Genomic DNA, 142,064 nt, shown 5'->3' on the forward strand with positions numbered 1-142,064 from the left:
AGAGCAAAGAAGATTCACACCCTATTCCACCATCTCTTCTACCATCTATTTTAAGTAGTAAAGAGTACTATTGTACTCCTGATTCTTTCTGTAGATGTTCCTTCATCACCCATTTTTCCTCTTTTCCTGATTAGTCCTGTTCTATATTGTTTTTCTGGACACTGTGCATTTGTTAAAGAATATTCTCAAAAAAAAAAAGAATACTCTCCAGGTTTGTGGAGTGAATGTTTTGTAGCTATTCATCTTAAAATGCCTTTATTTTAAGCTAATTGTATGCAGTGGTTGACTGTTAACAAGAAACATACTATTTGGAGCCCAAGAGCTATAGTTTGTGGAGCAAATTCCCTCAGGGAACCCCCATAGAACTAAAAGATAGCAGCCACCATCTGGGGATCCAATTTATGAGTATGAGTAAAAGTTGGGAGAGTACTATGGAAGGGGTCCCACACAGGTATTCATGATTTAGAATGAGAAGGACATTGGGGAGGGGAGAAGGATTAACTCTGTTCATTCACAACCTTGATGAGATCTCTTGGATTAGAAGAGTACAGTAAAATTCACTATTACGGAAATCATAGTATCAAGTTAGGGCTAATCTGGAGCATCTAGGTGGATACTTCCTAATAGTGAGACACTGGGAGAGTTATTTAACCTCAGGTACCTAGCCCTTCCCACTCTTCTGCATTGGAACCAATACTTAGTATCAATTCTAAGACTGAAGATAAGGGTTATTATTTTTTTAAATAGAGTTTATCTTCAGCAATTTCCCTTGATCCTGGGAAAACTCTAAGGATCTCTGGGAGAATTCAAAGACCACCCTGTTATTCCAAAATCTGTTATAGGGAGGAAGATGAGGTGCTTTAAACAGAAAATTCTAAAGATCTTCAAGAAAACCCAGAAGAGAACAGTCAAGGTGATTAAGGACATTGGAGAAGAAAGGATCAATAAAAGGGATAGGATTGCTGCTCAGAGTAGATGGGAAAATGATAAACAACTGAGAGAAGGCAATGCTGCTTACTTATTCTGCTTCAGTTTCCTCTGCCAAGAGGAATGATCTTTGTTTTGGAAAAGACAGAACAAAAAAGGCTAATAGGACACTGATACCCATGATATGCAGGGAAACAGTAAGAGATCCCCTTGCTGCCCTGGATAATTCAAGTCACCAACCCCAGATAAACTACTTTAGCAACTGATATGGTATTACTATATTCTGGTCAGTGCTCTTTATAAGATTATAGAGAAGACTGGAGAAGGACAGGCATATTCCCATTAAAAAGAAAAAGAAAAAGAAAGGAATTTGCCCATGAGCTTCACTACAATTCTTGGATTATATTTTATTATATATTAAATATATTATTAAATGAGAAAGGAAAAGGGGTTGGTCCTATAATTTGATTGCTATAAGAAACCACAGGATGAAGAAACTCCGTGTCAGTGCAGATTAGTACCACAACACACAGTCTGCTGAAAACTCCTTGGCTCAAAAGTTTTCAATACCTCTCTAAAGGACAAAACATAAACTCCTCAACTTGTCATTAAAGCCCTCTACAATGTGGTTCCCAACTACCTTTTGCAAATCATTTCAAATCAATTCTTTTCATATATTCTACATTCTAATCAAATTGGTTTATTTACTGTTTCTCTTATATGACATTTCATCTCCTATCTCCAAGTCTTTGTATAAATTGTTGCCAAAACCTCCAATGCCCTAATTCAATTCTTAGAAACCCTAGCTTCCTTCAAGGATCAGCTCAAGTATCACCTCCTGCAGAAGGCCTTTCCCAAATCCTCCTAATCCTTCATCCTCTTCCAGGCACCACTATAAGTTTCTTTGAATTTATTTTGTATATATTTTCTATTTATTGGTTCACATGCATTCTAAGTTCATTGAAGAAAAGGACTTTGATTTTTTTATCTTTGTAGCTCCAGCACCCAGCATAGTGCCCTGCAAATAACCATTGTTCTAGCCACCCTCAAAATTTTGTTGTGGATGTGGGTGTATGAGTGTTTTTAGTCTTAGAAAGTTTCTTAGAAAACTGAAAAGTTAAGTGACTTGCCCAGGATCAAATAGCCAGTATGGGTGAGAGATAAGACTGAGGTGGCTTGCTATCTACTATGCCATGTAGTTTCTCATAGCATATTATTAAAGGAATAAACAATGAACACCTACAAAAGGAGGTTACGATCACAAAGAAAAAAAAAACCAACATGGTTTCCTCAAAAACATCATGCCAGAATTTCCTTTGGTGAGTGAATTATTGAGAGATTGGGGAAATTTCTATCTCAGACATCAGTTACTTAGATTTTAAGCAAAACAACTGACAAACTCTCATGCTACTTTTTTTTAACACTTACTTTCCATCTTATAATCAATTCTGTGTATTGGTTCCAAGGCAGAAGAACAGTAAGGGCTTGGCAATGGAAGCTAAGTGACCTACCCAGGGTCAAACAGCTAGGATTTGAACCCAGAACCTCCTGTCCATTGGCCTGGCTCTCTATCCACTGAGTCACCTAACTGCTCCTTATAATACTCTTCATGGAAAGTTGAAGAAATATGAGCTAGAACATACCACAATTAAGTAAATTCAAAACCTGTTGAATGACGACACCCAAAGAATAGTCAATAATAGAAGTAGGTCTTTGGGAGCAGGTAAGTAGATGAGTAGATAGTCAGGCCTGGAGATGGGAGGTCCTGGGTTCAAATCTGACTTCAGCTACTTAACCCTAAGACCCCAAGCAAGTTGCTTAACCCTAATTCCCTCTATTATTACTCTTCTGCTGATAGTATTGATTCTAAAACAGAAGGTAAGGGTTTACAAAACAACAACAAAGAATTAGGTCCTTGGTGGAGTGTCCTATGAATGTGTACTTGGTCCTATGCTATTAAATATTTCTATCAGTAATTCAAATACAGGCATCAATGGCAAATTCATCAAATTTTCAAATGACATAAAGTGAGTAGGAAATGCTAACACATTGGGTGATGGAGTTGGAGTTAAAACCTAGAACAGTGATGGTGAACCTATGGCACACAGAGCACTCTCTGTGGGTACATGTGCTGCCCTCCCCCAATCCCTGAATTCATTACTAGAAAGGCAGAGCTACTCCCTTCCCTCATTCCACCATGCCTGATGACATTTTTTCACATCCCCCACCCCTCTGCCCAGCAGTTCAATAGGAGTGCACAAGGGGTAAGGTGGGTGGCTCACAGGTGACTCAGGCCACTCCCCTCCCCCTCTCTATACTTGCTGAGAACATTCACCCACCCCTCTATCCAGCTGCCCAATGTGAGTACTTTCTCCCTGCCCTGTGTAGGGTGGAAGGGGGAAGATGGGCATGCCTGGCAATCTATAGGAGGGTGGAGCATAGCACGCAGTCTCTAAAAGGTTCACCATCACTGATCTGGACCATTGGGATAAATCTAAAATATGAAATTTAATCGGGATGAATAGAAGCTTACATGAGTATTTTTTAAATAAATTGCATAATTAGACAACAGCTCCTCTGAAAAAGATCTGAAAATTTTAGTGTACTACAAGCTCAATGTAATTCAAAAAGGTTATCTAGCAGCTTAAAATGCCCGTCTATCTTAGGTAAGCATAGTGTCTAGAAATAAGATCATGATAACATTGCTTATATGAAAGCTTTCTCTCCTTACCTCCACCTACTGACTTCTTGTAGCCCTAAAATCTCATCTTTTTCTGGAAGCCTTCCCCAACCTCTCTTAATTCTAGTGTCTTCCCTTTGTTAATTATTCCCTATTTATCCTATAAATAGCTTGCTTCATATATATTTGCATGTTGTCTCCCCTATTTAGTTGTAAGATCCTTCAGAACAAGCACTGTCTTTTTTTTTTAACCCTTACCTTCTGTCTTAGAATTGACCATTGGTATTGGTTCTAGGACAAAAGAGTGGTAAGGGCTCAGCAGGGCAGTTAAGTGACTTGCCCAGGGTCTCATAGCTAAGTGTCTGAGGTCAGACTTAAACCTAGGACCGCCTATCTCCAGGCTTGGTTTTCTATCCACTCAGCCACCTAACTGCCCTAACAAGGACTGTTTTTTGCTTCTTTTTTGTATACCCAGTGTTTAACAAAGTACTTGGAACATAGTAGGAGCTTAATAAGAGTTTATTGACTAGTTATATTCTGCCCTGATCAAACCACATCTGGAGCATTGGATCCAGTTCTTGGTACCACATTTTTTTGATCATAGGTTTGACAACTAAGGGTGTCTAGAAGAAAACAATCAGTAGGGTGAAGGGTACAGAGATGACATCCTATGAGGATTAGATGAAGAAACTGACAATGTTTATCACAGAGAAAAGATTTAAGAATCAAGAAATAGTGGGAGGGGCAGCTGGGTGGCTCAGTGGATTGAGAGCCAGGCCTAAAGATGGGAGGTCCTAGGTTCAAATCTGGCCTCAGACACTTCCCAGCTGTGTGACCCTGGGCAAGTCACTTGACCCCTATTGCCTAGCCCTTACCACTCTTCTGCCTTGGAGCCAATATAAAGTATTGACTCCAAGATGGAAGCCAAGGGTTTAAAAAAAAGAAAGAAAAGAAACAGCGGGGAAAATCTGGGGCTGTAGTCTGCTACTGATGCTTCTGCTGAAAGAAGGGGTAGGTATTCTTGACCCATTCCCCATGTCTATCCCAAAATTTCTCCACTTTCCTCAAATCTTCAAGTATTTCAAGGGCTATCTTAGTGTTTGAAAGGCTGCATTGGAGTAAGAATATTTATGAAAATCTCATGACCATTTAGGATAAGCTACTTCTTCACCTAAAAGGTAAGGAAGTTGTCAAGAAACTTGACTGTCCCAAAAACCTGACCACTAAAGGTTATAAAAGAGACCAGTCACAGGAGATCAATGTCCTTCAGATGTGGAGAATGTCCCCTGGAGATACCTTTTGAACGAATGCTTTTCTGTATTGAGACAAGGAGAGAGGACCTACATCTACTTAGGATAATTGTTATATCCTTGCTGAATATTCTTTCCATGCTATGGCTCAAGTAAACCATGTTTTGTCCATTCCCAACTGTTCCACAAGTTTTTCCTTTCATTCTAATCCTGAACCCAAGCTACCAAATGAGCTTGTGTCACTACTAATCTATTGTACACATGGAAAGAGATTAGACTCGTTCTACTTGGACCCAGAGGGCAGAATTAGGAATACTGAGAGGAAATTCAAAGAGACAAATTTAGGTTTGATATAAAGATAGTAGAATAGACTGTCTCAGGGACTGATGCATTCTCCCCTCATTAGAGAACTTCAAGCTAAGGCTGGAGGTCCACTTGTCAAGTATGTTGTAGAAGGGAATTCTTGTTCAGGCAAAGGTTGAATTAAATATCCTCTGAGGTCTCTTCCAACTCTGAGATTTTGTGATAAAATACAGAAGTAGAAGGGAGAAAAAGATGTGTACATGGTCATAAATAATACTCATTTTGATTAATTGTTTTGGAGTATTTACTTACTTTGTAGGAAGTGTTATTTATAGAGAAGTGCTAACTGCATCTAAAGAAAATGTATCAATAATTTTTAATTAGGCAAATAGGGAGAGACTAAGGATCTTGGATTGTTTGACCTCAACCTTCTCCTATCAGAACTAGATAAAACTAATCAAAAATAAATTAGAAAGTAAGGGAAGTGAATGAAGTTTTAGAAAAGCTAGATTTAATAGATATCTGGAAAAAATGGTATAGGGATAAAAAGGATCATTTGGCTGAAGAAGTCCAAGGGAAGGACTAACTCACTATTCCCTAGTACAGTGATGGTGAACCTTTTAGAGACGGAGTGCCCAAACTGCACCCTCATGCCACATGTGAGCTACCCCTTTACCCCAGACAGAGGAGGGGGAAAGCACTGCCATTGGCCTGCTAGGCAGAGAAGCAGGTGATATGAAAAATGCCCTAAGGATGGTGGAGAGGGAGGGGAGCAGCCTCCAGCACATATGCCATAGGTTCACCAACACCACCCTAGTACATAAAGGATTATCCTTTGGAAGTTAGAGACCGGCTGCTCTCCAGTCCACTCTAGACAAAAGCTCTAACAGGAGATACTTAAGTTAGCCATAAAGAACTTCCTAGTATTGGATTATGACATTGTGATGAGTTATTGAGGGAGACCATGAATTTATGCCTCTTCCCTGGATATCTTTAAAAATGTATGTGAAGAATGGATATTTCTGGTAGGAAGAATGGTAGGAAGGAGGATAAAATGATTTTGTCCAAACCCTCCCAACCCTGTGATTTTCTGAATGAGCTGACAAGTCATTTATTAAGCAACAACTATATACCCTGCACTGTGCTAGTTGCTGGAGTAGGGGAAGATGGTGATACAAAGACAATGGCTAAACAATTCCAGCTCTAAAGGAGCTTACATTCTAGGGATTGCCCTCTAACCAGACCCAACTGGCAGGCAGTCAGGACCCAGAATGTTAAATCGAAACCACCAAAAAAAGGGAAATCAGGGTAACTGGAGACAATGGGAGCTGGAAAGCTGATTAGAATCAATTCTACTACCTCCCCTTACTCGTAAGGATGTCATTGATCACTATAGAGAAAGGATGGAAAAGAATGAACAGCTTAACACAAGCAGCTGGCTATCACCACCCCCAGACTGAGCCATAGTAAGGGTTAGTCCGTTGTGGTCTTTTCATAAAAAGAACAGTGCACTCATTCATATGGAAGGTTTTATTTGCTCACTCAGGTAGCCTTTCACGAGTGCATTGTGGACACAGCTGGTAAAAGACTGTGGGTTAGGGAGGGTACAAAGGACATAGCTCCCTTGGGGAGCTTAGGGCCTTATTGAGACCATCCATCATCACTACAGGAAAGAACATTCAAATTGTATGTTATCCTCTGGCATTATTTGTACCTAAGGACAGCTCAGACTCAGACCCTGTTGGCAAATCCACCTTGGCCATATTCCCTTGTCTCTTGTTCTACTACATGGGCTCTAATAATAGCTGGCATTTAGGTAAGCTTACTAAGACTTTCTCATGCATTACTTCCATTTTTACAAATGAGGGATCTGACGTTGAAAGAGGTTAGGTCACCTGCCCAAAGTCCCATGTATAGCAAGGAATAGAGCTGGAATCTTCTAATTCCAAATCTAGTATCTAAGCCACAGCCAAAGCCATAAATAGCATGGGCAACGGGGTCTTGGCACCAGACCACTGCCATGGGGGTGGGAGTTCCTGTCCAGAACTAGCTTTCCTCACACATTACCCCACAGTCTTCGCTTGACATAAGGCAAAAGCACCCCAAACCACCATATCAGGGTCCTGCCCCTGGAGTGCCTTCTCTCCCTAAACATCCATTCCTCCGCAACCCCCTCAGGGTAAGGACTGCCCCCTTCTCCCAAAGTGACTTCACCCTAATCAAACTATCTTCAATACAATACTTTCCTTCCCCACCGCCAACCCCTACCCCTCAACTGAATTTACTCCCAACATAGCTAAAGCTAGTAGCCCCCATAGCTGTAACTGTTTCTAACAGCTGAGTTCTTGGCTTCCCTGACTTGCTCCACCACCCCTCACTGCTGCCTCCCCATTATCCCTTATCCCTTCCCTAAAATCTTCAATCAACCCCAATAGTCTCTATTGAATGCCTACTGAACCATGTGTCTAGGCAATGGAGAAGAATAAAAGGTAGAAGAGGCTGACATCTTCTGCCCTGGGGGGAGTTTATCCTGAAGGTTGAATTAAGGACAAAATAAGAACACTGGGTTTCTATTTTCCATATTCAGGGAGAAAGAGTGGAAGATTTGAGCCGGAATTGCTGAGCCGCCTCCCTCCATTGCCCATGGCTCTGTTCCATCTCAAACAGTCTCTTTTTTTCCATTCTAATTCCAAAACTTTGTCCCTGCTGCAGCCAAACTAGATTACATACTGTTCCCCAATCTCATCCTTCCCTCTCCTCATTCCATATATTTGTACACATTGTCCTTGGAACAAATGACTACCCCCTTCCATATCTTTGCCTGCAGGAATTCTTTCCTTCCTTTGCAGGGAAAGATTTACCAAGGTGCCACCTCTTCCTCTGCCACCAAATAAAAGTGGCCTCCGCCTCCTCGAATCTCTCGTGTCATTTTTTAAACCTCTCCTATGCACTAAATCAAATTCTAACTTCAGGGACTAGGTCTTCTCTGTCTTTGTCTCCTCACTCTGTGGCACAGGACCCTGCACACAGTGAGCACTTTAGAAACTCGTTGAATTAAGTTTGCTTGCCCTCAAGGAGGATACAATCATGTTATTCACAAAAAACAACTAGAGAGCAACACTAAGACAGTATCTCCTTGAGATTACTTTATATTATTTGCATTTACTTATGTACATGTTACAAGTAGAATGGAAGGTCCTGGAGGGTAAAGACTCATTTTTGTCTGTATTCCCAGCCTAGCACAATGTTATTTGCACATAGTAGGTGCTTAGTAAATATTGAACTGGACTAATAATCAAATTGTGTGGAACAGACAAATTATATAGTTGAGAAAAGAGAGAGATCAGTATTGGCAATTTCACAATATAGTCATAATCTGTGACAACCCTGTTTAACTTTGGGCAAATTACTTAACTTCTCTAGATTCCCCATTTGTCAAATGTGTGTGCTCATGGTCAGGTCACTTCATTCTGTGAACAAAGGACAAGTTCTACAGTGTTCTACCAAGCTGGAAAGGTTTTAAGGACTGGACCCGGTGACTGATAAGTTTTCAGAGACCACCTTAATTTAAGTTTTAATAGATTTATCCTTGGGTTGACAGGTGGATGATGATATTTTTATCTACATCAGCTCTCAAAGACTATCTGATAAATTAGATGGGGTTAAAATCCCTGATGATGGAGGGAATATTCACAGCAATGAACTTACAGATAGATCCTTGAAGACTTGAAAAAAGTTAGCCTCTCAGGGTGGTTATATGGATATGTCATTATTGTAGGTGTTGCCCAGCCATTGGGGAGTGGCTGAAAAAATTGTGTCTTGTGAATAACATGAAATATTATTGCACTATAAGAAATTATAAAAGAAACCATTTCAGATAAAAACTTTGAAAGATTTGTATAAACTGATACAGATTGAGTGAGAAGAATTTGGAGAACAATTTATGCTAGAACAATATTGGAAAGACAACTTGGAAAAACTTAAGAACTCTTATTAACATGATGGTCATCCATGATTCCAAGAGGATTGATGATGAACAATGCTATTCACCTCCTGATGGAGAAATTGCCAAATGAAACATACATTTGGGGGTATAGCCAATGAGGAAATTTGTTTTGCTTGACTATGAATATTTGTTACAAGGGGGTTGTTTCATTTTTCTTTTTCTTTTCAGTGGAGGAAAGAAGTATATACCTGATCATTTCAAAACAAATTTTAATTTTAAAATGAAAGAAATGAAAAATGCCTATTGTGAATGCTAAAACACTATAGAAGCTCTGAATTACTCTTTTTGTTTTTATATATCCATACAGGTTGCCTACCACCTGTATGTTTCCCTTCTCTGAGCCTTAGTTTCTTCATCTGTTGGCCTTAATGAATACTGAGGTCCCAGCCAACTCTACATCCTAAGATCTGTGGTCATTTATTGAAATCTATAATTGATGAGAACTAGACATTCTCTTGGAAGCAGCAATATTAGCTTCCTGTTGATTCCCATAATGGTTTTTTTGTGCATCAGTAGGTAGAGACAAGTTGGTTTGTATTTTAAACCTCTAAACTCTTCCAAGAAGAGCATGGACTAGCAAACTCAAGAACCACTGATGTGAGAAATCATAGTGATAATGACCTGTACAGAAAAATTATGTCATCCTTCCCTAAAGCAGAATTTATGATGAGACCCACAGAAGGTGGAAACATCTATAGTCTGGGAATTTTTGATAGTTTAAAGTAGTGTTGAGGAGATTAGAGTGTAAAATAGTGAAGTTCTGGATTATACAATAAAGTGCCAGAAGCTTCAGAGGACAATGAGAATTAATTACAAAGGTAATCCTACCTAGGTCCTCAATCCCTCCAAATCTCCAAATTGTTAATGTTCTCTGCCTCCTCAGCTAATCTTATATTGAATTATCTGTGTAAGAGTTGCTTCTTTCTGAGAATGTAAGCTCCCTGAGGACAAGAATTAATTTTTTTTTCCCCTTAAACAACTGCTTGATCACATGGGTCGATGGGGATATGATTAGGGATGTAGACTCTAAACAATCACCCTGGTGCAATTATCAATAATATGGAAATAGGTCTTGATCAATGACACAAGTAAAACCCAGTGGAGTTGTGTGGGGGGTGAGGGGAGTGAAAGAACATGAATCATGTAACCATGGAAAAATATTCTAAATTAATTAAATAAAATTTTTCAATTCAAAAAACAAATACATTTTTTTTTCTTCTTCATATCCCAGATGAACTCAGAACTAACTTCTTGAAGACATATGGGTGTGTTTGGGGTGGAATGAAGCCAAGGCTGACTAATTTTGGAGCTCGGGTCTCTTCCTAATTGGTCAAAGGGGGAAACGTACCTGGAGCTACAGTTTCAACAAATGTCAAAAACACTTATTGAGGCACTATATACTAGGCTCTGGGGAATGACAGGGTCACCTGTTTCAAACTAGAAGAGACCTTTAGATGTCATCAAATATATCTCCCTCAATTTACTGATGAGGAAACTGAGATTTGAAAGGTGACTTGCCCAGGGCCACACTACTATTAAATGGAAGAGCCAAGATTTAAACCTTGGTCCTCTCCTCTCAACTCCTCAGGCCTTTTCCATGGCACTCTGCTAACTGCCCCTTTCATCTTCTTCCCTCAGAAGCCCCATTATTTTGCTAGGGAATAATGGATTCAGCCAAATCCAGTACTTGGACCCATAGAAGGGAAGGGTCCTTGGAGAGCAGAGGGTTATTTATATAGCACCTTTAACTTTGGAAAGTCTTCAAAATCTCATTTGGTCCCCACAACACCTCCATCAGGAAATAATAATAAAATTGACTTCAATGCTTCAAGGCACTCCTCTCAAGAGTGATGGCTACAAAGCTTCCATGCTGTAGTCATCAGCTTAATGACTTTCTATGGCCACAAAAATGCTTTGCCTGCTTGGCTGACCCTCTGGAGACAAGCCTCTTCAAATTTAATTCCTGCCTGTCCTCAGATGCCAGACATCATTGAGATCAAACTTCAAGCCATTCCAGGATTTGCCAGGGCTTGTGCTCTCCTGGCATAATCATCAGGAACTCAGGCCACCTTTAACTCTGAGGACTTCAGAGAAGAAATAAGAACAGGGATACATTATCATTTATAACAAGTTCCATTTCCATAGTGTTTTCCAGTTACTAAGCAATTGCCTTACAGAGATTCTTAACCTGTGATCTATGAACATTTTAAAAAATATTTAGGTACCTGTATTTCAATACAATTGGTTTTCTTTGTAATCCTATGTATTTTATTTCATTTAAAAGCATTATTCTGAGAAGTGGTCCATAGGTTCCACCAGGTTGCCAAAGAGGTCCACCATGTCCATGGTGATGTGACAGCAGATCAACCAGCTATCACTGGTCCAGATGGTCAAGTTGAGAGATGGTTAATGGATAAGATTGTCCTACAAATTGGTGAGTTATTAACAATTCTGAAACTCTTCCTAACTCTGATAACCCCCAGGTAAATAAGAGGTGGTTAAGTCACACCGGAGAGCAGTAAATAACAGAAACAGAATTAAAACAGTTTCCCCACCCACCCACCTCTTTGCCTCTACCAGTCACTATACCAGTCTATATCTAGACTTAAAAGAATGTCACAGGGGAATGGACCTTGGAGATAACCTAATCCAAACCTCTTCTTATATTGTAAATTTCCTGAGGGCAGGAACTATCTTGCTTTATCTTTGTATCCTTAAGGGTCTTGGACCTTTAAACATTTTGTTAAATTAAATGAAGAAACTGAGATGCAGAGAGCAGATATGCCATGTTCTCTGCATTTCTCATCAGACTGTACTATTTTTTTAATCCTTCCCTTCTGTCTTAGAATCCTACAAGTATCAGTCCCAAGGCATAACAGTGATAAGGCCTAGGCAATTGAGGTTAAGTGACTTGCTCAGGGTCACATAGCTAGTGTCTGAGGTCAGATTTGAACTGGAGTCCTCTTGACTCTGTCTGACACTGTGCACTGAACCACCTAGCTGCCCCTGACAGTGTGGAATCTAGAATCTCTCTACCTTTTCCTCCATGTCCCAGAAAACTCATTATTGGGGAAACCCCTTCATTCTGCAAAATTCTGTCCATCTTGGTATTCATTACCACCCCTGCTCCTTCTGAATAGGGGGTGGAGCCAAGAACTCCAAAGCCTCCATTTGAGGATGAAATTCAGTTCAAAACATCTCATTTCTCCTCCTGAGTACTTTCCCCTTCACCATCCCTTTTTAGCTTCCTTTTGTGTGTTGTCTTCTCCAATTAGATTGTAAGCTCATTAAGGGCAGGGACTGTCTTTCTTTTTGTATTTGTATCTCCAGCACTTAGCACACCTAATATTTAATAAGTGCTTAACTAATGTTGATTGATTAAAAATCTTGAACCTTGGCCATGCCATACATACCTCCATATTCCTAGCCCTCGATATTTTTTTTATTTTGTTTGCAGCACAAATATTTTGGACAGAGAAAGAACAGGGTGATCAGTTACCCTCTTAGTGGGGTAGGAGTGGCTAAAGAGGCATGACATTGGTTCCTGGATGAAACTAAACCAGAATTTGGAAATTTAACTCAGTTCAAATATGGTACACTTCAACTCCTTGTTGTGCTAAATGAGTAGTTAGTTAGCCATTCCAGACCTTAATCTTCTCATCTATAAAATGTACTAGATGACCCCTAAGATTCATTCCTTCCAGCTCTAAATCTATGCCCCTGTCTTTTATGTGCCTTAAGTAGCCAAAAGTCCTCCTAAGGTGAGATATGGGGAAATTACCTAAGAGAGGCACCACATACACACCCAGTCTCTGTCTGTGGCTGTCTTGTTCTAACTATCCCTTTGTTTCTCACTTTTTCTGTCATTATGTCAATTTGGGAAAGCAGCCTCTACTTCCAGAAGACAGAGGTACTCAGAAGCTGAGTGCCTCTATCCAGCCCTCTGACATTTCCTTGGGAAAATGCTGCCAGAAGAACATAGGGGCCAAGCCTCCTTAAACAGAATGAAGAGAATTTGCGTACTCATGGAAAGAACGCTAGCCTGGGAATCAGATAATCTAGGTTCTGCTCTTAGCCCTGCCATTGCTATGATATCTGTCTCATCCAAAGTCATTTGCCCTCCCTGGTTCTTGGTTTCCTCTTCTGCATTATGAGCAAGATGGTCTAAAAGACTTCTAAGGTCCCTTCAAATACTAACATTTGAAGAGTATGAATTTCCTCTCCAACTCTTTCAGCTAAGCCAGGGCCAGAGAGTAGAGCCAAACACCCAAGTACTGGCTCCCTCTGACAGTTGAGCCTCTTCCCAGGTTCTGAACCCTAAAAGCTCATGCTACCAGTGAAGCTCATTTTCCTAATTATTGGACTCCTCCATCAGGAGACCATGTGGAGCTTAGAGACAGTAAGAACAATCAATTCAGGTCATCTTGCCCCTGTACCAAGGAAGGTGCTTTCAGGTTCCCATAAACCAAGCAGCTGAAGGATCATAGATCTAAAGCTGGAAGGGACCCAGTGGAAGACATTTTACAGAAAATGAAAATAAAGTGGCATGCCCAAGATCACACCACTAGTTAATGACAGAGGCAAGATGTGATCCCAAGTCCTCTGCCCTCAGTTTCAGATTCCCCTCCACACTCTCTGCCTCATGCTAGGACCTACCTACTGATTCCTTTGACCTCCTTTAAATCCCCACTAAAATCCCATCTTTTACAGGAGTTCTTTTCTAACCTCTCTTAATTCTAGTGCCTTCCTTCAATTAATAATTTCCTATTTATCCTATAGAGAGCATACTTTGTTTACATTTGCATGTAGTCTTCTCCATTAGATTCTTAGCTCCCTGAGGGCAGAGGCATCTTTTGCCTCTTTTTGCAGCCTCAGTACTTAGCACAACCCCTAGCATATAGGCAGTGCTTAATAAATGTGGCTGATTGATTGAAAGTATAATGGGAAGAAATATTCTGGCCCTACTAGTGCCAGCAGAGGGGACAGCCAATGAACTGGACAGGAGCTCCCTAATCACTACTGTCATTTGTCCACATCTGGAGAGAGCAAAGTTTTCAGCAACATTCTCAGTAAAACATACAATTCACGTGGTGGAGTAGAAAGAGTTGCTGATTCTGCAAAGAACTTCAGTTCAAATACTGACCCTGCTACTTAGTACCTGTGGACTCCCTTGGGCATTTACCCTCAAAGGTCTCTTTCCTTCTCTGTGAAAGGAAAGTGGGAGGTGCAGTTGGACTTGGCAGTCACTGAGATCCCCTTCCAGCTCTAAATTAATGATCCGATGAGTTGTTTATCCAATGGTATAGATGGACAACACCACAGTCCCTTCAATTACCAAGGGAAAGAATCTGTGAGGGAGATGGATGGGATTAAGGTCATCCAAGTGTCTAGAACTTCGGAATCATTTTCTGGCCAGGGTCAGGCACCAGTAAATAGTCAGGATTAAGGTTTTTCTCTGTATCTATTGGCAGAATTAGGTCAGCCAGTGGTCAGGCTTAAGAGTTAGTACCTGGCAGGGATTAGAGGTTGATCAGGACATCCATTTGGAATCAGCCAGGAGTAGGCAGGGTATGACTGTAAGTAGGATTAGTGAGTTAGCCAGTGGTTGGGTCAGGAGGTAAATCTATGGTTGGAATTAGAAGTCACTGTGTGGTAGAAATGAAGAGTCACTTGGCCCCAGTTAGGGGTCAAACACCGGCTGGATTTGGAGCGATTCTCTGGCCAAGTTAGGAATGGAGCAGCAGACGTGGTTGAGAGTGACCAGGATTATGGGACAGCATATGAACAGTCAGACTGCATCCCTGGCTGGGGCTTAGGCCCAGCCTAGCAAGCACTGCCTAGCTAGGGTCAGGGTCAGTTGGTGGCCACAGACCAGAATGGAATTAGCTGACTAAAGGGATTGGAATGCCCAAGACCTTAGTTTCATTAGCATCCTTCTCTCGGCACTGAAAGTCTTCCACCCAATCCACCCAGGGAAAGCAGGGGGCCACTATTAGGGATCATAAACATCTGCCAGAGGTATATACCACGAGGAGACCAAGTGTTGCCTCAGCCCCCCTGGAACCAAGTGAACATAGGCAGGATGCTGGCCCAGGCAGCAAGATTTAGGACCTAACCTCCAGGTTACAAAGTCCTGCTATACATGCAGACCTAAACCCCTGCAACATCACTGCTTTCTCCTCAGGATAATTATTTATTATTCATATTCATCAGCATCTTCATTAATGATTCATAATGATCCTTAATTATTATCCTTAACAATAAGAGCAGTAAATAGCAGTAGAGTCCTTGAGGTGCCTGAGGCCCCAGGGCCATGTCCCTCCCGGGCAGTTAGACCAGCTAATGCCCCCAGGGCAGCCGGGGGGAGGGGGGAAGGACTAGAGACCCACAGTCCAATGCCCCCAAGAGGTGCCACAACCTGGCCCTGGGGCTCCAACCCTCTCCCTGGGGGTTGGGGGGGGAGGTGGGACAAGGGGAACCTGGTGGAAGGAGAATATCCCGAGCTCTGGGGAAAAGGAAAGTGACCCCATTGCTCCCCTCTAATCCCCCCACTTCTGACCATTCCCCAGTCTCCTCTCCAGGGGAGGGAAGACTGTATAGGGGAGAGGGCCCAGGGTTGTGCAGGGCCACAGGGGCCTGGGCTGAGCCACATGTCCACCTGGCTGCCCCACTAACTGCCCGGGTCTGAGCCATGTCTGTGCAGGGGCTGGGAGGTCAGGACCCCCAGCTGCCCAGGAAGGGAGAGGCGTCGGGCTGGGCCATCATGGGAGAGCTCTGAAGCCCCTGGAAGGAGCTCCTCACACGCCAGGAACTGGGAAACCTGCAGAGAACAAAGAAAGAGATGGGACACAGGAAGAGGAGTCAGAGGAACCTAGAAGATCAGATACCAGGGAGATTTAAGAGGAACAGAGAAGAGTCAAGGAACAGAGAGGAAGAAACAGAAAAGGGAATGGGGGAAAGGAAGGTTGAGAGAAAGGAAGGGAAAGGGGGGGGTCAGTGAAATGGAAGTCAGGAGAACCAAGTACAGGACTAGAAGACAAAGAGGGGAGTCAGAGGAGAAGAAGACCAAAGGGGGAGCTATCAGGAGGATGGGTATCCCTGAATGGGTACCAATAGGCAGCCGAAAGATGAATGAAAATTTCAAGATGGTCAGGAAGCAGTTAGCTGAGATGCCTCTGGGGAAAAGCCTGGACAGTCTGGGGTGTCCTAAGGAGTTTTTTTTTTTTCTACCCTCCAGGACTAGAAAGAGTCAGAATAGTTTAAGAAAAGAAAAGGAGAGTTCAGAACCACAAGCCTCGGGGCAAAAAGTCACTAAATTATGCACAATCTTAGCTACATCCCAACTAGGTTTTTAACCCAAAAGGACACAATATACATGGGGGGGGGGTGGTTGTTGTAGTAAATAACTAGAAACAACATCTATGTGCCCAGGAGAATAACTAAAAGAAATATGGTACCTAAGCTTCTGGAGACTGAGCACACTACCTCCCCCAAGTTCTTGGAGGAAGGATGCTCTGAGAATGGAATGGCTGATTTGTGGCTACAGCTGATCCTAGACCAGGGTGAGGAGACACTCACCAGCCTCCAAACAGGGCTCAAACACCGAAGTGAGGAGCACACGCCTTTCTCTGTGCAGGAGACCATTCAGAGAGTCTAGAAATGGACCCCAGCCTTCATGGCCCACTGGGCTATCAGAGGGGCTGAAAAGAACCAGGGAGAGGAGGAGAAGGAGCATTTTGTGTATGCTGACAGGTTTGTTGGTGAGATCTCTGCGGGGGAGGCCAAGAGTGGAGACTGTCACATTTGCTGATGTGGGCTCTGGTGTCGGCAAACAGGAGCAGGCAGCATATGGAAAGGGAAGAAGTGAGTGCCAGCTGGGAGGGGAGGAAGGAGAAGAGGAAATGGACAAAGGCTGCCTCCGAATGCACTGGGACGGGCCAGGGACAAGCCACCCCTCCTGAGGAGCTCAAGAATGGTGCTGGGGCACCTGAAGGCTGGAGATCGGAGAATTTAGAGCTCTATCATCCAATGGAGGAAGGGAAGACAGTTGCCTTGTCAGTTAGCCACTTCATCTTAGCCTCAAGTGCCCCTGCCGGAGCAAATCAAAGCAGGCTTAGGAGGCATCGAATGCCTCAGAGGGGATCACAGTATGAAGTAAAAACCAGCATGATTTTGTAAAGAACAATTTTCCATTAGACTAATCCAACCTCCTCCTCGGGTGGTCAAAAGGAGAGCAATAAGGAATATGTGACATTGGACAACATGTGGGGGGATTATGAGCTAAGCCAGGGCAGCCAATGGCCTAAAGATAACCACTGGTGCCAGTTCTCTTTTCTTTGGCTGGTTCCTTCACACTAAGCCAAGAACCAATCTGAATGAATGAGCGAGTGAATGAACACATGAACAATCAAACTCCTGAACTGGTCCGTTTCACTCAGTAACAAAACAACAAATCAGTCAAACCAGTTGCTCAAGTGTTCGATTGGTTTTCGGAATTTCAATCAGCTGTTCTAAAAGCTCCAGCTTTTAGCCTCCCCGTCTCTCCTCCAGCCCCTTTCCTCTCCTCTCACTCACCTACTCCCTCCCTTTTTTCTTTTTTTTTTATTAAAATTTTTCAGTTACAAGTAGAAACAATCCCCCCTTTTTTCTCCTTTCTGCCTTCTTTCACCTAAATCCCTCTCAGCTAAGAGCCCCCACAGCTGTCGCTCATCCTGCCCAGGAGGTTAGTGGGGTTGCTAAGCCTTGGGGCCAATGTATTCAGTAGGTGTACATTTGGTTGAGGGGCAAGGGACAGGGAAGATTGTAGGGTCCTATATTATAGATTGGAAGCTGGAAGAGACCTTAGAGGCTTTCTTGTCTCCATGGCAGATGAAGAAACTGGGGCCCAGAGAGGTTAAGTGATTTGGCAAAGGCTGCAGAGGCAGTAAGGAGCAGAGCTGAGAGACAACCCCAAAGGCTTCAAATCCAAGTCCTACATTTTCCCATGGGCTATGCAACCTCAAAAAGAAAAAAGATGGGGGGAGTAGGGAGAAGTGAGGAGAGGATGCCCTTAGGACTCAAAACAGTTGGAGGTTAGCAACCAGAATTTGATAATCAATCAAAGAAATTGCTGAGCTAAAAGGGAGGGAGGGTGGCTACCAGACTTGGGGAGAGGCATTAGGCAGAGTCAAAGTGGGGACAACCTGTTGCAACTTACCTGAGAAAGCGAGTTAAGGGTGAGAGTGGGGATGGGGCTGACAGGCAACAAAGGGGAGCCGGAGGAGAGACCAGGTGCAGGGGGTGTCACGGTGCTGTAGGCTGGGGGGACCAACGTCATCTGTCTCTGTAGCAGCTGCAAGACAGCTGCCATGTCAGTGCTGAGGCGTGTCTCCAGCCTATGGGGTTGATGGGAAGAATGGAAAAATGGACAACATGGAAGGAGGGGGTTGCTTCAACACTTCAGTGAATGGAATGTGGGGAGCGGTAGTGAACAGGTGCAAAGGCCCCGTTTCAGAGAGTCAGGGTACCCAGCTCCTGGGGATAGGCTGGTTGATGGAGCTGCCTGAGGACCAAGCTCACCCAAAAGGACACTCTTCAACTCAGTAGTGTGCTGGATCTCTGTACAGATCCACCTGCAGAGGGTCAGTCTCACTTTGACCAGGACCCCCACCCTATTCATTCCCCGAAAGGGGACTCATGTACATACACCCCCACAAACACATACACACAGAGAGGCTGATCCACATTCACATCCCCCAATGCAAACCCCCTTAGCACATTTTTAGAATTCTAATTCCCATCTCTAGAAAGACCAAGCCCTTCCTCCTGTGAAAGATAGGTACATGCATACAGCTACCTAGAGAAACATGTACAGAAATAAAGGCATAGGCAATGAGGAAAGCATTTCCTATATGTTGGAACAGGTATTGTTATCACAACATGCAGATCTTCAAAAGCTCCACTTAGAGTCCCACTTATACTGTGCCCCCAAATTCTAACAAATCCCAGCACACATGACATGCAGCCCCATGACCTGCTGAACAGGAAGGCACAGGGGAGGCTGAGAGATGCTAGCACGGGTGAAGGGGATGGGGATGGAGATAGCGGGTGCTCCTGGCTAAGGACAGGACAGGGGTGCTGTTTCTGGCCCAGAGTGGGGTCACAGAGGAGGGATGACAATACCTGTTTAGCTGTCTCTGTAGGGCATCAAGTCTGCTATCTACATCACCTCGTGGTCGTCGGCCAGGGCTGGCCAATGGGATGTTGAGGAGCCCGGTAGTAGGGGTTGGGGTTGGACATCTTGGCAGTTCCTGGTACTGGTGGCTCCGACTGTCCCCCCAGAAACTAAAGATGTTGGATACCCCTGAGAAGGCACCTGAAGCCAAATGGAGACGACAAGGAGCAAAGAGTAGGATAGAGGACAGAAACCAAGCGAGTGACCCACTCCAGTCCCTTCCCACTAGAACCCCATACCTGACAAGGGATTACAGGTGTCACTGCCCTTCTCAGCCTCCTCAGCCATGGGTTCCCCACTTAGCAGGTCCCTAGGAGGCTGGGGGCTGGGGAAGGGCACCAGACGGAGTGGACTGGAGCCAGGACCTGGAGTCTCATCTTCCTCACTGCTCTCTGGACTAGAGGCGCCACTGGATGGACTCTCATCCCATGGTCCCCCAGACCGCGCTCGGCTGCCAGCTCCCATCCCTTCTCGGCCCAGCCCCACCACCGACCCCTCTCCTGACTGCTCTGCATCTGTGGTAAACAGAGAACAGGAGCAACTGAAGAGAAGGGAAGATAGAGGACCATGCATTCTGGGGCAGAAGGGTGAGCCTAGGGGGCATGGAAGGAGGAGTTAAAAAGCAAGGGTCTGGAGTCTGGGAAGGAGTAGGACTAGATCCAAGCTTCCTGGGCCCCTCAACCCTCCCCCTCCCGACCTCTTTGGCACCCTTAGCCCACCTCACCCCCCACCATCTACCTACAGCACTTACAGTCTGCTTGTCACACAATCTAGCACTTGACCATGCATTGTCTTGCAATCATTCGCTGTTGTTCCCTGTGTGGGAGTCTTGGGTCCCCAACTAGAGTGTAAGCTCCTGGAGGCCAGGGCCCATGGCTTCTCCTCTTGTATCCCCCACAGCATAGCCTAGCACAGGGCTGGGCACATAGTAGGCGCTCAATAAAGACAAGTGAACTTGATGTGGCCCTCCAGAACCCAGCACCCCTTTATCCTGCTCCTCTGCCTCAAATACTGAGACCCAGCACTCTCAAACCCCCTCAGCCCTACCTCCCCCATTCTCTCCTAGTTCCATTCCAGAGAATTAGCACCTACTATGCATCCAGCCCCGTTGGGGATACAGAAGGAGTACAAGACACAGTCCCTGCCCTCAGGGAGCTTACAATCTAGTCGGGAAGACAGGACTCACACACATAAAAACCACAGTGAATAATATCAGACAGCATATAATTAAATGTTAATTGTGTAGTACAGACTCTAAGAGCTGCAGGACTCAGAGATCAGTAGGACTAAGTGTGGGCTAAAGGAAGAGATCAGCAGAGATCAGTATGAACTAGAGGGGGAATTCAGGAGAGGTCAGTAGAGGCAGGCCTTGAACTAGCAGACAGACCCTGGAGGATGCCTTTAGATGGGCAGAGAGAGCCATTCCAGGCAAGGAGAATAATGAGCAACAGTGAAAAGGCAGGAGTGCTTGTGACAGGGGTCTGGGACAGTGAGGAGGCTAGCCTTGCTAGACCCAGCCAAAGCACCTGATTCTTGGTCTCCCAAAGTCCTAGCATAGAGACCCCCTACTTCCTTCTAACCCTGTGGGCCCCCACCCACTCATCACTCACCCTTGTCCGTTCGGCGGCGGAAGGACAACTTGCGTCTGCGCAGCCGGTTGAAGCCACCATCTAGTTCAGTGCTGCCCGGAGAACCAGGGATCATATTGGTCTGGAATGAAGAGCCAGGTCAGGCCCTTCTCTCCTCCCTCTCCTACCCTCATCCCCAGAAATTGGTCTTTCTAGAGGGAGATGGAGGCACAGGAGGAGGGTAGAAGGAGCCAGTCATGAGCAAATGCTCTCATGCTCAGGCCTCTCTGGGTCTCGTAAGAAAACCTGACAGAGCCAAGAAGGAAGGAGCTAAGGGGCCATCCAAGGAAACAAGGAAGAAGAGATGTTCTAGGGTGAGAGGATTTGGAGTTTTTGAGAAGAAAGTAGCTAGGTGTTATGGTGGAGAAGAGTATCTGACTTAAGATTCAGGAAGACTTGAGTTGAAATCCTGCCTCAAGACACCTGTGAGCTCTCTGATCCTAAGCAAGTTACTTAACCTCTCCTAGCCTTGGTTTCCTCATCTGTAAAATGGGAATGATATTATTACCTACCTCACAAGGTTGTGAGGGTCAGCTAAGAGAAGATATTCGCGGTGCTTTGCAAACCTTAAAACACTATCTAAATATACCAACTATTATTATTATTATTATTATTGTTATTGTTATTATAAGTGACCTCTAAACCAGAGTGGACATCAGAGCCAGAATCCTAGTTGCAATAACAGTTAAGAGGAACTATACAATCTCTTCTAATTCTCCAAAGGCTTTTTTAATCAATATCTTATCTGATAATGTCTCTGTGAGAAATGAGCACAAGAGCAATTATCATTCTGTTTCAGAGTTAAGGAAACAAAGATCCAAAGAAGTCAAGGGTATGACCTAATGTTAACCAATGAAACAGTGGTCAAAGACTAGGACTCAGGTATTCCCAACTAGGAACTAGAAGACCCAGTCTGAATTCCAGCTCCACTACTTGGTAACTATATGACTTTGCCTCAGTTCCCTTAGCTGTAAAACAGGAACAAATAACACCTGCCCTACCTGCTTCCTAAGTGTTATTACCAGACGAGATGGAATTGCTATGGAAACCATAAATAAGGAACCATACAAATTCAAGGTGGCATCCTTATTCTCATATGTCTTGGTGACCAAGGTCAAGGCTTGGGGAGAGGTCAAGAAGCCAGGCTAGAGTCGGCTCATAATGTGGCTCTGGGTGCAGATCACTTACATCACGTAGGTTGAAGGTAATCTCCAAGCTGGACCAGAAATGATCAGAGAACTCAGGATACATGTCCAGGACCTCAAGAAGGTCATCCCGCTGGATCTTGTGCAGATCACAATAAGTGAGAGCCCGGACATCTCCATTGGATTTGCCTGGTCGTGCATACAAGTTTAGGGGCTCTCCGAAGATGTCATTCTTCCCTAGGAGAGGAAAGGAGAGTATCATCAGCCTGGAATTCATTAAGCCTGCTCCACCACTACCCACACCGACCACTCCAGGGAAGCAAGCATGATCCTTCCACAATAATTTCTGGCCAATGCCTGCCATCTAGCTAACAACACCCCAGCACCATTCTAGTCCTCAAATCCCACTGGCAGCACATTATACATGTACACATGTTCATGTTGTTGGCTTTTCCCCAGAAAAAAGAAAGTGCCTCCATAGGCAGAGAATAGAGTATGGTATATATATTGGAAAGAATATTGAGCTTGGAGGTTTGCATTCAAGTCCTGGCTCTGCCACTTACTAATTGACTCTCTCAAACTCATAAATATATAATTCATATATGTATAATATAAACATATAAAAATTATAATAGTACTTAGCATTTGTATATAATCATCAAAGGTTTGTAGATATTTGATATTATCTCATTGACCCCTCACAACAACAGTGATATAAATGCCCTTATTATCCCCATTTTACATATGAGGAAATTGAGGCACATAAGAGTCAGGTGACTTGTCCAAGGACACATAGCTTTAAGTGCCTGAGGCAGGATTTGAACTCAGATCTTCCTGATTCTAAGTCCTGAGCTATAGTACCACTTAGCTGCCTAATAATCCCTACTTTACCTCCTTCATTAGGGTGGTTATGAGAATCAAATCAGATAATATAAGTAAAAACACCTTTCAAATGTATGTTACTATTATTATTGTCATCATCATCTTTTTCACTGATGTTCAGACAAAAACAATCCTGAGAAGTCACTATTCTACTCCATTTTCTTCTATCTTTAATGTTTTATTGCATGTGTGGCTGAAATAATTGCTTTCTGTAGTGGAATAAGAGTGTTTAGGATGTGAGCTTATCCTCTGTGGATTCCCTGAAAACAGTCTCAGTGCAACTCCAGTTGCAAGCAGGATATCAAGGGAAATTTATACCTCACCCTGCTTTTATATTAGTTTGATCTTCTTGGCCAGGTCCTTATATTTTAAAAGCTTTCCATTGCATGTAATGTGGGGATTATGAATATTTGGGCTGGCAACATCTATTAAAATGTTGTTCTTGAGTTTTTACGAGCAACTGTATCTCTGGGTATTCATGGGCAACAGTTCGCTTTGTCATAATGATACAGTATGTATATTGGCTGAGTTCCCCAGGACATTTTGAGGTATTCACTGTTGTCTGTCCACAACAGAGTCAGTTTTGATGGGGAATTCTAGCCTACAAGTCATGTCTTACTTAGGAATTCAGGAGGTAATCAAGTTTTATCTTGTATAGTGATGTATGGCTATCTACCATTTCTATGTATAATCTACACTGACCATTAATTCTAATGTTAACTAATAATAATTGCTAGTATTTCTATAGGCTTTAATGTTTGTGAAATGCTTTACATATTATCCCATTTGACTTTCACAATGATCCTAGGAGGGTAGGAGTTATTAGTCTATCCATTTTACAACTGAGGAACAGAGAAAGACAGATGAAGTAATTTGCCCAGCATTACACAGCTAGTAGGTTATTTGAGACAGGATTTGAGCTTAAATCTTTCTGGCTTCAAGTTCAAAGCTCTCTAACCATTGCATCACTTAGCTGCCTAGACTTTTTTTAACCCTTTCTTGCCATCTTAGAATCAATACTGTGTGTCAATTCCAAGACAGAAGAGAGGTAAGGGCCAGGCAAGACAAGTTAAGAGACTTGCCCAGGGACATACATTTCTAGGCTGGCTCTCAATCCACTGAACCACTTAGCTACCACCTGCCTAGACTTCTTAATGATAACCCTTTGTAGTTTCTGGCGGCAAAGACCTGGTCCTGAACTGCCAAAGAAATCCTCATAACTCATTCATTTGTTTAATAGTTCTTTGTCAATCGACTTAGTTCATGTGGATGTTACCTATGAGGGGGCCTTTTGATTCTGCTCTTGGATCATCTTCATTTCATAAGTTCCATCTGGAGCTACATCACTTTTGGTTACATTCAACAAATCCAGTGGCAGCATATATGTCATCAGATTTTACTTTTGCTCAAAAAATTGCTTATTCTGGGGGCAGCTGGGTGTCTCAGTGGATTGAGAGTCAGGCCCAGAGATAGGAGGTCCTAGATTCAAATCTGGCCTTGGACATTTCCCATCTGTGTGACCCTGGGCGAGTCACTTAGCCCCCATTGCCTAGCCCTTACCACTCTTCTGCCTTGGAACCAATACAAAGTACTGATTCTAAGAAGGAAGGTAAGGGTTTAATTTTTTTTTTTTAGTTTTGGGGACTTCTGACCTATTTATAATGTGCTCTAATAATTCTTTCATTCTTATCATCTTTTTACATAATTGTATTCAATTTTATATACATAGGTATGTGTGTACATATATATACACATATATGTACATGTATATTGAGATCCTTTCACAATTGTCAAGTCAGTTGCTATTGCCTGTGCTCTAAGTTGTCCCTCCAGTCATCAGGAGAGGTTGAACTGTTCATACTTCAGGCTCAGTTCTCAGCTGCCAGGGCCAAGAAGCAAAGTATGGCCATTCAAAGTGTCCTCCATGTAAAAAGAGCTCATCTCCTTGACTTCTCTAGGCTCTAGCTAAGCTAACCACACTGAAGCCTCCCCCATCACAATCCCCTGCCTTTCTGTCCTTTCCACTTCTATCAAGGCCATCCTTAAAACACGGGTCCAAGGACCAATTATATTGTCCCTCTAAGTGAAATCAAGTTTATAGGAACAAAGAAGCCCCACAAAGTCAGAGCTGGAAGGACCTTAAAATTAAAACTCATTAAACATAGAGGAAACAGGCCCAAAGAGCTCACGAGTGCTGTATGGCAAAAGGAGCACCAGTCTTGTAATTAGAGGATTTCAGTCCATATCCCAGCTCTTACCCATATTAGCTGTGTCGCTGTTGAACAAATCACTTAAGCTCTTTTGTGCATTAGTTTGCTCATTAATAAAACAGAGATGATATAACCTCATAGGACTGTGAAGAAAGTATTCTGTAAACCCTGAAGAGTAGGAATTAGCATGGAATAGTGGACAGAACACTAGGCTTGGAGTCAGGAAAATCTAAGTTCAATTTCATTTTTTAAACACTGACTAGCTGTGTGACATTGAGCAAATCATTTCACCATTCTTGACCTCAGCTTTCCCTTGTCTGTTAGACAAGGGGACTTGGGCTCGCTGACCTCTGAGGTCCATTCTAGCTCTAATGCTATGATCCTATGAAAAAGTGAGTTGTGATAATAATTGCTCAAAATCACTCAACTACTAAGGTGTCAGAGTGGGAACTTGAAGATAAGACACATCCAAGCCTTGATGGTTGGAGGGAAGATAGGGTTAGGTATGAGTTTCAGGTCTTTTTTGATGCTAGGCATCAGTTTTAATTCCTGACAGCTGTGTCTTTGAAATGGTCTCTGTAGCCTAATCCCCAAAGAAGTTCAAAACCTTGGGTCATCTGTACCCTCAAGAGGCTTCTAACTTCTACTTACCACCCAGTGGGTCAAATACTAACATACTAGTCAAAGGGAGCGAGGAGAATCAGAACAAGTCTGTGCACAGAAGCCAACCCCATGATGCTCTGGCTGGGGCAGAGACCCTTTGAGCTTGGCCTGGCGTGATGCTGGAGTTCACCAATGGGAATCATTCTCCATGATGGATCAAAGCCCCAGGAATCAAGACCAGCTTGACTTCTTGGCTTCCCAAACCCATTCTTTGATGCTCACCCTTGGTGCTGAGGATGAGATTCCTCCCCCCCTCACCCTATCATCTTCTTTCCCCATACATTTCCCCACTGAACCCACCCTCCAGGCCCATACCCAGGATGGCCACAACCACATCACCACGTAGGATCTCAATGGAGCCTCGAGAAATGAAGTAGAGGGCTGTAAGCAGGTCTCCAGCATGTACGAGTGTGTCCCCAGGGGGCGCATGAGTGGTCTTGAATTTCATTGCCAGTGCCCGCAGGCAGCCCTTGGTGGCCCCTCGGAAGGGTTTACAGTGCTGTAGCAAGGAACGGTTCAGGTGCAGGCAAATGTCAGCCTGGAGACACTCAGGGAAGCCCTTCAGCACCTGGGGCCAGGACGGGGGAGGGAAGGGAGACAGCGACAGGGTAGGGAGTAGAGACAGGTACCTTAGCCAGGGCACTGCCCAACAGAGAGGCTCTTTCCCCATTCCCCAGGTTAGCCCTACCCAGCCCCCAGCTCCTATTCTTCTAATCCAGCATTGCCTTCATAGAATCAAGGGCCATCACTTCAGCCTGAACCTCAAGAGGAATCTCCCCTGAACATCTCTGAAAAATGGGTCTCAAGCCACTACCTGAAGACCTCCAGGGATAGGGAACCCACTCTCTCCTGAGGCAGCCTGGTACATGTCTCACCAGATCACAGAGCGAGAGCTAGAAGGAACCTTGGAGGCTTTTGGACTGCTCTAATCATTGACAAGTTTGACTTAGTCAGAATCTGCCTCTTGGTACCTTTTGCTCACTATTTCTGCCTCTGGAGCCAAGCAGAACAAGTCTCCCGCATGACATCTCTTCAAGTACCTAGGGCCAGCTATGGGGTCCCATTCAAGTTCAGCTACCTTCCTCTCAGTCTTATCTGTTTAGATGAACTCCCTATATTTCTGAGCTAACAGACTCTTGATGCAAAGTAGTTCTTTCCCAATCAACTTCTCTTCCTACCCTAGCTGCACTGGTTTTATTCATTAAAAAAATTTTCTGTTTCACGTAATGGAAATTATCTACTTTATCTTTGGTAATCTCCTCTAACCCTCATTCAGTTAAGAATTTTCCTACCAGTTATAATTGTGAAAGGATCTCATCTTGTTCCCTTCTAATTTTCTAATGGTGTGACCTTTTATATTTAGGCCACATATCTATCTTGAGCTGATTATAGTTTATGGTGTAAGGTGATGGTCTGCATGTTCCCTTCCTCTCTTGTCACTCTCCTTCCCCTCCCTCTTTTGGATAGTCAACCTCCCTAACACAAGCTGAGGCCAACATCCAAGAATCTCTTTCCCCAATCCATGGTACAGCCTGAGAAAGTGCCTAACTGACAGGATGCCAGCTAAAATAACCAATATCCCTTTAAGAATAATCTAGCCCCAATGATGTCCTACCACTGACCTCCCCTTCCAAGATTCTGTACTACTGGCACCCATGAGTTCAAGTCAATGACGACATAGAATTCCATCTGTGAAGAAAGGATTCCCTTGGAAAAGGAAAAGCCTAAGCATGGTGGGATACACCCAAGAACCCAACAAGGCTAGAATTCCCACCAAGCTAAGAACAAGGAAAACACCAGGTTGAAAATCTCACAGGCTCCTAAGTTACAATCTATTGGGCTAGAATTGGAGGATGAGGCAAGAAGAAAAAGATCAAGATCTCTGAGGCCATAGAACTGGAAAAGGAGTAAGAGAGAGTCAGAGGTCAAAGGCCTGAATATGGAGGAAAGAAAACTAGAGGGAAAACCAGGTTCATCTTGGGATGAGCTAGCAATTATTGGAGGCTATGAGCAAAGGGAAAGGGTCACATTCCTTCTCTGTGAGTTGACATGAGCTGAAAATAGAGCATAAGGACCTTTGTTTTTGCCATGCTCTTTCAGAGTTGCTAAGGACCACCACCCATGGACCTTGTCCAAGGCTTAGGGTTGGGAAGGGCTGCAAGGGAACCCTATGGATGAGAAGACAAGAGGTCAGAGCTCAGAATACTAAGAGTTTCTACCTATATCTTTGCTAATAACCAAAGTGGAATCCCTATGGAATTTAAGCTACTTAAAGTCAAAGACTATTTCATTTTCCTCTTTGCATTACAATTGACTACCATGATGCCTGGCACATAGAAGGCATTTAATAAATGTTGAGTGAATTTCTCTCTCCCTATCCTCCATTCTTCTCCCTCCTTAGCCATATTGATGATGCACTAGGTAGAATGAAGGGTATCAAGCCACTAGGTCCTCCATATCCTGGTATCCCTTACCTCTTGTATCTCTTCTAACCTCCATCTTTCTAGTTTAAGATCTCTCTAAACATCTCTCCTGCTTCTCTACTTCTGTTCTCTACATTTCAGCTGTCTGATTCTGACCCATATCCTTCTCATTCTTGATATCTCCAGACCTCCATATCCCATAAGCCATGGTATCTCCCCTGTCCTCCTCACCGCATTCATGTCAATGCCATTGGTATAGGACCATGCATGTTGGAAATACTCCTCCAGGCGCTGTCGCAGGGGGTTGGGGATCTGATGGAAGCGGATGAACTCACGAACTCGAAGCATCTGGGTGTGGTATCGGGCAGTGCCTGAGTACAGTCGTTGTATGATGGCTGACACATTGCCAAAGATGCTGGCATACATCAGAGCTGGGGGACAGAGGGGCAAAAGCATCAGCTAACAAGGAAACTTCTTTTGCTTGTGGGAACCCTCTAGTTAGAGTGCTCTCTCTCTGTCTCTATCTCTCTGACTCTCTCTCCCTCCACAAAAACACCTGAGCCTAAATGCCAAGCCCCTCTAGGGGCTCTAGCCCTTCTCCTTTGCAACTAAACCAGTTTTTCTGCCCTCCCAAAGTCGTCCAAAGTCCAATTGGCCCTCTAACTCCCAGAAGTTTCCTATCTCTATACCTAAACCATCCTCTCTTACTTCAAAGCCCATCTTCTTAAAAAAAAAAACCCTCTAGAGAGCAGTTAAATGGTTCAGTGGATTGAGAGCCAGGCATAGAGACAGGAGGTCCTAGGTTAGAATCTGGCCTCAGACACTTCCTAGCTGTGTGACCCTGGGCAAGTCACTTAACCCCCATTGCCTACCACTCTTCTGCTTTGGAACCAACATATAGTATTGATTCTAAGATGGAAGGTAAGGATTTTAAGAGAAAGAAATGAAAAAAACCTCTATTCACCTGCCCCTCTTCCCTACCCATCTCCCCACTGCTCAGCCCCAACCCCATTGTCTATTTGTGGACCCCTCAAGCTTCCTTCCTCCCATTAACCCCTCTTCCCACCCACCCCCAAAGCTGGCACTCACAGCCAATTAGCATGACACATATGGAGAAGATCTTCTCAGAATTGGTGTTGGGGGAGACATTGCCAAAACCCACACTGGTTAGACTGCTGAAGGTGAAGTAGAGGGCAGTAACATACTTGTCCTTGATGGAAGGGCCCCCTGAGCCACTGCCATTATAAGGCTTGCCAATCTGTTCGCCCAGGTTGTGTAGCCAGCCAATTCGAGAGTCCTTAAGTGGCTGTTCCATGTTGCCGATGGCATACCAGATGCAGGCCAGCCAGTGTGCGATGAGGGCGAAGGTGCACATGAGCAGGAATAGCACAGCAGCCCCATACTCTGAGTAGCGATCCAGCTTCCTTGCCACTCGCACCAGCCGCAGAAGTCTCGCTGTCTTCAGCAGCCCGATCAGCTGCGAGGCACAGGGCCAGGGGGAAGGTAGGGTTAGCTCCAGAATCCCAGGGGGAAGGGGAAGCATGATAAGAATGAAGCCCCAGGGAAAGGGAAGGGAAGAAAACACCCTAAAATGGGGCAAAACCAGGATTGGCTAAAAGGGTGAGGTGCTATGGACCGATCAAGGCACCAAGGTCCTAAGGGGAAACCATCCTAGAATTCTTAACCACTATCCAGAAAATAGACCCCACAGCCTTTTGATTTCATTCTGCTTTTTCCCATCCTCCAGGCCTTACCCTTGTCCCTCCAACTCTTCATCCCTCTCTCCCTCCATCTCTCTTTCCTCCTTTCCTCCATCCATTACTCATCTTTCCTGCTTCTCCATCCTTCTCCTTTCAATTTCCTTTATCCTTTCATCTCTCCTTTCCATCTTTTCCTCCTCTTCCTCCATTCATTTCTCCTTCTACTCCCTCAGTTCTTCTCTTTGTTCTCTCCCTCTTTCCATTGCTCTTTTCATCTCCTCTTTCCATTTTTCCTTCTTCCTTCTCTCTTTCTCTCCCTCTCTTCATCATCCTATTTCTATTTCCTTATAGTCATCTTTATCTTACCATTTCATTTCTCTTTATTCTTCTCTCCTTCCCCTCCATCCCTCACTTCATCCCTTTCTCCCTCTCTTCCTCTCCATTCATGCCTCCCACTTCTCTCATCCTTTTCTCCCTCTCCCTCCCTCCCTTCCCACTCTCCCTGTCCCCACCTCCTCAGAGCCGGAGCCAAAGATGAGTAGGTCAAAGGGGATGGCTGCCACCATGTCGATGAGGAACCAGCCCTTGAAGTAATGGACAGCAATTCGACCAGGGTGACTGACCACCTCCTCATTGGCGTTGACATAGGTGGTTCTGAAGTTGATGAGGATGTCCACAATGAACATGATGTCCACAATGAGGTCAACCACTGCCAAAGGCTGACAGGCATAGCCACAGTCCGGGGCTGGTGGGGTTTCCTCGCTCAGCAGGAAGGCGGCTGAGTATGGTGTGAAGACAGCTGTGTAGATGACCAGCAGGAGGATGAGCCAGTCCCACACAGCCTTGAAAGGACTGTAGTGCAAAATGGTCCAGCGGTGAATCCTTGGCGCCTGCAGCTTGTACTCAGGCAGTACATCTGCACCCAGGGACAGGACCTGGGAGAGGGTCAGCAAAGAGAGGGATGTGGGGCTGATGGAGCAGAGCCCCAGAGGCAGAAGTCCCAAGGGACAAGACTGCCGGAGATGAATATCAAATGAAGAGATTCGGTAGAAGTGGGAAAACGCCAGCTGGGCAGGAAGGTCAGAAGGTATAACAAAACTCTTTGAATGTCATATATTATGAAAACTATAGCTCCCATCATTCAGTGTAGTGTATCCCAGGAACTACTGCTCCCAGGAATGACACAAGGGCTACAGGTCACAAAGTCATAGGCTTCTATGATATGAATGTGGAAGAGACTATCTAGTATAAATCTATCATTTTACAGATGAGAAAACTGAGACTCAACAAGGGGAAATAGCTAGGCTAAGAAGAGAAAAGGGATCAAAGCCAAAACCAGAATTCTCACCCAGATCGTCTGATTGCAAATACAATGATCTTTCCACTATGCCAAGCTATCTCTGACTATAAAGTGTATAAATGGAGATTTTGAACCTTTGGAATTCATCCCCCCAGAAGTCCCTTAGTATTTCCCAAAATTCCTTTTAATCTCTCCACCACTTTTCGTGGTCACATTTGTATGAGTTCTGAGGCTCCACCTCTCTGGGTCTCTCTTCTTCCTCGTGGTCAAGTTAGGCAGGTTTCACTCTAGTTTGTTTTTATTTTAATAAATATAATACTTGAGTTATTGGATATTAATTTTAATATTTACAAAAGTAACCCCTGAGACTACATTCTCAATGCATGCATTTAAAAAACTCTAGTTTTGTTGTATTATGTGTCTAGAGTAACATACGCCCTAGCACCATAATACAAGCCTGGATCCTATTAGGTCCAATTTTGTAGGATCCCAAAATTGGGGACCTGTGTCAGATACTGCTGTGATCTGCTAGGTCCCCCTAATACTAGGAATCTAAGTACCCCAGCTCCCTCTGCTAACCCAAGAAAGTGAAGCCGCAAACACAGACTATCCCCAACCCAGAGAAACTGAAGGTAAACAATTATAGTCATTAACCCTATATACACACAAGCAGAGTATTCGGGCATAGCTCCTGTCCCCTGGCACAGGAAATAGAGTCAATCATCATATGTCTTCCATCCAGGGGAATAAACACACACACACACACACACACACACACACACACATAATCATACACATCTATGTGCCTTAAGGGAGGAGATTCAAAGAACAGTTCATATATATAGCAGAGGGAAAGGCAAGGTGAGGAAGGAAAAGTAAGAGATGGGTAATAAATCCTAGGACAGCCACTGAAAAAGAAGAGGTAAAATCCCACCTAGTTGTGGCAATGACCCCTGATACTCAGTCTGCATACCAAAAGACTAAGAGCATCCTTCTCCTTCATCTTCCTGGGGTTTGTGCAAAACTAGGAAACTGGTGCCTCATCTTCTACTTCCCACACATCTCCCCTAGTTCTCTCTCTATCATACTGTCATGTTCCCAGCATTGGATTCATCTGAGATTTCATCACCCTGAGACTCTGACATGAGTGCCCTGTTTACCTTCAAGCCACAAAATTTTTTGTCTATCTCAGTTCTCATCCCCTTGTTCCTCCGTTTCTCTAGTCATAGGTGGTGGCAGGAAGATGAAGGAGTAGCTAAGGTACATTGTGGCACAGAAAGCTATCCCTTTCCCACATTCACTAGCCTCCTAAAACCTCTCCAAATTAGAAGAAAAAAGGTGGACCTATGTATCTGGGGAGACAGGCTTTGGTCTTTCCAGTATCCAGAGTTCCCAGCCTCCTCCATTTAACTAAATATCACTTTTCCATATTCCCAGTAGCCTAAAGAAACCAGCTGGAGGAGCAGCTATTAGCCTAAACCAGGCTCCCCTTGGGGGGAAAGGAGGGAAAGGGAAGAGGACAGATTATTTAGAGGATATGAGAGAAGAGATGTCAGAGTCCCTGGGAATGCCAGACAATGTCCTGGGAATACAGATGAGGACTCAAAATATCCAAGCACTGACCCAGAGATAGGGATTGTCCCATTTGGCATTCCGACTTCATACTTTCAACCACCCTGGCCCTCTCCAAGCCACAAAGTCAGAGGACTAGGATATTCAAAAGAGAAAAGTTCTCAGTGAAATGGGGTCTAAAGGCAATCAGATGACAAAAGTGTTATAATAGGCTTCTTAACCTGGGATCTACACACCTCCAAGGAGTCCACTGATGGATTTTGTGCACTTGAATGAGGGGGAAAAAATTATGCTTTTATTTTCATTAACCTTTGGTTTTCTTTAAAATACTATTTTTTTAATGTTATGCATTAAAAACATCATTGTGAAGAGTCTGCAGGCTTCCCCAGAATGCCAAAAGGGTCTATGATACTCACAAAAAGAGTAAGATGCCTGATTTATAGAATAAGGGAGAATTGGTCAAGTTCCCTACAGCAAACAATGAAGAAAGCAAGGGGGTCAGAATAGGCACCTAGACTGAAATTCCTATGATTGACTTTCTGGGTCTCCCACCACAGATACTGTAGGACACAACCCTCTGGGTCTCATGAAAAGCCTTGGCCTCTCTTCCTTAATTTCATTCACAAAGGCCCTTAATTACAACCTTGCAGTCATCGCCATTCCCACCAGCTCGTCCATTACTCTCACCCCTGCCGCCATAATATAAACATACACTCACATAAGCACACTCAGTAGACAGCCAGCTGGGTTAGAAAGAACCCTGGACCAAAAAACCTGGGTTTAAGGCTAATATCCATCACCTTCACATATGAGAAGGCAATTTGAGCAATTCATTTCACTTTCCTAAGACTTCTCACATCTGTCAAATGAGCACAGGGTCATCTGTTTCCCCTCCCTCACTCAAGTGTCCTAAAGACAGTATGGCAGGATGCAATGAAAAGCAATACATGAGCCCCCAAATGCCACTTGATATTTACCATTATCACCCATCCCAGCTCTTCCTGGCTTGCTACCATCCTTTAATAATCTCAGCACCATGAAATATTTAGAGCTGGAAGAGGCTTCCTTTAGCTCAAGGGTTTCTACATAAATACATGAACTTGGTTTTTTTTAAAACAAGACATTTTGATAACTGAATTTCAGTAAGGGAAGTTTGCCTTGTATTTTAGTGTACTTTCCATGGTATCTATGGATGGTATTTTTGCATTTAATAACCTGATTCTGAGAGATCCACAGGCTTCACCGAGCTGCCAAATAATACCCATTACACACCAAAAAAGGTTAAGAACCTTGGATCTACCCTGACCTGCTGGAGCCCAGCTCTCAGGCAGCTTGCTTAAGGTCTTTGTGTTAGGTAACAGCAGATCAGAGAATAGACTCCAGATCACCTGGCTCCCAGCACCAGGCTCTTCCCACCAGAGCTCCCTGCTTCCATAACCAGACTTCAGCGCATGGTGCTCTGGGATGGTGGAGAAAAGAACACACATACACAGACACACACACACACAGACACACACACACACATTAATGAAACAGACAGACTGGGGACTCGGGGCATGGTCAAGAGGCCACAGATCTCCACCACTCAACATCCCTGGGGATCCCAGAACACTCTGGGGATTTCTACTGCAGACTGATATAGAAGGATCCATGTCTGATTCTGAAGCAAACCAAATCTAATCTTGCACCTCTAGCCTGAGGCCATGTGCAAAGCTAGCTGGGGTTCAGACCTGGATAGGCTTCAATTCAGTCTTGGATCTCTCCATCCCATCCACTCTAACCCCACCTAGCCTGAGGAGTATGAGAAAGGCAAGGTCATTTACCCCTCCCTATAGTGACCCATAAGCTCCTGTCAGACCTCTTGGATATCCCTAAAGGGTCAGATAGCTGAGCAATGAGTCACCAAGAGCCTACCCTGGCCAGAGGTGATCAGTGGTCATTGCTGCTATCCCAGGATGGCTAGAGAAGACGCCCTGGGCCTAATCCACCAAGAGACTCTATTACTACCCTTCCTGCCCCTCCATATATAGGACTCATCCTCCAACCTTCCCAATTCTCCCTCAGTCATTTCCCTAGCACTAGATTCCCCTATGACACTGTCCCATGTATACTTCATCCTCTATTCCAATGATATACATTCTGCTCTAAAGCTGAAAGAGACCCTGACACAGGAGATTGCTCAAACCTCCCTGAGGCTAAGGGAAGAAGGAAACCAAAGGAGGCATCTGGGATCAGGCCCTCCCCATTTAAGGCCAAGGATGGGCTCCAGTCCTGGGCTGTTCCTCTCACTCTCCCTGGAGGGGCAGTATCTGGGCCGTCAGAGGTGCTACTTAGAATCTGGCTCCATCTCTTGATAACTTTCTTTTTCCATCTCTCTGGCTCACATATCCTCCCACCTCTGAAGTCTGTAGACCTCAAGGGCCAGAAGACACCTCAGTCAGAAACTCTGCCGAGATACACAACTCAGAAGACAAAGTAAGAAAGCAATGGCTTCGTGGGGAGGAGCACAGAGGTCCTTCATACAGTAGATTTCAACTCTATTGCCAGTTAGGATCTCAAGGCAGAGAGAAGTAAGCCTGTGCCAGGCACATGGGTCCGTCGTACCCCCCTCCCATCTTGGGAGATCGACGGTCCTAATGGGGCAGAGGAAAGATGGACTGTATAAGGGAACTCCTTGAATTGAATGTCTTGGGGAATACCCTTCAACCCCTGCCAAAGGACAGTGAAGAGAGAAGGATCAAACTATCGGTCCTCCAGGCCATCCTATTATCTCCATCCCCTCACATCATCCTCTTTTCCCAGCACCATTCTCCTTTTCCCTGGGACCCTCACTGGGCTCCCTGCTCTTGTCCCACTTTGGCCCCATGCAGCCCTAATGCTCTGCCTCGGTGCCCATCAGTGGAGGGGAAGGGAGAGGTGTGGGTCACCTACCTCCTGGGCCACGAGGCTGGAGATGCGCACAGCACGCCGCACCCGGGCATTCCGGGGCCTGGGCAGTAGAGCCCCGGCCTCTGCCCCTGCCCCACTCAACTTCCTGGCTGTGGACATGGTGGGCTCTACACCCCCCTCCCCAGCCCACCAGTCCAGAGGCCTGAGCCTGCCCCCCTATGGTGCCTCACAAACCCCTGGGTCAGGTGGGGCGAGGGGCAGCAAGGGATGGGCACCAGGGGCTAGCAGGCAGGCTCCAAGAGCTGTCTCTGGCATGGATCCAGTGGGGGAAAGGGGGATCTGGGCTTTGTCCCCCACAGCTGGCTCACCCTGGCAGCAGGCACAGGCAACAGTGGTCAGCCCCGCTCATGCCATCCGGTGCCCGCCGAGCCCCAGCCCCCCAGTGCCGGCTCAGCTGCCAGGGCTCTGCACTCCGCCCGCTGCCCGCCCAACAGCAGCAGATGGAGCCTCTGCTCCAGCTCCTCCTCCCCTCCCTCAGTCTCCCCCCCCTCCCCCCTGCTATGCTGGGCTCCCCCTCACACCCGCCCCCTCCCGCCCCCATGTGCCCTGACAGCCACCCCCTCCCTCTATCCACCCCCCCACCCAGGCCCCAGCTCTCCGGCTGAGCTGCTCTTGCTGCAGATGCTCCTGCAGCCCTCTCCCTTCCCCCCAGCTGCCTGCCCGGCCTGTCACCGCAGATTAATGGTCTCCCCTACACCCCCTCCTCCCCAGTCCGGCCTGAGCACAGAGCAGGAGACAGAGGCACCCACAGTGACACACACAGATGGACACACACACTCCTGTGCAGGCGCCCCACAGACACACAGGCACCCATAAAAATAATCATGTACGCAGATACACACATAGAAGGGAGGGCAGAATTGGGGAAAGGAGGCTGGGCCTTTGAGGTGGGAAAAGAAGGGGAGGAGGGAGTGGAAATAGCCAGGTGAGCCTGGAGGAGGAGGAGGAGGAGGAGGAGGACTGCTGAGGAAGGGCCCTGGGGGGAGCTACGGAGCTGTCCCTGGCTGGGACCCAAAGGCCCAGTCAGGAGGAGGACCTGGAGGTGGGACTCTGCCAAGCAATGGAGAGAGCTGTTCCAGCCTCAAATGCCCTCTATGCCCATGAGCTAGAAGGGAATGGGGTACAAGTCTGGGGATCACACAGACGATAGGAAGGGACGATAAGTGGCCCAGGCAGGGGATGAGTTGGGGCCCAGACACTCCTACTCCCGGTCCTGCTTCCTTCCCATGCCCACCCCCTCTCCCCTCTGCTCAAATGGCACATCTGGTCTAGACATAAAAGAGTTATGGGGGCAGGGGAGAATGGAGGTGGGGGAGCCTCCAGCAGTATAGAAAGTGGGGTGCCAGACGGATGGGGAAGAAGTCAGTGGCTACAGAACCTGAGCCCAGTACTACCATTGCCCATGCACAGGGTATGAAGGAACTCTGAAGCCCCTCCTGCTGATGTTTTAGGAGACCCACGCTTCTCTCATTTCTCCTCAATCCATTCCAGCTCCCACTTCTCGAATCCCACAAGTATAAGGCACAAGAGAGGCAGTCCACTGGGCTCCCATGACCTCAGGGAATCCCCCCATCGACAGCCCCTCACCTGAGCTTAGGAGAGGCAAGCTCTTCCCCACTTGGATTACAGCAGACTTCCCCACTGCCCCCCATTCTCATGCCCAAGATAGGACTGGATCCTGACTTCCACCAGCTCTTCATTTTTCCAGCCTGCCTAGTCCTTACCCAAGATTCTGCTCTCCTCTCCCTAGAACTCCTGTGGCTGACCCCTTTCCTCCTCCCAACTCTCTCTCCACTCTTTTCCAGTCCCCAAGTCTACAAAGGTCATCTCCTCTTTCAGTATCAAGTCCCTCCTCTGCCAGACCCTGGATATGTCCCCTTCTCCATCCTCCCTTAGACTGTCTCTAATCTACCAAATTTTCTCATCACTCCCTTAAAGCTGTTTCCTCCCCTAGTTCTGACTGCCCTTTTGCCCCACACTCTCCCTGCCAATGAGCCCAGTGTATCACTCATGGTCAACAAATTCCAACGTTTGCCTCCTCTCCTAGGACATTCTCCAGAGGAGAACTCTACTCAGTCCTCTATATTACTTCTCCACAAAGGCAGGTCTCACAACTCTTTAGCCCTGTGTCCATCTTTCTCCTCTTAACTGAGCCTCTCAGTGGGCACACATCTTCCCCAGGTTCTGAATCCTGCCTCATTGCCCAGCCGTGGTCCCTTCAGTAAGAAAGAGGGAGAAGAACCAAGGCAGGAAAGAGTAGCATATGAGACCTTACCTGGGTAACTTTCTCAGTGACGTTGTGGGTCCTCTCCTTGATCTTTGGGGCAATGATCTCCCGGTCACTAGCAGGTGAGGCCAAGAAGGGATCACCCTTCAAGTCCACGAAGTTCAGGGTGATCTGAGGAATCTTGCTGATGGTGCGGTAACGGACAAGATCCGAATCTGACGTGGAGTTCAGGAGACTGCTGCGTAGGGGGTGCATGGCCCCTGGGTTGGGCAGGGGAAGGAAGAGAGTGGTCAAGGGGTCAGGCAGCAAGGGCAAGGGAGACAGCTGGGTCAGGAACATGGGGAAATAATTGAGTTGGAAACATGCAGGGATAGTTGAGTCCAAAGTTGAGAGGGACAACTGAGTCAACAACATGGTAACAGTTAGGAGGTTAGACAGACGAGGGTAACAAATGACTTGGAATATCAGTGGATAGGTGGAGAGCAGGAAAAAGGGGACAGATAGGTCAGGAACTTAAGTAGGTAGGAGGGTTTAAAGGATTGAGGGACTACTAGACCAGTGGAAGAATAGACTAGTTCCAGAGACAAGAGAATATTCTGTCTTGACAGTAGCCAGGGTCCAGGGGACTGGGTGGCAGATAAAGGGCCAGAGCATAAGATTACAGGAACATGTTAGAGTTCCATGGATGAAAAGTTAAAGGGGTGTACAGGGTGGCCTGCAGTAGTGGGAGGGTAGGCAAGTGAGAGAGGAGTATGAGGTGTGGGTCAAGGAGAAGAGGGGAAGGTTTCAGCATAAAGAACCCAAAAGATAGGGCCCCTCAGTGAAAAGCAGGTGCCAACTGGAACTGGAGAACTCTACAGCTGCTGAGTCCCTCAAATTCAAGTTCTGGAGATCCAGACATCAGAAAAGATCTTTTTGAGTAGGAAAATGTAATGGGATGGTCAAGTAATGGGATAAATGGACACTTAATGGGATTAAATAAGTGGTTAATGGGATTTCCCATCTCACTAGCATGGAAGGGAAATGTGGGAAATAAGGAAGTAAGAGAGCAGGAATTGGAAGGAGTGAGAGGGGAGGATGGGTAACAGATGGAGTAAGAGTTGGGGCAAAAGGAGGCAGGAACCCCATCTGTTGCCACAGACACACAGGGCTCCCAGAATTCCTGCAGCTGTCTACTCCTGAGTAGTAATGCACCCCAGATCATCCTTTTCATTATCCTAGTCCCTTTCCTGATAAGAGCTGTTCCTCTTTGCCTTTTCCCCCCCGCCTAAGGATGGGTCCCCCACCCCAGCCTTTGGTACCCCGGCTAGCCCCCTCACCAGTGCTGGCGTGGCGAGGGGGTGGGGGCATTGTGCCTGCCCTCATGGCCTCAATGTCATCAGCAGAAGACGCTCGGCGGACGCTGGCACAGCTCTCACGAGAGCGGGTCCGGGCCAGACTGCAACTAGAGCCTGAGGCATCAGGATTGAGGTTCCGGGTCCGAGGAGAGGAGTGTGTAAGAGGGACACTACTGGGGGAGCCAGGCCCCACCAGAGCCCTCCGCTCCTCAGCCAGGCCAGGAGGCCCTGACACATGGTTATCTAGTGAAGATGTCACCTCATCTAGGGCCAGAGACTCGCTGCTGGGAGGGGCTGGAGTTAGGTCCACGTCCACTACCACTGCTCCTGGAGCCCCTGGGCCACCTGGCCGGAGAGATGGTTCCCGAGCTGTCAAGGCTAGAAGTGCTGGAAGCTTCAAACGAAAAGTTCGACCACGACCTGTAGTGGATAAGACAGGCAAATGGTCAGAATCACAGTAGCTACATGAGGCCAAGAGTCCAGCCCATGCCTCTAGAAACCCCTCACAGACAACCCCAGCTGGGGAGAAAGTGTCCCAGCTACTGCTTGGAGCCACTCACAAAACCCAGAATTTCTGAGTTAGAAAGCACCTAAGAGACAATCTAATCTGACCCTTACCCAAAGGAGAAGTCAAGGCAGCCAGAGCTGCAGAGCAAGGAGACAAGAGAAGGCTGAAAAGAAGAAGAAGAATCCTAGCACAATAATCTACAGAAAGTCATTAGAGCAGAGTAGATAATTCTGGAATTATTGGAATCAGGAATTCTGCTTTTGACACTTATTAGTTGGTAACCCTGGACAGGTCAGTTAATCAGTCAAGTAATGTGAACTCAGATAATTCCCTAATATTCATCTTCTGAGAAGTAGTATTTGTGGTCAGCTGTCATCTGCCTTGATAGAAAGATTTCCCATGATGGTTGTTCCCTAAACCAATGAAATCCCAAATCCTCTGTATGAGTATTTGTATGATCTCATAAAATTAAATAATAATCCCCCAATTATTCCCCAATGATGTTCCCATTAGGAAATTCATTTGGTCCTCACAATACCCTCTGTAAGGCTGTCAGGATAGGGGTTATTATCCCTATTTATGTTCTCGTTTCCTAGATGGGAAAGTAGAGCTCCAAAGTAGTCAGATGACTTGACTATAGTCATACAGTCAGGCAATGGCAGAGTTAGGACTAGAATCCAAGTCTTCTGACTCCTGGTCTAATGCTCTTAGGAATCTTCAAGGAAAAGCATGTCCCAGGAGGACACCCTCAAAGGAAAAGAGAGACATCAAACAGAACTCACCTGCTGCCCCATCACAAGTCAACAAAGATACCTCCCAGAAAGTTTCTTCATCCTGATTCTACCAAGTCCAGTGGCAAGTCTGTCTGCCAATTGCCCCAGCACCAGAGAATTTAAAGCTGGAGTGGGCTCAGATCATCTAGTCAAACTCTTTCATCTTATGGATGAGGAAACGGAAGCCCAAAACCCAAGGTCATGCAAGTAGCAAATGGCAGATAGGACTCCAGCCAAGTCCTCTGACTCTCATTCTAGTGCCCTTTCCAAGGAAACATGCTTGAACAAAATGGCACATCTTTGGATTTTCGATCACATTCTAAACCAAATCACCAATACTGACTGCCCCATCCTTACCCCCACCTCCTCCTTTCTGCTGTAATCCTCAGAGTAGGAAATGCTGAAGGCAATTCCATAGTGGTGAGCAGTACTGTGAGTACCTGGAGAGCCCAAGGAAAGTAGGTAAAGAAGAGAAATACCTACCTGGGGCCAACCAACTGGTGGGAGGGCCACGGTGGTTGGTGTCATGGACAGGGGACCCAGTCAACTCTGTCTCCATCACCACTTCAAAGTTAAGAATGAACATGATGACAGCCCCATCCTCATTCTTCACAGGAACTACGTCCACCAGGCACAAGAAGCAGCTGCCTGAGAAGCAGTCAGAGGGCATTGTGAAGGGCAGAGTTGAATAACCCCTCCTGAATAGCAGTCACTAAAGGTATCTTGAGGCACTGGGGTCATAGCACCCTGTGCTGTGGAGTTTGGCACCAAGATGAGCAAGAGAAATGTCCCCGAGCTAAAAGGGTCCCAATCAATGTACACTTTTTCACCACCCTTCTTAGTTCACCCGCTTTTCTATCCATCTCTCTCTTGGCCAATCTTTTCTCTAGGCCACTATCTTCTTCTGCCTTTCTCCTCGTCCCTCTCTTGCTTTGTTTTGTTTCTATTTCTCTTTGCATTGTAAGCTCCTTGAGGACAGAGTCTTTTGCTTTTTTTTTATACCCAGAACTTCACACAGTGCCTGGCCCAAAGTAGGTGCTTAATGTGTGTTTACTGATTGATTGATCGCCTCACTCCATCTCTGTATCTCTCACTCAGTCTCGGGCTCAATATCTTTGTTCTCCCACTGAAGCCCCTACAAGTAAACTAAAGCTGGTAAAGGAGAAAATTACTCCCCACCTCACATTTACTAGCTATACCTAAGACATATTCCATACCCCCAAGGCCTTATTTTATTATCCTGACTTTGTTTATTCCTGGCTCATAATGAAAGGTCAAGTTCCCATATCTGGTGTCTTTTACTGGTCTTCCCTGTAGTACAACATTAGGTACCCTGGAAGTCAATATTAATGGAAAATAACTCAGTAAAAGGCATTTTGGGATAGTGCCTGGAGAACTGGCTGCCCAGTTAGGAAGATTTGGGCTTAAATCCCATCTCTGATACCAAATGGGTGAGTGACCCTGAACAAGTCTCTAACCCCGTCAGGGCCTGGGCAATGCTCTAAAGACTCTTACATTACAGAAAAGCTGCTGATCTACATTGGTGGAGGGAATTTCTCTGCTGAAGAGTTTCTAATAAAATCTCAGGTCTGGACAACAACTCAGTAGTGATGCTAGCAAAGTCAATGGAGATATTCGCAATCGTGACAATAATGGTAGACATACCAGTAGTGATGACTGGAAGTGATGTTCATGTTGACAGTGGACATTGTGGCCCCACTATGTATTTATCATCCCATATTCAGATCCTCTCTGACTGCCTGCTCTTATCTCCCACCCCTGCACCCCACTCCCTTACTCCAGTGTCTAAACATACAAAAGTTGAAAAGTGAAAATCCCTTAAAATCACCAAGGAAGGTGAAGTGACCCAAGCAGGTCTGCTCAAGGACTACAAGAGGCCTCGGTTTCATTGAGCCCCTGAGCTAAGCAGCACCCTCTACTTATCTCTCTTCATAGGACCCTTGAAAGAGATGGGACACCTGAAGTTCCTGAGGCTGATGGGAGAAGAGTTCACTTCAGGTTCAGTCTAAAGGGACCAGTTGGGAATAGGCAGCATTTCCTCTACCCTAGTCCTCTGAAGGTCAGGGGAGAAGAGTAGTGGGAGAGGGAAGGGACACTAATCAGATTGGAGTTTCTGAGAACCATAAATTAATCCTGTGGAATGAGATCCAATGAAACTAAATTGGGGGGGGGGGGCAGAGAAAAGATGCTAAAGATAAGGAGGAGGGTCAGAGGAGAAGCTGACCAAAGGCAGTATCCCCCCCCACCAAACAAACCCTCCCACTCACCCTGTATCCCTGGCCTTCAGGGCCACCCCAGTAGTAACAGATCAGGATGCATCTTCCTTCTATATGCTTCTGTCTCTCCTGTCCCAAACTCCCTGGTTTCTTACCCCCACTGGACCAAAAACACAGCTGTGGAGTTGGGAGGTGCTGGGGGCTGGGCCAGGAGACTGCTTGGAACTCCGACAGTCTGCCTGGAGTTTATGCCCAAATATGGCTGTGGCCGGCAACAGCTGGAGTGGGGACTGGCCCTGGCCAGTGGCCCAACAGAATGGCCAGAGACCCAGGGGACCTCCAACCCACAGGTTCTGGAGACCCTTGAAATAGTAGATACTGATTGCCCTGGCAACTGGTCTCTGAGATTCCTCAAGCCTGGAACTGAGCAACTTTAGACAGGTTATCTGGAAAATCACATCTCCCCACCCCAATCCCAGGGATCCAGACCCTGAGAACCCCACACAGCCCAGGCACTCCAATGCAAGAAACCAGAACCTAGAAGTGAGACTCTCCCCCTACCCCAAGGAGCCAAAGTCCTAGTAATCCCAGATCTTTTCAACCTCATGACAGAAAGGTCCCCAAACACAAGCCACTATCTCTAATGAGCTCCTTTCCCAGCCCTATGCCGCAGGGCCCCCTGGCCCTCTTGGTTTAACAGAATCACTTGAAGAAAAATATTTTCTGAATGTGTCCAAAGTCCTGGTTATTCCAAAAATGTAAGCTGGAGCTGTGCCTGATGGCTGAGGGAGATGGAGATTAAAAGGAAGAAGAATCGGCTGCTCTAAAGGAGAAAGGAAGGGAAAGAAAAAGCACCCTTCCTTATCTTTTTCCTCTTCTTTCTGTCCAGCCTGTCGAAGACATCCCCACCACCCTCCAGCCCTCCTGAGGGGTCAGTTGAGACCTACCTGGGGCTGTGCCAATGCCTACACTCAGCTTCTTCACATCTGTGAGCCAGACAAGACAGGCCGTTCAGCAAACAAGGTCTCTGAGTTGAAGCTAGGGCAGATGGTAGGGGGAAGGGTGTGCCTAGGGCCCCCTGAGGACCAAAAAGGGGGGGGGTAGCAGCAGGGATGCCTGCCAGACAAAAGGGCAGGACATGGGGACAGCCAAGATCTGGGCACCACCGGCAACTTACAACTATGCCCAGTAATAGGGCCAGGGAGCACTGAGGGAGATGGAAACCAGGGAAGCTAGATGAAGTACCTAAAAGTCATGGGCTTATGGTAGGAGGTGAGGATCATTGAGACTCAGGGTCTGCAAGTCAGTGGGAGTAATGGACTCTTTAACAGTCCCCAAGAAGAAATGGGCTAGGGATAGGTGGGCAGTGCAATGGAGTGTGGAGTCAGGAGGACCTGGGTTCAAATTCTAAGACACTTTCTGGCTAGGTGACCCTGGGCAAATAGCTCAACCCCAACTGCCTAACCCTTGCCATTATTCTGTCTTGAAAAGGATACTAAGAAGGTAAGGGTATTTAAAAAAAAGAAGAAGAAGAAGAAGAAGCAATGGGCTAAAGTAGGTATTTAGGAATAACAAATTTCCACCTAAGTTTTCTGAAGTTATAGGACACATGTTATCTCCCTCCCTTTTTCCTTCCTCCCTCCCAGAGTTGATAAGCAATTTGATCTGGGTTATACAAAGATCATCACACAAAACATATTCCCATATTATTCATTTTGGTAAGCAAATAACCTTATAAAACCAAAACCCCAAAACAAATACCCACATAAACAAGTGATGAATTCTATGTTTTCATCCACATTTCTACTCCAACAGTTCTTTCTCTAGAGGTAGATAGCATTCTCTTTCCTAAGTCCCTCATTTATTTAGGAATTATTTAGGTATTTAGGAATCAGTGAGTATGATGGGCTCATTGTAAAAGCTCATTAATGGTGTGGGCCAAGGATTCAGAAGCTGGGAACAGGGGTGTGAAGCTAAGGGTCTGAGAGGTCATTAAGGGTGATGGACTTAGTATCCAGAGATCAATAGGGGTGATGTCATTGGGGAACAATGTGAATGATCCCGGGGTCAGTGATGGACTTGAGGGTTCAGGAATCAATAAGGGTAAAGGAGTTGATAGTCTTGGGCGGTCAGTGGAAGTGATGTATTTATTTTATGGATCAGTGGGGGTAATGGATTCAGTGTCTAGAGGACAGTAAGAGTAAATGGCTAAAAGCATAACTAGGTCACAAAATAGAGTGATGGACCAGGAGTCAGAAGACCCAAAATCAAATCCTGACTCAGACACTTACCATCTATATAACCCAGGGCAAGTCATCTAATCTCTATCAGCCTGTTTCCTCATCTGTTGAATGGGGATAATAACCCCATTTTACAGGATTTTTGTGAGAATCCAATGAGATAATGTCTAAAAAGCATGCTGCAACCTAATAGACATTCATAAACATATAAATGAAATCTTATTGTGGACTCAGAGGACAAGGGAGTGATGAGCTTGGGGTCTTTGGGCCATTGAAGGTGGATCCAGTGTTTTCATGCCATCTCTGGGGAGAGGCTGAGGGCTCCCTCCTCAGCAGGGGTGATGGGCTATGGGTCCCAGTGTCAATAGGAATGATGAAACCAATTTCTAGTGTAAAGCTTGAGTGATGTCCATTGGTGTCAAGGGATGCTTGAAGGTGGTGAGCTGAAAGTGTCAAGGTCAATGGAAGTACCTGGGGGTCAATAGAAGAAATGAACTCTAGACAAGAATTCAATGAGGATTACGGGCTAAAGTTCCAGGGACTAGTGGGAATGATGGGCTCAGTGAAGGTGAGGGAATTCAGTGCCTGTGGTGTTCAGTGCAGGGAAACAGGCTTAGTGTCCAAGAGTCAGCTGGAGAAGAATCAAATCTCAAAATGAGAAAGAATTCCAGAGATGACATAATCCATTATGTATCTGAATAGGAACAGTAGCCCTAAAAGTTTGAAAACCTCCAGTAATCAATAAGGGTATAAGAGTAAAAGAGTCAATGGTCTTGGGGGTCAGTGGAAGTGCTGAACATAGTATTTCAATCGTCCCATTATACTTTGGGACAGTTCTAATTGTCTAAAAAAGATTTTTGGGGGGCTTACATTAACCCTAAATATGTGCCCCTACAATTTCCCATCAGTTTGGCAGCCACTGGCATGGAACTCCCTCTACTGTTTCGAGTCAGCAACCTGTCTATAACTTAAGGTCTTGGAATTGTTTGAGGGCTAACTCTATTTCTGACTTGCCTGCAGTCATACAACTATTGTGTTGGAGGCAGAACCTGAGCCCTAGATTTCCTTACTGGCTCTCCATCCGTAGCTCCAATGCTGCCTCTCACATTACACATAAATAGAATATGTGGAAAATTGAGGAAGGAGCAAGCACTAATAATCAGGAGTTTCAAGTCAGGCTTCCTGAAGGAGGCGGCACCCAAGCTGAGCTTAGAGAGCAATCAAGGAGTCTAAGAAATGAAGCTGAGAGGGGAGTTCATTCCAGACGTAAAAAGCAGTAACCCACAACATATGGTAGTGATGAAAATAGCAATTACACTGGTTTTAAATATGGTTGCAAGGTGCTTGGAACTTTGCTAATAGAGTGGTTAAAACATCCATGTCCTTTGACCCAGAAAGGCCACCGCTAAGCACAGAACTCTAAGGAGATGAATGATAAAAAGAAAGTCCTTATTTACACCAAGATATCCCCATCAGCACTTTTTGTAGTAGCACAGAGCAAAGGAAATGCTCATCAACTGAGGACACAGCTAAACAAATCATTTAATATCATGGAATATTACTGGGTTGTAAGAAACTATGAGAATGAAAAATACAGAAAAGCATGAGAAAAGGTCTATGAACTGACACAAATAAAGCAAGCAGGACCCAGGAAACAATATCTACAATGACTACAACAAAGTAAATCAAAAAGTCAACAAAACAACAGAAAACTGAATGTCATGAAATTCTAATGACCAAGCTTTGTGCCAGAGAAGATAAATGAGAATGTACCTCCTTCCCTTCTCTGCAGAGGCAGACAACTTTGGGAATGGAACACTGCCTAGAATATTAGGCTTAACTAATATATTGCTTATTTTGGGTGAGCTTTTTTTTCCTCTCTTTTTATTCTTTATTATAAGGGATGATCTCAAAACAGTGAAATATCCAAGAAAACAAAGATGATATAAAAAAAGATCAATGAAATTTTTAATTAAATGTGCGTATCTGTGTGTATATGTGTGTGTGTTATTGGAAGGTATAGCAATGTCCCAAGCCCAGCTCCTATATTCCATCTCTCCTGAGCCTACATTCTTACTCCTTTTCTTCCTCATATTCCCTATTTCCATATGGCTCCAGTCAGCCTGGCTCCCCTGGGAATGGGAGGAAACAGAGTTGAGTATGGGATCACAGTAAATGGAGAGGAGCATCAGGGCCTTGGCAAGGGCTGGGCTGGCACACTGCCATCTGGCTTGGAACCTCCCCAGAACTCAGAGCTGTAGTACCACAGAGAACCACTTCATGGCAGCCTCAGTCCACCAAACTTGAGATCTTCTCAGGAAGAACAGAGGGGTGGGGAATGGGTACGGATGAGGGCTAGATGCCAAGATGAGGCAGAGATAAATATGAGGTCAGGGATCATGTGCCCCTCTGCTACCAGAACTGTCCTTGACCCCAGTCACCAGAGGAGAATTGACTTAGGGAACATTTTGGTGGCCAAGAGCGACCTATAGGATCCGATACCATCTGGTTCCTAGAATGCCCCAGAGCAGAGGACCTTGGACATCCTCTCCCATTTCTTCTCTACCACAAAGTAGATGGTAACAAAGTAAAATACAAGTCCACGGGCCTGGCCTCAGCAGCTCTAAAGTTTACCATCCTACCTAGCTGACCCACTTTTTTTTTAATCCTTACTTTCTGTCTTAGTAACAATTCTAAGGCAGGAAAGTCAAGAGCTAGACAAATGGGGTTAAGTGATTTTTCCAGGATCACACAAGTAGGAAGTATCTGAGGCCATATTTGAGCCCAGGTCCTCTCAATTCCAGCCCTGGCGCGCTATTCAGGGAGCCACCTACCTTCCCCTCTGAGTCACTTTTAAGGAAGGGTCATGAAAGCCTCCCACATTCATAATTTTTTTTCAACAACAACCAAAAAAAAAAGGAATACACAGGGTTTGAACCTAAGAAAATCCAACTTGTTCTCAACAAAAGGTTCAAACGGACATCCACAATTCTGGAAGACAGTTCTCCTTCCCCTCTTCATCCCCCTTGATTTCTGAATCCTAGATAAGAACCTTCCAGCCATGATTTCTTGGTTACCAATTCACAACCTCAATAAATTCGGTTGCTCAATCCAACTCTCCTTACTTATCTACCATTCTCCCTCCTGTACCTCTAGAGCTAAAGGCCAGCCCCAGAGGAGAGGAAAGGAGTATAGACAGTGACAAAGGTGAGGATTAATAAGAATTCACAATAATTATTCATTTACATAACACTCAATGGGTTACTCACTCACACCAAGCCTGTGGGGCAGATAATGTATTGCCCTCTGTTCTAGAAGGCCATCAACTTCAGTGACCACAGAATACAGAATCCATTACTCTCACTAATGCCCACTTTTACAAATGAAGAACTGGCACCTAGAGAAGTGATTTGCCCAAGATCAAGTTAGTAATAGGTTCAAATCCCAGATCTACATGGCCCCAGGCAAGTTGCCTCACATCTATAGACCTCAGTTTCCTCATCCGCAAAAGAAGGTAGTTAGACAAAGATGATTACCAAGAGTTCTTTCTAACTCTAAATTCTCTGATGCTGTATGTTCTGAACCTTAGTCTCCCAGCTCCTAATTCAAAGTTCTTTCCCCAGACCTCCCAAGAGGTAGAGAAGATAGGGTCAACAATGAGGACTAAATGTAGAGAAAGGGACGAAGAAATCAACTGGGACCCAGGAGCAGCAAGGTAGGCAACAGTCTCTGGCATGACTTGGAAAAGGGTTATTTTTGTTTTTGGTGAAAGTAGGGGGAGACAAGTATGCTTTTTTAACATTCAATTTTGTAAATACACATATTTTAATGCCAGACAATCCCAATCTCCATGGTGCACTGGTATATTTATTTTGTGATCTTAAGTCTCCTGTCACAGTGAAGGCTTAGAGTCTCTGGTGGACAATAATATATTGAAGATAAAATTTTCAAATCTGCCTTGGGTACACAAATTCCTAATCCTGGCTTTAGAAGGGTTGGGAAGGGTATGGGTTAAGTGAAAGTGGAAAAGGAAAGGATAGAAATAGAGGCAGGGAAGGGGTAGGGAGAGACAGAGAGAGGAGGGGGACAGAGACAGAGACAGATGCAAAGGGACAAGGAGGGAGAGACAAAGATAGAGACAGAGGAAGACAGAGAGAGAGAGATGGGAAGAAAGGCAAGAAGATACAGGAGAAATCGGAGTCGGCAAACACAATCCAGTTGCAGATTGTGGCTGAGCTGTAGGCTCCCAAATACTATGTTAATACATCAGCACATAATCTGTCGTTTTCATTTAATGCCAACACACACACACACACACACACACACACACACACACACAGAGCTATCCACTCAGCAGCTGCTCATTTCCCCAAACCCTGATTCCTTTTCAGCGCCTCCAGGCCCTGCCCTGCTGCATCAGTTAGGCCTTGCCCAGACTGGGACAACTCTTAGATAAGCAATGCTTCAGTGTATATGTATTCCATGACCTTTCAGAGCTGGGGGGGAGGGCAGGGTCAATAATGTTCTAGGGTTTGCAGGGGCAAAGGGGACAGGGTGACCTTGATAAGGGAAAGAGAAGAGGAAGAAATCAAGGGAGCAATCCAGGGACAGAGATCTGGGAAGAGGGAAAGGGGAAAGCTACTCTTTTCTTAAGTGTTTGCTGAATTGTGTTTCCCCCAGGGAAAGCAGCATGGAAATAGTGGGGAGAGCACTGAATTTGGAGTCAGGAGATCTGAGTTCAAGTTTCAGTTTAGACACTGATTTGCTATGTGACCTACTCTGTCCTATCTACCTTGCAGGTTTATTGTAAAGATTTAATAAGATTAAAGGACAGGAAAATATTTGGAGAAACATCAGCTGCTATCTAAATAGAAGGACCTATTACCCCTGCTAGTAAGAGCCCTGGTGATCTTAGGGAAGATACTCTTCTTGTCCCTTGTTCCTCTCCAGTCTCTACTAGGTAGAAGGCAGTGTCCTAGGGACAATTCTAAAGTCAGGCTGAGACTGGAGAACAGGGGCTCAAGCCCGGTCCCTGTCCGCCCCCAGCAGAAGATGCTGTCTCCGGCTCAGGGCTGGCTGTGGAGTGTCAGGTTATATTTAGCTTGGTGGCGGCGACAGGAAGAAGCTGCAGAAACAGCAGCTCCTGGTCTGGGGCCATAGTGTTGCTGACATCCCACTTACAGCAGAGGCAGGCGTAGAGAAGGAGGTGAGATGGAAGAAGGTCAAAGAGGCTCTGAGCCCCTGAGATCAACAATGAGTAAAAATGGATAGCAAGAACAGGAAAAATTCTAGGATATGGGCAACCAGAGGATCTGAGGGGCTGGGGCCCTTCAGAGTGGAGACCAGATGTAAGTCCTTGAAGGTGGGGGCCAGAGGAACAACCATAGCCTTCCACGGAGTCAAGATCTCATACCCCACTGCTGAGTAAACTCAGAGTCAGAAGGTAAATCAGACAAGGATGAGCCAACAAGGATATGGCAACCCAAGGGCCATAGCTATCCCACTCTTCATTTTCCAGACCATTATTTCCTAACATCATTTAAACTTGTGAATCACTTATGGATTTGCCTTACAACAGTTCATGAAGAGCTTTTGCCTTGCTATCGACTAGTCTCGCCATCTAACTAGCCCCAAGTCTCCAAATACATTTTCTGTGTTTATATTTTTCATAGACACCATTCACTCATCACTTCACACCTGTACTACAATAACGGCTGCCAACTGGTCTCCCCGCCTGAACTCCCTTCCCTTCCCCCAGCCATCCTTTCTGCAGACTGCTGCCAAAGCAATCTTCCTAAAACTGTTGTGTCCACACACCACCCCACCCCCACCCCCACCCCGGCTCAGAAAACTACAACAATTCCCTTTCCTACCACATCAGATACAAATTCCTCGAAGACCTCAATAATTCAATGGAGAAAATACACAGGATTTAGAGTCAAGAGAACTGAGTTTGAGTCTTAGCTCCAAAGGCACATAGATGGTGGTGGGCTTTGAATCTGGAAAATGTTAGTTAAAACCATGCCTCAAGACACTTACTAGGTATCTGAACCCTGGGAAAGTCACTCAACCCTTGTTAATCTCAATTTCTTTATCTGTAAAATAAGACGGTAGGGCTTGAGGGCCCCCAAAATCTCTTCCAGCTTTTTTCTTTTTAAGAGGTAGCTACATAACAAAAGGAAGTACTGGACTTAGAATAAAAAAGATCTGAGGTCAGTCAGGACCTGGGTTCAAAAGTGGCCTCAGACACCTCCTAGCTGCATGACCCTGGGCAAGTCACTTAACTCCAACTGTCTAACCCTTATTGCTCTTCTGCCTTGAAATGATACTCAGTTTTGATTCTGAGACAGAACATAAGGGTTTTTAACAAACAAACAAAAAAAAAACAGCCTTGAAATCAAATACTGCCTCACTTATTAGTTATGTAATCCTGGGCAAGTTATCTAATCTCTCTGTGCCTTGGTTTCTTCATCTGTGAAATGAGAAAATTGAACCAGATGGCCTGTCCTTTCCTGCTCAAAGTCTATGATCTCAGACTCTGATAGAAGATCTACCAGTTGGGTGACCATGCACAAGTCATCCAAACTCCCCGAGACTCGGTTTCTTCATCTGTAAAATGAGAATAAAAAATACACTACCTTTGTCATGAGATTGTTATGTCGAAAGAAAATTGTCTATTTTAAAACTCTTATGTAAACAGGCTTATCTACTAGACTTTACTTTCCGTTTCTCCTCAAGTCCTACCCTCTGCTCCACTTAAACCAATTTCCTCACTTTCCTCCAAACCCAATATAGTCATTTCCACCTCCGTGCTTTTGATCCTATTTTTCCTTACTTCTGCTCTACTCGAATCTTTGTCATCCTTCAAAGGCCATCCTATATCCTACCTTCTTCTTGAAGTCTGCCCCAGTTCTTACTGATCTCTCTTTTCTAGGGCCATCTATAACATTTCCCATCTGGACCACCCAACTTGTTGCTTAGCAGAATTTGGAATGCCTAGTGAACAATCAATATTTACTTGCTAATTGACTGAGTAGGCCTTAAACTTCCTTTTTAAAAACTGTATAATTTTTTTTAAAATACAGAGAAAAAACTTGTTTAAAGAAAAATGTATCAACTTGATTCATGAAGACAGTCAGAGTCCCCAGTAGAACATATTAGTCAGCCTGACCATAAGCTCAACGACTAAGAGCAAATCATTTATCCTCCCTGGTTTTCATTTTCCTTTTTGGTTAGATAATAATAATAACCCAACCCTTTCTCCAGCTTGATGACTCAATGTACTGAGAGTCAGGTCCTGGGTTCAAATCTAACCTCAGACATTTCCCAGCTGTGTGGCCCTGGGCAAGTCACTTAACTTCATTGCCTAGGCTTTACTGCTCTTCTGCCTTAGAACCAATATATAATTTTGATTCTAAGATGGAAGGTAAGGGTTTAAATTTAAAAAAAAAAAAAGGAATAATAACCCTGATACTTAATCCTCATTTGATCCAATCACTCCTACTAGCTACCATCCTATATGTCTCTTTCCTTCAGGGGTAAAGCCTTCAAGAAAAGCAGTCTTACAATCATTGCCTCCATGTCTTTCCCTGTCTTCTAACCCCCCTGCAATTTGGCTTCTGACCTCAGTAACTGAAATCGCTTTCTCCAAAGTTACCAATTATCTATCCATTGCCAAATCCAATGGCCTCTTCTCCATCGCTGTCCTCTTTGAGCTCTGCAGCATCTGACCTTGGCTCCTTCTGGATTCTCTCTCCTCACTAGGTTTTTGGGACATGGCTCTTTCCTTCTTGGGCTTCTTTCCTGCATCTTTATCCCCATCAGGCCCACTCATCTTAGCTGTCTCTCCAAGGCCCCCCTTTTCCCTTTTTGGTTCAATACTATCTCACTTGGTGATCTCATCCACTCCCATGGGTTCAATTATCATCTCTATGCAGATGACTCCCAGATCCTTATATATAGCCCTCGTCTCTCCATTGAGCTACAACTGCCTCTAGGATAGCTCAAGAGTCCCACAGGCATCCCAAATTCAATTTTTTCCAGAACAGAACTCATTATCTTTCCCCACAAAGCTCCCCAGGTTACCATCTTCCCAAGCACCTAGCTAGGCTCACAGCTTTGGTATCATCCTTCACTCCTCCGTCTGTCTCACTCTCCTCGAGTATTGAATGCCTTGTCAAATCTCATTTCTACCCTCACCACCTCTCTCACATACATCCCCTTCTCTCCACTCCTACCCCGACAAAATCCTGATTCGGGTCCTTTTGTCTAGACTATGGCAACAGCCTTCTTTTTTTCTTTCTTCTTTTTTTTTTAATTCTTACCTTTGGTCTTAGAAATAATACCATGTATCCATTTCAAGGCAGAAAAGCTTTAAGAGTGAGGCAGTGGGGCAAAGTGACTTTCCCAGGGTCACCTGGTTAGTGTCTGAGGACAGATTTTAAACCCATGACCTCCATCTCCAGGGCTGTCTCTCAATCCATTGAGCCACCTAAGCTACCCCCTTGTGATAGCTTTCTAACTGGTCTTCCTGCCTCAAGCCTTTGTCCATTCCAGTACAATCCCTCTCAACTGCAGCTGTGCAAATCTGATCATGTCATCCCTCCCACCTCTTCTGCTCAATGAACTCCATCAGCCACTTATTGTATCCAGGACCAAATATAAAGGTTCCTATTTGGCAAGTAAATCTTTCCATAATTCACCCAGCCCCCATTCTTCCAGGTTTCTTATGTTCCTCCACACCCTCTACAATCCAACTACACTGGCTTACACTTGAGTTCCTTGAACCAGACAAGTCATCTCCCATCTCCAGACTATTGCACTAACTGCCTTTTATTTCTGGAATGCTCTCCTCCTTACTTTTGCCTCTTGGTTTCCCTTGTTTCCTTCAGGACAGCTTAAATCCCACCTCCAGTAGGAAACCTTCCTCTTTCAGATCACCTTCATCTACTCCACCTAAATCTTGTTTATTATACATAGTGATTTATTCTTTTTTTTTCTCCCACCTAAAATGTGAGTTCCTTAAGTGGCAGAACCTGTTTTTTACCCTCTTTTGCATCCTCAGAACACAGCCCATAGTAAGTATTTAATAAATCATTTTTGATCGATTTATTTCTCTTCATTTTATTTTGGTCATCTTCAAAAATGCTCTCTTATATGGGATGGCTTTCTGAGAGTGAAAGGGAAGGGATACTAGGAGAAAAATCAGCAAAAACTTATTTTAAAAAATCCTACCTAATCGTCTGTAAAATCAACTGATACAATGGATATAAATAATAGCAACTCACATTTACACAGAGCTTTAAATACTCCTCATTTCAATCCATGGGAAATTGATATTGCTAGTATTATCCTCATTTTATAGATAATGAATGAATAAAGTATTTATTAAGCTCTTAGTATGTGAAAAGCACTGTGCTAAGTGCTAGGAATCCAAATGGAAAAGTAAGACGATGATGGTTCTCAAGGAGCTCACATTCTAATAGGGGAGACAACACATATGGAAATACCTTGTTCAATGACACGCTGCTAATGTTCTTGAGTCAGGAATTGAACCCTGACTCAGGTAGGCATTACAGTGGATATTATCCTGAGTCTGAAATCAGAAAGACTTGAGTTCAATCTGGCCTCAGACACCGACTAGCAGTGTGATCCTGGACAAGTCATTTCACTGCTGTCTGCCTCAGTTTCCTCAACTATAAAGTGAGCATAGCATCCTTTTCCCAAATTTGTTGTGGAGATTAAATGCATTAATATTTATTAAGCACTTAGCACAGAGCCTAGCACATAGGAAGTACTTAATAAATGCTAATAATCAATTTTCATTAAAAACATAGATCTCCCAGGAAGCAAAACAGATCATCTTGATTACATGAAATTTAAAAGCTTTTGTACAGACAAAACTAATGCAGCCAGAATCAGAAAGAAAATCTGAGGCTGGGGGGAAATTTTACAGTAAGTTTCTCTAATAAAATCAAACATATAGGGAATTGAGCCAACTTTATAAAAACAAGAGCCATTTCCCAACTGATAAATGGTCAAAGAATATGAACAGGCAATTTTCAGAAGAAGAAATCCAAGTTATCAAGTGACATAGGGGAAAAAAGCTCTAAATCACTGCTAATTAGAGAAATACAAATTAAACAACCCTGAGATACTATCTCATACCTATCAGATTGGTTAGTATGATACAAAAGGAAAATGACAAATGCTGGAGGAGCTGTGAGAAAACTGGGACACCAATTCACTGTTGGTAGAATTATGAACTAATCCAACAATTCTGGAGAACAATTTGGAACTATATACAAAATGCTATAAAACTGTGCATACCGTTTGACCCAGCTATACCCCTACTGGGTCTATATCTCAAAAAGATCAAACAAAAAGAAAAAGGACCTATTTGTACAAAAACATGTATAGCACCTCCTTTTGTGGTAGCAAAGAATTAGAAATTGAGGAGATGTCTAGTAATTAGAGAATGACTAAACAAGTTGTAGTATGTGCTTGTGATGGAATAGTATTGTACTATAAGAAATGAGGAGGATGCTTTTTGAAAAACCTAGGAAGACATATAAATTCATGCAGAGTAAAGAGAGCAGGAGTATATTGTACAAAATAACAATAATATTGTAAGGATGATCAATGGGGAAAACTTAGCCATTTCAATCAAGACAATGATCCAAGTCGATATCAAAGGGTCCATGATGAAAGATGCTGTCCAAGTCCAGAAAAAGAACTGATGATCTCTAAATGTAGGGCAAAGCATACTTTTTTTACTTATATTTTTATTGGGGGCTGTGTTTTCTTTTACATCATAGTTAATATGTCTTGCATGACTTCATTATCACATTGCTTGCTTTCTCAAAGAGGGAAAAGGAACAGGAAGGAGGAACAGAATTAGAAACAAACTTTTTAAAATGAGTTAATATTTTTACATATAATTATGAAATATTTAATGAAATAAAAATAATTTTTAAAAGAACACAGATCTCCTACCATAAGGTCCAAAGCATTTTATACTGCACTATGCTACATATATAAATATATGAAAGCACCTAGTAAAGTTTAAAATGCCACACAAATAGTCAGTCCACAAATATTTATTGAACACCAAATTCATGTAGGATTCTGTACGTTTTCTTAAGGAATTATTACCATTGTTGTTACAATTATTATGCTCTTATAGAGACTGTGGGTAGCTAGAGAAGCTTGTAGATAGAAAAAAGAATGGGTGGCAAGCAGGATGTGAGCTATCAAACAGTAGAGGAGGAGCAAGGGACAAAGGGAAATGCAAGCCCAGCTGAATGGTGATGGACCCAGAGATTCTGGTGTCCAGCATAAAATAAAGACATGCAGCTTTCTGCTACTGTACCTACTCATCTCCAAGTCTTGAATTAGTCACTGTAATGATAATTCCTTATACATGTACAAAACATTCTACTTTTATAATGGACTGACAAACAATAGAGAGGAGGTGTCCTTTTGAAAACTTTTTATCAGCTCAGACCTATTTTAGGCCAAATGGATAGATGTAGCCACAAATGGGATTCAGTAATCATCAGACTATAAGCTCCATGAGGAAGAACCTATGTCTTAGAGAGAGAGAGAGAGAGAGAGAGAGAAGGGGGGAAGAGAGGGAGGGAAGGAAGGATATTCAGATAGAGAGATGGATAGATAGTATTTGACACTTTTACAATGCACATTTACATTCCATCAATAAACCTGAAGCCTCTTATGAAGGTATCTTCCCATTTTTTAAATAGGGAAATAGACAAAGAGGTTGTCAAGTCCAACCTCCTTCATTTTAGATGAGAAAACTGAGGGACAAAGAAGTTAACTGTGATCCAGGATCACACAACTAGTAAGTGTTAGAAGCCAGCTATGAACCCAGGTCTTCTTCCTGATTCCAAGTCCAGTGCTCTGTCCACTAAACTATGCTGCCTCTTGGGCTTTAATACAGGTTCTACCTGGTGGTATTGCTAATGGCTAGATTAAAGGTCTCTTCAAACCCGAGTCCTCCTTTCATGACACTGATCTGCCTTCCCCTCTAAATGAGGCAAAGGGAAAGAATTGGAATAAGGCATCCCCAGTCAAAACAAGAAAAAAAAAAACAAAGCAAGAGGAGATTCATTCCCAAACTAATATGTGCCTCCACTTCCCCAATGCAAATAACCCATCTACACCAGCCTAGAAATGCAAATGTTAACTGACCTTCTCTAAAAAATTCCTGAAAGACTTCTATGAACTGATGCAAAGTGAACAGAACCAGAACTCTGAACACAGTAATAGCAACATTATATAATGATCAGCTGTGAATGACCTTGCTATTCTAATCAATACAATGTTCCAAGACAATTCCAAAGGACTTACAACAAAAAAATGCTATATACTTCAAGAGAAAAAACTGATGGAGTCTGAAAATGGAGATTGGAGCATCATTTTTTTTCCATTTTATTTTTCTTGCTTCTTTTTGGTAACATGGCTAATGTGGAAATGTGTTTTGCATGATTTCACATGTGTAACTGAGATTATATTTCTTGCCTTCTCATTGGATGGGGGAAAGGTGAGAGGGTGGGAAAGAATTTGGAACTCCAAATTTTTAAAGCAATGAATGTTGAAAATAAATAATTTTTTAAGGAAAAAAAAAGAACTAAAGAATTCCCTCCTCCCCATCAGACACATTTACCTCAACTCTACACTGGAGAGAAGACTACTGAAACAAGCTTCAAATCAGTCCTTCCTACCTGTGCTGTCTTTCTCCCATCCCCACCATCTTCTTGGTCTCATACTGAGCCACAGCCCACACATCACAGATAGAATAAGCAAATTTCCTCAGCCCTCTCCTTATCTTCCTTTGAAGATTGCTGCCTTCTCTCCCCACAGTCAGTCACAGAATTAAAGAAGGGCAAAAATCTTAGAGCTGGAAGTAACGCAGAATTGCCAGAGGGAGCATGGTAAGGTGGGAAGAGAACTTGACTAAAAGGGAGGAGACCTTCATAGCAATCCCATTTCTACTGTTAAGTGAGCCTGGGACATAGGCACCTCAGGGGTTCTTCCAGCCTATCAATGTTCCTGTCTTCCTAACTTCAGTTCTAACATTCTATGGTTCTAAAGGACATTAGAGATCCCCCCTCATATGACACATGAGGATCCTGAGATCTGTAGAAGTTAGATGACAAGGTTACACCACAAGTTAGAGGTAGAGATGGCATCTGAATGTGTCTCTTTCCTACCCTTCTCATACCTTCCTCCCCTCCACATCTACAATCTGGCTCGTCCAGTCTAAATGCAGTTTCTTGAACTTGACATGCCATTTCCCATCTCCTTGATTTCAAGCTCAGTGATCTCACTATACAAGGATTCTTAGAGGAGATGTTGTCTCTGATCTAAAACTCCTTATAGTCCAGTGAGGCCAGAACAGAAAACCAGAACCATTTAAGGGTAACATAATCAAATCACAAAAGCTGAAAAGTCTCTAGGGGTCTGAGAAAAGACCAGAAGAGTGTTTTCAGGCTGAAATACTGAGGCTATCCCCTCCTTTTCTTCCATCCCACTAGGTGCCCCCATACCTCCTTCTCCCCAAGCATCAATGTTCCATTCCTGTCCTAGGTGCCCTTCTCTGGAAGGTGGCACTGACATTATGGTATGGCAGAACTGAAGACTCAGCCTTGGAGTCCTAGCTCTTTCACTAACTGAGCTGGTAATAAATTCATTTAACCCTGAAGCTCTAAAGCAAGGTGCTATAGGATCAAATGGACTAGCTTGAAAGTCAAGGGGAGCCTGGATTTGAACCCTGCTCTCTGGCACTTAATACCTAAGTTGCTGCTGCTCAATCATTTCAGTTGCATCCAACCCATTTGGGGTTTTCCTGGCAAAGATATTGAACTGGTTGGTTTGCCATTTTCTTCTCCAACTCATTTTACAGATGAGGAAACTGCAGCAATCACGGTTAAGTGTCTGTCAGGGTCACAGAACAAATAAGTATCTCAGGCTGGATTTAGACTTGGGAAGATGAGTCTTCCTGACTTCAGGCTCATCACTCTATCCACTGTGCCACCTAGCTGCCCTTGTTACCTAAGGAAAATCTCGAGTAAGTCCCTTAACCTCTCTGTCTCAGTTTCCCCATTTGTAAAATGAGGAGGTTGGACTAAATGACCTCAAGGTCATTCCTAGCTCTGAATCTATGATTCTTTCCAAGTCTAGGAAATCTGTATTGTTCTAGAAGTGCCTACGAATAAGGCAATACTAACCTCAAGGAAAGACTTTCAAATTGGAGAATTTCAGACCCTCATGGCCAGGGACATGGAATCAGGACATGGATCTTGATTCTAATATCCTAGCTACCAACTCCAGCATCTTCACCCAACATCCCAGCCCCCACTCCCTGCCCTCCATCACCAAGAACTTCCTATCTTACCCTCCTCCACTCCTATCTTCTTCCCCAGTACAGCCCAAGGCCATGGTCAGACTCCCAGCTCCCTGGCTCCTGCATCCCTAGCCTGGGCTGCATTCTGTACAAATATTTACATAGCTTTTCTCTGGGGGATACGGAAGACACAACATCTAGGAGCCGCCCTCCCGACACTCTCCAGATCCCACAGGAGGAAGGAAAGAGAGGGGAGGGGATGACACCCCCAAAATCAGGTCATGCCTGCCACACCCCTTCTGGGGAAAGGTTTTAGAGGGAAGAGCCTTGGAGGCCCCTAGAAAAGCAGAATCACCCCTCCTGTGCAGGGACAAAGAGGCCTCCAAGCACTGCTTGACTTGCCCCAATCCTTCCCAAATCTTCCCAATCCTTTGGCTTCATGGCCTGGGAAAGGGAGGGGAACCTCTTTAGAGCTGCAGAGGAAAGCAGGCCTTACGGGCCCTAGCCCAAATCAGGGCTCGCTGGGCACCCTCGGACCTTCATCATTCACCCACCCCGCTGAGATGAATTGGGGGAAATCACCAGATCCTGAACCCCCTCCCCAAGGCAGAATAAAATGGCCCAGGCTGTCAGTCAGCCAATCAGATCACAAGAATGCATTAATTGCTTGCAAAGTGCCAACCACTGGGCTAATGCTGGGAATCCAAAGAAAAGCAAAAACCTACATTCTAATGGGGGACAAGAACAACTCGGAGAAAACGAAGAGAGTGTGAAATAGTAGAAGGTTGAGTAGGAGCTAAATCTTGAAGGAAGCAGGGAAACCAAGAGCCCTCAAGGAGGGGGCAGGGCATTCCAGGAATGGCATTCCAGCCAGGGCAAAGGCATGGAGATGGGAGATGGATGATGTGCCCAATGAACGTGGCTATCAAGGAGGTTTTCTCTCTTTTCCTAGCGAGTCATCCCAAGGCCTACAGTCTCCTAAGTTCTACTTCTCTCCTAGCATTTTTTTTTACCAATGTTCCTTCTCCGGAGAGAGAGAATGGGCATCTTGGGCACTCACCATCAGTGGATGGTCAACTTTCACTGCTGTGGAAACTGCCCTGTGTTTTCTTCTCCACAGTAAAGTCTCAATCCTTTCCACTTTATCCCGGTCTAGGGCATAGGAGTCATAGGGAACCACAGGATTTCCCCACCCAAAGGAAGCACAGAGGGGCTGATACTCCACGGCAGCCCCAGAGACCAGCCCCAGGGATTGAAGGGAGAAGAAACATAGCTGGAGATCAATATGTCGTGGTGGAGATCTGTGTCAAGGGAGTTAAAAAGAGAAAGGAAGGGGCAGAGAAAATTGGAGGAAGGAACAGGTAGGATAAAGGGTTAAGGAGTGGATCCAGCAGCCCAGTAAGGAAGAGGAGAACCCAGTGAAGGATGGGAATCAGCTGAAGAAAGGATTCCCTCCCCAGGCATTAATTGCCCCAGGGAGGGAGCTGGGGGGGAGGGCAGGGAGGCACAAGGGCAGAAGGGGAGATGAGGCCTGAAGTTCAAGCCCTAAGTCACCTACCCTCCGCCAGCCCCAGCTCAGCCCCTCCCCTTCACACCCCAGCAGCTGAAGCTGCTGCAGTGGGGGCCCTCTGACCCTGTTCCCATGGCAACGGGCCTGCAGCTGGAGCCGAGAAACCGACAGGATCTCCTCCAGAGACACCCCCATCTCCACCCACACACAGGCTCCTGGGGACAAGGGGACAGGGAGACTACGGAGACAGACAGAGTCTCCGGGAGCCAGAGGCAGACAAAGGAAGAAGGCAACTCGAGGATAAGGAAGGAGGCAGGCTAGGAGGATGGACAGATAGATGTAAGAAGAAAGAAAAAGATGAGGAAAGGAAGGCTCCCAGATACAAAGGAAAGTGAAGAGAGGCACTGAAAGTGCCCACAGGGGACACATAACCTGGGGCGCAGACACACAGAGACCCAGAGGGGAGGGAGAGACAGAACCTAGGGTGCAAACAGAAACCTAGAGGGGAGGGGAGAGACAGAACCTGGGGTGCAAACAGAAACCCAGAGGGGAGGGGAGACAGAACCTGGGGTGCAGACACACAGAGACCCAGAGGGGAGGGAGAGACAGAACCTGGCATGCAAACAGAAACCTAGAGGGGAGGGAGAGACAGAACCTGGGGTGCAAACAGAAACCCAGAGGGGAGGGAGAGACAGAACCTGGGGTGCAAACAGAAACCCAGAGGGGAGGGGAGACACAGAACCTGGGGTGCAGACACACAAAGACCCAGAGAGGAGGGGGAGATAGATCCAGGGAGGCTGAGAGACAGAAACCCAGAGGGGAGGGGAGACAGAACCTGGGGTGCAGACACACAGAGACCCAGAGGGGAGGGGGAGATAGATCCAGGGAGGCTGAGAGACAGAAACCCAGAGGGGAGGGAAGACAGAACCTGGGGTGCAGACACACAGAGACCCAGAGGGGAGGGGGAGATAGATCCAGGGAGGCTGAGAGACAGAAACCCAGAGGGGAGGGGAGACAGAACCTGGGGTGCAGACACAAAGAGACCCAGAGGGGAGGGGGAGATAGATCCAGGGAGGCTGAGAGACAGAAACCCAGAGGGGAGGGAAGACAGAACCTGGGGTGCAGACACACAGAGACCCAGAGAGGAGGGGGAGATAGATCCAGGGAGGCTGAGAGACAGAAACCCAGAGGGGAGGGAAGACAGAACCTGGGGTGCAGACACACAGAGACCCAGAGAGGAGGGGGAGATAGATCCAGGGAGGCTGAGAGACAGAAACCTAGAGGGGAGGAGAGACAGAACCTGGGGGAGTTGGCAGAGACACAGGGACCCATAGAGGAGTGGGAGACAGAAAGACAAGGTATGTAGAGGCTTTGGGACCCAGAAGGAAGAGAGGAAGAGAAGGTACTAAGAGGGGGAAGGGAGAACCAGAAAGGCAAGTGATGCAGACACAGAGTTGGGAATACAAGGGAAAACAGAGACAAAGACCAGTTAGGGTCATTGAGAAACAAAGAGGCAGAGACAATGTCCCTGAGAGCCACGGAGACTTTTGATCGGGGCCAGAGAAGGAAGGACCAGGATTAACAAGAGGAGGGCGAGAGATGGGGATGCTGATGGAAACCTAGAAACGGGAAGCAGAGAGATAAGCCCGAGAGATGAGGACAAAGATACACGGTCCACAGGAGAACGATAGGGTCATGGAAAGACAAAGACACAGACACAGCCATGCAGGAGACAGAGAAGCTGATAAGAAACTGTGAGATGAGCTCATGCTCTTTAAGCGAGAGACAAAAAACCTTGAAAACACAACTTCCTGGGAATACACACTTCTAGGAGTGAGTCACACACAGGCTGGGCACACCAACGGGAGAGGAGCCCCCTCCACCCTCCCGTGCCCACAGAGGCCAGAGCTCCAGGAGAGCAGGCCGGGGAGCATCCCCTCCAGGCACGGCCACAGAGACAAAGAGAATCTCCCGGGCTCATCTGAGTGGGCCAGATTCTTGCTGCCTTTCCTGGTCCAAGCCCTGTGGGTGCGGAGCCTCCCATTTAGCCAGGCATTCCCCTCAGTATACCAAATGAACTCTGAGCCTCCCCTACCCAAGACCTTCTCTATCGAGCCCTAAGAAAACAGGGACCTTTGGGGAGATGCCCTCGTGGGACGGGTACACACACACAAGCGCATGGGGTCAGCAGCAGCACCCCCAAAGCCCCTCTCTGCGGTGCAGGAGGCATCGAGAATACTGCGTGCCTTTGGATTCTGACTCTGATGCCAACTTGACATTCTGTGCCAGGTATTACTGAAAGGCTCAGCTTTCAGGGCTTGGCAAATAGGAGATGCTTTAAAAATACTCGTTGAGGGGTGGCTGGGTGACTCTGTGGATAGACAGTCAGGCCTGGAGTTGGCAGATCCTGAGTTCAAATTTGACCTCAGATACTTTTTTTTAATTAATTAATTAACTGATTTAGACTATTTTTCCATGGTTCCATGAATCACGTGGTTTCCCTCCCCTCCTCCCACCCCCTTCCTGTAACCAATGAGTCATTCCACTGTGACCTCAGACACTTCTTAGCCGTGTGTCCCTGGGCAAGTCACTTAACCCCAACAGCCTTGCCCTCAGCGTTCTTTGCGCCTTAGATCCAGTCCACAGTATTGATTCTAAGACAGAAGGTAAGGGTTTAAAAAAGATAATAATAAACCTTGTTGACTGACGGGCTCCCTCACTCACTCACTCGCCGTGATCCTCTCAACCTAACACGGTCCCGGCTTTTCAATTCCTTAGAGGTCCGGATGCCCAAGCCTTCCTCTCCACCCCTCCACCAGGCGGGCGGCCCCAGCCCCCGCACACCCTGCCCAGGGCAGCTGATTCATGGGGTTGTCTGGCTCGAGGCCCTGATACTGCGCAGACCGAGGCTGGAGACGCGGACGCTGCACAGCTGTCGATGGCGGCGCCTGCCAGCGAGCGGCCCCTCCTCCTCCCCATCCTCCTGCCCCGGCCTCTTCCCCACCCCAGGGCCTCGGGGCAAAGCCCTGACTGCCCTCAAAGGGCGCCCCGCGGAAGAGGGTCCCTGGAGGGCCTCGGGATGCCCACAGCCTGGGGGGACGCGGCAGGGAGCATTTTAATGGAGGGAATCCTTCCTCACCCTCGCCTTAGCACAGAGGCCCCAGAACGAAAGGGAGAGCAGAGGGGAGCCACAGGGGAAACGGTGGCCCGAAGGAGACACCTGATCCTGGGGGGACCTCGGGAAGAGCCCCTGGAGGGGCCTGGAAGGGAGGGCAGGGGTGGGGTTTATCTGCGTCAGGCTCCATTTGGAAGATCAGCCCCGGGACAGAGGAAGGAGCCCGGGACAAGGCGCAGTCCCTTCTCTCCTCTTCTGCCCAAAGAGGAGCTTGGACCAGAAGATCCCTGCAAGTCCCCCGAGGCCTCCCTTTGGCACTTTTTGTTAAACCCTTACCTACTTACTGCTTATTTGTTTGTTTGTTTGCTTTTTAGCCCTCACCTTCTGTCTTGGAATCAATACTGTGTATTAGTTCTAAGACCAGAGTGGTGAGGGCTAAGCAATGGGGGTTAAGTGACTTGCCCAGGGTCACACAGCTAGGAAGTGTCTGAGGCCAGATTTGAAGCTAGGACCTCCCATCTCCGGGTCTGGCACTCCATCCACTGAGCCACCCAGCTGCCCCCCCCTCCTTTGGCACTTTTACCAATGGGCCAGCTGGGGCTCTAACTCGGCTGAGGCAGGACGGTGCCTCCATACTAGAATAGACTTTATAACCACCCCGCGATCGCTGCACACAACAAGAGTCTGAGGGAGGCCAGACCGCAGAGTGCCCTAAAAGGGTTCGTCAGGGCGGGCTCCTCAGTAATGATACTGACAAGATCCATGGCGCCATGTACTGCTCTGCTACCATCTTGGATCAATTCAGTGGAAACAATACTGGATTTGGAATCAAGAGGAACTTGCCCATCTCTTCCACTGACTAGCTGTGTAAGCTAGGCCCTCTCCGAAACATTTCCTTATCTATAAAGTGGAGAGATTCAGATCTCACATTTCTAAATCCTCTCTTCTTCCATGACAAGTTATAAGATCAAATCTATTGGGGCAGCTGGGTCGCCCAGTGGATGGAGAGCCAGGCCCAGAGACAGAAGGTCCTGGGTTCAAATCTGACCTCAGACATTTCCCAGCTGAGTGACCCTGGACAAGTCACATAACCCCCATTGCCTAGCCTTTACCCCTCTTCTGCCTTAGAACCAATACACAGTATTAATTCTAAGATGGAAGGTAAGGGCTTTATTTAAAAAAAAAAGATCAAATATATTAACATGGATCTGATCATGGAAACAGTCATGTCTATTCATGATCGCATTTATATAGTGCTTTCAGGTTGGCAAAGCCATTTACATACATTATCTCATTTTAGACTCACAACAATCCTAAGGTGGGAGCTATTATTCTCCCCAAGTTACAGATAATGAAACTGAGGCAGGGAGGTTTGCCGGGCGTGCAGGATTTGAATTCGAGTCCTCCTCACTCCAGGCCCAGCCCCTAGCTTGGCACAGACACGGGTGATCACACAAGAAAAACCATAAAGCAAGAACTACGTCCTCCCCCGTGTGTTTATGGAGTCGGCAGGTTAAAGTGCACTCGGAGGGCCACTTCAAATAGGAAAAGACGTCACAGAGAACAGCGCGCGACCCCAGGAGCATGCGCCTGGACGTGATGTATGACCCGCGCTAAGTCATCAGCGCTTGCTGATTGATGGTGGGGGGAAGGCGACCCGCTACGTGTCTGCACTGGCGTCTCTGGTCTTTTGAGTGCCTTCCGAAGTCCCAGCTCCGTGCCTGACGCTACCCGGTCCACACTGCAAGCCTGCCTACTAGGGCCGCGTCCTCCTTCCTCGACGGGACCGAAAGCTCGCCTCCCTTTCTCCCCAGCCCAGACCCCCAGGCTGTTTATCTGGTCTCCGGAAGTACGGCGCAGCTCAGCCTGGAGGCTGTAACTGAGCAGAGACACCTGGTGCCCGAGTGGAAGAAGAGACAGCCCCTGGGAGGGAGGGAGGGAATGGGGGCTTTGTCCGGGGACAAGAGGAAGCCTGACGGGGGACAGCATGACAGGGAAGGACTCTATGCACCCTTTCCTCTCCTTCAACGGCATCTTTTCCAGGCTCTCGACGGAGAGAAAAGTTCCGAGGTGCTCGGAGCCTCTCGGGCGGCCACTGCCCCATCCCTGGCCCTGAACCCAAAGCCACCAGAGGACAGGAAAGCTTCGAGGAGGGGGAGCGAGACCTAGTCCTAGAAGAAAGGCTTCCCCTACCTTAAAGCTAGGGCACAGAGCAGCCCTGCCACTAGAGCGCCACCTCATCCTCCCGAATTCCATCTACGGGAAGCGCAACCACGCAATCCCCCCTCCAAAGCGTGCCCTGTGGGGATTTTCATTTCAGCACCTCTTCTGGGCCCTCCCCCCATCGCCCGGCCCGGATCCTTACCATCCTTGCGGTAGAAAGCAATCTCCACCTTGCGCTCCTCAGCCCCCAGCAGAGCCTGGGCAATCTGGGCAGCGGCCCGGCGCTGGGTTCTAGGGCCATGCAGGAAGTCACAGGTGCAGGGCCGCTGCATCACCTCTGCCCGGGAATAGCCGCACAGCTCGCAGAAGCCATCGTTGCAATAGATGACAGCACAGTTTTCCACCCGGGCATTGGCGATGATGAACTTTCGGCCTGGGTTGGAAAAGAAGCACATGAAGGAGTGGTGTGGGAGGGGGCGGAGAGGACGCCTCTTCCCTCGTGGAAACCCTTATCCCCTCCCCAAGATTCATACACACAACAGAAAGCCTGCCCGTGGAGAAGCTGAAGAAGAGGTGCTGTGGGCTAGTAGAAAGAGTGCTGAATTGGGGGCGGGAAGACCTGGGCCCTGTCTCTGGACACCTGTGTGACTGTGGGCAAGTCACTTCCTCTACAGGACCCTCAGATTCCTAATCTGCAAAATGGAGTGATGAGAGATATTTCAAGGTTCTATCCAGCCCTACATTAGACAATCCATTCCTAAACATTCTGCTTAGGAGGTAAAATTCTCCAAAATTCCCTTTCCTAGGACAGAGAAGGAAGGGAGATAGGGTCACCCAGATGCAGAGACAACCTCCAGAACCCTAAAGGGTCCAGTCCTCGTCACCCCACCGCAGGAGCCCCCAGTTCCTGACTGCCCCATGCCCACAGGTTGGCACCACAAGCTTCTCTGGGCAGCAAGCCAAGCTCTCCACCCCCTCCTGCTCCTCACCCTGAGCTGAGGCCAGCCTGGGGCGGGTGTTAGCAACGTGTGTCAGCAGCCGCATCAAAGGGATAAACATCAGGCTAGAGATGGCCATGAGAGGATGCCCCTCCTCCCCCCCTACCCCTCTTTCCCAGACTGCCAGCTTGGTAGGGGGGTACAAAATACAAAATACCCCTTTCCCTCCAGCTGCCTACTTTTCAGTTTAATTGTTCCTGCTTCTTCCTACCCACCCCTCACTATTCAAACAACAGCACTGCAGCTCCAGGGGACATCCCTTTCCCTGGGGATTCCCTCATAACAAAGGAATCCCTCCCTGGGGATCCCCCAACTCTCCTGCATATGCTGAGCCCTTCCTGCTGAAGCCCACTCTTAGTCAGCTACCAGTCCTCCCTCCCCACAAGCTAATAATCGAAAGGAGTTAAATTGGTGGTTGGAGAACGGGCAAGGTTTAAGATTAAAGAGAATATTAAGACCTGGGAGAAACCATGAGGTCATAGGGAAGGGGGAGTAGGGTGGGCATTGAAGTGGAGCCTCAGGATTGGATCCCTAGGAGTTACAAAAGCACAAATAATAAGGCTTGTATAGAGCAAAGGAAATGAGGGGAAGGAGGGGGTGAGATGGGTCCTGTCAAGGTCAGGTTGGCCCACAGAGAACAGGGGCATGTATCTGGGGTATTCCTCTAGGGGCTGAACTGGGGGGACTTTCCAAAACCTGGGCTTCCCACTATAGAAGGGAAGCCCCTTTAGACCAGTTCTAGCTAGGGACATGTCACACACATTACACCACTTTCCCTCCCCCCCCCCTCAAAAGTCAGGCTGAACAGAGAAAAGGATCGCCTACTATCCCTAGAGGTGCCAGGGAAGACACTCTCAGGGATAAGTGCTTTTTATAAACAGAAGTTTCCAGCCAAGCTGGTCTTTAATGCTAGGTCTGCAGCATAAAGAAGGGCTTTCTCCCTGTCTCCCTGCCTGCCCCACTCCCCAGACAAAACCTGGGGCTGCTGCATTGAGATCAGACCCTTCTGTACCCTCCTCTCTCCACCCTGCAGAAGTGACATTTCACCCTGTCCCTCTTACAATTACGACCCTGGAATGAGGAAGTAAGAGTTCTTCTCTAGCAGCAAACTCCAAGGACCCCCAATTCATGGTAGAGTTCCTAAGGGGCATGTGGGATTCGAATTATTCTCAAGAGAATCCAGAGGAGACTATCTGGTTCCTGGGCCTGACAGGGATTCTTCTTCTCTTAAGGCTACACTGTTCTCTCACTTCCAGGGAGTCTATTCCTGTCAGAGCTGGAAAACTTTGAGTCAGTTTCCCAAGATTGTCCTCATTTCCTTCCATTCCTTATCCTCTTCCCTCAATGTCAGGGTCTAGTCCCAATGCAAGGATCTTACTGTTTCATCTAAGGACTTTTGAGGCCATCTCTGGCTTAGTCAAGGCCCAGGGGGAAAACAAAACAGAGATGGGAATACCCAGTACTAGCTATCAGCTGCACAGTCAAAAAAGGGTAGTCCCTAAGACTTGAAGAAAGCTGGGAGTTTCCACTGCCCCTTTTCCTACCTCTTGGGAGGGACCTCCGAGATCAGCTAGCCAAACTCCCTCCTTTTATAGGGGAGGAAGCTAAAACTCAGAGAGGTAGCATAACTTGTCCAACGTCACACAACTAGTTTAAAGGTTGTTGCTTGTAACAATTTGAGCCCTACTCACTTCTAAAAAGGATCTGAGGCCGGCATAACGCTGGTTGCTAGTAGAGCTGGAACGAAAACCCAGGTCTCCTGACTTCTGGTCCAGCACCTTTTTCCAGTCTTCTTGCAAAACGGAAAGCCCTCCAAACCTGCCCCCGCATTGTTGCCCTCCACCAAAATCCCTCTTTCCTCCACCCTGAGATCATCCTGTTCCTTTATCTCTGGGCAATGATTCTTTTCCCCTCCCTGCCCCCATCCCTGAAGGACAGACACCCCCGCTGATACAAGCACTCAGTGTGCCTGTCCTGCCCTCCTTGTAGGGTCATGAAGCAAAGAATGTCATACTCTCCCATTTGTTCTCACTGTCACAGGTCATACTAGTGGTATCAGCAACACATGTGCATCCACACCACCACATGGATTTTTGAGTGGTCTCTTCTGGTCAGCAAGATTCCCCCTCCCCAATCTCTGAGGGGCCCCCTAGTTAAAGCTCAGAAAACAGGATATATTATATATGCTTCAAAATCAGCTCCATAATATTACATACACACATAGACACATACCTCACACACTGCCAGGTAGGCACACACACACACCCCAAGACTCAGGATCTCACACTACCCCCTCCCAGCCCAATCTTGTCCCAAGTCTCAACTCTCATGTGATAACTAGAGAGCAAGCAACCTAATCCCTCCCAAAGAAGCTGTTGTTGCCTAACAAGCCTAGCATAGTCTGTGAGTGGCCCTTGAATCATGACACAAATGCTCTACACATTCAGGGTTATATACATAGCTTCTGAACACCCTGGATGTCTTCACTCAGTACACTTGGAGCCTCTCACTCTCCCATATGCAACACTGGAAGGATCACTACTCCAGGACTTTGTCATTCACCCACTCTCAGGGTTGCACACACCTTGTATACTTAGTCACACACCTCTGTATAATCAGATCATATCTATGGTCTCTGAACAGCAGGAGGCTCTCACACAAGCACACATATACATCCCTTACACTAAGGGTTATGCACAACACACAAATCTCTCTCTCTCTCTCTCTCTCTCTCTCTCTCTCTCTCTCTCTCTCTCTCTCTCTCTCTCTCTCTCTCCTCTCCTCTCCTCTCCTAGGTATACATCCTACAGGTTTAGGATCATCCATAAGAACCCCAAATACTCCAGATCTCTCTCTCACACACAGAATCATAATGTGTGCAATTCGATTCTCTCACTTCACTCTTAGGGTCACACACAGTACCCAATGGTAAGATATATAACCCCTACCCCACCCCCACACACATGCGGCTTTGCACCAAACTTGGCACACGCCCAATCCCATCCTCTTGTTCTCCATCCAAAGCCCCCTCCCAGCTGGCATAGCCTTCTGCCCTCATTTTACACATTTCCTTGCACACTCTCTAATGTACACCTTGGGCACGCCCCCCTACATCCTCCATCCACTCTAGCACCCCCTTGCACAATCGGGGGCCACCGCCCCCTCCCCCCACCCAACCTCTCCCCACATACACAGCATCCTAGCCGCCTCAACGCGCCCCCGCCCTATCCCGCCCACCCCGCACTCACTCTGGCCCTCAAACTTGCGAATGATGGTGTCCAAGAAGGTATTCTGCGGTGCGACGTGGCCCCTCCGGACCGGCATCCTGAGCCCATGAGGCGGGCCGGGCGGGGCCGGCGCTGCGGCTCCTCGGCCCCCTGCACCCTACCCCACCCCTAGCCCGCCCGGCCCGGCCCCGGACACCAAGATCCGGGCCGCCCGGCCCGGCCCGGCCCGGGCTCAGGGTTCGGTCGCCCTTCGCCCAAGCCAAGGACGGGCTGGGCGAGGCCGGGTCTCGGAACGTGTGGCGGGGGCCCAGCCTGGAGCCGCCTGGGCTCCCGAGGCCAACCCGCCCTCACGCACACCTGTCCGCTCCCGGCGCCCGCCCTCCTGCCTTGCCCGCCCCGCCGCAGGAGCCCGCGCTGCTTCCCGGCTCTCTGGCCGGGTGTGGAGGGCACCCCAGCTCCCGGCCGACTGCGCGGACAGCTGGCTGCTGTGCTGGAAGCGCCGATGGCTCGAGGCTGCGGCTCCGGCTGCTGCTCCGGACTTGGAGGGGTTAACGTTCTGCGCCCCCCCACACACACACCCTCCACCTCCCTCCTAGGTCCCCCACCCTCGCCTCTCCTCCCGCCGCACGCCCGCAGCTCCCATTGGCTGAGCCAGACAGAACGCTCCCCCCGCCACCTCCCCCAGCCACCATCCTCGCTCCCTCCCCTCGCCATACTTAGGAACCCCGGAGACTCAGTGCGCAGGGAAAGGGGGAGGAGACCCGCGAACCCGGAGGACTAGGGGACAGGTGCGAGAAGACCGCCACATGGAGCGGGGTCCCGGGGCTGGGGGTGGGGCGATGGAGGGGGATGGTGAAGGAACAAGGACTTAAAGGGAGTGGGGACCCGAACCGGATCTGTACTTTCTTTGTGGTGCCAAACACAGAGTAGGGACTGAATAAATAAATAATACTTAACTATCTGAAGGGCCAGAGGAGAAAATTCTAGAGAGAATGTAAAGACAAGAAGGGGCAGAAGTCGCCCGAGAACCCGAGAGGTGAAACTAGGACCAAAAACTGGTCGAAGCTGTCAGTGCCTTGGTGAAGCCAAAGAGCCATGGAGGAGTGGGACAGGCGCAGGGTTTGAGGCTTGGGGTCTCGAGAAGAACTACCCTGCCCTTCCCCTCCACCTCAGCTGTGCCCCCCACACCCCGAGAGGCACAGAACTGAGAACACCCTGAGACTGCTGGTCATCAAAGGCCTACGAGACGCAGAGCAGTGATGGGGGGAGGGAGACAGTTCAAGTGACCGAGGTTGCAGCCGGGGGAAATAATAGATAAGGGTAGAATAGAGCCGATTTAAAGAATAAGGTTCCAGTGGGGGGGGACGCGTTTGACTCCTCCCGACTCCTTCCCTGGGAGGAGCACATGGACGAACCTCACCTTGCACCTTCGCCAATACCCGCTGCCTGAGCGCCCCGGCAGTGACCCTGCCCCACAGGAGAGCGCCCCATTCTCCCTCTCTTCTCTCCTCAAGCCCCTCCCCCTAGCCTGCCAGCTGGTTCCCTCCAGCTGCAGCTCCCTTATTTAGGCAAGGAGGCAGGGAGGATGCTGAAGGGCAGAATGTCTTCTTGCCTAGCCTGTGGTCTGAGTGGGGGGCTGTCAGTGTAGGAAGGCGTGCTGGCCACTGTACTGGCTAGAGCAGGGGGCCCTGCCGGAGGGCCAGACCGTGGTTAGACATGGAGTGTTGACAGCTGAGCAGAGCTCTGGGGGAGGGGAGGAGGAGCCAGCAGCTGAGGACATCCAGGCCCCCTCCCCTAGAGCAGAGATCCGGAACCTGTCTGGGATGGATGGGGCCATGTGGGGGGCCCTGAGGGCTTGCAGCTGCCTCTGTCCTTGGGAAGGGAGTGCGCAGAGGGACAAAGGGAGCCCCAGATCCCAAAATTCCCATTTAGTCACCAGGCAGGACTGCACTGAGAAGGGGGAGGAGAGAGAAAGGAGGCATGAAGGAGAAAAGCCTGGAAAGAAGTAATTCTGAGTCCCCTTTTCCAGGCTCTCTCCCCGCCAACCAAATCACCCTTCAGGACTGGATGGGTAGTGGTTTAGGGAGACTGAAATGGAATGAAGAAGGAGGAGGAAAGTCTAGCCAACTGCTGCTTTTAAAAAAAGATCCAAATTGTTCTCTTCACTGCTCTGAAAACCAGAATCAATGCAAATGTAGTGGGATTGCCCCCACACTCACAAAACCTCCCACTTCAGGTAGCCTTTTGCCCTTTTGTGACTTCCTGTTCCTTCCAAGGCTACCCTGGATGCTCTTTTAAACCTCATTTCACCTATTCGAAGGGAATAGAGGTGGAGTTAATAGTGTGATGTATCATAGTCCCCACGTCCCATTAGGGCCAGTCTGACTCCTAAAGCCAAACTCAGAGTGGGCAGGGAAAGGATAGCCAGCTGAGTTAAGACTCTTCAGTTTATTGAAATCCCTCTGTCAGGTCTGTGGAGAGCCTGAGAGAAAAACCACACCCCTTACACTTGAGGGTGGTAATAGATAAAGAAAAATGCTGCCTCAAACAGGAGGGGAAGGATTTTGAGTCTTGATCAGTTCCTAAGAGACTTGAGGAAACAGAGAACCAGCCACTAAGGACAAGATAGAAACTAATTTACAATGAGGCCTCCTGCCCCCACCCTGGCAATGTTGCCACCAGAGATCCCCTCCATCTCTTCTTCCAAAGAAGTGGAGAAACCCCTCTCTAACCAGGATCCCTCAGAAATACATGGAACAAAGAAAACTGAAGGGAGAGTGGCAGGGTCTCCTGCCCCCACACCAAGTTAGAAAAAGACCCTTTGACTTAGAATCTAAGGAGAGGACAGACAGACCGCCACAGAAAGACAAAGACAGGGGAGAAATAAAGAGAGCTTCCACACACTTTTATTCAAGAACCCGAGGACATCTCCAGCTGGCCTCCCCTGAAGATATGGCCTAAGGCCATAGGATGATACCAGCTTTTCCCAAGAAAAACCTTCACAGGGACAATCTAACTGACACCAGAGAATGAAGGGGAACAGATGGTTTTTATTGAGACACCTTTCCCCTCCCATTCATTTACCAACTTCTTCCCGTCCTTCTTGGACCCAGGTATAAAAAGGAAAAGACATGGACCAAATCTTAATTCTAAAATTTGGAGAGGAGGATACAGGAAAATGGACATCTGAGCCTCAAGACATATAATTCTCCCTTCCCTTGTCCTAAGAGCCTACACTTGGGGGGGGGGGGAAGTCATCATAAAGAAAGAGATACCTCTTTCCTGAGCTGCTTCCAAGAAGAGGTGGACAGGGAGTGAGGTCCTATACCACAGAGTGATTGTAATAAGAACTATCTCCTAGCCACAAAATAAATAAATAAATGAAGAAATTAAGAAATAAGCCATTTCCGACACTGTCCTCACCTCAATCTTAACTATCCTGGGGGAGTGGTAGGAAGAGGATGAGAAAAAAAAAACACTTAGAAGCTTTTTCCCTGTTCTTGGACCCCAGGGGAGAGGAGAGGCAGTCATAGTGAAAGTCCCCTAAGAAGAAGGAACACAAGTAACAGTCAGGAAGGATCTCCAGAGACAGTTACAGTCAAAGGGGAAGAACAAACAGTCAGGTGGGACTAGGAGAGACAGTTTATAGGGAAACTGATGTTCAAAAACCATAAAGGGGGAAGAGATATAGCAAACCTCTATCCCAAATACCCTAGTCTGAGGAGAGGATAAGGATGTGTCTGAGGGAAGCTTCTCTGTATAACTAAATCTTGAGAAGAGAAAAATTAAGATGGGGTAGAAAGAGGACAGAAATTGCCTACAGTAACTCCATAATAGTTTATGTTCCCATAGACCCCATCCCTCATTCATATCTAAGTCAAGGGCTCACCTTGTTTATTTCCTTTCCAACAGCTTAATTACACATATGACACTTCTCTCTATGTTCCTCATTCCAGAATCAAACTCTGAGCCCAATCCCACCAGTCTGACCTCTAGCACTGCTAGGTAGATCTCCCTAACTTGGTCACTGGGTCATATGCTAAGGGGTCATAGTTCATATAGTCCAAATCCTTCATTTTACAGACCCAGAAACCAAGATCTAGAGAGGTTAAATGCATCCCCCTACTTCATACAGAGAGCCTTGGACACAAGACCCTGGCTTCTCAGTTTATCAGTCTACCTGATTCCCATGGCCTGTCCCCTTACTCTATCTCAGCCACAAAGAGGAATGGTCATTGATTCCTCTGTCTCTGCTTATATCACAAACAACCTGGTTCATAGCATCATCACCTCTTTCCTGAATTATTACAATAGCTGACTGATTCATCTCCTTGACTCTGATCTGTCCCATTTCCAACTCATTTCTCACATAGAGCTGCCAAATTTTTATTCCTAAAACAGATCTGACTATGTCATTTGCCTGTTCAAAAAGGTCCTTCCATAAGAAAAGTTTGTTTAAGTAAGGATTTTTCCCAATGGCCAAAATCTGTACTGCTAAAATAATGATGAAATTCTGGATGGTGGTCAGGAAAAAGAGCACTCCAGATCTGTTTCATCTGTTTTGTCTTACTTTTTAACCTATCTTGTTCCAGGGTAAAGATCTTGAAAGAATAGTAGACTTGGAGTTGGAAGGTCTAGGTTCATATTCCAATTCTGCATAACCCTGGGCAAGGCTCTCCATCTCTTTGAGCTTGATTTATTCATTTGGATGATGGAGAGATCATGATACCATTTCAAATATTATGAGGAAAACACAATGCTAAACAAATAAGAACTGATTATTCTGTCTAGCCTAGTTGTTTTTGGTTGTTTGTTTTTTGTTTTTAGAATAAGGATGAGGGAATTTTCTGATCTTTGGAGACAAGTGAAAAGGACTTCAAAATGAGAATAACAAATAAATACTTATTAAGTACCAGCTGTAGGCTTAACCCTATATACTAAGCCCCGTGAGGATACAGAAAAAAGAGGATGGGCATAACATAGTCCCTGATATTCACAGTCTGAACTGAGAGACAAAAAAAAACACCTGAATATATGTGTAAAGTTACCAAATAAAGGGATGAACTATGTGGCAACATTAATTGTAAGTACAGTGAGAATTAAAAGAATAAAGAGAGAATGTCTCATTAAGCCTATAGAAGTCAAGGAAGTCTTTAAGAAAGAAATGAGACTGTAAGGATAATAAAGATTTGCAAAGAGTAGGAGAAAAGTTATTGGTGGTGGAGAAACAACTTGAACTAAGGCAGGGAGGCAATAATAATCTGCTCTACCCAAAGCAAGGTCTCAGTTAGCAAGTCAGTGTTAAACTGAGACTTGGGAAGAGATCTTCTACAAGTGAGAACTACTATAGACCTTCATTCCCTGAGGCATTGGACCACCTCTCCATCTGGTTTTAATGACTGGAGTTGGCCTCTCTGAGGGCTTCAATAGGAGAGATAAGTATGAGGTTATATGTATAAGCCCAGGAAGGTGAGGTGGTCATAAAGGAAATGGAGTGTGCTGGTCAATAATGGCAGGCAGGTGCGCCAAGACTGAAGGTTCCCAGATTTCCTCCAGTTTTTTGCCTCTGTCCAAGGTTCTGAACACCCCATTCATGCCCAGTTGGGCAAGAAGTAAAAGGAAGGAATCCCAGGCCAGCAGTACCAGAGTCTTCGGTAGAGTAGAGTGAATTGGGGAGATCACTCCAGACCCCACTTCAGAGGATAATTCTACCTTCTGGAATAGGGCAAATGATTTCAGGCGTTTGTGGCAAAGAGAAAAGGAATTACTACTAGTTCTACTAGTGGATGCTGAAAAAAAATGAAGTTAGATATATGTGTGTGTGTGTATACATATATTTTTGCTATAGTGACAATGAGGATGAAAAAAATATATATGAACACATATATAAAATAGATCACTTCATTGATATGTATGTGTGTTGTGTGTATCACTTTCATCATTATTATCACTCTGGCAAATCAGATTTCTTTTCAGCTCCCCTCTTCTCCTTCAAAGCTGCCTTTGAAGTTCATTTTATTTTTTAAAAACCTTTACTTTCCATCTTAGAATCAATACTGTATATTGGTTCCAAGGCAGAAGAGCGGTAAGGGCTAGGCAATAAGTGTCTGAGGCCAGATTTGAACCTAGGATCTCCTGACTCTAGACCTGGTTCTCAATCCACCAAGCTACCCAGCTGCTCCCTGAAGTTCATTTTAACCTAATTGTACTCGTGTTTACCATTAAAGTTCTTCTCTGAATGCAGAAGAAAAACATATGATTTATCACTTGGTTGTATGGGTATATGATTGGGGGTTTGGGTTTTAAAAGATTACTCTATTACAAAAATGAATAATATGGAAATAGGTTTGGAGTGATAATACATTTGTAAAGCAGTGAAATTTCTTGTCAGCTCTGGGAAAGGGGAGGGAAGAGGGGAAGGAAGAGGGGAGGGAGAGAACAAGAATCATGTAACCATGGAAAAATATTCTAAAAAAATAAAGTTCTTCTCTGATGCCTCATCATGATGTGAAGGTTATCCTGAATCCTCCAAAGTGTTCTTAATGAGCACATATCTAGAGAAGCTTTGAGTATGCATTTAAAGGCAGACCCTGAATCTATTCTGGCTAAGTTCTGAGAGGATCTTTAATTCTTGAAAGCTATTAACTAGAGTTGATAGAGGGTACTACAATTTGTGTTTGTGGAAGTATTTATCACCCACACTAATAAAAACATGAATCCTTGAAAGATTGGGATAGGTCATCAGTACAAACATTTTGGAGGAGATGGATAAGCTCAGAGCATGATTTTGATTGGGCTCCTAAACCCTGTAGGGATACGCACATCACCCCTTCCAAAAAATATTCCTGTTTCTGATTCCCAGGCCAGTGGGTTTTTGACTACACTAAATTAGGGAACCAGGTCTAAGACATACCAGCAACTAAACAAGGTGGGAAGAAAATTTGAGTTCAGTTGAATCAGAAATATAGGACCCAAGTGCCCACAGAGCCTAAAGATAGGATGCTTGGAGTCTGTTAGCCCCTAGTATTATGGTTTGCTCCAGCTACTGTTTCTGCTGAAACCTGAGGTTTGCAGAACTCAAAGCTAAAATTTCAGCTATAGCTTAAAACGACAGGGATAAGAGCACAAAAGGGATCACCTGCCTCATAAGTTAGGGAAGTCCGAGGTTGGCCATCACTCATGGATAGGGAAAAGAGTTCCAAGTTGGGCTAGAATCAACTGATGCTTGCCTTCATGAATTCATTAAGCAGCCAACAAACACATTAAGCAAAGCCCTATGCCTTGTATAATGGGAGTCACAAAGGAGTATAGGGTAGTTTCCTTAAGGAGCTTCATCTATACATATTCAAAAAAATCATTTACCTATTTCAAATTTACATAGCTCTTCAAAGTTTTAAAAAACCCTTTCTTCTCAACATCCCTGGGGAGGACATTTGGAAAATAATATTGAATCTGCCTTACAGGTGAGGAAACTGGGGCTCAGAAAAATCAATAGATCATAGATTTGGGGCTGGAAGAGACTTCAGAGACTGTCTAGTTCGGTATTGGCAAACCTTTTAAAGACCAAGTACCCAAACTGTAACCCTCATACCACTCTTGAGTCTCCCCCACCCTTACCCCAGACAGGGGAAGGAGGAAACAGGCTCATTGGGCTGTTGGGCAGAGGGTAGGTGATGTGAGAAATGTCCTCAGGTAAGCATGGAGAGGGGGTAGGGGAGCAACCCCCTCTACATGCATGCCATAGATAGGTTCACCAACACAGATCTAGTCCAACCCTCTCATTTTATAGAGGAAGAATCTGAAGTAGAGGAATCTGAAGTATACAAACCTTATTAGTGTGACATTATATATACCATATATCTGGTATTCAAATATATGACAAATTCCTAGAATTTTATGGTTGGAAAGGACTTCAGAAGTCATTTAGCCCAGCTTGAACCTGAACTTGGAAGCTTTTCTGTCATGCCCTCTATTTCCAAAACCAGTTTTCTTTTGACCACTGCTGCATTCTCTATCAACCACAGAAAAGCTATCACAAGACAATAGATGATTGAAGTGTCAAATGAATGGAAGACCCCAAATTTGATGAGGTCAAAGAAAGTTAGGCTTCCTAGAGGAGGAAGGACTCAAGCAGAGCACTGAAGAATTATTAGAATTTGACTAAACTGGGGGGTTGTAAGGGAATATTCAATAGGTTCTTCTCAAAACTAAATTTCAACAACAGCCCTTCTTAAATGAGAGCTGGTGAAAATGTATAGAATGCCAATAAAATAATTAATATATTAATTACCAAAAATAATAACTAATATATATGTGACTCTTTAGGCTTTTCAATGTACTCTCTATTTTATCTCTTCTGATGCTCATAATAATCCTATGAGGTGAGTGTGATCATTATCCCTACTTTGCACATAAAGAAACTGAGGCAGACAGAGATTAGGTGACTCATCTAGGGCCACATAGCTAGTAAATGTCTAAATTATTATTTGAACTCTGTTCTTCTTTAATCCAAGTCTAGTATTGTATTCATTATGGCACATAAGAACCCCCAATATCTATGGCACATATGCTCTTGATCCCTAAGCCAAGATTCCTATTATATCTGTTCCATTCCCTTCCCCACCCCCAACCCAAACACCAATCTCTAGGGACAAGGAAATGAAGCTGATATAATTCAGATAGCACCTGGCTAGACCTGACCACAATTCAATTTTCATCATCACTGACTTCCTGAATTCTCAAATATGCTGTGAATGGTCTCTGCATGAGGAGGACACAGGCGTCCATGAATAATATCACTACACATCAAAATGATGACCCAAAGGGAGGAGAGCCAAGTCCCCCCCAACTAGCACCACTACCTCCCAGCTTTACCATAATCTCTCTCTCCTGTCCACACAACCCTACCCCACCCCAAATTTCCTTTCTCCCCACCACATTCTGTCAGAACTAAACATAGTCTGTTTTCCACACACTACCAAGCCATCATTCACCAGTACCCCTCCTAGTTTCCTGCATTCTTAAATACCCTGGAAGAAATGCAGGGCTTTAGCTGTTCCTTGGATCAGAGGATGTGTCAGAGAGAAGGTTTCCCTACCCTGCACAGAACACTGATACTGCTTGTCCTTCCTTCTGCCTTGGAGCACCACAATGTCCATAAAAGCAGTGCCCTGGATGGACATTTAGAGGTCCAGAGTTTAAACCCTGGTTCTGTCACTTATCACCTGGGTGACTTTGAACAAGCCACTTGATTTCCTTGGGTCACAGGTTCCTAGTCTGCAAAGTGACTGCATTAAAAGAGATGATCTCAAAGGTCTCTTCCTACTCTACAGCATTGGATCTTTGCAGATTAAGTTCCCCCAAGGGATTGGTGTTGGCCCAGAGTCATCCATGGTTAGGACCCAGACAGAAGCCCAGGAGGACAGATCGGAAAGCCTAAGACATCACTGTTAATAGCACGTGTTTATTGATCCCTGTAATGATCATATGTTCACTATACTTTTGATGTTATTATAGTGAAGTGTATATACTCCCTCCTGGGATCATGGCATCTTGCAAAGTGATAGGAACATGGAAATATAGACATGGTTCCTGCCCTCCAGGGGCTTACAGTTTAGGTAAAGAAACATATCATGAAAAGACAAAAATATGATACAAGCGTTGGGAGGCATCTCAGAGGCTAAAGCCCCCATTCTGAGGACTTCTTGCCCCCAAATAGGGAAGGCTTGGTTTCACAATGCCCTAACCAACTCCCCTTTCCTCCAGTGGACGCCCCTGGGAGATGGAGGAGGGGGCTGTTGCCTGGCTAACTGCCCGGTGCCAGTTGCTAAGAAGCTTCCCTGGCCTGGCGTATTTAATGCACAGCACAAGCCCCATGCTCCCCAGAGGCCCCAGCACCAAGGCAACCACACCAGGAAACTGGGCCAACCTAAGGGAGGGAATGGGAGAGGGTGGGGACTGGGAAGGGCAGTAACACGAGTGTGGGCCCTACGATAGGAAAAGGTCCTCGCTCACCTCACAATGGAAACCAAAGCCAGATACCTGGGACAAGAGATGCCTGCAGCCAAGTATTGAGGTGGCGATCCCAGCATTTTGAGTTAGAGATTGCCCATCGTAACCTCTCCAAGAGGCAGTGAAAGGCCTTTGGAAAGAAGAAAGGATTTACCTATCTTCACAGGCAGTCAGTAACTGGAATTCAAATCCAGGCCCTAAAACTCCCCATTTGATGCTATTCTCACTATCCCCCCCCCATCATTAGGGGGCATCATTTCTTCCTCCTGTTTCTTTGTCCTCTGTGGGGTGGAAAATCCCAATAAGTGGTTTGGTCTCATCATTAGGGTACCATGAAATAGGATACCTACAGAATGATTTGGCCACCTTGTAAATCTGATCTTGGGAGATGCCTCTTCTTCCTTTTAGGACCCAGGATTTACACAACATTGAGTTTTCCAGTGAAAGTATTGCAACATCCCCATATCCAACAAAGGGGGTTCTGTATCCAACACAGCCCTAGAGGCAGCGAAAGCCCAGGAGCAAATGAATGACTGAAGCCCAAGAACTCTCCTTCCCTTCCCCTCTCCCCTCACCCCACCCCCATACCTCTCACCACTGACACACAACCCAACTCAAATACAGCCTAAATTTCAGAGGAAAACTGGACATGACCTTCTAGGATAGACTAGCCCCAAGAATGGTCCTGGTCTGCTCATTACTAGACAAACAGTTCAAGGATTTCCGAAAGCTTGGTAGTACCATCCCTTTGGCCCAATGGGAGGGGGTTGAAGACCTCAAAGATTAAGAACCTCAAAACAAAGAAGTAGTAGAGCACTGGCTTTGAAATCAGAAAGACTCTTGTCTTTATGAGTTCAAATCCAGCCTCAGACACTTATTAGCTCTGTGACCCTGTCCAAGTCACATAACCCTCTTTGCCTCAGTTTCCTCATCTATAAAATGAGCTGGAGAAGGAAATAACAAACCACTCTAGTATCTTTGCCAAGAAAACCTCAAAAGGGGACATGAAGAGTCTGATACAACTCAATAACAACAACAAGAAAGTGGAATAAACCAGAGTAATTCCCTGGTCCTAAACTTTTGTACAATATATATAACCTGATGGGGGAAGGAGAAGACAACCTGCTGGAGAAAGAGCAAGTTCCAACAGGCTGAAATACAATATGATTTCAGAATATAAGATCCACCCCATTCCCTCCTAAATCCCCTGACAATTCCTCCCCAAAATACTGCTTTTTCTGCTACGTACATCATAGTGGAGACTAGTAGATTTAAAGTCAGTAAGATCTATGTTCAAATTCAGGCGATTTCTAGCTGCTAAATTCTGCTAAAGCTCTTATCTCCCCCTGAGTCTCAGCTTCCTCACCTACAATGAGTGGTTGTGGACACCTCTAAGGGCCCTTCAGGCTCTACGATCAGAAAGTGAATTGTAAGTAGGTATCACCTGTTAGAGAATTGCTAGATGAGGGTCCCTATAGGAGGGTCCCTGGAAGGCGGTTGGCTGAGCCCCTGAGGGCTTTTGCTGGATCCCCCCCCCCCCCCCCCATTAAGTCACTATCTCCAGTTTTCCCGGGAAAACTCTCTAGCCTTCTACTGCCCCCTTGTGGATTTCCCAAGAAGGGACTGAGTCAGTCTGTGCTTCCCCCATGGCATCACTGACGATGGGCTCTTTTCTGGTCAATACGGCCCCTCATCTCCCTCCTTCCCTTCAGTTTTTCCACACTTCGCCTCAGACCCCTCTCTCCAGGCCCACACTGCTCCCCCTACCCCGCTGTGCTTTCTGGGAGATTAAGAAACCCACCCCGTCCCCCTACCCAAGGGAAGAAGGGGGGCCTGCTCCAAGGAAGGGCTCCTCCTCCTCCCCCCCTTCCCTCTAGGCCACCCCACGGCTCCCCACTTCCCTTCCCTCCTTTCCCTCAGCTAGCCACCCCACCCGCCTACGCCACTGCACCAGGAAGGAAACCGCTCATAGACTGGAGGGTGGGGCGCTTCCAGCTCACACTGAACAGCCCCGGCCTGGGCGGCAGGATCCCGGGCCCTCCACTCCATCCCCATCCCCACCCCCAGGGGCACCCAAGGCACCTTTCGGAGCCCAGTCATCCCCTGGCTTCATCCCCTCCCCGTCCCTGGGCTCACTGGTTTCGGGAAGCAAGAAGGGAAGAACTGTAAAAGGCAGGAAGAGGGTGGGCAGGGCAGGGGCCAGATGAGGAATGGGAAATAAGAGTCACAGGATTTCAAACTTGAAGGGAATAAATATATATAGTCCTATTTATATATATATTTATATATATATATACATATATAATTTACATATATGCACACACATATCCTCACACGCAAACAAATACACATGCATGGTGTACACATATATGTATGAACATATATGCATATGCCCATAAAACCAGGACAATTAGCTTCATTTTCCAAAAGAGGAGCCAAAGGACCAGAAAATTAAAGCGGTTCGGTCCTTATCACAAAGGGGACAAACAACAGAATCTGGATTCCCACACAAGTCCTCTGATTCCAAATTTAGTGATCTATCTCCTACCTCCCCACCATCACCACCCCCTAATTCAGGATTCAGGAAAATTGGCCTCCTGGCTCTTCCCTTAGCAAGACACCCCATCTCTTGACTTTGGGCATTTCCACTGATTTCCTTGACTTTCCTCAAGTCCCTGCTAAAATCTCATCTTAGAGAGGAAGCTTTTTCCAGTCCTTCATTCAAGTGCCTTCTCTGGGATGACTATTTCTATTTATCCTGTCTAGAGCTTGTTTGTACATGCTTATCTCCCTCTTTGAACTGGGAGTTCCTGGATGGGGGGGGAGCTGTTGCCTTTCTTTCTAACCTTAGAGTTTAGCACAGTGCCAGGCACCTGTAATCAAGGCTTATTGATTGACTATCTCCTATTCCACCCTATCCCTGAGGTGCCCTTCAAGAATTCCTTCAAGAATTGAAATCTCCTGCCCAAACTTATTTATCTATTTAGTGCCATACCCATGGAACTCCCAAAAAATTTCTTTACTGATTTGGAAAAAAGCATAACAAAGTTCATTTGGAATAACAAAAGATCAAGGATAGCCAGGGAAATAATGAAAAAAAAACACTAATGAGGGGGGCCTAGCAGTCCCAGACCTCAAACTATATTACAAAGCAGCAGTCATCAAAACAATTTGGTACTGGCTAAGAGACAGAAAGGAGGATCAGTGGAATAGACTGGGGGAAAGCGACCTCAGCCAGATAGTATACGATAAACCCAAAGATCCCAGGTCTTGGGACAAAAATTCACTATTTGATAAGAACTGCTGGGAAAATTGGAAGACAGTGTGGGAGAGATTAGGAATTGATCAACACCTCACACCCTACACCAAGATAAATTCAAAATGGGTGAAAGACTTAAACATAAAGAAGGAAACCATAAGTAAATTGGGTAAACACAGAATAGTATACATGTCAGATCTTTGGGAAGGGAAAGACTTTAAAACCAAGCAAGACATAGAGAGAATCACAAAATGTAAAATAAATAATTTCGACTACATCAAATTAAAAGGCTTTTGTACAAACAAAAGCAATGTAACTAAAATCAGAAGGAAAACAACAAGTTGGGAAAAAATCTTCATAAAAACCTCTGACAAAGGTTTAATTACTCAAATTTATAAAGAGCTAAATCAGTTGTACAAAAAATCAAGCCATTCCCCAATTGATAAATGGGCAAGGGACATGGATAGACAGTTTTCAGATAAAGGAATCAAAACTATTAATAAGCACATGAAGAAGTGCTCCACATCTCTTATAATCAGAGAGATGCAAATCAAAACAACTCTGAGGTATCACCTCACACCTAGCAGATTGGCTAACATGACAGTTATGGAAAGTAATGAATGCTGGAGGGGATGTGGCAAAGTAGGGACATTAATTCATTGCTGGTGGAGTTGTGAACTGATCCAGCCATTCTGGAGGGCAATTTGGAACTATGCACAAAGGGTGATAAAAGAATGTCTACCCTTTGATCCAGCCATAGCACTGCTGGGTTTGTACCCCAAAGAGATAATGGACAAAAAGACTTGTACAAAAATATTCATAGCTGCGCTCTTTGTGGTGGCCAAAAATTGGAAAATGAGGGGATGCCCATCAATTGGGGAATGGCTGAACAAATTGTGGTATATGTTGGTGATGGAATACTATTGTGCTCAAAGGAATAATAAAGTGGAGGATTTCCATGTGAACTGGAACAACCTCCAGGAAGTGATGCAGAGCGAGAGGAGCAGAACCAGGAGAACATTGTACACAGAGACAAACACACTGTGGTATCATCGAACGTAATGGACTTCTCCATTAGTGGTGGTGTAATGTCCCTGCACAATCTGCAGGGATCAAGGAGAAAAAAACACTATCCAAAAGCAGAGGACAAACTGAGGGAATAGAAACACAAAGGAAAAGCAACTGCCTGACTACAATGGCTGAGGGGACATGACAGAGGAAAGACTCGGAGCGAACACTCTGATGCAAATACTAACAACATGGCAATGGGTTCAAGTCAAGAACACATATGATACCAGTGGAATCACACGTCGGCCACGGGGGGTGGGAGGGAGGAAAAGAAAATGATCTTTGTCTTTAATGAAAAATGCATGGAAATGATCAAATAAAATACTATAAAATTAAAAAAAAAATTAAAAAAAAAAGAATTGAAATCACTGTTTTTGAAAGAATTGAGGGCCTCCTAATTCCAGGCCTGGAAATCAAGTAATCCAAATCCTTCATTTTACAGATCAGGAAACTAAGGCTCAGAAGCGTCTAGGTTTTGAATCAGGTCATCAAAATCCAAATGCAATGCTTTTTCCGATATGCCATATTTCCTGTAAGGGTCCTGCATTACTCATTCATCCCTCCATTCATGTATGTGTGTATATGTGTGTGTGTGTTACATATAAAATTCTGGATTTGAAAACCACTTTGTATTTGTTGGATAGAAAGAAATAAAATATTTATATAGTCCCTCTGGGAATTTGTCATCTAGTTAGGCTGAATTCATAGGCTGAATAAAACTGTGATGGAGGATAATGGGTGAATGACTTCAAAATAAAGAGAATAGGCCAGGTTCCCTAACTTTTGGGAAGTATGGGTAACTCCCAGTTGCTTTTATTCCACCTTTATTGCTTAATTCCTCCATGTCTGGAGAGATTTTTTGGTCTTCAAAGCTTTTTTTTTTTTAATTCTAATACTTCCAAGAGAAGTCACACCTTAAACCCATTATCAGCTAACACTTTAATTACCATTTAACACCTTAGCTGGGATTAGTTGGCAGCCCTAGGAGTATCAGAATTGAATCCAAGATGAAGTGTGGGGTCAACGGTCCTGAGGTAATGTAGAGGGCACCGGGAGAAAGGAAAGTATCCCTGATCTGCAATGGAGGAGGGGAGAGGAGAGGACTGTCAGTCATACTTGGAAGACTTCAGACCACCTGCCCCAATTTGGGGCTATAGGAAAACTGGGGAGGCTTTCCAACCTGAGCCCTCAGAGATAAAGAAGAAAACTATTCAATTGTGATGGGCTTCATCTCTTCGACTTTTTCTCTATTTCATCCCCCAGGTATATATATACAATCATATACAAACAAGCTCTCTCTCCCTCTCTCCCTCCCTTTTTCCCTCTCTCTCTGTCTCTCTCTGTCTCAGTCTCTGTCTCTGTCTCTGTCTCTCTCTTCTCTCTATGTCTCTGTCTCTCTCTCTCTCTCTGTCTCTCTCTGTCTCTCTTTCTCTCTGTCTCTGTCTCTGTCTCTCTCTTCTCTCTATGTCTCTGTCTCTCTCTCTCTCTCTGTCTCTGTCTCTGTCTCTCTCTCCCTACATACATATCTATATATAATTCTGAATCTGAAGTATTCCCATAGTTATCAGAAAGCGTTATGATCCAGTACAAATTATAAGCCCCGAATGCCCAGCCCAATAGTATTATCCCAAATCAGAATGCTCCATCTCCTGACCTTCAGATCTCACTCCCTGACTGGCCAATTCCCCTCTGCGAAACCCAGCCCTTTTCAGCCTCAGCCTAAAAGAAAATCCATTATTCTCCAATAGCACAGAGTACAATAGAACAATGATACAATAGTACATATTCCATCCAAAGTCATCCCCACAGCCTACTAACATCCACTGAGTGTCTGCTACATTCACGCCACTTTGTATTTAGTAGATAGAAAGAAGTAAAATATTTATATAGTCCCTCTGGGAATTTGTCATCTAGTTAGGACACAAGACATATAAAAAATAAATTAAAATATAGGATGACAATAAAACAGATGACAAGTAACAAGTGTAGGGAAGAAAATGACAAAAGGAATAAGAAGTAAATCTAGAAAGGAATCAGATTATGAAAAGCCTTGAATGCTGGACTAAGGAGTTTAGACTTGATTTTGTAGCCACAGGGAGGTATTGAAGGTTTTATAGCAAGCATGATCAGACTTATGAATTGAAAGAAATTTCAAAAATAGATAGATTGCATAAAAACAAAAAAGAGTAATTGGACAAGCAATACACATCATGGACTAGAGAGGCTGACAGACACTGTCTTAGCAGTCCAGGCATGAACATCTATTGGTATGTACTTAAGACATTGATGTGTGTATAACTATTATATGTGTATATAGTTAAAGCTGAATTAACTGGAGTGCTTAGATATTTCTAAGATGTTCTTAGAAATGTCATGTTGTGGGTGTGATAAAGGGATTCAACTCTGTGTTTTGGGAGGATGCACAGGAGAAGGACAAATGAAAGGAAAAAACAGTGGGGGTAAAAGTCCTCTGAAGGTGGTGTAAGAATATTGATCACATTTTGAATGAAACTGACTAGCTTTTCTTTGCTAATTACCTCATCGAGGTGTATATATCTGAATTTATATATTCTCTTTATCCTTGTAAGTAAACACTTGAAAACCCACTCTTGCTTGGAATCTGTAGTATGCAAAAAACAGAGTTAAGGAGAGAAAAGAGAAGTTGATACCACACTCAGATATCTACTAATGGCAGCATCAAGAGAGAAGTAATTAGTGATCCTCTTGGGCATAAGCAAGAATATTTCTTTTCCAGGCAAAAGGGAATATCAATTCAGAACCAATACACCTGAGTAAGTTAATTAGAAGGAAGGCAACATGAGATAATGGAAAAAGTCCTGGCTCTGCCACTTATTAATAACTATGTGACCTTGGGCAAATCTGGACCTCGTGTTTAAAATGAGGGAGGTTGGACTAGGCGATCTCTGATGTCTCTTTCAGCTTTAATGTCCAATAAATCTATAAATACCCATAAAAGATTCTAGCATGTTTAAATTTAATGGCACTTGACTTCTAAACTAGGAATATACGCCAAGGCTCTTGACCTCATGAGCCCTCAAAAAAAGAATAACATCTTTCCATTACAAAATAGCCCTTATCCAACTGGAGCACCCTTTTCCCCAATTCCATTCATCAATTCTATGATCACAGACTCACTCTAAGGGGAATATAGAAATCTCCTCATCATAAAATGGACTACTTGGACATTCAGCTTATTCATTCTTACTTCAATTATCCCATTAAGGACTTCTTCCTTCCTCCACAGTTGAGATTTAAGTGAGTGGGAATCCAGAACGAGCAATTACCTACCATTAAAATGTTTCACATCACACAGAAATATAAAGAATCTGACCTGACATCTATTTTATCTCCAAAGTTCACAAAGTAGAATCCTTTTCAATGCACAATCCTGTGGCTATGGTGCAATGAATGACTCGTTGATGGTCAGAACTCCTACACCATCATGGTTCAGAACATCAATAGTCATAACAAGGGATTGTAGCGAAAGATGGGGAAGCTGTGTACTGAACCCAGAACAAGTCTCTGTTCTATTTTGTTCTTTAAACAAAATATACAACCCAATCAAGTTCCTTTTCTTGGAAATAGCTTATCTCTCTTAAAGATAGAATATCACACAACATCCTGGTTAAAACTTGGCCCCAAAGCAGAATGGAGAAAATGCACTTCACTCACTTTTTTGCAGAGGGGAGAACTAAGGGTTTGAAATATTGACTAGTCAAGCACAGTTTGTTTCTTTACAGATGATCTTTCATCTATAAAATGGGAGGAGAAGAGGAGAAGAGAATAGGATGTATATCTTTTCCAGCTCTGGATCTATGATCCTATGCCTTGGTCTATTTTGCCAAATTTTTTCCCTCTTTCTTTTTTACTCTTTCTCATAAGGGATGGCTTTATTTGGGGAAGGGAAGGTGAGAGATATTCAGAAATGAAGGTAATGTCTCAATCACAATTGTGTAAACAAAGTAGTTAACCAAGAGCTGCAAGTTAATTGAGATCTGATTAGTGAAGAGGTTCTCTGTATATGTTATTCATTCTATATCTATGCCCTGGGATCCTCCTGAGAACAGGCGATTTTGAAGGAAATAGAACATGGGCAATCTAGTCTAGGAAATATCTAAGAAGAAATTTGAACCCAGATCCTCCCAATTCCAGGCCTGGCATTCTTTCCACTGAGCCACCTAGCTACCCTACATCCCCTATCTTTCAGTGTCCAAGTTAAACTCCTGAATCTTTAACCAGAGGTAGTAGACTTTTACTATATCCTTAAATATGCATTTTTATTATATTCCTACATATACACACATATTCTTGTCCCCTACTTAGTCTGGCCTCAACTAGTTCCCATCCTTGCCTACTTACAATCTATAATTCTTTCTTTCCTTTCTTGGGGGGTAGAATTTCAGGTCAGAAGTCTTGGTTCTACTCTTCACTAGCTGTGTAACTTTTGGTAAGTCTCAAAACCTTCTGGGATTTAATTTTCCTCATCTATAAAATGGGAATAATAATAATAATAATAATAGCTAACTTCTATCTAGCACTTTAAAGTTTGCAAAGTCCTTTATGTTACCTCATTTGATCCTCAAAATAATTCTAGTGGGTGCTTTAGATGTTTTAATCCTGGAGGTAGATCCAATATTATTATCCCCATAGAGGTTAAGTGATTTGTCCAGGGTCACACAGCTAGTATTTGTGATAAGGTCTTCCTAATTCTAAGTACAATATTCTATCCACTGAACCACCTGGCTATATATTTAATAAACATGATGTGAATCCAGGACTCCCTAAACCTCAGGACACAATATTTCTTTAAATTGTTATCCTCCAGACACATTCCCCTTCACCTTTTTAATTCAATATCAAACTTAACTGTCCAGCTTGGCACCGTACCCATTGGTTTTAACAATCCCACATTAATCTTTCCAGTTAACTCACCTCTTGTCCAAAAGGTGATGGACTCAAAGCACAGAATAATACAAGTATTTTAATTCATGGCCAGTGTGAAAATGTGTTCTGCTTGATTATGCATATTTGTTACATGGGATTTCTTTTTCTTTTTTCTTTTCCCCATGGGGTTGGAGGAAAAATAGATACCAAAAAAGAAAGAGAGAAGAAAAGACAAAGGGTCACTAAAATGTTTTTCAAATGCACAGAAGAGGATGGAAGAAAGTCCTGAAGGAAATATAGACAAGTAGGACAGCTTTGAAAACTACAAGTTTGAACTGATCCAGTTCTTATGGAAACTAATTTGGAACTATGCCCCACAGATTCTTCAGCAGTGCAAGCCCTTTGAACCAGCAATATCCTTAGGTCTACACTCCCAAGAGATCAAAGAAAGTGAAAAAGGGCCTATATGTACAAAAATATTTGTAGGATGCTAGCCACCTCACAAAAGGGAGGTGATGAACATAGGGTGCAGAAATATACACATTTTTTTTGGACATGGCCAATATGGGAATTTGTTTTGCTTGGCAATGCATATTTGTTATAAGAGCAGCTTTTTTTTCTTTTTTCATTCAAAAAGTGGAAGGTGGAAGGGAAAGAAAATAGATTTTTGTCCACTGAACAAAAAAAATAATTTAAAAAGAAAGTTATATTTCTAATTCATTATATGCTTAAAAGGAAAAGCAAACTACATACAATATGAAATATGTAGTTTCATTTAGAACTCTTTCTGTTTTACTTTGTATATGGGAATGCTTATTTTATATGTTTTTATGTTCAGAATAAAAATAAATAAAAATTTTAAAAGTTGATGCCTTCTTAAGTCCACCTATCTCTACTTCCCCTATCAATCCTCTTACTTTGACCTTCACTGATATTCAACAATGCAGCCAATAAAAATGTTTTGGTTCCTTCCTGTCTGTTTCTGTCTTTTCCCTTTCCCAGACTGAAATCTCTTTTTTCCACTTCCTTTTCTCTCTGTCTCTCTGTCTCTCTGTCTCTCTCTGTCTGTCTCTGTCTGTCTCTCTGTCTCTCTCTGTCTCTGTCTCTCTCTGTCTCTCTGTCTCTCTGTCTCTCTGTCTCTGTCTCTCTCTCTCTCATCCAAGCCTTTTCTCCAACCCCAAGAACCAAGGTGAGCCCTGAACTACAAGTCCCTGCATGCCCTGCTACCTGGGGGACATTAAGATAATGCCTATGGGCCACCGAGTGTTTTGGGAATTGTAGTCTCTCCATATCATTCTGTTTCCACAACTCTTCAAGAGACTCAGGTCTTCCCCTATAGACAGTTTCCGACTCATCCTACTGCTGTTTCTATCTACTGACCTTCTACTCTCCTGAGACCACATGCGTCAGAGGCCGGTGGGGTGGGGGTGCAGAGAAAGCTTCCTGTCTCTTTCCTCACCCCACCCCCTCCTTGATTCATAAGAGGAGGGTGAGGGGGTGCCAGGAAATTGGGGCAGGGAAGGGAAGGTGGGGTTTCCCTCAGCCAAATTCAAGGGGAAGCATCCTTGAAGGATTCTACAGCCCCAGATTGAGCCAAGGACCACAGCTTCCATAGTGCCACAGCCTCAGGTTCCTGAAGCCCCCAAAACAGTTAGCTCGAGCAAGGTAGTAAAAAGAATGGCCCCCAGATGACCTCTCAAATCCCTTCCGTCACCCTAATTCTATTTTACTTACTATTAACCTCCATGCTCAGAGGAGCATCTTTGACCTATTTAATCAGGAATGGAAAATAAATATACAGGAGCGCCTATGGGGCGGCAGACCAAGCCTTGGTTCTGGGGTTCAGGCCCCAGACTATTACTACATGTATGCGTTTGGCTGTGTCACTGAATGACTCCCAGATACATTTTTTAACATCTGGAAATCGAGACTGTTGGATTCGATTATTGCCCTGAATTTCTCAATCCCACCATCCTAAATTCGTGTCCACACTTGGTTTCTCCCCTCAAGGTCAGGAACTTGGTTATCTGATTCCTATCCCCAGATTTTAAGGACCCACCATTCAGCTCTCCCCCCCCCCCCCTCTGGCCAGCACCACCAGAAACACACCACCATCACTCTCTGTTCAGTTCCCAAGGTCAGGACACCTGGGTTCCCACTTATCAGCCACCAAGGCTAACAGGCTCCAAACGGAACCCCAGTGTCCGGGTCCCCCACCCCTCACAGAGGGTGTGGGGCCCGTGGCCTTTACTGCCTCCCAGCTGAGCTGTTCCTGTCCCATTGTGTGTGGGGGCGGGGGTGAGGCTAGGGCCGAGCTGCCAACCCTTGGTTCCCCCCAGGCCAGTCCCCTCCCCTCCATCCCCCTCCCCTCTCTGTTTCCTAAGGAAAAGGCCGGCCCTTAGCTCAGAGCTGCCTAGTCACAGAGCGGCCAACATGGGCAATTTGAAGAGTGTGGGTCAGGAGCCTGGCCCGCCCTGTGGACTGGGCTTGGGGCTGGGGCTGGGATTATGCAGCAAACAGAGCGGGACTCCAGGACCTGAGAACGGGGGGCCACCGGTGGCTGACATCAGGTGAGGGTGCAGGGGACCGCCGTTGGGCTGTGGGTGCTGGGCATTTGAGAGCTCCCATGGCAGGGACAGACACATCCAGGGTTTAAGGATGAGGAAGACTACTGTTGATGGATGGAATGGTCTGGAGCTGGAAAGCAAAAAAGTAGGGCTGGAAAACAGGACAGAGAAAGAGTAAGGCTTTTGTTGTGTCCCAAGAGAGTACCAAGACCGAAGGGGCGATTAGGAAGTCAGTGGAGAGCTTAGGAAGTGGAAGGTGTCTAGGGCTTTCCCAAATCTGTTGAGGAAAGAAGGGGAGAGGCTGAGGAGCTGGGATGGTAAAGATGATAAATCGGTGGAAGACGGAACACTCTTCCCCTCCGCTTTCCCCATCCACCTACCCAGTCAGCCTCCTTCCCAGAAGATACACTTGACAATGATTTTTTCTAGGCTCCTCCTAAGATGATCATTCTGGGGCAAGAAACCCAGATTTGACCACAGGAGATGTCCAGGCCCAATTCTCTGATCCAAGAGTTCTTAATCCTTTTTTGTAACACAGGCCTCTTAGTCGTCTGGTGAAACCTGTAGACCTCATATCAGAAAAATGTTTTTAAATAATTGAAGGAAGTGCTAAATTTTCCTTAGAGGTTAGTGAAAATAAAGATAATTTTTTTTCCAATCCAAGTTCATGGACCCCCTGAAATCTATCCTCAGACCCTGGGTTAAGAACACCTGCTCTAATCTTATCTGAAGTTAGCAGCCCCTAGTTCCATCACTGGAGGGGAAATCAGTGCTAGTGGGAAGGAAGGGAAAGAGATTTAATTGGGGAGCCACTGAGAGAAGGCACCCAGGGGACAGGCAAGGGGAAGGAGAGGGCTTGCAGGCAAAAATGGGGAGTTTGAAGGCAAAGGAGCAATGGGATGGAGACACAAGGGAACAGGTTATCTCTGATCCAAAGGAGAAACCCAGAGCTGCCTGGGTCCCCTCCCTTCCTCCCCCACAGTAGCAAATCTGGGAGGAAATGATAACACTCCTGAGGCTTCCCTTCACACGATTTCCAGTCCTAAACTAGCCCTTAGCAGCTCTCTACTGAAGAAGGGGTCCAGGCAGCAATCTGGAAAATCTAGGTAAAGGAATATTAGCTGGAGATTTCATAATAAGGAACTCCATCCAGTCCCCCTGAGGCTCTTGTTATGTCCCTGGACACTAAGGCTAGTTCCTGGTGTGAAGTAATAGGGTCCTGGTGCCATGAGAGCAGGACCCTGCAGAGGGTATGATGGGTGAGAATTTTGCCACAGGCAAAACGGAATTTTCAACTTCAGAATTGTCCAAGACTTGATTCTAAAGAAAAAGGGTTCTAGTAGGGTAACATGAGGTCAGAGGGAGACAAGAGGAGACATTTCTCCCTCTTTGAGATGTAGCTAAGCAGGAAAAATAGAAACTTTTTACCTAGAAAGTCTAGCTTGAGCCCTTGAGGCACAGCCAAAGATTCCCCAGCCCCAGAGGTAGCACTTGAGAGCATGGCAAAGGAGAAAGGCAGACACTGAGAAAGGGGTACCAAAGAAGGAGATCCTTGAGGGGAATGGTCAAGGACTGAGTGATACATTCAGAGAATTTCAAAGGCCTCTTCAGGAGAAATCATTTTCCTTGTAAACTATTCTCAATGTTCCAGACCATTGATGGCAAACCTTTTAGAGACCGAGTGCCCAAACTGCAACTCCCACTAGGCAAGTGAGCCCCCCCCCTTACCCCAGACAGGGGAGGGAGGAAGTATTGCCATTGGGATGCTGGACAGAGGGGTGAGTGATGAGAGAAATGTCCTCAGGCACCTGGAAAGAGGGTGGGGAGTAGTTCCCTCCTACACTGGTGCCATAGGTTCTTGGACACAGCCCAAGGGCAAAGCCCTGTTATATTTTTAGTCCTGGGGGTAAGTTTTTGGGGAAGCCAAGAGAGTCCACTATGACTCCATTTCCTTACTCCTCAACAGCCCCCCTGTGGCCCGGCCACCTGAAGGACCCAAATTCTCAAGAATAAAGAACTGGGAAGTAGGAAGCATCACCTATGACACACTGAGTGCCCAAGCCCAACAGGTAAGCTCCCTGGAACTTGCCCCTCCTCCAACCTTCCTCTTCTCCTCCTTAGAAAAGAAACCCATTTAGGAGGAGTTCTTTCATCTTTTACAAAGAGGACCATTTAGGAACAGAACCTGGTACCTCCCAACCTTTCTTCCCCCAGATATGACTCAGAATCAAACCCAGGACTAATCCCAAATACCCCACTTACCACTCTCTGTCAATACCTCAAACCTTGAAACTGCATTTAAGGGAGAGCATACTGGACTATGAGTCATAAGGTGTGATTATTCTAGCCCCACTTCTGCAAAGTGACCGACTGTCTCAGATTGGCTGTCAAAGAGAGATAATAATCACCATCCCTACCTAATTTATAGTAGTGCTGTTGTGAGAGATAGATAGAAAGACAGACATTTCCTATGTGCCAGGCACAGTGCTAAGGCTAGGGATACAAATACAACCAAGCAAAAGAGTTCTTTCCCTCAAGGAGGGAAACAATATATTTTAATGGAAGAAGACAAAAAATGAAAGTAAGATAGGAAAGGGAGGTCAGGCACGAGAAGAGGGGGATGACAAGGAGCGGAGATGGCCAGGAAGCAGTAGATGGGCACAATTCTGGACAGGAATGAGATGAAAGCTCACCTTTCAGAGCCTGGAAGTCCAGGAGCACAGTCTATCCTTCTGGTGGGAGGAAAATATGGTTAACTACCAGGAGCGTACCCAGAATTGTCTGCAGATAGTTGGGAAGAGAAAATGGAGAGAGTCAACAGATGCTCGGGAAAGTACTTGGGAAAGGATGTGCTATGGAAATAAAGACTGGATTGATGACACTCTGATCTTAACCTTGGTCTTAACCACATCCTAACCCTAGCCTTTACTCCTCCCTCTGACTCCAATCTTGACACCAGATGCTCCCACTAATTCCTACAACCCCTCGGACCTCCCCTACCCATCACAAACTCTTGAACCTCATCTGCCCCCCAATTCCCCTCCCTGAACCACCCCACCAGACCCCATCACCTTTCTGTGACTTAGCCACTGACTCCTCCTATTCTTCCCCACCAGGATGGACCCTGTACTCCACGGAGATGCCTGGGCTCCCTTGTGTCTCCAAGGCAACTTCAAAGTCGCCCCACGGAGGGGCCCCCATCTCCTGGCCAGCTACTGATCCAGGCTCGAGATTTCATTAACCAATACTACAGTTCTATCAAGAGGTGAGAGCTACCCACCCCAAAGCCATCCCCTTCACCTCCTGTCCTGGGAAATCCCTCAGCACCATGTGAAGCACTGGATGAACAACATGGTGGACAAAAGAGAGCCCTGAATCAAGAAGTCTTGTTCTGCCATCTATTCACTAGCTATGTAACCTTAAGGAAACCAGACTGATGAAACCAGTGAGGAGGCCTCAGTCTTCTTAACTATAAACCCCTTAGATGCCTGCTCCAAATTCCATCTGCCAGAATGAGCTCACCCTAAAGAGAACCGCATAGTGTAATAGAAAGGAAGGAAACATATATATTTATTAAGTACCTACTATCTTCCAGGCATTATGTTAAGTGATTTACAAACATTATTTCTTTTGGTCCTCACAACAACCCTGGGAAATAGGTGCAATTATTATTTCAATTTTATAATTTGAGCAAACAGAAGTTAAATGACATGCCATGGTCACACACGTGGTCAAATTTGAACTCGGATCTTCCTGATCTGTCCTCTATGCACTCTCTAGGAAGAGCATGGATAAAAAGTTTGAGACCCCGGTTTCCAACTTGGTTCTGCTCTTTACTACATGCTTGATCTTGGGCTTCAGTTTCTTCATCAGCAAAATGAGCTCGTTGCCTCTCTGATCTCTGAGGCACTTATCCAGTTCTTGGTGCTAGGAAACGAGCCCACTAGGATTCCTCAGACCCAAGCTCTGACCTCTTCCCATTCCCCACCCCTTAGACCCCACAGAGCCTATCAACCTTTATCACTCCAATTAGAGACCTCGTACTTATATGGGCAAATGTTCCCTGGGGATCAGTCACCATGCTTCCACACAACTCCCTTCAGCACTGCCTCCCAAATTTCCAGCAGTGAAATCAGGGAGCCTTGAGACCCCTTCCTTCACCTTTTCTCCAACCATCCTTTCTCCTTTCTGCTTTCCTCAGGAGTGGCTCCCCAGCCCATGGACAACGGCTTGGGGAAGTGGAGGCTGAGGTGGCAGCCACAGGCACCTACCAACTCAGGGAGAGTGAGCTTGTGTTTGGGGCTAAGCAGGCCTGGAGAAATGCCCCTCGATGTGTGGGCAGGATACAGTGGGGGAAGCTACAGGTAAAGAAAGGATAGAAGGGCATTAACCTTGGAGGAAAAGGCCAGGCAGCCAGGAAAAAAGGGTATGGGGTAGCAATGGGGTCAAAAAAGAAAATCTATTCTTTGGCTTGCTGGGAGGAGACTGTCCTTTGTGTCTAAAGGGCATTACTTTATTTTAAAATAATGAAGTAAGTTTTATTGATTCTAAACTTTAGGGGAAAAGGTGGCCTAATACCAAATTTATGTGTATAATTGTTTAAAAATCTGACTAAAGATTACATTTTATTCAACCTTAGATATTATCTGTTATCAGAGAATACTTTGACCTAATCTATTTCTTTTTTTTAAGTTTATTTAATTAATTAATTTAGATTTTTTTTTCCCCATGGTTCCATGATTCATGTCCTTTCCCTCCCTCCCTCCCACTCCCTCTCATAGCTAACAAGCAATTCCACTGGGTTTTACATGTCCCACTGATTAAGACCTATTTCCATATTAGTATTTGCACAAGGGTGATTGTTTAGAGTCTACATCCCCAAGCATATCTGACACATGTGATCAAGCGGTTGCCTTTCTTCAGTGTTTCTGCTCCCACAGTTCTTCCTCATAAGTCCCTCAGAAATGTCCTGGATCATTGCATTGCTGCTAGTAGAGAAGTCCATTACATTCGATTCTACCACAGTGTATCAGTCTCTGTGTACAATGTTCTCCTGGTTTTACTCCTTTCACTCTGCATCAATTCCTGGAGGTCATTCCAATTCACATGGAATTCCTCTAGTTCATCATTCCTTTTAGCACAATAGTATTCCATCACCAACAGATACCACAATTTTTTCAGCCATTCCCCAATGGAAGGGCATCCCCTCATTTTCCAATTTTTTGCCATCATAAATAGTGTGACCATGAATATTTTTGTACAAGTATTTTTCCTTATTATCTCTTTGGGGTACAAACCCAGCAGTGCTATAGCTGGATCAAAGGGCAGACAGTCTTTTAGCACCCTTTGGGAATAGTTCCAAATTGCCCTCCAGAATGGTTGGATCAATTCACAACTCCACCAGCAATGCATTAATGTCCCAACTTTGCCACATCCCCTCCAGCATTCATTACTTTCCTTTGCTATCATTTTAGCCAATCTTCTAGGTGTCAGGTAGCACCTCAAAGTTGTTTTGATTTGCATCTCTCTGATTATAAGAGATTTAGAACATTTAGATTTAGATTTTCATGTGCTTATTAATGGTTTTGATTTCTTTACCTGAAAATTGCCTATTCATGTCAAAGGGCATTACTTTAGAGGTACACTCAGGCTGGCCCCAAGATCCATCTTCTGTGGTCCCCAGCCCACTAGTCAATACTATCCTGCCATTGGTAGAGGGGTTGGAAAGAGAATACTAAACAACTAAGATAAATAGACACAAGTCAAAAGTCCTTACAAGGCAATATTCAGTGCAACTCACTTACCATTTGTGAAGTGCTTGGCCTGTAGGAAGCAGCATTGGATGAACAACATGGCGGACGAAAGAGCACTGAGTCAATAAGCCTAGTTCTGCCATTTATTCACTAGCTATGTAACCTTAAGTAAGCCAGTTCCCAAGACTCAGTCTTCCCTTGTAAAATAGGAGAAGAGGGTTGGATGAGATGACTTGCTGAGGTCCCTTCTGGCTCTTGATCTTACAAACTGTTATAACAAGACTGAGTAGCTAAGGACAATAGAGGAGAGATTGGTTGGATAAAATTAATTAAAGGAAGGCTTCTTGGAGGAGAACCCTTCTATTTCTTCTTCACAATCCAAGGTGGGTCATAACAGGGAAACTCCTCTCAGGTTAGCCTGATAAGCTTTCATATCCAAAGAGAATAGAAATCATAAAAAAATGTTTAGCAATTATATAGCACCATAAGTCTTGTAAAGTATTTTGTGGATGCTATATTTCATTCAATCTTCATGACTCCCTGAGGTCAGTGAGATGATTATCCTCATTTGGCAGATGGGGAAACAGTCTAAAAGAGGTTAAGTGACTTGCCTAGGGACACTCAGCTAGGAGGCATCTAAGGAAGGATTAGAAACTGGGGCTCCAGATTCCAAGTCTAATACTCTCTCCACTGTTTCCTAGCTGGTCATGCTTGAGGCCCCTCAGTAGTGGGGCCTACCCTTGCCTTCAAGGAGTTTACCACATCCCCTCCAGCATTCATTACTTTCCTTTGCTGTCATGTTAGCCAATCTGCTTGGTGTGAGGTGATACCTCAGAGCTGTTTTGATTTGCATCTCTCTGATTAGACAAGATTTAGAACACTTTTTCATGTGCTTATTAATGGTTTTGATTTCTTTATCTGAAAATTGCCTATCCATGTTAAAGGGCATTACTTTAGACAAGTAGAAAGAAGAGGGATCCCTAATGATCACAACCTGCTCCCTCTCAACCATGTGGGAAGCAAACCAGGAAAGGGACAGAGGAACTGTTGGGAAAGAGGGCACAAAAACATACCTTTGTATTCAGCTCATGGAGGAGGACTAAGTCCTATTACTCATTAGGTGTTAGTATTTTTAAAAATCCTTACCTTCCATCTTAGAATCAATACTGAATGTTGGTTCCAAGGTAAAATTTCTTTGTCATTCTTTTTTTTAAAACCCTCACCTTCTGTCTTGGAATCAATACTGTGCATTGGTTCCAAGGCAGAAGAATGGTAAGAGCTAGGCAATGGGGGTCTAGTGACTTACCCAGGGTCACACAGCTGGGAAGTGTCTGAGGCCAGATTTGAACCTAGGACCTCCCATCTCAATCCTGGTTCTCAATCTACTAAACTACCCAGCTACCCCAAGGACACTAATTTTCAATCCTGGCTTTGGCATGTACCTGCTGTATATGACCTTGGACAAAAATTTTAAACCCTTTGAACCGCTGTTTTCTCACCCGTAAAATGGACATAATCTTTATATTCCTTTCCTCAGAGGGTTGTTATAAAGATCAAGAAACCTAAGAAGAGTTGGTATATCTATAGTAATGGAAGATTTACAAAGCACTTTCCTTAAAGTGCTTTGTAAGTCCTTAAAAAAAAAGACCCTCTGAGATAAATAGTAAAGATGTTACTATCCCCATTTTACTGATTAGGAAACTGAGGCTAAGAATGTGAGCTCCTGTGACTTCCCCACTCACGTAGCTGTATGGGAGTATCCAACTTGATGAACCTGAGTCTCTGACTCCAGTTCCAATGTTCTTGCCCCCAACTCCTTAGAAAACCCTAAAACACCACATATATAAATACAATCCATGATCGTTTTCATCATTGGATTCAATTCCCTTACTCTATCCCTTGGCTCTAGGTATTTGATGCCCGAGACTGCAGCTCTGCTCAGGAGATGTTCACCTATATTTGCAATCACATCAAGTATGCCACCAACAAAGGCAACCTTCGGTAAGTGGCCTGATTTGGTACCTTCTCTCCTACTCTCTCTCAATATGGAGAACTGCCCTACTCCCTATTTACACCCTTCCCATCCAGGATTTGATACTCTAATTCTAACCCTGATGCCCATAAGACATTCCTCCCTCAACCACAGAGCCTTAACCAGCACAGGGCCACTGGGCCTTTGGCTCAGGGTGCCTTCATGGTGATGGAAAGAAAGATCTATTTCCTCCTCAGAAGGAGGATGCGCTTCTTCCTCGTGATAATTGCTATCATGGGCCTCCCTAAACCACCTCAAAGTGTTGTTGCCTCTGAGTTATCCTTTCCAGAGTCCTCTTGGCAGGGTATACCTCTTCTAGAGTTCAGTATCTTCCCCAACCTCTGTGGGAGCACCGTGTATCTCCATCTGTCATCTGACTGGACTGTGGACCGTTACCGTACCTCACCCCAGTCCTAGCTCAATTTGGTCTGTGGTAAAAGAATCCCAAGTCATAGCTCTGCCTTCTACCATACCGTGGGGATCTTCCCCATCCCACCCCACCCCATCAAGCACAGCCTTTCCTCAAAGTCCTTCAGCAAGTTTGTACAGGAAGACTGAGAGTATAGAGAGTATATGGGAAGATCTGATGTCATCTTCTTCCCTAGCTCAGCCATCACAGTGTTTCCCCAGCGCTCCCCAGGCAAGGGGGACTTCCGTATCTGGAATAGTCAGTTGATCCGATATGCAGGCTACAGACAACAAGATGGCTCTGTCTTGGGGGACCCGGCCAATGTGGAGATCACTGAGGTAGGTGATAGGGTCAGAAACTTGGCCAACATGAAATGGAAGAGGTGAGATTGGCCAACATGGAAACAGATCAGAAATGAGGGATGTGGGATGGCTAATGTGGGGATTATTGAGGTAGAGGATGAGGTGCTTGGCCAATTTGGAGGTCACTGGATGGTAGAGGAGATAAGGAGCCATTTGGAGATTATTAAAGTGAAAGATATTTTTGTCATTTTATCATCAAGGTGGGAAATGAGGGATGGCCATTGTGGGGGCCACTGAAGTACGGTGCCTGGCCAACCTGAAAAGCACTAAAGTAGGGGAGATAGGGTAACCATTATTGGATTATTGAGATGAAGGATGGGGATACTTGGCCAACATAAAGATTGCTAATGAGTCATGTGAGATGGCTAGTGTTGACATCCCTGAGGTAGGGGAGGATCATTCTCTGGAAACTCTCCCCTCAGCTCTGCATCCAGCATGGCTGGACCCCAGGGGATGGACGCTTCGATGTGCTGCCACTGCTGCTCCAGGCCTCAGATGAGCCACCTGAACTTTTCCCTCTGCCCCCAGAACTTGTGCTGGAGGTGCCACTACAACATCCTACGTGAGTGGTATGGGGAAAGAGGGAGGAGTGGCCAGGGCTATGATGGTTTGGTCTGAGGGAGCTCCTGAGCACTTCTCCGATTCCTCATTCACTAGTTTAACAAGCAAGCTCTGAGGAGGTACATTACAGTGGATAAGTCAATGATGGGGATATAAGAAGTATAAAACAGGGCCTTTATTCTCCTGGAATTAAGGGTCTAGCGGAGGTAAAGAAGCATATACACAAATAACCATAATGCCAAGTATAGACATGGAAATAGAACATGAGCAAAATGTTCCAGAAACAATCACAAGAAAGAGAGAAGAAGGCCAAATTTCATAACCCTCACCTCAACTGAGGTTTTAGTTCTCCTTTCTCCACCATCTCTACCAGGCCTATACCTTCAATTTGGGGTGTGTGATAGCCTTCCTATAATTCAACACTTACCCTAACCTTTATCTGGTTTCTTGAGATTATAAATATTCCCAAATCCTGTATGTGCCTGAGAAAAACCATTTGGATATTCAAAGAGATTTGATCAGTGACAGAAAAAAAGAGTCACACACTTATATCCCTAGATGTGACAAGCCACCAAATGTGGGAATATTAGTCTAGGAAAATAACAACAGTAACATATACTAGTCCCTCCCTCCACCAATAAATCCACCATTACTTATTGTTTACTCTGTGTTGGGCCCTGGTCTAAGTGCTAGATACCCTAAAAAGAAGGAAACATTGGCCCTGACCTCAAAGGAGCTTACAGTCTAATGAGGGACACACGTGAATAATGAAGTATACATGTAAAGTCTATAAAAACTAGCTGAAGATGATGACAATGCTCTCCACAGCCAAAGAAGGAATTGTTGGAGTCTGAGGCAGATCAAAGCAGGCCATCTGCCACCATGTTTTGTAATTAAGATTTCTATTTCCTGGGGGAAGCTGGGTAGCTCAGTGGATTGAGAGCCAGGCCTAGAGACGGGAGGTCCCAAGTTCAAATCTAAGCTCAGACACTTCTAGCTGTGTGACCCTGGGCAAGTCACTTAACCCCCATTGCCTAACCCTTACCACTCTTCTGCCTTGGAACCAATACACAGTATTGATTCCAAGAGGGAAGGTAAGGGTTTAAAAAAAAAAAGATTTCTATTTCCTGTGTGATAGGTGTCTCCTATCAGGACATAAGCAATATGGAAATCTGTGTTACATGAAAGTAGGGATATAATCTATATCAAACTATTACAGACCACCTCTGGAAAGGGGGAAAAGAGGAAAGGGAGGGAAGAAGAAAATCTGAAATTTTTAAGTGTTGTCAAAAATTATTTCCACATGTAACTAAAAAATATCGGGAGGAAAGAGTAGATGACGGGCAATCTGAGAGGAAAAGACATTAATAGGTAAAGGGATGAAGATTACCCACAGCAGGTGACAGCTGAACAGTCTTGAAGGAAATCAGGGAAACTAAGAGGCAGAAGGGAACGGACAGTATTCTAGGCAGGGTGGACAAGTGATGCAAAGACACAGGCATGAGAGCTGAAGTTCCATGTTTGGGGAAGACAAGTAGGCCAGCATATCTGGAATGTAAAGAGAGCGTAGGAGAGTTAAGGATAAGAAGACTTGAAAGTCAGAAATCAGTCAGGTTATAAAGAGCTTTAAATGTCAAACAAGGGAATTTATCTTTGATCCCAGAGGTAATAGGCAACTACCAGATCTCACTGAGCAAGGGTGTGAAATGGTCAGACCTAGAAAAATCATCTTGGAAGCTGGATGGAAGATGAAATGGAGTGGAGAGAAACATGAGGCAGACAGACCAGTCAGACTATTGCAATAATCTAGGGGAAAGGTGACAAGAGTGATCTAGGATTGTGACTGTCTACGTAGAGAAAAGATATATGGGGGAAATGTCGTAAGGGTTGGATTTGCAGAATAAGAGACTGAGAGGAATAAAATACAACACCAATGGTGCAAGCCTGGATGATTCTAAGAATGGTAGTACTCTCAAGAGGAAGAGGGAAACTCAGAAGAGGGTAAGGTTGGGGGAGGGAAATTAATGAGATCAGTTTGGGATAGGTTGAGTTTGAACTAGATCCAGTTGTCCAAGAAGCCTGGGGACTGTAGTTTAAGTAAGAGACTAGGCCTGAATCCGAGAAAGACAGAGAGGTTCCAGGTTATAAAGGGCTTTAAATGTCAAACATTTGATCATCCAAACCTATGAGGTCTGATGAGGTCACCAAGCAAGATAGCATAGAAAGAAAAAAGAAGAGGGCCCAGAACAAAGCCTGGAGGGGAGGGGGGAACCTAAGGTAGATGGACCATGGATGAAGAAACAACAAAGAAGACTGAGAAGTCATGAAGAAGTCAAATAGGAAGAGCACTAGGAGAGTTGAGGAGAGAGCTGCCAAGAGGAAAGGTGTCAAATGCTGTAGAGAGGTCAAGAAGGACCAAGACTAAGAAAAGGTCATTAGAATTGGCAGGGTGCAGCGGTGATCTTGGTTTCTCAAAGGTTAGCAGTAGAACACAAATTCTAATAGATCTAGGAAGCTGGAGAGACTTCTAGCACAATCCCAGATAGAAAGAGAAGCGTGATTTTAAAAGGCTTTTCATGGGAAGAATGGCCAGGTGAGGAACAGACCCCTGGCTATAGTAGCTCATGACTGGTGTATATTACACAATTGTGCCCTACACCAGTGGAGAGAGAAGCCATCAAAGTGATTTCCTAATACCTTATAAAATGCTTTCTTTGCTCACAAAAAAAAAAAATCTGAGCTATGGGAGGTAGCCAGGTGGCTTAGTAGATCAAGAAGCAGGCCTGGGTTCAAATCTGGTCTCAGAAACTAGCTGTACATCCCTAGAAAAGGCACTTCATCCTCATTGCCTAGCCCTTACAGCTTTTCTGTCTTGGAACCAAAACCCAGTATTGATTCTAAGATGGCAAGTAAGGAGTTTTCTGATAAATAAATAAATAAATAAAAGTAAATGTTTGTTGATTGATGGGACTGACAAAAGCTAGGGACCCTAAGAGACAGAAGTGAGGAGGATCTGACAGCAGCAAAGGGTTGTATATGGGCCAAAAGGCAGGAGATAGAATGTCACATACAGAGAACAATAATTAGATCAGTTGGACTGGAGGGTAGACTTCCTGACAGGGAGGATGCTTACACTTCATACTTCCCTGGGCCAGTGCTCTCAGCGGTGAGAGGGCAAATCCATGGCTTTTCATCCTCTGCCATTTTTGCCTGAGCCCTATGAATCCCCCATAGGAGATATCCCCAGGTGGGCTCCACTCACTTCCCCAGGTTCTGAGTGATGTGTCCTAGTTCATATCTCTCCTGCCAGAGAACCCTCCACCCAAAACCCTTCCAAGTCTAAAAAGCCAACATTACACACACACACACACACACACACACACACACACACACACACACACATACATTAATTCCATGAAATTCCTACCTACACTAAGAAAAGGATGATTTTATCATCACTACAGAGAAAAGAGGTCACTATCAATTCTGTGAATGGAACGAGGTTGTTTTGGGGTTTACATTTCTCATCATCCATGTTTAGCATAGAGCCTGACACCTGCTAGGTGTTCAGTAAATGATTGATGACTTAGCTATAGATCAAAGAAAGTTCTGTGGGGGAGATGGAATTTGAGCCTTGAAATATGGGTAGGATTTGTCAGTGGAAATAAGGAGATGGAGGCCATTCTAGACTGAGCACAGCTCAGTCCCAAAATAAGTCAGACACGGTGCTTCCTGTTGATGTTATGGTGTCCCTCTGCCATTTTTTCTGCCCTGGTCCCACACCTGGCAGGCTGGAGTGGTTTGAGTCCTTGGGTCTCCGTTGGTATGCACTCCCGGCCGTGTCCAACATGCTGCTGGAAATTGGAGGCCTGGAATTCCCTGCAGTTCCCTTCAGTGGATGGTACATGAGCAGTGAGATTGGCATGCGCAACCTGTGTGACCCCCACCGCTACAACATTCTTGAGGTGAGGGCTTGGGCAAGGGCCAGCCACAGTCCCTAGGGTACCACTGTGATCTCAAAGAGGAAGAAGACTGGGAAGACAGGAGCTCAGTGATACCTGGTTGGCATTTCTGGGCAGAAGCAAGGAAGAAGGATAAGAAAAGGAGGGGAAAGGAGGACTAGATTTTGGAGGGGGAAGGGGAAAATCACAGTAATTTCTCCTTCCTATGCTTCCCTTACAGAGAAAAAGCCAAGTCAACCTCAAACCCACCCATGTCCATATATCCCAGGCTCTCCCTCTCTCTCTTTCCAATGAGTGTTACTGCATTGATACTCATCTTGAGGGAATTTGACAAGAAATCCCTGTTGGGTCAAGATAGCCATGAACTGCAAGAGGGAAATCTCCAGGCTCTCTCACTCCTGTGAAGAGTTTAGAATCTGGGGCAGCTAGGTAGCACAGTGGATAAGTGCCAGCCCTGGAACAAGGGAGGACCTGGGTTTAAATCTAGCCTCATTTATTTCCTAGCTGTGACCCAACCTCAGCTGCCTAGCTCTTGCCACTCTTCTGTCTTGGAATGATACTAAGACAGAAGGTAGAGATTTAAAAAAGAAAAAGGCAAAGAGCTTAAGGTCTTAGGGACTGAGAAAATTGTCTTCCTACCCTCTCCCCACCAAACCCTCCTATGTACCCCTGTTCCCAGGATGTGGCTGTCTGCATGGACCTGGACACCCGGACAACCTCGTCTCTGTGGAAGGACAAGGCAGCTGTGGAGATCAACCTAGCAGTGCTACATAGCTACCAAGTAGGAAAGCAGAAGAGGATGGGGAAGGAGGGTTTGGAAGTGGGAAATGTCCAATTGCTGAAAGTTATGCTGGGGTTGTGACTCATGTCTCACTAAGGTGCCCAGCTATATCCTACCCTGAACTATGACTTTGGGCCTTAGTTCTTACCACCCTGAATTCGGGCAGATCTAGTCACAGCATTTTAATGAGTTTTGGGAACTGTAGCTTACAGAACCCACCGTTTTCTTAGTACTATGAGGGCACAATGCATGCTGGTTATAGTTTGATGGAGTTCGTTCCAGTCAACTTGTAACAATTTACAATATGTCTTGGGTAGCATTTATATATCACTTTTTTATGGTTTGCAAAGCATTTCCATATGTTATCTCATTTGAGCCTCATGACAGTCTTGCGGGGGAAGTGCTATTATTATCCCCATTTTACAGATGAGGAAAGTGAGGTTGAGAGGTTAAGTGACTTGCCCAGAGTCACATAGCTGAGTAAAGGTCTTCTTTTTTTCAAGATTAACGCTATCTACCTAATACATCCCCTAACTATCCCAAGGGACTTGGTATATACATAGTGAATCATAAGAGCAAAGGCTATATGTAAAATGCAGCTACCTTGTGCGGTTACTCAATTGGTTATGGTATTTCAAAAGGTTTGGCCATAATGGATATTGTAATTTGTGGGGAGCAGAGATAGATCTGGCACCTGTTAGGAACAAAGATGGGATTTGTGAGAAATTGCAGCATGGAGCTGAGTCCTCCCACTCTACTCTTTCCCTGCCTCAATGTGAACCCTAAGACCTTCCTTTCTTCCCCAGCTGGCCAAAGTGACCATTGTGGATCACCATGCAGCCACAGCCTCTTTCATGAAGCATCTGGAGAATGAGCAGAGGGCACGAGGTGGCTGCCCCGCTGACTGGGTCTGGATTGTGCCTCCAATCTCTGGCAGTCTTACTCCAGTCTTTCACCAAGAGATGGTCAACTACTTCTTGTCACCTGCCTTCCGCTATCAGGTTCCTATGTCTCCCACCCTGATACCCCTTTATCTAATTCCCCACTCAGCTTGGTCACTTGCACTGATCTCTGATACTTCCACTCTAGCCTGACCCATGGAAGGGGACGACAACAAAAGGCACTGGCATCACCAGGAAAAAAACCTTTAAGGAAGTGGCCAAGTATGCAATCTCTGAGCTCCCTCCTCAGGTCCACAAATCCCTCTGTGCACACCAATCCCCCCAACCAGTTAAGGAGCCCCATTTATGATCCCTTCCTCCAAGCACATTATGGTTCTGACTAATCCATGGCCCCCCTACTCACTCCCATGTTCCCCAACTACCTTCTTTCCAATGACTCCCATTCCACAACAGTCCCCTCCAGAGAATCTTCTACCGGTCTATGTAACTAACTGCCCTTCATCATTGTGCCTTCTGTGAACTCTGTTCCTCCCTTTTCCAATCCCTATCTTCCACCAGTGCAGTGAAGATTTCAGCTTCCCTGATGGGCACAGTGATGGCAAAGCGGGTGAAGGCAACGATTCTGTATGGCTCAGAAACTGGTCGGGCCCAGAGCTATGCCCAGCAGCTGGGCAGGTTGTTCCGGAAAGCCTTCGACCCTCGGGTACAAAATGGGGAGGCAGGGTGGGGAGAATGGCAGCCTAGAGCAGGGGAGGGAAGCTGGGCAGGGTGTGGAGGGTAGTTGAGGGAAATACATTAGGGAGATAGATGAGCCGACATGCTGTGGGAGTGATGGCTGAAGGGAGTTGGAAGGGTGAGGGAGAGGAGCTGGGAGACAGCAAGAGTTCAGAGAGAGATGAAATCAAACTCCAAAGGAATCAGGACAGCACTAAAGGCAGGGAACACAGAGAAGGCAAGAAAGATAGAGACAAACCTAGATCAAGCCAGTATTCAGGTCACAGAAGAGGAGGTCAAAGTAGGAAGAAGTGGGGTAACAGGAGGTATTAGAAGGCTAGACTAGGATGCTACCTCTCCGATAACTCAACACTCCTCCCATATCCCCCAGGTCCTTTGCATGGATGAATATGATGTGGTGTCCCTGGAGCATGAGACCCTTGTCCTGGTGGTAACCAGCACATTTGGAAATGGAGATCCTCCAGAAAATGGAGAGGTAAGGACCAAGAAGAAAGAGGGACCCCTAGGCAAAGGGGATGGGAGGTGGCTCAGCATTAGTCAAATAGATGGAAAAGGAAATCTAAGAAAAGGCTAGGTAGTCATGGTAGTTTTCTTCCATTTATACATCATTTGAGCCTTTGTCCAATCTACATCACACCCACACACCTGTGAATTCTGCTGCTATGTTGCCATTTCTTAAAAGAAGCTAATGGTTCAAGGTAAGCCTAGAGAAGCTTCAAGATTTATTCCTGAGCCCTGCCTTCCCCTCTAGATTCCTCTGCTATGAGGTAATTAGTATGCCTAGGTTGAGAAGTATGGACAGAGTGGTTAAGCTTTCTTTAGGCATAGATTACAAGAGAAATAAAGCATATGGGTATTCTTCATACTTGTTTAGAAAATAAAAATAGTTTATTTAGACAATTGGACATTGATTTATATATACATATATATATATATATACTACTTTCTATCACAAAAATATATCCTTTGGTTTAAGTATTTTTTTCTTTTTTTTCTTTTATTTTTTTTTAAATATATTTTATTTGATCATTTCCAAGCATTATTCGTTAAAGACATAGATCATTTTCTTTTCCTCCCCCCCACCCCCCAGGTTTAAGTATTTTTATAGGCTATTAAGTACTAATTTTGAGTACCTTGTTACTAATTGTAACTGTTATCAGTTCTTTCTCTAACATCCTGCCATCCACAGGATGCCCACCAGTCATTTTCACTGCTTCTGCCTCCTGGATCTCTTTCAGCTTAGAGAGGGCTACTGGCAAAAAGGCTAGTGTTCAATGAGAACCATCTCTTTGGCATATTTCTCCTACTCATACTAAGCAACAGATAACCTTAAAAAAACTCAAATTTTTGCTCTGACACTTATCAGCTCTGTTATTAATCAAGCCACCCACTCAAAGCCTCAGTTTCCTTATTTGTAAACTAAAGATAATAATACTTGCACTACCTACTTCATGGGGTTATGAGAAAAGTGTTTTGTGAACTGTGAAGTGCGCTATAAATGTGGCTTGTCACCATCATTATTATTGTTAAGTTTTGAGGACAAGCCATCCTTAGCAGCTGTCTAATTCTGTGTCTGAGCTCAGCTCTCCCACTTTTCTGTCCTCCAAACTGTCTCTCAAAAGTACTACAAGGTCACTGGGCTATTTCTCATGGAGAACTTCTCCCTTTAACCAGAGGCTGACTGAATCTGACTTTGAAAAGGGCCAGACCTTTATTCCTTTGACATAATCTGAAACAGAACAAAACATGGATTTTAAACAGTTCTTTTCTTCACATCCCTACAGAGGTTTGCAGCTGCCTTGATGGAAATGTCTGGCCCCTACAATAGCTCTCCCAGACCAGAGCAGCACAAGTAAGAAAGAAACTAGAGTTGGAAGACAGGGTGGGAAACCAGCTGGAACACATGGGAGGGAAGAGGGCCCTCAGTTTCCTATCATATCTTGATTCACTTGATGACACAACACAGGCCCCTTAGTGGGGGTGAGCCATCAGCTCTGGAAAGCAGGCCCAGCTGGGCCCAGGATGCCCCCAACCCACGTGAAGCCTGATCCATTCCAATCCCAAAGTGGAAAGACCTCGGGAGATTGGGTCCACCAGAGGCCACCTTCAAAGACAGGAAAGGGGATGCTCCAGGGCAACATCTTCAAGTCAAACCTCCTGGGTACCTAAACCATAAACCCCAGGGCCCTCCCCCATAGAGCTGAGCAGAGCTGAGCCCCAAGGAGAAGGGCCTCTCCCACGCCAGGCAGGCGAAGGCTCGAAGGCACTCTTTCTCTGGATGTCTCTGAGTTCTGGTGATGTCTGTCACCCTTCTTCTCTGTGTCTGTCACCCTCTTCTGGCTGTGTCTCTGGGATCAGGCGATGTCATCCATTGTGTGGCTGTCTCTGAGGTGTCAGGGTACTCTGTGACATCCCTCCCCCTTTGCGCTTCTTTTTCCAGAAGCTACAAGATTCGTTTCAACAGCGTCTCCTGCTCAGACACGTTGGTATCTTCTTGGAGACGGAAGAGGAAAGAGTCCAGTAACACGGACAGTGCAGGGGCCCTAGGAACCCTAAGGTCTGGGGGCTAGGGAAGCTGGGGAAGGGAACCTTGAATACCTCCATGTCTACATGTCTGTAGTGGGTTGGACCTGGTAGGGCAGAAAGACCTGAACATTCTCAGAACCAGGGCCAGGGAAGCCTTGAGAGAAGCTTTGTCCTTTTTGATCTCTCCCTCTTCTCCTTCCAGGTTCTGTGTATTTGGGCTTGGCTCCCGGGCGTACCCCCATTTCTGTGCTTTTGCCCGAGCAGTAGACACACGACTGGAAGAACTGGGAGGAGAGAGGCTACTGCAGCTGGGCCAGGGGGATGAATTATGTGGCCAGGAAGAGGCTTTCCAGGGCTGGGCCCAAGCTGCATTCCGGGTGAGTCCCCAATCTGGTCACAGCCTCCCACCCAAGACTAAATTTTGACTTCTATCCCAAATCTGAAATCTAGTCCCCTAACAACCACTCATTTCTGAGACAAGGTACCACAGGCCATGGGCATCTCTATCCCTGATGCTAGGCTCCCATCACATTCTTTCTGTCTTGCCTTGAATTCATTTTTCTTTCCCCATCACATACTCAGCCCACTGTGCCATCTTCGTTCAACAAGGCTAATAAATTACTACTACATCCCTCAGCTCTCTTTAACCTGCTCTCTTCCTTTCTTCAGGCTCCTTTCCTAAAACTACAACTGCTAAACTAGTTTTACTGAGACTTCCTATTCCAAGGAAGGATTTGAGCCCAGACAGTGGCCCAAGACTTGGTCTTAGAATCCCAAGTTCCAGTAAATACTTCCCTATCACTACCCTTTCTCTTCCCCTTCGTGCTGGAGGTCCCCCTCTGAGCCACTAGAATTCTGGGCCAGAGGAAAGCTTCCTAACCAGCCTACTCCCCTCCTCTCTTTCTCTGCCTGAAAAGGCCTCCTGCGAGACCTTCTGTGTGGGGGACGATGCCAAGGCTGCTGCCCGGGATATATTCAGTCCCAAGAGAAGTTGGAAGCGCCAAAGATACCGCCTGAGTGCCCAGCCTGAGGGGCTCCAGCTGCTACCCGGTAATGTCCTGAGCTCCAGGCCCACCCCTCCGTAGGAGCTCTGAGGGCCTCTCCCATCTTAGCCCTCTGTGTCCCCAATATCCCATGTTCTCTGGATCCTGAGTCAGGCCCGCCTCTCTCTCTGCCCTCCAGGCCTGATCCACGTGCACAGGCGGAAGATGTTCCCAGCCACTGTCCTCTCAGTGGAAAACCTGCAGAGCAGCAAGTCGACGTAAGGGCAGCCTGACCTCATCCCACTATTCTCCCTCCTGGCTGGCTCGTCCCCCACTCTCTTAACCCTGAGGAGGTTTCTCCTTTCATTTTTAACCCTCTACACTCCCCCCCCCATGGGCCTCCAGACTCCCTTTCTCCTGGTGTCCCTCCCGCCTACCACGGCCCCCATCGTTCTCCTCCCTCCCCCCATCAGCCGAGCCACAATCCTGGTGCGTCTGGCCACAGGAGGGCAGGAAGGCCTACAGTATCAGCCTGGAGACCACATTGGAATCTGCCCTCCCAACCGACCTGGCTTGGTGGAAGCCCTGTTGAGCCGTGTGGAGGATCCACCCCTGCCCAGTGAGCCTATCGCTGTGGAGCAGCTGGAGAAGGGGAGCCCAGGTAAGGTACCTTTCTCAATGTGTCACATGAGACACAAAGCAGGTTGCAAACCCCCCCCCCCAATGTGGCAAGATTCCCAGGTAGGCAGGCCCTACTTCTCCCATCCAGGATGCTCAAGCTGCTCAAGGTTGTCGCTAGGAACCTGCGGCTCCTCTTTTTCTCTCCGACCAATCTGAATAATCCATTCCTTTAATCACTTGTAAGCAGGAGGAGGCTCTAAAGGCATTACTAGAAAATTAAAAATGCCAAAGCACAAAAGGGGAATGACAGAGTCCAAGCTTGAGGGGAATGTTCCTGTGGGATGGGGGCAAGGGGGAAGAGACAGTCCTGGGGCCTTGCACACAGTAGCTGCACGGTAAATATTTGGGGGGTTGTATTGAATGGGCCTGAGCTCAGATGTTCTGGACAGGAGAGCTTCTAGAATTAGGGCAGGTTCCTTTTGCAAAGTCTGTCTTGAGGGATGCCACGTGGGTGGCTTTCCCTTCCCACAGCCTTCTGCCAAAGCACCTTGGGGTCTAATCACAGAGCCCTGCCATGAATTACCACTAACGTCAGGTACTACCGTCTATGATGGAAAACAAGGTCAGAGAAGGAAAAGAAGTGTCCTTCTTTTCTACATGAAACACTACATGAAGGCACAGTTAGTACCTGCACATGTCACAGGAACATCCACCAGTGCTCTCTCCTATCCTTGGGAAAGGGTGGAAAGGCCAAGTGCCAGCCAACTGAGGCCCCTTCCTAGACTGGAAAGATATCTGGCTTTGGAGTCAGGGCAGATAGGTTCAGATCCCACCTCCACTGCTCATGTGTACCACAATGCATAAATCACCTAACCTGTGGGCTTCAAATACCTGATCTAGAGGGTTGATGCAATAAGAGAAGATATGTGAAGGGCTTTGTAAACTTTCAGGGCTTTAGAAATACCAGGGTAATCTCAGAACAGATGTTTCTTCCAGCTGGATCCCCTGCCCCTTCACTGAATATACAGCTCCTACTTCGCCTACATTTACCAAGAGGTTCAGCAACTTGCTAAGGGACAGTCAGCCAGTATGTGTCAGAGGGAGAATTTGAACTCAAGTCTTCTTGTTTTCAAGAGTCAGCTTTCTATCCATTACTTTATGCTGACTCTAGAAAGAGCCTAAATTTCCATTTTTAATTCAGAAAAGTTATGCTCCTGGTCTGTGGTTAGTCCTTTATCCTCAGGCTTTTTTTTTTAACCCTTAACTTCTTTCTGTCTTGGAATCAATACTTGGTATTGGTTCCAAGGCAGAAGAGTGGTAAAGGCTAGGCAATAGGGATTAAGTGACTTGTCCAAGGTCACACAGCTAGGCTGTATCCAAGATCAGATTTTAATCCAGGACCTTTCACCTCTAGGCCTGGTTCTCAAATGCACTGAGCTACCCAGCCATCTCCTCCCTAATCATTTTGTGAAGGGAAGATCCCTTATCCCTAAAGACACCTCAATTCCCACAGAGAAAGCAAGTCAGGTAACATCTCCAGGCCCCTGAACTCTATCTTAGGACCCACACCTCTCATGATTCCTGTTTTCTCTCCTCAAGGTGGCCCACCCCCAGGTTGGGTTCGGGACCCCCGGCTGCCTTCATGCACATTACAACAGGCTCTCACCTTCTTTCTGGATATCACCTCCCCCCCAGGGCCTCAGCTCCTTCGACTACTCAGCACCCTGGCAGAGGAGGCCAGTGAGCAGCAAGAGCTGGAGGCCCTCAGCAAGGTAGAAAGGGGGTGGCGGAAGGAAGGAAGGAAGGAAGGAAGGAAGGAAGGAAGGAAGGAAGGAAGGAAGGAAGGAAGGAAGGAAGGAAGGAAGGAAGGAAGGAAGGGAGGGAGGGAGGGAGGGAGGAAGGAAGGAAGGAAGGGAGGGAGGAAGGGAGGGAGGGAGGAAGGGAGGGAGGGAGGGAGGGAGGGAGGGAAAGGAGAAAGGAAAGCAGGAAGGTATGCTAGTGTACTGAGAGCTGAAATGTTTCCAGGGTAAAGGGTTCCCCAGACTCCAGTCTCTCTGTCTCCAACCCAGGATGCTCGGCGCTATGAGGAATGGAAATGGTTCCGTTGTCCTACACTTCTGGAGGTGCTAGAGCAGTTCCCATCAGTGGCACTGCCAGCACCTCTCCTCCTCACCCAACTGCCTTTGCTCCAGCCACGGTACTACTCGGTCAGCTCTGCACCCAGTGCCCACCCTGGGGAGATACACCTCACAGTGGCTGTGCTGGCCTATAGGACACAGGGTAAGATCTACATGGGAAAAGGGGGTAAAGGGCAGGAAAATATATAACCCCACCTCAGAAGTGAAAACCTGGAGTCTCTGTCCTGTCCCTTTTACCAATACTGTCTTTTCTTTTTCCCCTAGATGGGCTAGGCCCCTTGCACTATGGGGTCTGCTCCTCATGGTTAAGCCAGCTCAAGGCTGGAGACATAGTGCCCTGCTTCATCAGAGGGTAAGAATCCCAGGAAAGGACTTTAGGTGTTACCTAGTCCAACTCATTTTACAAAAGAGAAATCTGAAGTCCAGGAAATGACTTGCCCAAGATACTGATCAGCAGAAATGGGATTTGAACCCAAGTCTTCTGATTCACCACAGAGGGCAGGAAAAGAGAGAAGGAACACTAAGGAAAGAGTAGAAGATTGTATATGGAGGAGGAAAGCTTGGGGCTCACATTTTGAGCCAATCCAAGACAAAAATCTAGATACCCTAATTCTCTTCAGCTCTCAAGTGGCAAATTTCTAGATACAGCAAAATAGATTGCATCCTGGAAACTGTCATCTCCAAACCCCTACTGCATCCTGGAAACGGAATTGTGGGTCAGATGACCATCTTTAACAATAGTTTCAGCCAGACTACTGAGATGGAGAGTAAAAGGCTTTATTTTGCCTGGCAAAATAAGGAATACTGCCCCATTTTCCAGCTTCCAGAAATGTATGGGCTTTGTTTGCTTGTTTTAAAACCATCACCCTCTATCTTAGAATTAAAATTAAGTATTGAATCCAAGGCAGAAAAGTGCTAAGAGCTAGATAATTGGGGTTAAGTAACTTGCCTAGGGTCACACATCAAGGAGTGTCTGAGAGCAGATTTGAACCTAGGACCTGCCATCTTTAGCTCTGACTCTCGGATTACTGAACCACCTAGCTGCCCTAGAAATGCATGTTTGAAAGTAGGACCTAGGACAGTTCCCAAGATGACCAATGCAATAAGATCCCCCGAAACCTTGGATAGGGATCTCGGACCTCATGTAGTCCAGTTTCCCCATTTTACAGATAAGAAAAAAGCCCCAGAGAAGTGAAATGACATAGGGCACACAGCTAAGTGAAGTTGAACCAAGACAAGGGCCCAGGTCTCCTAACTTCCTGGTCCAGTGGATCCCCCATTATTCCACAGTTTGTCCCCTAAGGAATGTGAACACCAAGGAAGGATAATAGAATTCATAGCAGTCAGTATTAGTAGTACTAGTGATTCCCTAATAGATCTTGTCTTCCAGGCCGATTCATAAAAGGCTCCCTTGTTTCCCACCCTCACCAGCCTGGACAATCAGCCTTTCCATTAGCAGGCAGGAGCCCAGGGGAGCTAGTAAAGCAGGAGCTTGACTTTGTGCCTTTCACTCAGGGCTCCATCTTTCCGGCTTCCATCTGACCCTAACGTCCCCTGTATCCTTGTGGGGCCCGGTACAGGCATCGCCCCTTTCCGCGGATTCTGGCAGGAGCGGCTACATGACATTGAGAACAAAGGTAAGATCTAATGCTATGAGAGTAGGCAGGGCTGGGGCCTGGATGTAGCCAGAACACTCAGACAAGAAAAAGCCTGGGCGAGGAACAGAGACATGGGCAAGAAGCCTGGGAAAGCAAAGGGGGAAGGGGGCGCGGGTTAGACACAGTCGACCCCTTTCAACAAGTTGTTTCCAGGACTGCATCCGGCCCCTATGACCCTGGTCTTCGGATGCCGCTGCTCCCAGCTTGACCACCTTTACCGAGAGGAGGTGCAGGATGCCCAGCATCGGGGAGTCTTTGGCAGAGTCCTTACAGCCTTTTCCAGGGAACTGGATAGCCCCAAGGTTGGGAAGGGGGGGAGGAGGGAGGGAGGGAAGGAGGGAGGGAGGAAGTGGGGGGCTGGAAATGGAGGACAAAAAAAAAGAAGATAAGAAGGGAGAGGAAGAAACAGGAAAGGAGTGACAAAATGGGGAGAAACAAGGGAGAAGAAGTAGAGGAGGGCAAAGCTCCACACGAGGCCTTGGGGCCCTTTCCTGCCTCCTCCAGACCTATGTGCAGGACATCCTTCGGACTGAGCTAGCCTCCGAGGTGCACCGCGTGCTGTGCCGGGAGGGCGGCCACATGTTCGTCTGCGGAGACGTCACTATGGCGACCAGCGTCCTGCAGACGGTGCAGCGAATCCTGGCCACGGAGGGTGGGATGGAGCTGAGTGAGGCCGGAGATGTCATTGGGGTGCTGCGGGTAAGAGGAGGCGGGCCGGGGGCAGACTGGGGACAGGGTGGGCATGCGCAGAGTGTGGCGCGGACACCACCAGTTCGCCCCGCCCTGTGCCTGAGCTCCCGGCCTCCCACAGGACCAGCAACGCTACCATGAGGACATCTTCGGGCTGACGCTACGGACGCAGGAAGTGACGAACCGCATTCGTACGCAGAGTTTCTCGCTGCAGGAGCGGCAAGCGCGGAGCGCCGTGCCCTGGGCCCTCAGCGAGCCCACCCCGGAGACCCCCGAGTCCTGAGGCCCCGCCCACCTTCATTAAAGCGTCTAGTTTTGATAGCTCTGCCTCTGCCTTATCTCCGAGTCCCGAGGGCCGGGGCGCCGACCCAGCTTGGGAGGAGGGGGCCCGGGGTAGTCCAGGTCGTGCGCGCTGCCCTACTTTCCAAGGAAGAATCCCGGGCCGCAGCCCTCTTCCCACCTTCACTCAACCTGTCTGTACCGGAAGGCTTGGCCTCTGTGGGCTATGTCCCTTTCCAGGATGAGCACCATTTGCACCGAGCACTCAAAGCTCGTGAACTCCCTTCCTCTAAAGAGATTTTTCTTAATCTTATAAGCACTATAAACTTATAGTAGCACAATGGAATGAAGACTTTGTCTCCCATGAAAGGAAGGGGAGGCATTGCCTAGCAGGTGCCCAGCTAGGCAGGGAGCCCTCCTGGCCCCCAGGAAACCCTGGAGACAGTTGTTGCTGCTCCTGTGCTCTCTCCCCCTACCCAGCCTTCTCTACTGTCTTGGCTACTGACTCTGAGTCTTGGCTGCCGGCAACTCTCCAGGCTTGGGGCTGAGGACACAGAGCCATAGGAAGGCAAGAGACCTTTGGTGCTTTATTACCGAGGGCAGCTCTGCCCCCTCACTGTTCCAGACTTCAAGAGCCAACCCTTCCCCTGTCACCTAGCCCCAGCGCCAGGAGAGGTGGAGCTTGAGGCCACCTTGGCTTCATTTTCCCTTCCCTTATAGCTAGTGTCCGATTTCTGCCAGCTTAGTTAACTCCAACCATACCATCATGACTGTGATCCACTCTTCAAGGGGGGCCTGGTAATGAAAATGGAGCTTCTGTCTCACTGCCGGGGTCAGGAGGTATAGATGCCTGGTGTGGGATGAAGTGTCTACTGCTTGCCCTCCTTTCATCTTGTTCAGGAGATTCCCCCACTTTCTCCCCATGGACCCACCCCACCCCCACCCTCACTTGGGTTCTCTGGGGCTAGCACAAGACTTCCCACCACTCCCAAGGGTCTGCCAATCACTGGGCTCAAACATTGAAATCTATGAGCTATGGTGGCTTCATAAGTGCCAGCAGGTGAATGTTGATTGTCTACTCATCTTCACTTCAAAATTGTGATGGAGAACCTAGGGAAGGAAAGGTTGAAGTAGGCAGGGTGCCCCAAATCCAGAGAAAACTTCCCTTGCCCTACCCCCCATGTATCCTCCTTATGACCCTCGTCTTCCCCCCCACCCCCAGCCAATACTGACCACATTGGTTGGCTTCTTAGCCACTTCCTGGATTCGACACTGGTTCCATTTGAACATTCTCCTCCTCCTGCCACCCCCCAAGGGGTAGATTACTAGCTCCCTTTGGTCCCCATTGTTGTCTGGGACTGGAGCTAGAGCTAGAGGCAGGGCTGGTACCTGGAAAAGAAGCCATCAGTCCTACAGAATACAGATAGACCTAAAGCTAGATGGGTCCTCAAAAGCTATCTTGTCTTTATTTGACAGATAGGGACACTGAAAACCAGAGAGGTGAAGTGGTTTTCCCAGGATCACACAAATCATAAGCATAAAGCAGAATCAGAACCCAAACTTTCTGACTCTTTTCATTGTGTTAGGGTCCGTTTAGGGGCCAAGGAACAGAACAGACGCTGCAATCGGCACAGAGAGGTGGTTTATTGTAACTCACTTCACACGCGTGGGGAGGAGCCCAAAGGGGGTTCCCCCCCCCCAGCAAACTTTAAGGCTGGCTTATATACCCTTGGAGCTCACTGAGGGTCCATATGGTTATCACACGGGGTGGAGTGGTCAATGTGGCTATCATTCAGGGTTCGTTGGCCTAGGAAGGGTGCTTATCTACACCAGGTTCGTGGGCCTAGTTCCCTTTCAATTGTATCAATGCCTCTTTCTCCGATTCAAGAATCCATCCCAATTGTCAGGTTCTTACCATCACTGTGCCAGGTCAGGGTCTCATCCTCAGGGGTGAGTGGCCTTTGGGGGCTAGGCCAAAGCCTTGGGAGTGGAGTGGCTGAAGTCTCCCCCCATGGCTCTTGCTGTTGCTGCTGCTGCTGCTGCTGCTGCTGTTGGTGAAGCTGAGTGGTGGAAGGAGGGCATGAGCACCACCACTGATGACTTCTTTCCTTGACCCACCCTTCAAGGACAGAGGCTCTCCCAGTTTCTACTGGGAGATTAAAGGATGGATGCAGCAGCTCTGATTCTCCCACCGCCACACCATGAACACATTCCCTCAATCTAATTCCACCTCCCCAGCCTTCATATATATTAGCTACTCCACCATTCCCAGCCACTTCTCTAGCACCTATTCCCCAGCTCACCTGATGCAGGTAGATAGCATGAAGACTCATCTCAGCAGAGGCAATCTCTGAAAATAGGGCAGGGTTTTGGACCCCAGGACCCCCTGGAGACACACAACTAAAACAAGTAGCACAGCAGGTCAGAGAGCTACACTCTGCCACCTCCAAACAGCACCCTTAGTTTAATGAACTTTGACTTCCCCATAGTGGCTTCTTCTTGGTCACATCCTTTGTAGAGAGCAGATGTACCCCAACTCCCAGAATCTCCCCTAGGCTCCTCCCCAAAGATTAGAATTCTCCTTGGGTATCTCAGGTCTGTGCCCCTCTCATCATCCCACCCCGATTCCTCCAACATGTACCACACTTGGTATTGGCCCCCACCTCTGATCGTGGCCAGCCTGGGACATAGAACCTGAGAGGGAGGCCAGGAGGCTGGCAGTTGCAGCAGCTGGGCAGGAAGCAACTGGACTCAGTTCTCGGGGAGGCAGAAGGGGGTGTAACAGCAGGCTGGCCAGGAGTGCCTCAGGCTATGAGCAAGAAGAAAGTGGTGGGTGCTAAGGGAGATCAGGGAATTGCCACATGACAAGACAGACTGGCAAGGGCTGTGGGGTTGAAGGCAAGGTTACTTGGGTAAAAGGGTAGCTGCAGGCTGTGAAAATCCAGAGGGGCAGTTCAGGATGAGGGAAGATGTTAGGAGTAGGGCAGGGTTGAGAGATACTCACTGCAGATGTGGTAGAGTCACTTAGAAAGCTGGGACCTAGACCAGGTGTAGGGGGTGACCGGATTGGAGTAGCAGCCCAGAGAGCAGCATCCTGTTGTACCCTGTCCCGAAGCTGCTCCAAGAATCGGGAGCTGTGCCCAGGTGGGCGCCAGCGAGGGTGGGCCAGTGAGAAACGCATCAAGGAAAGCTCTGTCTTCCCACCTTCTGCACGCTGGGATATGGAGGCTTCTGTCTGTCCTGCTGAGAGCCACTGCAGGAAAATCATAATCCATTATATGTAAAGGACACTTTACACTGTTCTTTGTCAGACCTATGACTATGACTTCATTGGGGCGAGGAAGCTATGACCAACAGTGTCCACAGGTCATGGCTCTCTAATTCACAACCTATCCATAGATAGGTGGCTGCAGTACTAAGAGGTTAGACCATCTACTTGGGTCGTGTATATGTCAGAGCAGCAGGGCTGAGTCCTCTGAATGGAAGGCCAGCCCTTTAACCACTATATTGCACTGCCAATCTACTGGGTGCTTTTCAAAGCACATTCAAAATCATCATTTTATCTTCATGAGAATCTTGTGAAATAGCCTGGGCAAAGATTACTATACGGCTATATAGCACAGTAGACAACACACTAGACCTGGAGTCAGAAGATCTGAATCCAAAACCAGCCTCAATCACTTGCCAACTATGTGCCCCCCTGGGCCAACCACTTAACTCATCTGCCTCAGTTTTCTCCTCACTAAAATGAGGATAATAATGGCACCTACCTCCAAGGATCGGGAGCTATTCTCATAATTATCACTATTAGCATACAAATGAAGAAATTGATCCTAGAAGAGGTTAAACAACTTGCCCAAGTTCATACAATTAAGATAAAGCCCAGGACTACTGTCTAAATAGATCCTACACTCACACCCTTGAAGCTGGTTCTGCCCCAATCCTGAACTATCTGAAGATAATAGAACTTATTGTTTTCTGTTCCCCCTCCCGTAGACACTATGTTGGCAAGGGCTCTGATCTCCCAAGTCTAAGAAAGAGAGAAGAAATATCAAGAAGAAGAGTTGGGAAGGAGCTCTAACCTGGGGATGGCCATGGCGCCTCACATCCATGAGAGCAAAGGAACAGACATCCCCTACCCCAGATACATCCACAGTGAAATGCCGAAAAAAGTCGATGATCTCCAGGGCACGAGGGCGAAACCAAAGGAGGAGAGCAAGGGGAGTAAGGACTGGGGAAAGAAGCTCCTCTAGGAGAGAGATCTGGGGGAAATAAAGAGGGGAAATGGGGCTGAGAAATGTTCTCACTAGAAGGGATATCTGGGGAGTGAATGGGGTAAGTTCTATGGATAAAAAATTCTGCAAGTCAGTCCAAGACACCACTGCAGGGTAGAACACACTAACCCCAAATTATTCCCCATCCAGAGTCCCCCTGAGAAGCCAAGGATGTAACATCCTTAGAACTCCTTATAGAGTTCAGCCCCACAGTTGCTCCCCAGGTAGGCCCTCAACTCCACATTTCCCCTCCTTGCCCAGGCCCCTGAGGGTTGACCAAGTTCCAAACCCAGTTGCTTTTACTCACAGCCTTATACTGCAAGAGCTGCGACATCTGGTGGTGAGTGTTGGCTTCCCTGACTGATCCTGGCTCTTCAGGGAGGTAATGCATGTGAGCCAGAGCTGCCTGCAGCAGGGGTTTAGGGGATCGGCCCAAGAGCTCCTCCTCCGGTATGAAACACCTGGAGAGAAGAGAAAAATGGGGCAAAAAGGTACTAGTGGGGAAAGCACTGGTCCAAAAATCAGGAAAGCCATTTTCTAATCCTGGCTGCCTCTTAACTATTTGTCCCAGTGCAAGTCACCTCACTTTCCTCTTCTATAAAATTAGGGGATTGGTCTATATGGTCTTCTAGGTCCCATCCAGCTCTGGAATTCTACAAATCTATGAAAATGAAGCAGTGGGGGCTGATGGACAGAGAGATGACTTTCAAGTCAAGAAATGTATTATGCTCTGGTCTTAGCACAGTCACTGTCCACCTCTGGAGCCAGGACAAGTCATTTTCTTTTTCTGGGTCTTGATTCCCCCTTATCTTTGAAACAGGAAATCTGTTTTAAATCTGATATCCAAAGGCCCTCCCAAGCTCTAATTGTATGACTCTTAAAAGTTGGGAAATAGAATAAATGGATGGACAGGTTTCCCTGGGATAATTATCTAAAATGATGGGGTCATGAAACTTCTTCCCTTGGAGCAGAATGTCTCCCCAAGGAAGGAGGAAATACCCCATCTGCTGACCTGGCCACAGTCAGTGCCACACCTAGCCCTGTCATGGCAGTCAGTACATGTTCCACAGCCAGCACATCCTCATCATACACAGTGAGCACCAACAGGGCAGCTAGCAGGGCACCAGCAAAGAAGCCAGCATGGCGGGCCAAGAGGGCAGGCAGCGGGGCTGGAGGTGCAGCAGCTCGCAAATAATGAGCAGCAGGGCGGTAGGCTCGAGCCAAACGGGCCCGAAGCTCGTGGGGCAACTCATTGAAATGTCGCAGCTGAAGGCGGGCCAGGCGGGACCAGCGTCTCATTCCCAAGGCCCCAGGCTCCCGGCGTAGCAGCTCTGCATGGCTGAAAAAGGCATGTAGCCCCTGCCAAGCCAGCACCAGTGGACAAAGAGCCAGATTGACCAGTGCCAGAAACAGTAGAGTCCAGCGAAGTCGAATAGCCAGAGTCCGCCGCTGACAGCTCCGCTTATAGGTACTGGGCAATGCCCAGCCCCCTCGAAAGAGGGAAATTGGGCCACGAAAGAGGAGAAGGTCAAGATTGAGAGCCAGTCCCTGGCTGAGGAAAGTAGCACTGCCCCCCCAAGGCAGTGGGAACCGGGCTGGCAACAGGCCCTTGTTGGCCAGGGCCACAAGGTAGTTGGGGTAACGCAGGATACGGTGGTGAACATCTAATTCTGTCAGAGGCCGGGGCAGCACACAGAGGCCACCACCTCGTTGCAGAGCCAGGAGACGAGACTGTACCTCTCCCCAGGGCACCTTGCTAAGATCCTCCTGAGGGAAGAGGGAGAAAGGAGTGAGCCCTAGAGAGAAGACCATCCACCCCCACCCCAAAAAGATGTCCCCCTCTTGATGACCTCTAAACTAAATGGTCTGATTCTTCCATCCAGGAGACCTTGGTTTCATCTGATACTCACCATATCTAAAGTCCAACTGAGGCTCTCTCCCAACAACAAACTTGCTCATTCCTGCCTTCAAACTTGTTTTCACGCCATCATCCTCACAGCCATTCAGACTCACTGTCACCTTGCAATCCTCTTTTTCTAACTTTCTCTAACCTTTATTTTCAATCTGTCACCAAACCTGCCATTTCTTCCTTCCTTTCCACCCTCTTCTGAACTTTTAGGGCCCTTATTGTCTCTGCAACTCATTTGACTATAAATCATGTCACGTCTTATGACATCTTGTACTTTGATTTGTTTTTTTGTCATCTCCTTCTATCTGTTCTGTTCCATCTCCCTACCTCAGACTGTGAGCACAATCCATGTTTTGCACAATGTTTCACCACTAGAGCCCAGCTCAGTAACACGTGGTTTTGTAATTACAGGTCAATAGAGTGGTGGCCTGAATCAAGACGTTAGGGAATAAAGTGCTGTCTCTAGCACATTCTGGTTGGGTGACTCTCTGGGCAAATCACTTCACCTCTTAATGCCCCAAGTAGTGCCCCAGACTACACATTCCAGGGCAGAGGCAACTCTTTAATAGAGGAAGTGAAGCACTTACTCCTCACACCAACAGATTCCCAAATCAAATCTAGAGCACCTAGCACAGTGGCTTAAACACAGAAGGTGTTTCAGAAAGTTTTTTGATTTACTGAAAAAGAAAAAAGCTCCTTCCCACACTAATCTAGGCCTCCATCATGTAGTACATGGACCACTTCAACAGCCAACAAAAGAACTAGCTTTTGCTCCCCAGGCTCTTGTCCATCCAGCATTTAAACACCCACCTCTAGACTGTCCTAAATCACTATTTCCATCAAGTCCCTGACCTATTCTGAAACCAGCTGAGATTTCTCACTCCCCCTGGTAGGAATTCATTCAACAAATAGTTATAAAGTACCTATTATGTGCCCAACCTAGCACTTAGGGCTGGGAGAGATACAACAAAGCACCCTCCAAGAGTTGAGGATGTGGTGGGATGAGGAGTGGCTGAGAACTGGGATCTCATCAGTGAGAAGAATTCCCAAGGCAGAAATTCCTCCCAACCAGGAAGAAGAGCTACTCCTTCTGTAACTTCAGGCCATTGAGAGTTCCCTGGGGACACGGATATTAAGTGACTTGCCCATAATGACCCAGCAGTATATCCAAGGCCTTTCTAACTCCAAGGCTAGTTTTCTATCACTAAGCCTCAGTACCTCTTAATATCTTAATTACTCAGGGACAGGTAGGTAGCACATCTGGAAAGGGCACCAGGCCTTGAGTGGGGAGGTCCTGGGTTCACATCTGACCTCAGCCACTTCCTAGATGGGTGACCCTGGGCAAGTCACTCAACCCCCATTGCCTGGTCCTTATTGTTCATCTGCCTTAGAATCATGATTTAATATAGATCCTATGACAGGTAAGGGTTTTAAAAATTGTATCTAATTACTATCTAGTTAGGAGAAATAAACCATACACACCAATAATGATAATAAAAGGCAGCATTGAGACTAACTCCAAATTCTTACTTTATAGGTGGGAATCTAATGCCCAGGAAGAAGTGGTTCTAGATGATTTCTAAGACTTCTGCCAGCTCTAACATTCTGCGATTCTATGAATCCAGATGTGATTTTGATTTCCATCAATCAGAGAACAGAAATAGAAGAAATGAACAGAAATTACAAAAAGGTAGCCTCCCTTCTACCTATTCAAATCCTATTCAATCATTAGTCTTTTTCTCAGACTGTTCCATCCCACCTACTCTGCACTTTTCTTTTACAGTCTTCCTGATATCTGTACCATATAAATTCTGGTCATAATCATTATCTAGTTTTGTGACAGTCTTATAGCCTCACCTAGATTGTAAACTCTGCAAAGGCAGGGACTATGGAGCATCTTTTCTATGTCCCACAAAGCCAAGTCTACAGGAAATGTCAAGGAAGATCTGATAACTTGACAATATCCCTATCTCCAACTTTGGGGCCAGAGCCCCCTAATCTCCATGGAAAACTGTCTATCTCAGCTTCTGGTTGGATCCATTACCTCACTCCCTGCCTTCCCTCTTCTCTCTGTCCCCAACATGACCTATCTCCTTAGCACCCCTATCCTTTCTCCTGATCCCACTCACTGGGGGAATGTGCAGGGCTTCCTTGTAAAATGTTCGGATATCCCAGTAGTTCAAGAGGTTGCAGAGGGACCGAAGAAGACGGAATAGCCAAAACCCTGAGGCCAGGAACAAAAGGAAGATCAGGATCGAGCTGGAACGTACCCTGTATCAGACAGATTGGTGGACTGGATTAGGGTGAGATTATCTAGAGATTAGAGGTGGAGTAGACCCCAGAATCGAAGGGAATGGAGTGGGGATGGAGAAAAGAGCAAATCAGACAAATGGGCATATAAATAAGGAATACAGGAAGGATGGCCTGGCCCTGGAGACTGAGACAGAAGGACAGAGTAGGTGAGTTTCCCCTGGGTCCCTTTCCTCTCACCAGTCTGTCACTGTTCAGCCTCACTCCCCTACTCTCTGCTCACTCTTGCCTGGGCCTTGGCTGTGGCTAGAACAGAGGATAGGAGGGGTGGCAGTCTCTCTGCCCTTGGGAGTAGCCAATGCCTCAATCCCTGAGCCTTAGTCCCTGAACCATCCAGGCCCCCAAACCCTGCTACCCCCACCCCTCCTCTGCTTTCACTCACCGCTGTGCACACTGGGCAGCAGGCAAGATAGCATCTGACAGGGTCACCTTGCTTTGAAGGATTCCAGGGTTCTGGTGGGATCCAGGCCGGGTATGGTTAACAGGTCGATTGGCAAAGAGAATATCATAATCAACGCAGCGGAGTAGGAAGGTAGTGAAGGTAACAACGAAAACGAACTGTCTGTGGGTGGAGTGGAATAGGGATGAAGACCAAACTGAGGCCTCCAAGGGTGGGAGGGGTTGGGAGCAGAGGCTTCAGGTCAGCTCCCAGGCCCCTAGAGATCCCAGAGGAACAACCTGAGCCCTGCCAAGGCTTCCTGAGAACTGGGAAATGAGACAAGGAAGGAAACTTGGAGATGCAAGAAGAGGAAGATGGGTGCTACAGAGGGTTGAGAAAAGGGGCTGATGTTTGCTAGGGGGGGAAATGATGGGGGATGAACATGGGAACTAAATATAAAGGACTTACCCCAACTGAAAGGCATCTTCCAGAAACATACAGGCAAAGCCATTACGCTGATGGTAATTGTAGAGGTACCAGATTCATCAAGGAATAAGACTGAGATTTCCAAAGATCTTCCCCAATTCCCAATGCCTTCCTAACAAACCTCTTACCCTCATGTACCCTCAACTAGACTGCTCATCCCTGAAGCCCAGCTCCTGCCAGTTTTCATTCATCCATTCCTTTCCAAGGAATGTCCAGTGTCCTGGTCCACAGCCCTCAGCCCTCCTCAGCAAACATCACCCCACTCCCACCTCCCTCAACTCTGAACACACAAGATATCTTGGTGAAGAAGCTGTCCAAGTTCTGGATATGATGCCAAGAGCCTGGATGGAGAAGAGATATAGATGATTACTCACATTTCTTTCATAAGGTGTTTTCCTCACAGCCACCCTGTGGGGGTAGATATTATTTTCCCTACTCTGTGGAAGAGGAGACAATACTGTGAGGTGAAGTTACTTGTCCAACAACACCTATCTAGTAAGTGTGAGAGATGGAAAGTCTAATCTACCATTCTAGGTGGCTGCATTCTCCCAGTCTGTTAACTCCAGTTCTTTTGTCTCAATGCTCCCACCCCTTAGATTTTCTAAACATGGAGACTATCCACCCCCTATGCCCCTCCCCTTCTGTGCTATACATCCTCCTACTCCATACAAGAACCTGCTCAACTTTCTTACCCCATTTCCACTTACCCTTCAGCCCCTCAGGGACATGAAGCAGGGGTTCCTGGTCCTCTGGGAGGGGTGAGTTTTGGGTGTTGTCACAGTCAGGGTCACAGTCCTCCAGTCGTTCATAATCCTGTTCTGGGATCAGGGGACCCATCCGCAGCCCAGAGGAGTTCTGGAGGGACCACTGTGAGGGAAGGGGAGTCACCGAAGCCAAGCATGGGGTAGAGTAGGATCTTGGGCCAGATGGAGCAGAGGAAGGGGTTCCAGAAGACTCCCCATGAGGGGAAGAGGTTTCTAGAGCTGAGAGGGGCTGAGTTACCCCTGAAGTCCTGGCTGGACTAAGAGGCCATGGTATGGAAGCAAGGAATGAGGAAGGGGAGCTTCTCGTGTAAGGAGTTGGAGACATAGAAAAGACAGAAATCCTACCCCTTCCAGGCCCCAGACATCGAGAAGCAGGGAGCAAAGGGGGTAACAGTGTAGCTCCTAGATCCCCCCATCTCTCTTGGTGCCTCTTTGTCCTCCCCCAACCCATCCGTCTCACCATCAGGCTGGTTCCTCCAACAGGAACACTGCTGTTGTTTTCTGGGGAGCAGAGCTTGTGGTTCTCCAGATGATGACAACAACACTGAGTGACTCAGGCATAAGCAGGCCTCGGGCGTCCTGACTCCCAATCACCTGTCTGACCACTCAATGCCCCTCCCAAGACTCCCAGGAGAACCCCAAGGTCACATCTCCCAGGCCTCAGTTATTCCTACTCTCTCCCACCAGCTGGATACCCCATTCCCTACCTACAACTCTCCCAAAGCCCTTCCTCATGGCATTCTGCCTTTGCCTCTTCCCCATATCTGACTCAGTAATGTTGAAACAATTCCTGTGGTCTTCCAAGAAGCAAACCCAAATGAACTGAAAAATAAAAGAGATCTAGGACTTCCTCAGCTTGAAAAGAACGACATCTCATATTCCCCTGAGGTTAAGATATGATAGAACAGGATGGCTGGGTTGAGCAGAGATCTTCGTGAAAGCTTTTGGTTCACTCAAACAGGAGAAGGGAACTTAGATGGTTAGCCTGTCCAGTCTCATTCCTAAAGTCCTGACTCATCAGGAAAGGAAGGCATGCTGGCATTCAGCCTCCCCTTTTAGACCCATTCCTGAGGTGCTGACTCAGCTACCCAGGCATATTGATTTTTTTGGCCACCGTTCATAGTTGGTAACTGACATGAAGCCTGGTGCCCTGGGGATGGTAAGATGAACACAGGGTCTCTGATTCCTGAGGCATAACAGTCAAATGGCTATCCACTCACATAATCCAGATTTCAGTGTGGCAGACCTAGAAACTGGGTTGGATAATAGGATTTAGAGTTTTAAAATGACTCTCAAGAATCTCTAATCCAAACTTTCTGTTTACAGATGAGGTGACTGAGGTCCAGAGTGGATTATTTAGGGTCACACAAGTGCCAACCCCAAATTCTAACCTACATTTTCTGAGTCTGAATCCACTGGATCTATACTCATGATGTGGTTCTGCCTCAAATTCCCTTTTTGCCCACCCTATCTACCTATCTACATCTATCTATATCTATATCTATCTATCTATATATACTGAAAATATAAATGTTTGTAATTGAGCATGTTCTAGCTTTTAGACTGTGAGTTACACAGCAATTCTCAGTGCCTTCCTCCTGATAGCCTTACAGAGAAAGGCCAAAGTTCTGATGCTTCTGTGACAAAGTTCACATACATATTAAAACATGAGAGTTCCCTATTTATCCTGGCACTTCCCTGCCTTCCTTTCCAAGGACTCCCCTCCATACTAACTCCTCAGAAGACTAAAAACCCTTTCTTCCCCCACTTGTCTGGAACTCTCCTCCCCATTTACCCACAGTCACTCCACATTGGCCACAATTCCTTTCTCCTTTCCTCTTGCCCCCAGAATCTCCCAACTTTCCTGATCCCCTCCCATCCATCCCCAAGAGCACCAAATTCTTGAGGTAAATAAGCGTGATGTCATGTTCCATGTTAGTGACAGGATTCCACCTCCCCCAATCCCCACCAATTTCTTGGCTCCTCAAACTAAGGTTTAGAGAACAGGTCTGGTCAGCTGGGGCCCCAACCCTTCAAGATGCTCTCCGCCCTACCCTCCTCCAGAAAGAACACTGACTTAGACACAGACTAATCCCTTCTCGCCCACACCTTGTCCACCAGGACCTCCCGTTCCCCCTTAGCCCCGCCCCATCCCTCGCCTAGACAAGCCCTACTCCTCGCATGTCACGCCCCATCGTTTGCATGGCTCCTCCCCACGAGGAGGGCAAAAGAAACTTGGAGGCTTTCCCAATCGTCGTCCCGGAGGGGGAAGGGCCCCAACTGATTCTCCAGTCACAGCTCTGGCCAAGTACCATCGGAGAGAATTTCTCCAATCACAATTCAGAAAGATAGAAGTCAAGCTCTTTCCACCAATCCTAACTGAGGCTCGTGAGGCTCGTCGGGAAGGGGGCTGAACCAACATGGCGCCTTCAGCGGGACACGGGTGAAACCGCCACAGCTGGCTGCTTCCATCCTTCTGCCCCAAAATGTTGGTTCACTTATTTCGGGTCGGTACTCGGGGCTGCCCTATTCGGGGAGCGCTGCTGCTGCCTCTCCGGTCCCGGACGTTTACAGCCGTCAGGTAAAAATGGGCGCCCGGCTTGGAGCAGGCCGGTGGCTTGCCGGTTCCGCGAGCGTTCTCCCTTGGAAATGTAGTTTCCGGTCCTGCTCGAGACTGCTGGGAGATGTAGGCTCCCTCTGCTCTGGGTGTAATGTGTCATCTAGTGGGGAAACGTACTTAATAATTTATGGAGAGGGCTCAGATGCAGACGGGTCTCTACACTGCCTTTATGGAGCCCGAGACCTGAGGGGACAAAAGTCGAATTCAGCGTAGCCTCGCTCCAGGTGGAGCCCGAGATCTCCGGGTGTTCAGAGAGAGGGCCTCAGCCCAGGGACAGAGCTGCTGCTGCCCCTTTTCAGGAATCTGGCCTGGGTAGCACATTAATGTTCTTATCATGTAAAGAGCTAACGAACCACACGCTGAGGTGATTCTGAGAAATCAACACAATATCTCCGTGAAGCAGTATACTTGATGATGAAAATAATAAACCCTCAACATCCCTGTAGAGTTCTAAACTTTTCAAAAGAGTTCTTTCACAAACATTATTTGCTTCTCACAATAGCTCTATTAGGGAGACAAAGGTGGATGCCAAGAAAGCTGGGCACATAGACAGAAAGGTACCAACAGAAAAAAAAACTGACCTTTCTTTGCTAAATCAGGAAGCAACAGCCAGAGAAGCATGGTAGGCAACAGGATGCCTAGGAGATGTCAGTGGTGTGGCATTGCTCCAAAAGCCAACCTGATATTGGATTGGAGAGGAATGAGCATGATGCTTGAGTGCCAAAAAGTAATCCTTCTGTTCTCTTTGGCAGTAGCTAAATTCTTTAGAGCCCCAAGTCTGGGCCTCCAGACCAGCTAATGAGGGATATGAGAGAAGCTGGAGAGGAGCCATAGTAAATTATTAATGGGATCAAAAATTGGCCTGATGAGGAAAGAGCAAAAGAGTCAGGATTGTTTAAACTGGAATAAGAAGGGTTCAATAACTATATGCAAATATATTTAAGAGCTATGTTATATAATATATATTATAAAATATATAGTATTAGGTTGCTCATCAGCTCTGTCAAAAGTAGAATGAGAATAACAGAGCTTGACTCTGCCACAGATTTGCGTTATGTACTCCAATGACGTGCAATATAATGTATTATTATGTTACAGATATAATTAATATAACATATATAATAGACAATGCAATATAAAGGTTGAAAGCAGCTGAGGGAGTTGAGAAATGAACTAGAATGGCAAGGAAGAGGTGAGCCCACCATCTCTAGGTTTCTGTCAAAGAGAAACTCAAGCTGGGTAGCATATATCTGACAATACTCAGTATTGCCCTGGTTAATGGTGATAACACTTCAAATTCACATTGGTGGTTTGTGCTTTTTCAAGGTACTTTCATATTCATTATCTTATTTGAACCTTCAAAAAAATATGTGAGGTAGTAGGGCTGATAGCATTATTCTTATTTGACAAATAAAATGGAGACACAAAGATCAATGGTCTGTCTTGGGTCACACATTGAATGTAGTAACAAAACTTAAAAAAGAAGCGAGATCTTGTGAGCCTTTGCCCAATGCGCTTTCCAAAGCACCATGCAACTTTCTAACTAAGGGTTTTTTTTTCTTTTTCTTTTATCACAAAATAGAGGAGAAATAGTGTCTTTTCCTTTTCCTCTGGGCCCTATCTTTTCAATGGCCCACATGGAATGGGAGGAGAAACATAGGAGAGTAGAAAAAACATTGGACAAGTCAGGTTCTGCCCCTAACTCTAACTGTGACTTTATGCAACTCAACCTCCCTGGGCCTCAGTTTCCTCATTTAAGATCTTGGGATTGGTCTACATGACCTAAGTAGTATAATAATTAAAATTATGAGGCTTATAGTAGCTTAATAACTTTATTAAATCAAAGTAATAGGAGTAGTAAAGAGAGGAAAAGGTAGGAAAGAGGTAGAGATGTACTTAACTTTCTAATCTATTGCCCGCCATGATAGACCTGTGGCTGACTCCAACAATGGTTCCTTCAACTCTCCTACGCTCCATCCAGAAGACCCCAAAGACCACCTGGTGCCCACTTAAAAACTCTTTTCTCCCCCCACTCATTCTTACATATCATATCTCAGGAACCAACCATAGTTTCTTAATTTGCCTGGGCCACCTAGGGGGAGGCAGTGCCTGTGGAATCAGTTTCCTGTCTCTTTGGTTCCTTGGTTCTTTAACTTCCTTTCTCTTAGGGCTTATCTATACCTGAATTCACTCAATGGACTTTGACCTCCAGGTCACTGAGAGATGACTTTTAAAAAGGTGACATAATGGAGAGAGAAATTTGCTTCCAACAGTGGCTTTGACCTCTAAGATCTTAATTTTAAAATTGTGAGGGTCCTGAAGGCTAAGGGATACAAGGGAAGTTAGCTATCCATGTGCTCAATAAGAGCAATGGAGTGAGATAGAGAACACAAAAGAACATTATCAGCTCTCTTGCAGTTCTTGAATTTTATTCATATGTGTGTGGTTTTTCTCATCAACTGGGCTGATCTCCCATGCTCCTTGATGAAAATGACCATATCTTATCTTTTCTTTCATCCTCCATGAAAGTGTCAACTAGCACTGGTGCCAGGCACAGATCTGGGGTCTCAGCAGGGACTATACTCCTGGTTAGTTGATTGATTTATGACCACTCTCTCCCCACAGGCATTTGGATGGCCGCACTGGCTCCTTCATTCTTCGGGCCCTGGCCCGGCTCCGGCTGTGCCTACCCAGAAGACCCCCAGCTCCCCGCCATGGATCCTTTCTCTGGGTTGGGGGGCTACTCTTGGGTCCGATGATATTAAGCAAGGGCTGCCGCCTCTACCTTGTGGGGCGGTGTGAGGTAGAGGAGCTGTCCCTTGTGGAGCCCACACCCCCACCAGAGGAGCCCTGCTTCAATTGGGCCCTCTTCTGGCACTTTCTTCGGCCCCACCTGTTGGCCCTGTGTGCAGCCATTGTGGTGAGGTCTCCCCCATCCCCACCCCATTCTTCCATCTTTGCTGGAGATAGGGACAGGGTCATGTGATAGAATTCCTGGGTCAGAATGGAGGGTTGCCCAGAGAGAAGACATAAGGTTATAACATCCCACCACCGTTACTACATTAGAAACCCAGGGAGAATGGTAGCAATGAGCCTATTTTAAGGGAATGGAAAGAGAAGAGATAGAGTAGAGAATCTCATCCAGGGAGGCTGGACTTCAGTCAGTTGGGAGAAAGAGTGTTAGAAACCTTACTGAGTCTTTGAAGAAGAGTACCCAGTGTGTATGGGTCCACAGAAATAGTGGGAGCAAGGACCATGCATGGAACAGGAAGAAGTAGGGTATCTGGAATCTACCAAACTAGACTGCAGGAGCAGCTAGACAGTCATTGTCAAGGACACAGAAGCATAGATTCCCCTCTACTAAGTTGTCTCCTTTTCCCCCTACCCTAACCCCAGCTAGCCCTGGGATCAGCCATGGTGAATGTGCATATTCCCCTGCTCCTGGGCCAACTTGTGGAAATTGTGGGAAAATACACCCGGGATCATTTCGGGAACTTCATGGTTGAGACCCGAGGCCTTGGTGTTCATCTGCTCACCCTCTACTGCATCCAGGTACCATGGAAGTCAGTGTAGGGAAGACTTTGAGGGACATTCAGAACCATCAATTGTAAAGTATATTGCCTTAAATAAGTATTTTCTGGGTTTGGGGCTGCACAATGGCTGGGTTCGGGGAGGGATCTAGAGCTATGATCAGTCAAGAACAAATTAGGGGAGCTTCAGTGGATCTCTATGGTTCATCTTTAGTTTTCTCCTTAGGGGCTACTGACCTTTGGGTACCTGGTACTGTTGTCAGAACTTGGGGAACGAATGGCCAGAGATATTCGGAAAGAACTGTTTGGCTGCCTGCTTCGGTAATGCTGGATAGGAGGGGTGACTGTGGGTGTGGGTGATAAGCAGACCTGGGAAGAAAGGAAATCTAATTCCCTAAGTACACACAGAGGGGGCAAAGGGAATATACTTTGGGAAATAATCAGGATCACAGTTAGTGATGGTAGTTATACAATAGCTATGATTCTGACACTCCTATATCCACTTTACAGTAAATTGACTTCCAAAATTCCTGTCAAACTGAGTCTTGGGGCTGGAGCCTTTTCTTCCTCTCCCAGGCTCTGAAGCTCACATTTCTGGTCTAAGAAGGCTATTCCTCCAAGCTGAAGGCATAGGAGGTCCCATGACTTGGAAAGAGGAATATTTTAGAATCCAAGAAACAACCTATGTTTTAATTCTGGTTCTGACATATGTTAGCTACATTATATTAATTAGATCGCTTAACCTCCTCCCTTCAGTCACCTCATGTCTAAAATGGAAACCTTACCTCTCTGAGACTGAGAGACCAAGCTGGGTTACCTCTTGAAGTCCCTTCCTGTCATAGGATCTGTGCCTTTGTTCTGTTTCCCAAACTTCCCTTCATTCCTGGGGCAGACCCTGGTCCTGTCTCCCTGCTACTGACATTCCCCCATCAATTACTTAACAGGGACTTTAAGAATCTATGGTGATTCTTGATTGATTATGGAGACCAGGGCCCACCAAGGTGCTTTGCATTGGTACTTTAGTGTAGGACTTTACCCCATAGATGATCCAATTCTTATTCCTCCAGACAGGACATTGCCTTCTTTGACAACAAAAAGACAGGGCAACTGGTGGCACGACTAACATCTGATGTGCAGGAATTCAAGTCATCCTTCAAACTTGTCATCTCCCAGGTCAGGGGTTCCTGATTGCCCTCTTTGAGGGAGACTCTAGACAGTCCTGTGGGTGAGCCTAAGTCCAGAGCTGGTAGAACAAGGGGTCTACCTTCGGGGAAAAGGAAGAAGGAAAGCTGTGGCCAGAAATAGTGTCTAAGTGGTGTGGGCACTTTCTTCCTCACTGCTTTGGAAATCCCACCCTCAGGAAACCTACCAGGTGGAGAAGATGAGGAGCAGGGGCTTTCCTGGTCTCTGCTAATCTGCAGTGAGGACTTCTCAAGCTAATTGTTCTTGCCCTCTTCATTATACAGATCTAGCATGTCAAGAATGTTCCTCAGATCTGAGTCTCTTTTATGCTTAGGCTGTGAGCTCCTAGAGGGCAGGTACTCACTGGTCTGTGATCAGGACTGACTTGTATCCTTAGATAATGGCTAGCACCTACTATAACATGGAAATATGTGCTGTAAATCTAATATAAGGTCTTTTTGGCTGAACCCCTGTTCATAGGCTACTGTATACTCTGAATTAATTTACTATTTATGGGACTGAATTTGCATCAATTTTTCCATATCCTTTTGTATCCATTCAGAAGCTCTTCTGCCTTGACCAAATATGGTAGATATTTACAGGACAGCTGGTAGAGAGTTCAAGGGTGTAGCTTATGGCTGTAGAACAAAAAAGCTTACTGGCCATCACTGGGAATCAAACCTGTGACCTTGGCCTCAATAGCTGTGTTCTAATCAGCTAAGTTAACCAGCTGACCCTTACTAAATGCTTTTGACTGATGGTGTTGATTCCATATATTTCCTCTCCTTTCTCTCCTCCCAGGGTCTCCGAAGCTGTACCCAGCTGGCAGGCTGCCTAGTATCCCTGACCCTGTTGTCCCCACGCCTCACAATTATATTGTTGCTAGTCACTCCTACACTGGTTGGGGCTGGCACCCTGCTGGGCTCTGTCCTCCGCAGGCTCTCTCGGAAGTCCCAGGAGCAGGTACCAGTGCCACCCCTCACCCTCCCTTAACTCACTCCTAACACCCATTCCTCCCCATGCTTTACCCTTGACTGTTCATTCTTCCCACACTCCTCTCCCCACTAACTCATTTGTAGATGTCGGACACTCCCCAGGCTTTAACTCCTGGTCTCCCTGCAGATTGCCAAGGCAACAGGTGTGGCAGATGAGGCCCTGGGCAATGTGCGGACTGTGAGGGCCTTTGCCATGGAGCCACAGGAACAAGAGTGAGTCCCAGAGAGGCAAGGGGACCAGGTGGGTGGGGAGGGCCTCCCTGCTTGGTAGTGGGGTACATTCTCCTCTCCCCACTTCTAAATCCCAGGCATTATGGAGCAGAGCTGGAGGAGTCGTGCCGGCTGGCAGAGAAACTGGGCAGAGGCATCGCTATCTTCCAGGGGCTCTCCAGCATTGCACTCAACTGTGAGTGACACACTTAAGGAAGGGAGAAAGGCATGTAGGATTGTCTGGGCATAGTCAGAAACCTCACAGGGTTGATGAGGAAGATCATGGGGAGGGGGGCAATCTATTTAATCTTAGAATCAAAGAACTTCGGACCTGCTATAGAACAGCCTCTTTATTTGACTGATAAGGAAACCAAGGCGGGGTCCTGGAGGATGGTTTGCCCAAGATCAGTGGCAGAGCTAGGAACAAGTCTTCCCTAGCTCAGTGTTTATTCCACTTTGTCAGAAAACCTTTTGTCTGTTCTCACATTATGGTGACCTCTCATCCAATGTCCCCCATGCAGGCATGGTTCTGGGCACACTGTTCATAGGAGGCACTCTGGTGGCAGGAGACAAGCTGTCAGGTGGGGACCTCATGTCTTTCCTGGTGGCCTCACAGACTGTTCAGAGGTGAGTGAGGGTCAACTAAGGAGCTAGGCATGTGGGCCCCCTGCCCAGCCCCATCCTAAGCTGAGCTTTACCTTGGGAAAAAGGACACATAACACCACATTTGTTTTGTTAGGTGTGGAGGTATGCACACCGCTTGTCTTTTAGACCCAGCGAAATCTCATGGTTCACAGTGTCAGTGGCAGGTACTGTTCTTTAGCTAGGCACCCTGAGTTTCTTCTGGAAGACTAACACACAGCTGCCATTCAGGCAGAGTCATAAAACTTAGAAGAGACCTTAGAAGCCATCTAATCTAGCCTTTCACCTAGGGCCAGAAACAGCCTCTGTGTGAGTACCTCCAGTGCCAGGAAGATCACTGCCTTCTGGGCTGCCTGATTTTATGTTGAACGGTTCTGGTTATTCAGCTGTTCTTCCTTACGTGGATCCCAAGCTAACTCCTTCTCATGTCTACCCAATAATCCCACAGTTTTGCTGCCCAGAGTAACAAGGAACCAATCATTCTCTTCTCTGTGCAACTATCTGACTGTAGAAAGCCACCAATTAAATCTCGCTAAGGTTTGGTTTTGCCCTGTGTAGGGCTTGGTTTCTAGATTTATTCTGATAATCCCTGAAAATGGCATCTGCTGCTGCATTTCAAAGACTTGTTTTCTCCCCTGAAGAACATCCCCGAAACTGGGCCTGTACTTGCTTCCCTGGGACATAGCAGCCCCATCCCAGCCCACCTCATCTCCTTGGTGGCTTCCTCTCGAGCCCACCCCCATTTCCTTTTCTCACATACTTGGGTCCTCTTCCAAAACATCAAAGAAGAGTTCAATGGACAAATGGACCCATGTTTGCAGAGCTAGGCCCCTATTCTCACCAGTGCCTTGTAGACTAGGGACTTCTGTTTCTTCTCACCTACTACTGTCAGTCAGTCTCTACGGAGCTGTGCTTAGATGCCTTGAGCAGAACTATTGTGTTCTCTTTAGTCAGGGGAGGTTTTGGTGGTGGAAGAAGCACCCCCTTTCTGCAGGCACTTGAGCAGTCTGTGACAGAGGAGGGGAACAGAGCCAGGGTGGTTCCAGAGAAAGGATGAGAAAGGCCCAGAAAGGGCAAACACACTGGAGTCTTGGCTGGAGAAGCCAAGGGCCTTTTTTCATCCCACCTTTGAACAAAGCTGCAGCTTTGGATCTCTGCTAAGGATGTGTTGAATGACTGAGGCTACTGGACAGGCAGCTGGAAACTTACTCCCCCTGCTGGACCCTGTGGGAAATTTCCTTGCCTATTTCTATTGATCATCCTGTTGGGAAAGCAAGGTCACTCACCGAAGATGCTAAGGAAACAGGAGCCCTGGGCTTTTGCCATGTCCCTAATAGCTTGCTGACTTAGTCTAGAGGACAGTCTTTTTCTTCCCTCGTCCCTCCCTCCTGCCAAATACTCTTCATTTATTCAAGAGATTCTTCTCGATCACCTGAAACATGGCAGATTCTATACCTCCTCCCCTCCATGAGCCATTCTTCAGCTTTCCCCTCCCCCTGGGGGAATCACTGGGTTTGGCTGCCCTTAATGAAGTCAGTCCTTCTCTGAAATTTGGACCTGCCACTCTCCAGGACTGAGGACATCCAGATTCCTGTCCAGAGTAATTGCTGATTTATGACTCCTTGTTTATCACTTCCTACCCACAAAGTCACCCTCCTACTCCTGCTCCTTAATATTCACTGTGTCACTTTCACCCACTTCCTTCCCATTTCTCCCCTTCTCCCAAAATCCAGCCAAAGGGATAGCCTTGGGGCCCATGGGGGCACGGCATACAGAGGCACCATATAATAGACAAATCACAGCACAGAGTAAAATCATGGAGTTCTGAAACTTTAGCTTAGGGGCACCCCAACCCGTCATCATCCAAGTGTTTTTTTTTTAATTCCCTTTCCCATTTCTAACCCCTCCAATCTCCAGCACCACTTCTTCATATCCAGATGACAGCTCAACCTCTCTGATCAGTGTTTACCTTTTTGCTCTGTGCCTCTGCCCCTGTGAGACAGCTGGGTAGTGCAGGGGAGAGAGCCCTGGGCCAAGATTCAGAGTTCAAATACTAGCTGTGAGACCTTGGGCAAGTAATTTGACTTCTCTTTGCTGCAATTTCCTCATCTGTAAAATGGGAGTAATAATAGCACCTACTTACTTGGGATATTGGGAGGATTAAATAAGATAATTATTGTAAAGCATTTAGCACAATGCCTGGCCCATAGTAAGGACTATAGATATATGATGTGGTTGTTATGTTCCCACCTCACTTGGCCATTCTCTGTTTCTCTTTTTCTCCCTACAGGTCCATGGCCAATCTCTCTGTTCTGTTTGGTCAGGTGAGTTGAAGTGGAGTCATGGAGATCTCAAGGTGTGAGGTTATTGTTGGACACTAAGAAGTCTGGATCATTTCCATAAAGCCCTGGCATTGTGGGGTTGGGGGGTGGAGAAGCAGACACACCTGACTCTCTCTAGTCTGGCTAAGGGGAAAAGGAAAAGTAAGGAAGACCCATGTTAGCAATAGTAACCTGTGCCAGATCCCCCAGAGGCATCAGCATCTCTGAGACACAGAGGTGACATGGGTTTCTCCCTAGGGAGAGATTATGGATTCTGAGTTTGGTGTCCCCTCACTACCTGTTTTTCACCCATTCCCCACCTCCTGATCTCTTCCTATATATCTCACCCTATAGGTGGTTCGAGGGTTTAGCTCTGGGGCCCGGGTCTTTGAGTATATGACTCTGGTCCCGGACATTCCACTGCATGGGGGCTGCTGCATTCCACAGACTGAACTCCGAGGCGCTATCACTTTTGAAAATGTCTCCTTCAGGTTAGCATGTGGGACATTTAGGGCCAGAGAAGGGGAAATAGTCAGTGGGTGAGGCATTTTGTATGCAGAGCTTCTCCTAGGAGGGGCCTTTGTGATTGGGGATTCTGGGGTTCTAGTCACAATGGCTTTTCTCTTTTTTTTTGGTGAGAGATTATTTCCTGGGTTCCTTTAACTCCCTTGTATAGATAGAGTCATTGGAGAAAGGTAGATCTTTCCATCACCTGGCCTCTGCTCCCTTTCTGATGGGGATTATTGAGACCCTTAGAGCCCCTGTCTACTTTTTACCCCCATTCCCTTTTCCAGTTATCCCCGACGGCCAGACTTTGTTGTGCTCAAGAACTTCAACCTGAAGCTGCCTCCTGGCCAGATGGTGGCCCTTGTGGGACAGTCTGGGGGAGGTGAGTAGATGCTAGCCTTTAACCATCCTGAACGTTCTTCAGGAGGTAGATCCTATGTCTCATCTCCCATTCCTCTTGAAAGCCCGGGTCCTCACTCCCAATCTAGGACTACTTCTCAGAGGCTTTTTTTATATCCCTATCTTCCCAAGAAGGGCCTTCTGACCTCCTAATTTCTTTCCCTAACACCTCTGTCTCCCCAGGAAAGTCTACAGTGGCATCCCTGCTTGAACGGTTCTATGACCCCACAGAAGGAATAGTGACTTTGGATGAGCAGGACCTTCGAAACCTAGATCCATCTTGGCTCCGTGGTCAAGTCATTGGCTTCATAAGCCAAGTGAGAGGCTAAACCAGTAGGGCTGGGAGTGAGGAACCCAGGAAGGTAGAAGCAACAGTTATCACTGATGCTGTGATTCTCGCATCATGGCCTGCCACTTCCCAAAATGCGAAATCCTGGCTCAGCCTGGCTCTTTCTTGCGCACCCTCTTTGATCCTGTCCCTTAAGAAAGATGATATTCTCTTGTTTTTCCCTGTTTCCAAAATGTTCTCAGAAAAATCTCAGGTTCAGTCATTTACACGTTTAAGTGAATGGAAGCCCTGTGTTCACTCTCCCAGGGCTGTAGGTATTTTATGTCTTCTCTCATTGTGGAATGAAAGATTTCATCCCATTCAGTCTCCAGGGAACAAGTGTCTTAGAGGATAGGGAGGCTTTCTGGGCTCCTTGAAATTATATCACAAAATAGCCAGTTCCTGACAGGGGGTTTGGAGAAAGCCTATGCTTCACAATAGTCCTGCCCCTCACTTGCCCTGCTGTGTGACCCTGGGCAAGTCACTTAACCTCTCAGGGCTCTAGACCATTGGGAGTCAAACTCAAAAAGAAAAAGGAGCCACTAAAGCATATAGAAGGATACCTGTGGGCTGCACACTGACTTGGAAAACACATCTATATTTTATTGTATTTTTATTTATTAATAGTTGAATATTTTCCAATGACATTTTAATCTGGTTTGAGTGTTATGGACCACATGTTTGTTGCTTCTACCCTGGGCAACTCTTTCAGGCTCCTAAGTGCTAAGTGTCAGTTCCAAGGAACAGGGTCTCAGGTCCAGTCAGCAGATCAAAGAATGAAGAATTCCTCCAGTCTCCACTTCCAAAAAATGAAGAACTGACTCACAGGAAATAACAGCTCCTTTTAAAGACATTTTCTCTTGTGTCACTTCCTGTGTCTTCCCCTAATTTTACATCTGCCAATCACAGTTGATGCTTTGTTTTAGGACTGCCCAGAAGGTAGTCAGTCGATTCTGACCCATTTTCATACACGTGGGTCACAGACCTCCCCCACTCAATGTGTGAAATGGGGTGTTTGTACCTTTGGTGATTAAATCTAAAAATGGGCAGATCTCCATACTTAACTTTTTAAGTACCATGTTCTAAAAATAGGCAGGGGTTACAATTTAATCTTCACATGGTTATAATCAGGGGAGAGTTAATTTTAATCTTCACACCTGCCTAGATAGAAGAAGTTAGTTTCCTTGTCTAGAAGGTGCCTATATCAGTAAAATCACTGTCCCAAACTTTTCCCCCATATATACTTTTTTTTTTTAATCCTTACTCTGTCCTATTAACAACTTCAAAGGGCAAAGACCAGGCAAACAAATTTAAGTGACTTGCCCAGGGTCACCCATCTAGAAAGAGTCTGAAGCCAGATTTTGACCCAGATACTCCCCAATTCCAGGCCTGGCATTCTATTCACATTACTGCTCTCTCCCTATATTTACTGTGGGCCAACCCCTTAAGGCTTTAGCCACAGTCCCTAGGACTCCTTCCTCATGGCTACAGGCAGTGATTTGCGTTTAAGGTGCTAGAATTAAGACATTGATTGTTTTTACCCTAGTATCTTGTAAATGATGTGATGATAAGCCAGCCAGGCCAGAATCTAGTGCCTGAACTCCACCTCAACTCGGTGGGAACCAGACAGAAAGGATCCCCACTGGGTGACTCCTCTCAGAGTCCCAGCATTCCTGCCATGCCCCTATGGAAGGTCATCCCCCTACTCTGCCATCTTTCATAGACCTTGCTTTTCTACCCCCAGATCTTTATAGTTCTAACTGACCCTAACCATCCTGTCCCTCAGGTGGCTACTTCAGAGTTTCTTAAGTCCCATCATAGCCAAAATACTTTCTCTTTACTAGCTGTGTCAACCCCAACAAATTCTGGGGAAACCATTGGGTGGAGAAGAGCCAGAGGGGTAGGGACAGGTGAGCCTTGAGAAGGGAGTAGTGACAGTGAGCTCCTCAGTGATCTTTCATCACTCCCTAGGAACCCATCCTATTTGCTACGACCATCATGGAGAACATTCGCCTAGGGAAGCTGGATGCCACTGATGAAGAAGTCTACAAGGCTGCCCAGGAAGCTAATGCTCATAATTTTATTTGCAGCTTCCCGGACGGCTATAACACTGTTGTAGGTAAGTAGGATTGTTGTCCTTCCCTTCTATCCACAATTGGACTTGCCCTCCTGTCTCAGAGTCACAATGTCCATGGCAGCTAAGGCCATGAAGAAAGTTCCAAAACCATACTAAAAGATTTGAAGGGTCAAGGGCAGAGAGGAATATTTGAGAAGAACAATCTTAATCCTGCCACATAGACAATAATTGACCCATGAACTGGTTCAACTGAAAATGATCTAGGAGTCCCAAGTGAATCCTAAGCCATGTAGGGCTGTCATTGAAGAAGCCAGGCCATGGGACTGCATTTAAAAAAAACAAATAAACCATGTAGAAACTGAGTAATCATATCCTGTC

At 46.2% G+C, this 142,064-nt stretch overlaps 4 protein-coding genes and 1 long non-coding RNA gene across 11 annotated transcripts in view; 2 read left to right on the plus strand and 3 right to left on the minus strand.

The window, feature by feature from the left end:
- Positions 1-15,339: 15,339 nt before the first annotated feature.
- KCNH2 (potassium voltage-gated channel subfamily H member 2) lies at positions 15,340-72,069 on the minus strand. Of its 6 annotated transcripts, none has more exons than XM_007504613.3 (15): positions 71,972-72,069; positions 66,529-66,759; positions 41,180-41,344; positions 39,398-39,835; positions 38,127-38,338; positions 30,543-30,965; positions 29,420-29,807; positions 28,562-28,761; positions 26,223-26,475; positions 22,196-22,389; positions 20,990-21,089; positions 19,619-19,894; positions 19,328-19,520; positions 18,363-18,540; positions 15,340-15,986 (listed from the first exon to the last, which is right to left on the minus strand). In XM_007504613.3, the coding sequence occupies exons 2-15, from the start codon at positions 66,656-66,658 to the stop codon at positions 15,837-15,839; spliced, it is 3,300 nt and encodes a 1,099-aa protein (XP_007504675.1). In that variant the 5' UTR covers positions 66,659-66,759; positions 71,972-72,069; the 3' UTR covers positions 15,340-15,836. The 6 variants fall into 6 exon arrangements, 5 of the variants coding, with proteins under 5 accessions (XP_007504675.1, XP_001371362.2, XP_007504674.1 ...); XM_001371325.4 differs by lacking the exon at positions 71,972-72,069 and adding an exon at positions 70,573-71,135; XM_007504612.3 differs by lacking the exon at positions 71,972-72,069 and adding an exon at positions 69,016-69,168.
- A 20,068-nt stretch (positions 72,070-92,137) lies between these two features.
- Positions 92,138-116,795, plus strand: NOS3 (nitric oxide synthase 3). Its single transcript, XM_001371375.5, has 26 exons — positions 92,138-92,364; positions 94,328-94,430; positions 95,478-95,626; positions 96,563-96,725; positions 100,024-100,115; positions 100,752-100,893; positions 101,340-101,479; positions 105,269-105,443; positions 106,120-106,221; positions 107,028-107,222; positions 107,311-107,384; positions 107,682-107,826; positions 108,229-108,333; positions 109,643-109,710; positions 110,299-110,415; positions 110,587-110,761; positions 111,302-111,434; positions 111,567-111,645; positions 111,841-112,028; positions 113,588-113,760; positions 114,058-114,268; positions 114,391-114,478; positions 115,642-115,763; positions 115,938-116,086; positions 116,289-116,483; positions 116,596-116,795. Exons 1-26 carry the CDS (start codon positions 92,228-92,230, stop codon positions 116,755-116,757), a joined length of 3,582 nt encoding a protein of 1,193 aa, XP_001371412.2. The 5' UTR covers positions 92,138-92,227; the 3' UTR covers positions 116,758-116,795.
- A 366-nt stretch (positions 116,796-117,161) lies between these two features.
- On the minus strand, positions 117,162-129,143 carry ATG9B (autophagy related 9B). Of its 2 annotated transcripts, XM_007504619.2 has the most exons (15): positions 127,336-129,143; positions 126,819-126,978; positions 126,409-126,452; positions 126,094-126,158; positions 125,629-125,808; positions 125,066-125,207; positions 122,040-122,794; positions 121,335-121,488; positions 120,836-121,015; positions 119,758-120,006; positions 119,417-119,562; positions 119,057-119,153; positions 118,669-118,813; positions 117,987-118,142; positions 117,166-117,863 (listed from the first exon to the last, which is right to left on the minus strand). In XM_007504619.2, exons 1-14 carry the CDS (start codon positions 127,336-127,338, stop codon positions 118,003-118,005), a joined length of 2,460 nt encoding a protein of 819 aa, XP_007504681.1. In that variant the 5' UTR covers positions 127,339-129,143; the 3' UTR covers positions 117,166-117,863; positions 117,987-118,002. The 2 variants fall into 2 exon arrangements, with proteins under 2 accessions (XP_007504680.1, XP_007504681.1); XM_007504618.2 differs by having other exon boundaries at positions 117,162-117,863; positions 126,819-127,428.
- A 112-nt stretch (positions 129,144-129,255) lies between these two features.
- The window catches only part of ABCB8 (ATP binding cassette subfamily B member 8), an 18,097-nt gene continuing 5,288 nt past the window's right edge, over positions 129,256-142,064 (plus strand). The window contains exons 1-14 of the mRNA XM_001371418.3: positions 129,256-129,456; positions 132,121-132,415; positions 132,892-133,047; positions 133,252-133,346; positions 134,093-134,198; positions 135,009-135,170; positions 135,330-135,415; positions 135,511-135,608; positions 135,934-136,039; positions 138,345-138,378; positions 138,730-138,866; positions 139,170-139,264; positions 139,465-139,598; positions 141,581-141,728. Coding sequence (XP_001371455.2) covers positions 129,362-129,456; positions 132,121-132,415; positions 132,892-133,047; positions 133,252-133,346; positions 134,093-134,198; positions 135,009-135,170; positions 135,330-135,415; positions 135,511-135,608; positions 135,934-136,039; positions 138,345-138,378; positions 138,730-138,866; positions 139,170-139,264; positions 139,465-139,598; positions 141,581-141,728 — 1,747 coding nt within the window. The 5' untranslated portion in view covers positions 129,256-129,361. The remainder of the gene's footprint in view (positions 129,457-132,120; positions 132,416-132,891; positions 133,048-133,251; positions 133,347-134,092; positions 134,199-135,008; positions 135,171-135,329; positions 135,416-135,510; positions 135,609-135,933; positions 136,040-138,344; positions 138,379-138,729; positions 138,867-139,169; positions 139,265-139,464; positions 139,599-141,580; positions 141,729-142,064) is intronic.
- LOC130454615 (uncharacterized) lies at positions 134,028-135,009 on the minus strand. The gene is made up of 2 exons (XR_008912349.1): positions 134,395-135,009; positions 134,028-134,314 (listed from the first exon to the last, which is right to left on the minus strand). It is a non-coding gene; the product is annotated as an uncharacterized LOC130454615 (long non-coding RNA).

The sequence above is a fragment of the Monodelphis domestica genome, chromosome 5, assembly GCF_027887165.1.
Source record: "Monodelphis domestica isolate mMonDom1 chromosome 5, mMonDom1.pri, whole genome shotgun sequence".
Lineage (NCBI taxonomy): Eukaryota > Metazoa > Chordata > Mammalia > Didelphimorphia > Didelphidae > Monodelphis > Monodelphis domestica.

Bases quoted from the DNA above. Each gene is read 5' to 3' on its own strand.
- KCNH2 (XM_001371325.4), bottom strand. From the start codon at position 70,648: ATGCCGGTCCGGAGGGGCCACGTCGCACCGCAGAATACCTTCTTGGAC. The intron at 26,476-28,561 runs GTGAGGAGGACA...TCCTGGCCCCAG, and splicing joins ATGGCATTGACATGAATGCG to GTGCTGAAGGGCTTCCCTGA. The intron at 22,390-26,222 runs GTATGGGCCTGG...TTCCTCTCCTAG, and splicing joins TGTGGTTGTGGCCATCCTGG to GGAAGAATGACATCTTCGGA.
- NOS3 (XM_001371375.5), top strand. From the start codon at position 92,228: ATGGGCAATTTGAAGAGTGTGGGTCAGGAGCCTGGCCCGCCCTGTGGA. The intron at 100,116-100,751 runs GTAAGTGGCCTG...CTTCTTCCCTAG, and splicing joins ACCAACAAAGGCAACCTTCG to CTCAGCCATCACAGTGTTTC. The intron at 111,646-111,840 runs GTAAGGGCAGCC...TCCCCCCATCAG, and splicing joins CTGCAGAGCAGCAAGTCGAC to CCGAGCCACAATCCTGGTGC.
- ATG9B (XM_007504618.2), bottom strand. From the start codon at position 127,338: ATGGTGAGACGGATGGGTTGGGGGAGGACAAAGAGGCACCAAGAGAGA. The intron at 121,016-121,334 runs GTGAGTAAAAGC...TATTTCCCCCAG, and splicing joins AGCTCTTGCAGTATAAGGCT to ATCTCTCTCCTAGAGGAGCT. The intron at 118,143-118,668 runs GTAAGAACCTGA...CTTCTTTTCCAG, and splicing joins CCTGACCTGGCACAGTGATG to GTACCAGCCCTGCCTCTAGC.